A 135,259-nucleotide genomic window follows, 5' to 3' on the forward strand; every position below is an offset into this window, starting at 1 on the left:
ATGCCCTGGTTTACTTGTGCCTTCTCCTCTCGTAAATAGGTGAGGACCTGCAAAGCTATGTCTGACTTTTCCTACTCCTTCATATTGAAGAAGTATTTTCTAATTTGAACATCTTAAGGCTAAAACAGTGACTGACACAGATTACTTCCTCCTGGTCATCTCACAGACAGTACATTAGTGGTAAAAAGAGAATACTCTAAATTCCTTTATCATACAGTCATCTTGGTGTCTGTTATAACAAAAAACATTATAATTGGGTTGTAAATATAAAAGAATATAAAAATTTCATTGGTTTCAGTGTGTGCAAATAGAGCATTACAAAGAAGGGTTTTTAATGTTTTTTCCTCACTTGCTAAAAAGAAAAAAAAAGGGAAGGAAGGAAGGAAGGAAGGAAGGAAGGAAGGAAGGAAGGAGGAGGAAGGAAGGAAGGAAAGGAAGGAAGGAAGGAAGGAAGGAAGGAAGGAAGGAAGGAAGGAAGGAAGGAAGGAAGGGAAGGAAGGAAGGAAGGAAGGAAGAAGGAAGGAAGGAAGGAGGAAGGAAGGAAGGAAGGAAGGAAGGAAGGAAGGAGAGGAAGGAAGGAAGGAAGGAAGGAAGGAAGGAAGGAAGGAAGGAAGGAAGGAAGGAAGGAAGGAAGGAAGGAAGGAAGGAAGGAAGGAAGGAAGGAAGGAAGGAAGGAAGGAAGGAAGGAAGGAAGGAAGGAAGGAAGGAAGGAAGGAAGGAAGGAAGGAAGAAGGAAGGAAGGAAGGAAGGAAGGAAGGAAGGAAGGAAGGAAGGAAGGAAGGAAGGAAGGAAGGAAGGAAGGAAGGAAGGAAGGAAGGAAGGAAGGAAGGAAGGAAGGAAGGAAGGAAGGAAGGAAGGAAGGAAGGAAGGAAGGAAGGAAGGAAGGAGGGAAGGAAGGAAGGAAGGAAGGAAGGAAGGAAGGAAGGAAGGAAGGAAGGAAGGAAGGAAGGAAGGAAGGGAAGGAAGGAAGGAAGGAAGGAAGGAAGGAAGGAAGGAAGGAAGGAAGGAAGGAAGGAAGGAAGGAAGGAAGGAAGGAAGGAAGGAAGGAAGGAAGGAAGGAAGGAAGGAAGGAAGGAAGGAAGGAAGGAAGGAAGGAAGGAAGGAAGGAAGGAAGGAAGGAAGGAAGGAAGGAAGGAAGGAAGGAAGGAAGGAAGGAAGGAAGGAAGGAAGGAAGGAAGGAAGGAAGGAAGGAAGGAAGGAAGGAAGGAAGGAAGGAAGGAAGGAAGGAAGGAAGGAAGGAAGGAAGGAAGGAAGGAAGGAAGGAAGGAAGGAAGGAAGGAAGGAAGGAAGGAAGGAAGGAAGGAAGGAAGGAAGGAAGGAAGGAAGGAAGGAAGGAAGGAAAGGAAGGAAGGAAGGAAGGAAGGAAGGAAGGAAGGAAGGAAGGAAGGAAGGAAGGAAGGAAGGAAGGAAGGAAGACCTCTCTTGATTCAGTATGCATACTGAGCTTGGTAAGTTGCCTGTGTTGTCAAAAGACAGTGATCTTTTCTGTAGCATTCTCATGAATGGTGGCTTGCACTACACCCTGGTTGGAGAGACAACTTGTTTGTGTTATTTTGAAAAGTAAGATGGCAATGAAATGAGACATTTCATTGAAGAAGCTGGTAGACATTTTGGACATTACCTCACTTTTTTGTTGTAGGGCTTTTTTTTCCAATAAAACCAGGAAAGTCACTTCCACAGAGTTTTCCTTCTAAGGATTTTGATGGTAATTTATTTTTATATTAATGAAAAGCAGCAGAGAGAAATTCTAAATGGGCGACTTTCTAATTGATAGAAATGTTAGAAATGATAGAAATAGCCTGTGTTATAAATAATGCTACATCGAGTTGCTATTTAAAGTGCATTTTTATGCAATAAGATTAGACTTGTTGAAATTGATGAGTAGAAAAACTGTCTCCACCTCTCCCTCTTTGCTGTTATCTTTGCTCAACATTTGGAAATGTACAACCTCTAAGAATCTCTTGGAAATCCTACAGTGATATGTAGGAGGCAGCCAAGTGTTACTAGTGCTATCTGGCTTGTATCTTCTTTGATCCCACAAATGTGATTTAGGCAGCTCTGAACCTGCTTTTACACAATCCTTGTTGTAAGGAAGTCAAATTGTCCATCTGTAATGCCTCAGATTCATAAAAGACACAAATGGTATAAAGCCACCTTAGGTTTTCTTACTAGATGTTCAACTTTAGGCTGAATATATCTCACCAAATCTGGACTCTCCTGACTGTATTTAGAAATGTTCCACTTAATAATTTGTACTTTTTTCTAAATACTTTGAAGTATTATTTTCAAATATATTGAGACACAATTTTTGCTTTGCTGTACTCAGTATAATCCACACATGAGTGTTCTTTATATATCCACTTACATTCATTTAGCTTCAAATCTGCACAAAAATAGTATTCTAGTATTCATCATCTATATGATGAAGAAAAAATCGGTCAGCCTTTGAACTGTATTTGACCTACCAGAAACTCAGTTTAAAATCACCAATAGCCCAAGCTCACAAAGACAATAGGGACTGAGGTTTTCAGCCAACTTGTACTCAACAAGCTCTATAGTTTTCCCTGATCTGTAGCAACACAGAAGTGTATTGACTTAAATAGTCCATAGCCATCTTTTCATTACAAAGATGTCACAATGTTTTTTGTTCAAATAAATTTAACAATGCACTATTGTTGTCAATTCAGTATCTTCCCAGTCATTTCTAAATGAACCAATTTAGCAATACATATTTTCATCCTGGTTCTGTTTGAAGTTTGAAGATGCGTGGAAAAGTACAGGTATTCCTGTGCATAACCAAAATAATTATCAGCGGAGGTCCCATTTCTTCTCATTCTAAGTACTGCTGCAAGTCTAGGAAATAAGCTTCATTTTACTGGAAAGTTTTAATCTCAGCTTCATGAGATGAAGCACTTCTGCAATAAAATTAATATTTGAATATACATGCTGTTGCACATGCTTTTTCTTATTAGATGAATTAACTTCTAGTTCTGAAAATAGATAAATAAATAAATAAAGTGTAAAAATTAAAGAGGGCACTAAAAACATAGTATTGAAAAGGACATAAATCAGTTTAAAAATAATAACTTTTCTAGTTGAGCTGTTTATTGCCATTCATATTAAAATTTTATGGGACAATAAAAACGTTGGTTATTTCTCTGCATCTGACCATTAAACTGCAAGCTTGCACATTAGTTAGAATAATGAAGTTCAAAGCACATACTCATATCTTAATGGCCTAGTCATCTGGAATTTCAAAATACTTTAAGTTAATGACATAAAGAAATAATGTATTTCAAAGAAGTTATACGAAGTTAATATAACACAATATAAGCAGGTAAGGAATGATTGACTGTTAGGGAATAAATTGTTTTCTTAAATAAGAAATTTCTGTCGGTACTACTTATAAAGAGTCTTCCACAGAAGTACTCTTGGTTCAGCACAATTCTACCTCTCGAATAACAAGTGTAACAAGAATCTGAAAGGTAATATGAAATCACTGCTAGTAAAATTTGCCAATGACAAAAAAAAATAATGAAGTAGCAGTAAGTAATGGTGACAGATCAGTTCTACAGGTCAGCTTGGGTGATAAGGCATACTTACTTAAACACAAATGACAGACTCAGTGCAAGTGTCCCTGGCTATAACCGTGTGTGCTGCAGGATATTAGACTAGATGAACATAATGATATTTTAGTGGTTCTTGAAGCTCCAAACTGTACAGTCTTCAGTACAGTAAAAACACCCTTGGTCAGTCTATATATCAGATCTCTGTAAATGATTGTGAAAGTAGTTCTGTGGAGAAGAGGTTTTGTTTTGCTTTTTTTTAAGCTTTATTTTTACAAGTAATGTTTTATTGCTTCCAAGATACACCTCATGTTGCTAAGATCTACATATTTGCAAAAAAAAAAAAAAAAAACTATTTTTTATGCACTTTAGGAAAAATGTTCTTTATAGCCTGTGATTGCAGATGGGTTCTGGTTATTATCTTTCAGTCTGATATCACATTCTCCTCACTGAAACTCTTTTTACATTTCCTTTTTGTCACTGTGAATCTGATTATTTACACAAATATAAACCTTTAAGACTAAATACTCAAGTCTGTGTTTTCACTAGTTTGCTAACATCTATTGACACACAGTGTCTCCTGCAAAATTTCTTTATGCTCTTCAGTGTTGTAGTTTTAGCTGTCCTAAGTCCTGTTTTGAGTCTGGGGTTTTAAAAGTCTCAAAAAAAGGGGGGAAATATTTAACTCTGGTTTTCACTTCAGAATCATACAAAAGGAGGAGTCTGACATAGTTTCAACATAAAATCTCAAATCAGAACTGTTTTTCCTATGCCTGATACTAGAGCAGCTGTAAGAATCTGTAATCTGTGGTGTGATTCATACTATATCCACTTACTTTTGAAACTAGATAAATTTTCAATAATCTTAAATTTTCCTTTACGCTTTCTGTAAAACCAGTAGTTAACCTCAGGCCTTGCTCTGAGGTTAAAAATGTTAAATAAAACATATTTAATATAAATAGCTGCTACCCAAGACATAAATTCTTCTATGGGACTAAGCTAAGTGATCACTGGCTCAGGGTAAATAAATCCTCTGTAGCTTTGGGCAAGACACTTCAGTATTCTGTAACAAAATTCTACATAACAAAATGTGAATGGCACCACTTCAGTTATTGCTTAAGAAAGCAACGGTAAAGCTTTATGCTTCTTGCACTATGATAATACATACCCAGTAGGTGTTTTTGTTCACCAGGAAAGAAATAACTGAGTACATTAGCAATAAGTAATTAACCATGTACAAGTTCAAGATTTTGAGAATTTTATCTTTACACACAAGTGTTTCAACTTTTGAATCCATATGTAGAGACTTGGGAGTTTGCTTATTATTACTTTAAGACAAGTAAACAAAATTGCTGTTGTTCTTTGTTCATTACTGAACCTGCCATGTGGTTATGTGAATTTGGATTTTGAGCTTACATTTGCTTTCCAGTTTTTGAATGCATTGCATTCAATTTGCTTGGTAGATGCAATAAAGATCTGAGCCCTTGAAGTCTGCAGAGAGCTATCTGTCAATATGTCATTATAACATGGCTTCAGGAAAACTACAAAGTCCACTGCTGTGGCACAACCTGTCCCTTTCCACCACACTGAGAAATTCCACACTGACATCACCAAGAATGAGCTGCGGCCATCTGCAAGGAATGCTTGTTTTCTGAGGTGGGAATATAGTTAGGTTAACAATTCTTTTGTGATTTAACATCAGTATTTTAGTTACTAATATTTATACTTTTCAGAAAACTAGGTTTTCTGAAGGACTCCTTAAGAGGCTTTAACTAACCAGTACCTTCATATGCTTCTAGGTACAGAGGAGGTACAAATATCTTCCATGACTGTAGCTAGGGAGAAGTGCCTAGTTTGCTTTTATATTTAATGTAGTTGCCAGTCTTGAGTATTAAAACAATAAACCATTTCTAACTGCCTCACTTTAAGTAATGAGCTAGATTTATTTCTCTTTTTCTTCCAAACTACTCAGAAATAGAGTTTTTTTCTTTTGTTGATGGTTTATGACTTAAAAAATAAAAACAACAAAAAAAATTAATAACATCACCTCCCATGGTACCAGTCTTCTAACCCACAGCTCATCTCCATCTAATCTTGCAGATTCACAGGACTGTTCCTCTTCCCCAGACACACTGGAGCTCACATGCAGGTATGTGCTTCCTGCTAAGCCATTAATAAACAGAATGTTGCTGTGTTTCCAACAATTTGCAAATCACAAAATACCAAATACATATTGAGCATATCAATTAATTTAGCTTACAATTTCTGCAGTAAAGGATTGCAATTGTTCCACACGGTGCATTCTGATCCTCACCGCAATTTCAAGTTAGGTAACTGAGAACCTGCAGATACTCACTGATGGGTTGGGACAAGAGATTTCCTCATTCTCACCTCAGTCATTGACTCTAGAAACCTCAGATAAATTTCTGCTGGAGAAGTTATTAAAACAGATTCCTACATCTGGGTTACAGGTATGCTGCTTCTAACCATGACTGAAGTTGAATGCAGTGATCTCTCTTCCTACCTGTTTTAAATGTGTCTACAGTGTTGCATTTAGAGAATCTAAGGCTTTTGAAGTTTAGTTATAAACGAATACCTTAGCTAAGGTAACTTTATTCTATATAATGTTTTCATAATTTCCTATTCTTGTTTGTTGCTAATTTAAACATCATCAGAATATTTTAGCAAGATTTTTGCAATATGTGAATTGAATCAGATATGTTTGCCTGTCAGATTCATGAGGCGTCATCTGCACAGGTGAGACTCTGTGTAAGCCAGAAAGGATTTTTCTTCTGTTCCTTGCACTTTCATTTCCAGGGGAAATAAAGCCAGGCCCACAAAGGCTGGAAGAGAAAGTGCCATCCAACATTGTCTCTCCTTGATTCCTGATCTGGATAGTCAGAAGCCTGAGACACACCAAAACATACAGGCAGCCTAAAATAAATAAATAAATAAATATATAATGCTATGTTATTTCTCTGGGTGCAATGATGTTCAATATGCTTTTCAGAGAGCTGCATGGCTCGAAGTCAGAGAAACCAGAGTTTTTCTTCTGAACTTTCTCATGTCCTTTGTATAATTGTTATTTTTAAATCTTTTGGATTTTTTTGAAGTCCAAGAGTGGGAAAGTGACTTCTAGTTCAATAAGCATTTCTTAAGACAGATAAAAGGGTGCAGAATTTCTGGTATCAGGTTGCCAGTATGTTGAAGAATCACAATAAGTGATTTAAAAGTTGACACAGTGAGTCTTTTATTTAAATTCAAATCTGCTGTAAGTAGATTTTGAGTGCCCTGAAACCAGTGAAGTGGAATGCTTTTATGAAAAGTTTCATTGATTACATTATTATCAGCTAAAGAGATGACTTCATTTGAAGTATTTCTCACCTCCAGCACCAGCATAGGGGTGCCCGTGCCCCAAAATTGTGCACCAGCAAGACAGCTGGCAGCTACAGCAACCCTTACATCCTGCTCTGGGCTGCCTTTTTCTCCAGGCTACCTAATATGTACTTCACAGCTTGCAGGCAGAAAATAGCCTGTAGGTTGTAAGATGGCAAGAGTCCTTAGATTTTGCTTTCTTTTTATAAAAGGAAACATAATGCAGAACTCAGTAGAAAGGCAGGTGCATGGTTTTGTTTTATAAAACATGTAGAGTAGTAATGCCCTGAGCATTCTGAAGAGCCTGGGACATTTGGACTGGAAGATTTTGGTGCAGTTTGATTTTTCTTGCTATTTGTCTTGGTGTGATCTTAGCCATGACTGATCTGGATTACAGAATCAGAAAAACACCTGATGAAAAGGAGTGGCATATCATTCTCCCCCCTACCCCCACCCCCCCCCCAAAAAAAAAAATATATAAAATAAAAAAAATGAGGCAATAGGTAGAAAAGAGAATGTTGGAAAAAAAAAAAAAGTGATACTTTACATGCATGTTTCTGGGCATGTTATGCAGGACCCTCACTGTTTTTTACATTGTCTAGTGGGGCTGCAGGGACATGATACAACAAACACTATTGAAAATATGGTTCTGTGTACTGAGACACAATGAGAAAGAGGTATAAGAAGAAAGTATGAGAAAAAACGTAAATGAGTTGCGCACACTTGCAAATCAGCAGTGTGACAGTTAACCAGAATAAAAGCTGCTCACCTTAATTATGTCTTGAATATATGCAGTAATTAGGCATGAGAGTCTTGAGATGCACTTTCACAACATCAGGCATATGATAAGCATTTAACTCACAGAGATACTTTTTGAATGATTACTCAAGCATGGTTTTAATTTTTTTATTTTTATTTTTTTGAGGAAAAATGTTAGCAGGAGTTAAATTCCTTAGCCTTCGTGCACCTCAGAGGTTCTTTTCTGTGTCAGTTTTGGGTAAACTAAAAGGCTAGGGAAGGAGTTTGAAATTGTGTTTTCAACACAGTATAGATTTTTTCCAAGTATTAATATTTATAAAAGGAAGTTTAGTACATAACTAATACCAAATCTATTTAATGGTGTAATACTGTGGCTTTATATACTCTTCTCTGGAATAAGCTAAGGCTTCCTACCAAAAAAATGCAGGAACTAATTTCCTTATCAAATTGTGGGGTAAAGACAGGCAATATTTATTTTTTCTTTCTAACCACTCTCTTAAAAATTATTGTGCAAACACATCATCTTCATGCTGCTGAATGATATGAGGCATGTCTCTATATTGAGAATAGACACAGCTGATTAAAATCTTCTTTCTTTCCCCTCTGTTCCTCCCTTCCTCTCTCTCACAGTGCACCCATGTTGCTGTATACATTGTCCAGTACTGATATTTTACTGTTTTTAAGGGCTAGCCACATCAGCAGCTGCTACTAGACCCTTCAATGGCAGAACATGAAGGAGAGGAACTGCAAAAACCCTCCCAGGTCTAATTGGTTTGGATGCTTCCCACAACCTTAGAATAGCAAAACCTCTGGTCTGCTCATCAAGAGGAAAACAAGATAACTTGTTAAAACCCAGGCACCAATTTGTCTGCTTCTGGTGTTCACTAAATCTCAGATACTGGGATTTCAATGCTGGGCAAACCCAGAAACATTGATAATTTCATGGCTCAAGTAACAACAAAATGTCATTAAACCATTTATGGTTTACTGGTTGGTTACTATATAAAAAATTGCTGTGAGTAGATGGAGCTGTTAGCTACGTAACAGGATGACAGATTCCTTTTTCAACCCTGTTACAGTTATGTAGAGACCAACACCCAAAGTCCGTCACGTTAAGTCTTCTGAGCAGTGTGGACAACACAGATCTTGGATGAGCAAATAGAAATAATTTGATAAGTTGTTTTTCACTGGTAGTAAGGAAAAGACTCTATATTGTTCAACATGCAATTTATAGATGTATCATGGGTTTTAGTAGTATTTTGATTAGTTTTCAGTATGCATTTTTGTTTGCTGTGCATAGTGAGAATATATAATGAGCAGGCATGGATAACTTTTTTAACATACTTTTCATCTTTCCTACTCTGATATATGCACTACTTTGCCTAGAATATTTCTCCACAATATCCTACATACTGTTTCCTTTTTTCTTTAGCAGGATATACAGGGAGAAAGGCCATAGGGAAGAAAAGACATAAATATTGACATGCCATTGAATCAAAATAATTCAGTATCTATTCAACATCAGTATTGTAATCATAAGAAGACATAGAGAAATATTAAAATCTGAATTAAACCAGCTGTATCTTTATTATCCTTCAAATGGACCAGGTAAGAAGTAATATTAAAACTGCTAAAACACACACTCGTAGTTTTTAAGACATTTATAATTTAATGCAAGAAAATAAAGAAGATCAATACTAGTCTTAGGTTGTACTAACTCAAAAGTTGGTCTAAATCAAGGATTATAACATGAAGTTGCCCAAATTAGGTTCACCTAATTTGGTGATAAAAGCATGGTCATAAGCATTTTGGTCATAAAAGCATGTCTAACCAGAGAAGAGATGTGAAAAAGAGATCACTTTGCACTACTGATATGCTGTTATTACAAAGTCCCTGGGAGGCACCTGTACCTATTCTAGGGATGCTCTGACTTACAACAGGAAATAAAGGAATATAGAAAATGACTCAACTGGGTTTTTGCCTCAGCAGTCTATTCCTGTGCTGGGCTTAGTTCGAGCACAATAGAGATGGAGGCTCAGAACGTATCAGAGCATTATTTCTCATCAGTCAGAACACTGAGCCTATAAAATATTCATAAAAACTCCGCAATTTGAACTGGCCTTTCAAGTAATAAAAGAATACATCAAAGTAATACAATAAATTAGGAGTTCCCTCTACTGCATGTGATATAAAGCATAAGAATTTCTATTAAATTTTTTATTATTGTAAAGTAAATTAGGCTTTTTCTGATGTGACAATTATGGGATTTCATACAATATGATATTAACAAGAAAGATACTGTGTTTTTGTTAATGCCTCTATTTCTTACCATCTAAACTAATGAGCATGTTTGATCTTTCCTGATTTCTTCATGCCTCATTGTTTCCATCATTGTCAAAAGCCCACCTTTTCAGTTTTCTTGTGAAATAATCTGAAATAACGCAAACTGACTTTATGGAGCACAGTGAGTATTCCACTAGCAAGGAAGAAAGGGCATCATTTGATAAAAGCAGACATATCATTGAAACAGTTACAAAATTAGATAATTTTAGCAGAGAGCAGATTTTTTTTTTTTTTTTTTTTTTTTGCTGCCAGTCAGGATTTAAATAAAAGAATAATCCCACATTTGGCAGATAATTACGCTTCTCCAAGGGAAAACACAACACTGAGTGAAAAGAGTTAAGGTCTCCTTTTTCTCAGATAATTTTGTTCTTTGAACATTTTCAACTGTTTGTTTAAAAAAAAATAAAAAATAAAAAATGAAACTGTAGCAATTATTGTTCCAGACATATAAGCAATGTTCATGTCATCATTTTAAGAGTTATTTTTTTGTTGTTGTTTCTGTTTCCAGACTCCTGTATCAGTATTTTTTTGTTTTTGGTCCCCAGAGCTGCAGACACCGATGTAGGAGGAGACACCTGTCATCCTCTATATTGCTGGTATAAAAATTTGAATACATTTATTTGAATACATTTATTTATTTTATTTATTTATTTATTTGAATATTGATATCTAAGGTTCCAATCCTCTTCTTAATAGTAATGAGTGTCTGTCTCAGGTCTACATATGCAGAGTTTTTGAAGGTTTTATTATTAGCCATATTTCCACAAGGAACAAGATAATATGATTTTAATGAGCTCTAATTACAAATTTATATATATTTAGCACAGCCTGGTCATATTTGAATGACTCTGTTACAAATAAAATCTATGATTTAAAAAACATATTCTTATTCTCAAATAGGTGTCACTGATATGGCAGAGTCTGGAAAAGAGAAGATCCCACACATAAATAAATATACAAGAACTGATTCTTTCTGCATTTGTGCCCAACACAATCACCATTAACACCAGAGACCACAGACTGACATCTGTGTAAATGACATGATAACCAAGACAGTAAAAATGGTTGGGACTTCCAATCTCTAAATAGGCTGATTTTTCAAAGTGGAAGCAAATTTGAAGTACAGCTGCCTTCTGCAATGCCTTGACCTGCCCATTCAATGTGTCCAGGCACTCCATGTGTCAGTATGTGCAATTTTTCTGTTTTGTTACACATTAAAGTGCTCTCCTCTCACAGAGGACAGTTTTCAAACTGCACAGCTGCAGCTTGGCTCCCTCGACCTTTCTTTGTCTGAAAGTGGGAAAATAAAGCATAGTTTGTCTTAGGAAAATAAGATAGGAAAATAGTAGGATGTTTTGTTTGCAGTGGGATTGGGACATGGAGAGTACTAAGGAGACTATGATTGATAACTCACTGCTGTGCAAAATATTTTATATACTTTCTGCATACAGAACATATCAATTTGAATTTTATGCATGTTTTGTCTGCTTGTAAATTGAGCTGAAAGTGGGATTATTATTATTAATAATAATATAATAACATTAATATATATAAATATAATTAATATTAATATAATAATAATAATAATAATAATAATAATAATAATAATAATAATAATAATAATAATAATAAAACAGTAATGCACATTAAAATGCAGAGGTAATAGGGGTTGGGACAAATGTTTGCTGCATCAGAGGAAAAGATTGTTCAGACTTTACTGGGCACAGAATGGGTTCCAAGTCTCTCTCTCTAAATTAAATGGCAGTCTTGAAATACATAAAACACAAAGGTATAATGAATATAGGAGGAATTTTCCATTGAATACTTACATCCCACAGTGCTGGAGTTACAGAGGCAGTGGCTGGAAAGACCATTTTAGCAGAAACTGATGTGTTACTGTATTACTATCAGTGGAACAATTCTGACGTGTTATGTGCTCATTTGAAGACTTCAGAATGTACCTTGCTAGCCTGGTTTCAAGAGAGACAGAATTTGAGTCCAATCCCAGTCTGGTGATAAAGGCTATTTAGGAAAGTCCAGAAAAATCTGTAAACATTCTCATTTTAAAGGAAACTGAATATTTACAATTTTTCAGAAATGTTAACTATAAAATAAATATGGGAGTCTCACTGCAGTACCTCAACCCGTGCAAATCAATATGTGTTAAGAGTACATGCAAACATCAAGTATTAGATTAGATTTAGATAATATTATTCTAAATATATAAAAATATCTCTATATAGATGCCTGTAGTTGTTTAAATCATTTTTCTTTATGACCTTTCCATATTACATCTTATATCTCTGTAAGCTGTTTTGATTTGTGTGTTTTTTGTTTTTTTTTTTCCTGGCAGTGTCTAAAAGTTGCATTCACTTCTCTGCTCTGTTACTACTTCTCTGCTCTGTTACTGAGGCACAGATGGACTGCTTCATGGAACTTCCCATGTTCACAATTTTACAATTTTTCTTTTTTTTTTTTTTTCCTTTTCTCTCACTTTTTATATTTTACTTGGCTAAAGTAACTGTTACTTTACTGCAAGTTATGCATAAACCTTAGATTAGTGATAGCTAAATACAGAAGGCCAAATTCCTAGCTGAAATGAAAATAGGAATACTCGTGCAGCCTGATTGACTGCCTGAGAGTTATGTTGGCTTTCATGGCCAAAGTGCTACATGGAGAGAAGCTGACTAAATTCTGATGTTCCTTTCTGAAGCCAGCCTAACTGAAAGGTTGACAACAAGAAAACAAACCAAACAAGAGCGAGTTTTCAGAGAGGGAGTAGGAGAGAGCAGCAAGCAGCTGCCTGGAGGATAATTCCCTGGAGGAAGATTTTGTTCATTTTCTTCCCTGCTCGTACAGTCCTGGGGATATCTCGATCAACATCAGAGCTCTAATGCAATATGTAAAAGATTATATTTCATAACATATTTTAAATAGTACCTTTCCATACACAGTCTTCATTTTAATTATTCTTGCATGGATAGAAAGTGATTTTGTTTACTGTAAGTGAGGAGCTGAGGAAAGTCACGCAGCTCAGAGTGGGGAGTGATTTCCAAATCTGAGATTCAAACGGCACAGCCTGGCTCTGCAGAAGGCTGGTGTCGGCAGGTCTCTGTGTGGTGGCGACATCTCCCCGCCTCTTCTCCATGCACTGCTTGGAGGAGGGGACAAGGCAGGGCTGGGGCTCATGCTGAGAGGTGCAGACTTTACTGTGTGTGACTGAGTAATGAACACCCCAGTGCATCTGTTGCCTTCAGAGAGCCAACAGAGAAAAAGCTTGCCAGCTGTTCTTATTTCTTTCTCTGCACAGCACTGGGAGGGGGTGCAGGGGTGGACCGAGTTCTGGCTGCTAAGATCATTCTCTGCTTGAAGTTTGGAAATTGCTTAAACACATATACCCTTTCCCTTTGATAAAGACATCATTACTGAAGTTTTTACAAAGTAATATTAGCCTATTTCATATGCATTGATGTGTGCTACTTTTCTTCATGCAAAGCTAAAGTGAATGTATCTAGAACAGAGCTCAAAGTTAATTAGCAATGGTCATGTTTTGCCACCTTTTTCTTAGTCAGACACTTTCAATCATTGTAAATAAGTAGCACCTAGCATTATTTATTTATTTTTATATAATATTTTATTTATAAGTTCTTAAAAAAAAAAGTAGGCCTAGAATCTTATAAAATTTTAGTCTGGAGCAGACTTCACTGAAGTTAAAGAGCTTTGAAAAATAAGATTTAGCTTGGGAAGGCTGCTAAAACCCTTTTAATTATTAAAAAAAAAAAAAAAAAAAAAAGTACCTTTTTGGCACCAAGAGCATGGAAATAGCTTCAGAGGCAGGGAGAGGATTTGTCTGCTGGCAAAATATTGGTCTGAATAGACCTCTGAAGATCACCTAGTCCAACCCAAGCAGGATCACCCAGAGCACATTGCACAGGATGGTGTCCAGGTGGGTTTTAAATATCTCCAGAGAAGAGATATTTATATATCTCTTATATATATATATATATATATATATATATATATATATATATATAAGGGTGACATATATATATATGAGATATATATATTATATAATTATATAATAATATATATCACAGAATCACAGAATCACAGAATTTTCTAGGTTGGAAGAGACCTCAAGATCATCGAGTCCAACCTCTGACCTAAAACTAACAGTCCCCACTAAACCATATCCCTAAGCTCTACATCTAAACGTCTTTTGAAGACTTCCAGGGATGGTGACTCCACCACCTCCCTGGGCAGCCCGTTCCAATGCCTCACAACCCTTTCAGTAAAGAAATTCTTCCTAACATCTAACCTAAAACTCCCCTGGCGTAACTTTAGCCCATTCCCCCTCGTCCTGCCACCAGGCACATGGGAGAACAGGCCAACCCCCACCTCGCTACAGCCTCCTTTAATGTACTTATACAGAGCAATAAGGTCACCCCTGAGCCTCCTCTTCTCTAGGCTGAACAAGCCCAGCTCCTTCAGCCGCTCCTCATAGGACTTGCTCTCCAGGCCCCTCACCAGCTTCGTCGCCCTTCTTTGGACCCGCTCAAGCACCTCGATGTCCTTCTTGTAGCGAGGGGCCCAAAACTGAACACAGTACTCGAGGTGCGGCCTCACCAGAGCCGAGTACAGGGGGACGATCACCTCCCTAGCCCTGCTGGTCACAGTGTTTCTGATACAAGCCAGGATGCCGTTGGCCTTCTTGGCCACCAGAGCACACTGCTGGCTCATATTCAGCCGACTGTCCACCATCACTCCCAGGTCCTTCTCTGCCTGGCAGCTCTCCAACCATTCCTCTCCCAGCCTGTAGTTCTGCTTGGGGTTATTGCGCCCCAGGTGCAGGACCCGGCACTTGGCCTTGTTGAACTTCATACAGTTGACCTCAGCCCATCGGTGCAGCCTATCCAGATCCTCCTGTAGAGCCTTCCTACCCTCGAGCAGATCGACACACGCACCTAGCTTGGTGTCATCTGCAAACTTACTGAGGGTGCACTCAATGCCGTCATCCAGATCATTGATGAAGATGTTGAAGAGGGCCGGCCCCAGCACCGAGCCCTGGGGGATGCCACTAGTGACTGGCCTCCAACTGGACTTGGCTCCATTTACCACAACTCTTTGGGCCCGGCTATCCAGCCAGTTTCTAACCCAATGAAGCGTGCGCCAGTCCAAGCCAAGAGCAGCCAGTTTCTTGAGGAGAATGCTGTGGGAGACGGTGTCAAAAGCCTTGCTGAAGTCAAGGTAGACCACATCCACAGCCTTTCCCTCGTCCACCCAGCGCGTCACTTTGTCGTAGAAGGAGATCAGGTTCGTCAAGCAGGACCTGCCTTCCATAAACCCATGCTGGCTGGGCCTGATCGCCTGCTTGCCCTTCAAGTGCCGCATGTTGACTCCCAAGAGGATCTGCTCCATGAGCTTCCCTGGTACTGAGGTCAAACTGACCGGCCTGTAGTTCCCCGGGTCTGCCCTCCGGCCCTTCTTGTAGATGGGTGTCACATTTGCTAGCCGCCAGTCAGCTGGGACCTCCCCCGATAGCCAGGACTGCTGATAAATGATGGATAGGGGCTTGGCCAGCTCATCTGCCAGTTCTCTCAGTACCCTTGGGTGGATCCCATCCGGCCCCATCGATTTGTGGACATCCAAGTGCCGTAGCAGGTCACCAACCAGTTCTTCGTGGATGGTGAGGGCCACATCCTGCTCCCCGTCCCCTTCCACCAGTTCTGGGTACTGGGTATCCAGAGAGCAACCGGTTTTGCCGCTAAAGACTGAGGCAAAGAAGGCATTAAGCACCTCCGCCTTTTCCTCATCTCTTGTAACTAAGTTTCCCCCTGCATCCAGTAAAGGACGGAGATTCTCCCTAGTCCTCCTTTTTGTGTTGATGTATTTATAAAAGCGTTTTTTGTTATCTTTAACAGCAGTAGCCAGATTGAGCTCCAGACGAGCTTTGGCCTTCCTAATCTTGTCCCTGCACAGCCTCGCTACATCCTTATAGTCCTCCTTAGTGGCCTGCCCAATTTTCCAAAGATTATAAACCCTCTTTTTTCTCCTAAGCTCAAGCCACAATTCTCTGTTGAGCCAGGCTGGTCTTCTTCCCCGCTGGCTCATCTTTGGGCGCATGGGAATAGACCGCTCCTGCGCCATTAGGATTTGCCTCTTAAAGAGCGCCCAGCCTTTCTGGACCCCTCTGCCCTTCAGAACCGCCTCCCATGGGACTCCACCAACTAGTGTCCTGAGCAGCCCAAAGTCAGCCCTCCGAAAGTCCAATACAGTGGTTTTACTGGTTCCCTTCCTGGCCCCGCCAAGAATAGCGAACTCCACCATTTCGTGGTCACTCTGCCCAAGACTGTTCCCAACAATCACATCCTCCACCAGTCCTTTTCTGTTTGTAAAGAGAAGGTCTAGCAGGGCACCACCCCTGGTAGGTTCACTAATCAGCTGCGTCAGGAAGCTATCTTCCACTTTCTCCAGAAACCTCCTAGACTGCTTTCTCTGGGCTGTGTTGTGCTTCCAGGATATGTCAGGGAAGTTGAAGTCCCCCACGAGTACAAGCGCTGACGATTTCGCAACTTCTGTCAGCTGCCTGTAGAACTCCTCATCCGTCTCCTCATCCTGGTTCGGCGGTCTATAGCAGACCCCGACCAGGACACTAGCCTTGTTGTCCCTGCCGATCCTAACCCAAAGGGACTCGATCTTGTCATTCCTAGCCTCGAGTTCTACAACATCGAAAGACTCTCTAATATAGAGAGCCACACCGCCACCCCTTCTGTGCTGCCTGTCCCTTCTGAAGAGCCTATAGCCAGGCATCGCAGCACTCCAGTCATGAGACTGGTCCCACCACGTTTCCGTGATGGCAACCAAGTCGTAGCCTGCCCGCTGCACGATGGCTTCCAGCTCCTCCTGTTTATTACCCATGCTGCGTGCATTGGTGTAGATGCACTTCAGCTGGGCCTTTACCTTATCCTCCGGCCTTGCCATTGCTCCCCCTGGCACAGCCCCAACAGTCCTTGCTTCAGCCCCATCCCCCTTCTCACCTAGTTTAAAGCCCTATCAATGAGCCCCGCCAGCTCCTGGCCCAGGATCCTTTTTCCCCTAAAGGATAGGGACCCGTCTACGGCCATCAGACCAGGTGCTGAGTAAACTGCCCCATGGTCGAAAAACCCAAGATTTCTGCGTAGGCACCAGCCCCGGAGCCACGTGTTTAACAGGTGGGCTTTCCTTGTCCTCTCCGTACCCCTCCCTGTCAACGTAGGGATGGACGAAAATACTACCTGCACTCCTGCTCCGTCCACTAACCGTCCCAGCCCCCTAAAGTCTCTTTTGATAGCCTTCAGGCTTCTGTCATCAATGTCATCACTACCTGCCTGGACTATCACAAGAGGATAATAGTCTGAGGGGCGTACCAGGTTGGGGAGCTTCCTGGCAACGTCCCTGACCCTGGCCCCAGGGAGGCAGAAGACTTCCCTACGGGTAGGGTCAGGCCGACAAATAGGGCCCTCTGTCCCCCTAAGGATAGAGTCTCCCACGACAATCACCCTTCTTTCTTTCTTGGTGGAGGCAGTCCTGATGCGTGGAGTCGACCTCCTCGCCCTAGGCATCCTCCTGGGAACACTTTCTATCTCTTCCTCAGTTGCTGGTCTCTCAATCTCCAGGGCCTCAAACCTGTTTTGTAAGGGCACCTGGGAAGGTGGGGCCGGAAGGGGAGGGCATCGCCTGCCATGTCGCGCAGGGACCTGTCTCCACTCCTCCTCAACTCCCAGATCCCCTCCCTCTGTCCGACGGCGACAGGGCAGGGTGTCCACCCCCGTTTGGGGTGTCTCACCCCGGTACCTCTCCTTGAGGCCCTGCAGGGAGTTGCTCCAGAAGTCTATCTCCCGCTCACATTCCCTGATGGCCCTCAGCCTCTCCACCTCCTCCTTGAGCTCCGCCACCATGCGGATCAGGTCATCCACTTGCTCACACCTCACGCACGCAGCGTCTCTGCCTCCCGCCGACGGCAGCAGTAGGCTCTGACACTCCCTGCATCCAGTGACCTGAAATATATATATATATATATTTATATATCTCTGTCATCCTCACAGGAAAGGAATGCCCTCTCATTTTCAGATGGAATTTCCTCTGCTCCAGTTTGTGCCCATTGCCCCACCTGCTACCCTGCTTCCTTCTCCCCTGTCCAGCATGCTCCTTCATTCACCAACACCTGGATGGAGCTCAGAAACTCCCACACCATCAGTAACGAAAGATTTTTTCCCTTTCCTAAGTCCCTGTAGTAAAAGACAGTAAATGTGGGATGTGGATCTTTTCGTTATTTTTTTTATGTATGAAAAATGGGAAAAAGAAAAATTCTGCTTTAGTTTTGCAAAAAATATTCCTGCTATGGAAAGGGATATTTTCTGTTGACCCTATTGCAAACCAGGATAGTACATATTAATATACATAATAGTACATATACATAGTGGTTGTTCATATATATGTTTATATAGGCTTACTTAATTACACATTTGTATGTATATATATCATACATAAGTATGTATAGTATAGTATAGTAAGTATACCAAAGGGTGTATTTTCCTACATATGCAATACAGGGAGAAAGGTATAGCTTTCAGTTGTAACAATAAGTTGTATCAATAAGCTCTTGCATTTTGAAAATGTCATTGTACTGGGAGTAGGGGGAACATTCATTCCATGCTTGCTGTGTAGCATATAACATTGCATACCTGGTGAACATGATTGAAAATGATCATAAAACACCCTTGTAAATGTTCTATGCATTATTTGGGTTTGTCTTTTTGTTTGTTTGTTTTGTTTTATTGTCTGTTTTATTTTTCTCCTAACCTTGAACCTTTGTAATCTGGACTGAGAAAATTTACAAAATGCAATGGTGAATTTAGGAGACTGGCTTTTGTTATCATGTGTCTACACATTTACTTATTTGGCAAACATTTTTTTTTTTATGAACATACTGTATCACTTCCTATTTTAAATTAAGGTTATCATAGAAATCAAAACAAATTAAAGATCCATTTGCTTTTCTGTGCAGGGTAAACTAGCACAGTTCTGCAATAAAGTTTTAATCAATTTTGTGTTCTACTTGAAATTCTTTTTTATATCCCCTTCCCACCCCCACCCCCAACCTTTTTTTTTTCAAAACAGATGTCTAGGAAAAACAGAAAACAACAAACTATCACTATATCACTACATTCACCAGGCTGGACCCTCATCCAAAATGTCATTTTTTTCTCACGCTGCTTGGTAGGATCATATAAGAAATGACATATAAAGGTCACAGAACCATCACTTCTATATTAAAATGAAATAGCCTCTCATTTGCCAGGCTTCTTCACAGTTTTCAGAACTTAATATCAATAAACCAGTGGCATAAAAATGGCATTTATAAATTCAGTCTATTTTGCTGTAGCTAGAAAAAAAAGAAATGGAACTTGGCACCTTCTGGGTGTTTTCTTGATAGCAGATATTTAGAAAAATATCCATCTACAAGAAGAATTTTTTATCAAACTAAACATGCTATCTATATGTAAACACCCCTACCTGTTGCAGGGATTATTTTTACATTCCCATTTTTCTCCAATCTTCTTGTCATATTGTAGCACTAGTGGTGATAAAAATGATTGGGTCCTGCTGACTGCAGAATAGATGAAAATTCACAGATTAAAGTGAAAATAATTGCTGAACTTGCTCTTGTTGCTTGTACAAATCTTCTTGGCAACACTATGTTCATATTAAATAGACAAGTGTAATAGATAAATTTCTCCAGCCTTACTATCTCTGTCCAAAAAAAGAATGCCTTACAAAATAACTGGCTACAAACATTAGCACTTCATCCTAGTGGGTGAACATTGTTATGAGATTAGTTACTAAACTTCCCTCATTACTTTTTTGAAATGATACTAGCTGCTGCCTGTCAGCACCTAAGTATCTATGACCATCTGGTCCATGTGAATAGATACTTAAAGGGGTATGACAATGGGTAATGCCGGAATGGATACGGTTCTTTAATATGTGGAAAAGGAGAGCTCACACTGCAGACTAAGTTTCCTGACCTGAAGTACTTCTGAGAAACCTATCCAAAATCAAAGTCCAAGGTCTGAACTGTCATTGGATCCAGCTTCTTGTAAGCAAGCCTATGACTTCAGCAAACTCCATCCTAAGAACAGCTGAAGCAGAACAGCTGCTTTCCTTCTCCTGGCTTGCCATACCACACCTACACTACCTTCACATTCATAATCCACACTCTTACTGAAAATGTAACAAACTTATCCCCTGTAGAGCCCCTCTGCATTGTCTTAAACCTACCATTTTCCTTTCCCTTTCATTTGGATATCCAAGATTTTTATTATAGTTTTTATTTCTTTTGCATAGTCTGACAACTTCAACTTCCTCCTTTCCCGTTCTCCCTAGATCTCCTTTTCCTTGCCTAAATCTCCTCCCTGGAGCTTTGGCTCCAGATAAGTTCTTTTTGACTCACCTTTCATTCAGCATCCCAAGAACTGGATGCCATCAGTGCATGTCTTACAATATATGACTCATCCTGCAGCAGAACTTCTAATTTGTTTTACTCCCCTCCCCTGAAGTTTTTTTTGGTTTGGTTTTTAATCATCTTTCCTTACTAACAGACATGGCATCCTCTCTCCTTATTAAACCTAGTTGTATGACAAGAAGCTTGCTGTCTCTGTTGATGAAAGGTAATATTTTCATATTAGTAAAGCCCCTTTGTAATATTTCATCAGTGCAGCTGTAGGATGTGAGTCCTGGATCATTTCTGTCTCAAACCTTAGAAAACCATTTTGTGTTTAAGATGTAATGTGTTTTCCTGATCAAGGGAGATGCAGTGACAGATTCTGCTGGATCGATTCTCTAGTGTATTCTTTCTGTTACTGTTCAGGTAAGGCAGATGAGTGAGAGATGGGCTCTTATCTTCTTGTTGATAATTCCAGAATTTCTTGAGAGAAAAATCCATGTTCTTGAATGGAAAATACTGGATTTTCAGTATTATACTTTCCTTAATATTTGTGATTATGAGTGCAGACTATTATTTTCTCAATGAGTAGAAGAAGAAATGGAAAGAACACTTTGTTGTTCCTTGGTCTGTAAAAGTGATTTTTTGTCCCATTACTTCTATTCATTGGCTATAGAATAGGAAAAGTAACTCCCAGAATTTGGCAATTTACACCCGTTAAAATTTGCAGCAAAACTTCCATTCAATTTAGCAGAGATTGCATGAGAGGGTCTTCCTGCCTTTTAGCAGTATTCAGTTCCTATTCCACTCACCGAAGGAAGTAATCACAATCCAGCAAGGGGTAGCTGTGGCATTTCATTTGTCTGCTGCCTCTCCACGGCGTCAGTGAAGTGCAAGCTCAAGTATACAGTAGGTATGAGATATCTAAGGCCAGTTAAGAACATATGAACATAACGATCATTAAAAACAGTTATGGATCAGACAATGGACTAGTCTGCCAAGAGAAATTTTCCAGGACCATCTCCAGCCACTCTAAAGTTACTCTGGGGTGCAGTAACTGAATTACCCTCTTTTTCATAACCTCTAGCTCAAAACCACTTTGGTTCTTGAGAGCTGGAAGACAGAAAAAATGTGACAAATGTGTATCATGGAAAAGCCACAAAGATACTCTACCAGTGAATCTGATGTCCCTACCATAAAAAAAAAAAAAAAAAAAAAAAAAAAAAAAAAAACTATAAGAAAAACAGAAACAGATAAACTAGAGCTTTCTCTGACTCAAGTAGTTTCTGATTTCAGAAACTGTCTTAGGTCTGTCCTAGGCATATCCTTTCATCATGGATAGAGACAGCATACTAGGATGTTTGGTCTTGACCAATATAACCATTTTTAATGTTTTTACCAAAATGATTCAGAGAATTAAGCACTGTATATCAGATATCACAACTGCATTTTATTTGTTGTTGATGCAGTTTCTTCAGTGTTTTTGTTTGTTTATTTTGTGGTTTGTTGTTTGTTTTGTGTTTGTTTTTTGTTGTTGTTGTTCTTTGTTTGTTTCTAAAGATTTCCATATGTAATATACATAAGCCTAATTACATCAGGCTTGTTTTCCTTTCTTATGGGCGTATATATCCATTTTCCACCCATTTCATTCCTTTAATCTTAAACTGTGATGTTGCTTTTGTTCCATCTTATATCCTTTATATTTATCTCTCTTTGAACGTTCCGAATATGTATGTTTGTCCAAATCATGGCTTTGTCTAGGAAGGCTAAGGAAGTTTAAAATCAACTGTTCTGAACTTGACGGGACATAATTTAACTGGCAGGTTGCGTTACATATTATGTTGTTCTCTACATATGCTTTTGATTTTACATCAGAAGTTTCCCTGAAGCAGCACTTACATTATGATGCTTTTCATAAGACAGGTTAATTGCTATTCTTTTTAATTATCCTCTACTCAGCTTCAAAAGAGTTGTCAAAATACACCTTTATGTTAATATATTTCAGATAAAATTGGAATGAGGACTAAACTATTGAAACTGAAAGTAAAAAAAAAAAAATCTAGATAAATTAGTTTTTCTCATCAGCTATCTTGGAAGAAATTTATACAGCATAATGTATTGCATACTCCTTTTGGAGTAAAGCATGTAGGGTATGGAACAGCTTATTTAGAGTGACAATAATTAAAAAAGTTTGATAGAAGATGCCAGCATATGAAAACTCATAAAAATCATAAAGTCTTTATTAGATTCAATTCATACAGCAAATTGGGCTGCTTCAAGTAATGTCCTCCTTTTGATGTTCCTACCTCAAGATCAAAATAAATCAAAAAAAATTGATAGAATTAGGTCCATGCCTTGAAAACGCCTTAATCACTTTATTGTAGGTTGCCAAAGAACATTATCTGTATTATAAATGAGGGTCTAGTTTGGCTGTTGCCAAGTTATTTGCTGTCTTCCCTTGGTACTTTGAGATATATTTTTCTCTTTTGGCTTTTGTTGTTCTGATTGAGCCACAGCTTTTCTGTTACTCACCATTTCTGCCTGCGTGACCAAGTTAGCTTTATTTTTCCAAAGCCCACATGCCTCGGGAGTCTTTGAGCACAAAGTGTCTTCAGAGATAGGCATAGACAGATGCAGGATGAAGCTTCATTACCACTTTAGGCTGATCTAGATCATAGAATCATAGTTATAGAATGGTTTTCTACTAGAAAACATGGAATTATCTACACAGAAATTTCTACATAGATTTTCTACTACTTTTAGTGGGGTTGTCTCTCCAGTGTGACTCAAGATCCTCTTTAGCTGCAATGCTCATTTCTTCTGTTATATTTAAGTCCTTCTGCCACCATCCCTCTGGATGACTGCAGGTTTTTTTAAGCATCAGGGAGTTTCATAGACTTTAAGGACAGGGGAGAGATTTTCAAATCTTGTATTCTTCAGACCTTTAGAGTTCATGCACAAACCCTATTGCTATTGCCAAAGTGGCTGAGTTTATAATCTTAGACATGTTTTAAGAGGTACATACAACACTTGCAGGACCCTTTGCCTGCAGCAGAAGTTGCAAGCAATATCAGACCTTGTATCTGTCACTGTGTTCTTTGGATCTGCCACAGTGCAGGAAAGCAAGGGAACTTGCTTTCATTTGGTTGCTATATCATCACGTCCATGCAGACCTACATTCCCATCTCCAGTTGTTGGAAAAGGCACAGAACAGAAAAAGAAAAGAGAGAAAATCAGGTTGCTGATCTTTCAATTGCCTCAAAACTTGAACCAGCCCCTCTGCTGGGTTTTAGACAAGTCCAATAACAAGGAACACAAAGCTAAATTACAGAGGACAGTAAACTGATCAGAGGTTAATCGCTAAGGTCATGTCTAAAGTGTGGTTAAAGATATTTTGGTGACTTGTTCTTACAAAGTATGCAAAGCAAATACTAGCCATATATCCCAGTTACAACAATCTTAAAACCTAACTAACCTTCTGAGCATCAGTTCTATTGTAAATTCGTAAAATTATGCACAAGCCCAAGGCTGTATTATTTCACATCATAACAAGAGAACATCAAAACCATGGAAAGAAATAATTATTTGTTGAGTTCCTTGGGAAAACAAAGACCCAAAGAAAACTTCTACTTTTGAATTCTGCTTTGTTATCATATGCATAACTTCAGACCTATAGACATTAGCTGTCTTACAGATGCTAGTTAAAATATGTGGGATCTGGCCAGCAAAGAAAAGATACGAAGACACACTCACTTTCCATACAGATATATTCCCTTCTTCAGCTCAGATAAGAAAGTTACATATTTAATTCATAGAAAAAATATGCAATTGATCAGATGATTTAGCATTTATAGTGTATTTACAGGTATGGAGAAAGAAGTGAATGCCTTTAACAAATGTAAACCATTAGCATTATAATTTGATAACTTTTAACTAGCCAACTTGGAGGGTATGTTTCCCAAAAAATGCCTGTACTACCATTCATTGGTCAAAATAAACATCTACTCTTGAACTATCACTTTTTATTGGGATGTGAAATAAAAGTTTATAGCCATCTTGCTTTAATTTATTTATTCTTAGATGAAAATGTATAGGCTGGAGCAGAGCAACCGATGTATGCCTCATCTACATATGGTTTTTGTGCAAGAAAATTATTTCATAAGAGTAAATGCTTTAGAAATTTCCCTGGAAGTAAGCCAGTGAAGTATTGCAAGAGCATTTCTCAGCTGTACACTTGTGCCAAATCCAGTGAAGTCTGTTTCAAATTAGACATAGAAAGTATTTGTTTTACTACCTGTTTGAATATCTGAGAATCAAATTCAAGGATCTTCCTTTGAATCCCTTTCCTTCAAGAATAATCAAAACCATCCATCTCATAAGATCAGTAAGGCTCAACATTGTCAATTAAACCGCAGCCCTGTGCTGTATGTCCCACTTATAATTTCTAGATACACATGAACACCTTTTGCTGGGTGAGGTGAATGCATGAGACTGCCATGTCTGCATGCCTCGGCCTCCCTTTCTAGTGCGTGGTATCCAGTGCCTTAATCCATGGGGCAATATAATGTTTTTGCACAAATAATCACTGTCAGTGCCAAAAAGACCAATATGTCTGAAACTAGTTGCAAGTAACTAACAGAAAGCACAGTTCTGGCTTAAGTTGATCTTTTGGTAAGACACAGTAACATCAAACATCTGTTTAATACCTCATATTTGTTTAAAGGTATAACATATTTTTCAAACCTATACAGAAAAATAAAAACAGAGAGGCCAGCATCTCTCAAAAGGCTGCATTTTGTAAACAATACTCCATTGAAAATTTAAAAATGTTTTTTGCTTACGTGATTTCTGTTCTAACATGCCTGTTAAATGTAGTTTAATACATGCAAGTCTTCCTAGGATGTTGTCTTTCAGAGGGCTGTAGGAAATATTTTAGTTCTTGTGTGTCTCAGTACTCACTGTTACCGGACTGGTAGGGCTTTGTATGAAAGTTCAAACCCACACAGAGAGAAAGCATTTTAGACTTAAGTAAGGGCAGTGAGTCCTTACAGATGTTCTTGTCTTGGTCTGCACCACTCTATCTCATGATTATACATTAGCAAACATCATAGATAAGTGAGATATTGCCCACCCCAGACTGTCCATTCACAACTACTAGGTTTAACTAAATGTTACTCTTCAGCTTTATCTTTCTCTGAATCTCAAGCATTGGAGTTGTTTTTTGTTTTGTTTTGGTTTGGTTTGTTTGTTTGTTTGTTTTTTAACAAAACAATACATCTATGGGCCAAGGTTTAGCCCTGAGATAGAAGGTTGATTGCAGAGTGAACTTGTTTCATATCTCTGCTTTCAACCTTCTTTCCTTAGCAAAGTAGGGCTTGTTCTGGAATAGAAAATGTACTACTTCTGTGCAATTTTTTTGTCAACATTTTGTGGTTGGTCAAAGCCTGTTATTTGGGGGCCTTTTCCATGGAATTTAGCCATTCCAATGACACTTTGTAATTTGCTTTGTTCAGGAGAGCTTTTCAGTGTCATGCAAGTAGCATGAATATGGAAGACCAAAATAAATACTTTTCCAAACAGTGAGATGTTTATATAGAAGGCTTACCGGGAACTGAAGTAATTATGGGAAGAATCCATATATCCTATGTAGTTTCATTGGCCACATAACAGCTTTAGTGACAAGTGTTTCTTGTTCAGAATAACTATTCCAAAAACAAACAAACAAACACACACACACACACACACACACACAAAAAAAAAAAAAAAAAACCTTTGTCCTGCAATTTTCTGGACCTCAAAAATGTCAAAGCTAAAATAAAATCTGAAGTTGCAAACTCTCTGAACCTTTGGAAAAATACACTGTTTCAGTGCTTTTTGTTTTCATTTTTCAATCTGTTGATAAAAAAATTTCACTCCACACAGATTGTTCATTTGTATGATGGTCATGTCCAAGTAGCCCAGGCAGAATGAGGTACAGACATTTTATGCAAGCTCTGTAAATGCCATTCAATTCAATTGATTGCTTATGTATTTTTTTACTTTGTACTCTTAGGGAATATCAAGAATTAAATCTTTGCACAGGCACCTGTTATTTTGATTCTGTTCCATCTTTAAGAGCAATAATGTGATCAACAGAAAGCAGCATACAGTCATTGGACTCATTGCAATATTGTTTGGAGGTTTTTTTTGTCTTGTTTTGTTTTTACTTCACCTCCCTTAATAAGACCCTCTCAATAAGAAATACCATCTTTACATCCACCTCCATCCTCCCACTGGATGTGGGAGCCTCACATTCCTGATTTTTCTGTTAAGTATTTCCTGTGACATATTTACCATTTGCAGACACCAACATTCCAGACCAGGGTTCCATCAAGTGTGTGTAAGACCTGCATCTCAGAGGACACAAGGGTTGTAATTGAGTTATGGATTGCTGCTTCCCCAGGACTGAAGTCTGCAATATATATGGCATTTCTAGTCCTTGCCAGCTAAAGCAGAGCATCTTATTTTTACAATAGTTTAATCAATAGAGATTGAAGTGTGCAACAAAATATCAATGCCTGTAGTAAGATAGTTTTCCATCCATCCCTAGCATATTGTCATGGCTATTGTAGATCACTTTTACTTTTGTTCCCAAAGTAGCTATCTACAAACCACTCGATATTCAGACAGAGTGGAAACTGGAAACCCACCCATAGTGATGACAGCTGAATGAATATGCAGTACGATGCAAAAAGCTCCACGTTAACTGGAAAGGAAAGAAAGAAATTCTTCCCACATATGCCAGGCATTTTCAAGCAGGCTTTACCATTATAGCAGAATAAATGCAGTTATTCTTTCTTATGGTAGAAGAAGTATGTTGAAGGCCAGGCCAAGTTGGATGGGGCTTTGGGCGACCAGGCCTAATGGAAGAAGTGCCTGCCCATGGCAGGAGGGTTGGAATGAGATGATCTTTAAGGTCCCATCCAACCCAAACTGTTCTATAATATATCAAAGGAAAGGTGACCGGAGTATCATCGTGGTATTTTCTACAGAAGTGATGTGTTGACCAAGGTTACAGAAGGCAGGAAAAGACAGCAACAGTCAGAGGTTGAACTGCCACTGAAAATATGGGGACAGTAATTCATCAGGCAAGAGGAAATCTTAGTCAATGTATGTCATGACTGCCACCCATTGTACGGCTATATATGTAAATATATATATATGTATTTTTCTAAACTTGACATTGTCCTGTGGCTTTTTTTCATCAGTAAGATTTGTCTGTGCTAATAGTGCCAACTAAGCTTTTAGGTTTTCACCCTTTTCTGGTTGCATGGAGAGGCACGAATAGCAGTACAGCTTTCCTGCACTGCAAAAGCACATCAACTATAACAGTATAAAATTGTGCAGAACTCAGAGTCTTCAGCTTCTCTTATTTTCTGTAGAATTACACAGCTGGTAGCAGAGAATGTTCACAAAAAATTGCAATATTTTATGACCAGATATTGTGCTTTTTTTTCCTGTCAACAATGTGAAAATAGAAATCAAAATCCTTTCTGTAATAAGGATGTTTTCCTTTTATTTTTTTTCTAATAATTTTTGGAGTTTTTTTTTTTTTAAGGGAAAAAGAAAAAGTCAGGAACATTTTTATAAATTGTTTTCAAGATTTTTTTTCTTTTCTGTATGAACACTTCTTCCTGTTTTTCATCCTTGGAAGCCATGTTTCAGTTCTACTCACTCCTTTTCATTCACTTTTGGTTTAGAAAAAAAATAATAATAATAATGAGATCATCAAGAAAAAAAAAAAGTTTAAAAAATTGAAAGATACTAGAATTTTCAGTGTTTTTCACAAAATATCAAACATAAGGATTGTTTGATTAAAAAATCTTCTAATTCACTCTAGTAGTGGACATCCCCCTGAAACTTTAGCTTTGAAAGTTATTTTTCTAGACTTTCAATAATCTTGAGCAAACATGTCTACATTTTCATTGTATTTGTAGTTTTGGACCAAAATTTAAAATTAAGAGTTTGCGGGCTGGGGTGTTTCTTTGCTTTTTGTTGTTGTTCATGTAAATAGAGGAGGAAATTCTTTTTTTCAGAAAATGCCTAGAAAAGTGAGAACAGCAGATACTGCCCTGTGCTGGCCTATTCCAAGTTCTGGTGCACAATACCTTAAATAGCCTTATGTACCTTTTTCTCCTCTGCGTAAAGGGAGAAGGGAGGAGGATTTCCATCACAAAAGAGAGACTATGGGGGCAGTGTCATGGTAGCACATACAAGATAGCTTCTGTTATGGTGTCATGGCCTGATATTATAGTTTTACAGGAAATAATTTATTATACCTAGTCTGCTATAGGATAATTTTACAGTTGGAAATTTCAGAAATGAGAGAGATGAATTCAATTCTATGATTTTCCACACACAAAAGTTAATGATCATGGAAGGCCAAACTGTTTTTTTTTCAAGACTTGATATATCCAACACTAAATGCGTAGTGTCCCAATTTATATTACCTGCAGGAAAGCACTGGCTGAGTCCAGCATTTTCCTGAAGAGGTCAGTGGACTTTATAACAGTGTCTGAATACAGCTCAGAAAATAATGATGGTAAGCCAAGAAGAGATGGAAATACCTGACTGTGAGATGTGATCTTTGAGAAAAAAAAAATCTGCTCTACAGTTGGAGTGAGTTCTATGATTGGTACTGAAAAAAAGAAAAAAAAAAAAAAAAGAAGGATGGATTGGATAGATCTTAAACCCTTGAGGGAAGAATGTAGTTCACATTACAACGGACTTTTTGGTTGTAATCCTGAACCTGTTGAAGTCAGTGGAAGGACTCATATTGGCTTCAAAAGATATTGAGCTGTGGTGTGGTTCCTGAGTTGCCTTTGGGTTACAGAATCACAGGAATATATGACAAAATTTCAACCATCTGCTGAAATCATTGCTTGAATAGAACAGTCAACGGTGCACTTTAAACCATTTTCCACTTACATGAAATGATTACAGAATCATTTCATACAGAGTGGGATCTTTTCTTTTAAATAAGTTGTCAAAAATGGCCTTTGATATGTATCAAAGAAATATCTGCCTAGAAATACATGTCACATTTCAAATTGGCACAGTCACCATTGTGTTAGCTTCAACTTACAAAGTTTCACCATTTTTCTCCAGAATATGTACCCATCTAATTTCATTTATGTGTTAAAAATCATCATATTCACTGCATTTAAATTATTTTAACAGTCTTTTTTGCACTTTGAAGGTGTAAAGTATATCTATCCTAGTTCTGAAAATATATTTTATGTATTTATTTGACTGAAAATGATTGTTTCTTCCAAGAAAGCAAAACGCATTGTGATGTACCTTTATATGTGCTCTGCTGTAAAGCTCACTTAGATTTATGACTTTAATATTAACTGCTCCTGGACAGAGCTTATATGGAGCTGGTGCTCTTCCCTTAAAATAAAGGAGACTGTATGCAAGGGTCAAAATCTGTATCCAAATGCTAAATTGCATGCAGAACTAGACACTAGAATTCTAGATATACCATGTTAATAAAATATTAATATAATCTTAACATTAAACATTTTTTCCTCACTTTTGCACTTCTGTATATCAGATTCCTTAACAGGCTAAGTACAGATTAAGGTATGTGACATGGTTTCAAAACATTTATGTGTGAAAAGCAAACCAGTCAGTAAGTTTTCACTGAATATCAAATGTGAAAGTTCCTCTGATAAGTTTCTATTTCAATGCAATAACAAATAATGCCATAATTATTAAGTACCAATACAATTACCATAGCCATAAACTAGCTTTTGTCCTGCCTGCACTTAGGCACAAGACCTGGTCTGACCCAGGCCTGCATGGACTCCCTTCTTGTTATAAAGGCATACTTCTCTCACCAAACATTTCATGCATCATGGTTTGTATGTTTTCAAAGGGAGGACTACACTAGCCAGAAGCAGCTTCCACTACTCCAGCAAATGTTGCAGGGTTTTAAAGAAAGCACTATATGCTGCATTACCAGAAAAAATGGACAGCACATATAGCAACTTTGAAATGTGAAGCAGTTTGAAACAAGGATTTGTATTAATCTGCTAAATAATTGCTACAGGAATTTTCTGTTAAGCATAACTGACTATTGAATCTCTATTTCCTATCTTTTTTTTTCTCTTTTTCATGATTACTTCTATTTTCTGGTTCTCCAGATATGATGCTCCACTTCCATGATTTTCTGTATGTTTAAAATTCTTTCTCCTTTTGTTTGTTAGGAAACAACATCAAAGAAGCTACTATCTTTCTTTTAATTACTGAAGTTTTAACCTTTCTGAAATGTCTTTTAATACCTCAAACCAATAAAATGTTATAGCTAGTAGTAGTTCACCATTGCATTACAAAGACAAAGTCCACCTCAGTTGTTACTCCTCTTTAGGTATCTCTGTAGCGTCTCTCCGTAGAGCCAGACATGTCCACCGAACAATTTTGTCAGGAGAAGAGAAACACTTTCTAGGCAGACATTACAGCAATTGGGAGAAGATGAGCATATTTATGTCTTTATTTAATTAGCTAACATGTGCATCCCAATAGTTGCTTAGTCTTTGAAAAATTATAGCTTCCATTAACTGTTTAAGCTTGTTTAATTCTGAAATGTGCTGGGCCTGAGTCCAATTAGTCTGGAAATATTATTATTTTCAAACTCCATTTAAGATCAGTGCCTTAAAAATACCAAGGGCTGCAAGCTTCACTGGGCAGCAGAGAAGTCCATATTGACTAGTCTACAGAACTAGGCTTCAAGCAGAAAAAAATGTGTAGGTGGGGGGACGTAAAGATTTCTATGATTTTTAGTTAGTTAGTTTGTTTGTTTCAATCCTTTGCTCTGGGCAATGCAGAAATATGACAACAAATAATTCTTGGGTTGGAGGAGGATTTTTAAAATACTCATCATTAATGTTACCAGATGCTTGTGATGGGAAGTGTTGAATTCATCAGGAAAACCTGAGCTAGTTTAGTAACAGAAAGGCTATAGAGCATCTGCCACTGGTGCAACCCCATGATTCCACCCCCAAAATGGCCAACATTAGGTTAACCATCCTCCACTTGCCCAAGCAGCCACCCTGGAGAAGCAACCTATAGTTAACTGATTTCACAGGGTGCTGTAGCAGAAGGTAAATGAGTTACATATGCGAAAGGAGGGCGCATACTGAAAGCACTGAGTAATCTGTGAAGTTTCCTGAATCATGAAAAATTGAGTATCACTTAATGTTGCAATAGCACTAGATTACTAATGGTATTAACAAAGCCATGAGATACATTTTTGCAAAATCATGTGTTTCTTTAATGGGTCATAATGGTTTAGTGTCTCAACTGGGCTCTTTTTCAGGCAGAATAGCTCATAGATCATAAAGTACTGTGTCTGGGTAACAGAATATTCCTGATGTTCTTGTGTAACAGCCCTCCCAATCTCTGAACATGCAGCTCCTATGGGACTCAAATTGCACATCTCATATATCAACTTTATGAAACATAACAAGCCAGGGCTGCTTTGAACTGATACAGAGTGAAGAAACTGAGCCAGAGCTTCCATGTAATTTCATAGGAAAGTATATGAGGTACAAAGCAGAGCAGACATATGTGGTTTCTGACCCTGTTGGAGTGATTTATTTCCCTGAGAGCTAATGAAGGAGAGATAATGAAGACCAATCAGATAAAAAATACCCTCTATTTCATGGGTAAAAGGAGTATAAGAATCTTACTCATTCTGTTACTTATACTAAATTTTACAAAGCTGTATTGGTGTGAAAATGTTCTCACAAAAGATCAAAAGCCATCTTTATTACAATGTTCCCATGTGAAAGGCATCACTGTTACTCACATAGTTTCTGCCCACCCAAAGGCAGTGGGTCTGACTGTGGCAGTGCTGCAGCCAAGAGCAAAGGCTGCTGAAGCCTAGTGAGATTTATATCGTATGTCTCCCTCCTTCTTCTCTTACATATTAAACTTGCAATTATTTCCATCACTTGACAAAAGCAGAGGGTATTGTATTCAAATAAAACTTAGGTTTGTCCAGTGGTTCTTATAATGGCCACGGCTGGCTGTTTCACTACTAGTAAAGAATCTAGGGAGTTTGGCAGAGTGCCGCTGTGAAGTGGTATCACCCTGACCAGAGACAGCAAGTATTCCAGCCCTTTGTCTAGGACTAATTTCACCAAAGACTTTGTTTTTATAGAGAATTTCAGAAAGGTTCTAGCAAAGGCATTCACAACCCATTAACTCTTACACGTCCCAAAAGAGAAGTTTGGCAGGCGGTATGTATGCAGCAAATAAACACCGGTGTTTCAAAACATAAACAGGCTGCTGAATAAGACAATTAAGACTTAAGTTCTGTGTTGTTCATTTGATACTATTCTGCCTATCATTTCCCCTTTTTTTCCTACAGCAAACTCTCACTCCTTCCTACTGTTATGGTTCATTATAATCCATTATAGTGTCCTAGCATTGTAGTTCATTATAGTGTTGCTTTGAAGAGCTGTAAGTCAGTCTCTCTGATTGTTCATGAGTCTTTTCCAAAATGTAAAAAATCCTGAGCTTTATATTGCAGAAAATCTTAGAACTGGTGAATTCGGTAGAAGGAAATGCTGGTGCATAGGTGACACAGAGAAATCTCTCTGACCCTGCGGTCATTCCAACCCCTGTGTTGAGCCCTACAGTCATTCCAACCTCTGTGACGGGCCCTGCAGTCATTCCATTCCAACCCCTGTGATGGGCTCTGCAGCTGTTCCAACCCCTGTGATAGGCCCAGTGGTCATTCCAATCCTTGTGACAGGCCCTGTGGCTGTTCCAACCCCTGTGGTCAGCCCTGCAACTGGGTCAGGGAAATAGACTGTAGCAGTGCAAGTTGCCTCTATAACCAAGATGAAACAACAGATGAGAAAGTTAGGTCATTTAGAACACAGAGGAACTCCTATTCAGACTGGGGACGAAGATGACGATGGGATAGGATACTCCGCAGTGGCTGGGCCATCACACGAACAGGAAGATGAAGATATCATAAAAGCATCAATAACTATCTGGGCCTCCCACATGGCGGGCAAGAATTCTACCACTGAACCACCATATTCCATGCATTTCTCAGAGCCACTCTGTATCTCTACCACAGTCTCAGCTTGCCCCATCACATCTTCTCCAGGATTATTCCTTGCAATCCTATTCATACTGATAGCATTGCAAAAATATATTGTCGTGCTATATGTGAGCAACAGAGGAAGTGAATACAGTTCACCCAAAGTCTAATAAAAAGATGCTTTACTCAAAAAAAAAAAAAAAAACAAACTTGGAGTCACCAATATGAAAAGCTGTTAAAATTGAATGTGTGTTCCAAATATTTAAACCAACAAAGTAGTTTAAAGGAAAAAGAAGTGTCTTGCCAACTGCTTTAAAAACAAATACAGCCAATATATTTGAATAGCTAAGCACTGATTTTCTTCTAATTAAGTGCCTAGAAAACTTATTAAAAAAAAATAAAAAATAAAAATAAAGTAACTATCAAAATAAAGATGTAATATGGCAGTACCAGCTTTCAGAAGAAGGCTATATATATACATGCTGGTATAAGATCTAATGTAGCAAGCATCTCTGAGGAGTATGTTAAAGCTGGAATACCATAAGAAACTTTTGTTTTGAAACTAAGATACATAGAACATAGTCTTATTTTGGCAGTTCTTTCTTTCTTATTTAGATCTCTGTAATGCGCTTGCCAATCATTTAGTCATTCTAGTATTCTTGTCAGCCTAGTTCAGTGATAGCTCAGAGCACCCTATAGCTCAGAGCACCCTAAACTTCATAATTTGGATTATGCAGTTTCCAAAATAATAAGGAAAGAACTAATTAACACAGTTTAACAACACTTGAAAATGTTTTAGACATGAACAGAGTGATAAGACAATCAAATATCATAAGATTTTGAAAATAATACATTTTAGCTATTTCAGTGACATCAGTGACGTAGCTCATCAAACATAGCAAGAAAATCCATGCCTCTCTACAGCATATTAACAGATACATAATCTACTAAAGACCAGCCTGATAATCATTATCCAGAGGAAACAGAAGAACCGGGAATGTCTTATAAGAAAGAAAAGTGCTTCTCTTAAAGAAATAATGGAAAACAAGGTGGAAAAGGAGATAAGAGCTGTTATAAACAAAAGTTACAGGCAGATGGCAGAGATGTTATTTTTTATTTTGTTTGGTAGAGATCTGAACATAAAGCAGGCTCCTTTCAGCTTGTTCTGAACATTTACAGTTCTGGGCTAGCTAAGCCTATAAGGTGCTATTTACACATACGTGATTGGCAACCTCAATAATGCAGGGAGTAAATCAAAATGGAAGCAAATGAAAAGTAAGGAATGTAGATATTCTGCTCCTTTTTATAATTTTCGTGTGTAGAAAAGAAATATTTCTGTGAAAAATATCATCAACATTAAAAGATCACAAAATAAGAATATGGTACTATCTACTAGAAAATTGATGTGGGGGGGGCAAACAGAAAAATATTTTTCCATACTTATCTTATACTTACTCTCCATACAGTAGCTTATTTATTAATACTGCTTCAACAATTATTTTACTCTCAGCACGCAAAGCTCCTACAATATTTCATGCAGAGTTCATAAAACTACCACCAGAGAACCTGGCTTGCCCAGAAAATTTCATGGCAGAAGATTCAAATTACATTTTCTTTGCCCTCCAGCACTTCTTTGTATAGCATGGGCAGATTGAATACTTACTTTTTGCATCAAAGTTGTTTTTTTGAACCATAAAATTGTCAGTCTTGAGCACAATTTCCTTCCAGAGCATCGCGCTCTGATGTTTAGCTGTAGCACACCAAACTTGCAAGTATGCAACTGAATCAACCTAAGGCAGCTGAATCCAGGCCAGTCTGGGTTTCACCTGTGCTGCAGCTCCCTCTTTCCATTCCCGGTGTCACACATACACTTTACCACGTGATGAATAAGCATCAGGGGGTGCAGGGCTCCCCACAGGTTCATCTAAATGGGCATTTCCCCCTCTCTCTCTGTGTTAGCCACTTGAACACATTCCACCTCAACAGGGCAGGCTGGTGCTTCTTTCACACCTTTGGAATGTGGCTTACATGGCAATTCCTGCTTCACTAAAATGTTATATTAATCCTGGGAAAACCTTTCAAATAACTGGTTGTTTGAGCTGCTCAGAGACAAAAGATATACCAGGAAATGTCCTTCATGTCGATGATTGCTGTCCTCACTTTAATCATTGCATCCCCTTTGTGAATTACATAGCTCCAATCTTTTTACAGTTTCATCCCATTTTCTTTACACCTACAGCTTCTTCTGTTGATCTCCTGACTCGATAATATTCATGACCTTAGCTCTCTTTTTTTAGGATATTTCCTCCATTGTGGATCAGAAACTGCCACAGTTATTGGACCTATGTAACCTGTACAGAAATCACCAGACTGGAGTTTTCTGGACTCTGATTTTACCTCAGGCATCAATGTTGTAGTGAACTCTCAAGATACTTCCTGGTAGTTTTATCTTGGCTTGTTTATGATCTGCTCCTACATCACTTTTTCTGAACTATGCATTCCCCATCACTTTGGTACTCCAGGTCATTAAATTAATTGAATTAAATTCAGCCAATCTGGCTTTGACTCCCCAGATCTAATCAGGTTCAAACCCATTGCCTTAACTGTATTTGTGCCATTTTCTTCAAACACCCATAGCCTGAATTGCTGTCTGCTAGTACAGATTCAATGGTGCTTGGTAACCCCCCAAACGCAACATTTTTCATGCTGCTTTGAAGCACAAAATTGTTTATAAAGTTTCGAAAACTGGCATCATCTCTGTTTCTGGATCTCTAGAGGATGGGCAATCTGTCTGGAGAAATATGTGCAGAGTGGTAGCTCTGCTGCGCTTCTGAGTCTTGTTTAAATTAGATTCTAGGTAAATAGAGACAGACTGGAAAAAGAGGGTATTCACATTCCAGCAGACAAAGACCTCAAGAAAACTAATTAATATACAAGCTCAGGTAGAATTTTCAAATTCAAAACACACATCCTGAAAGGATCATTAGCAAAATAAGGGGGGGAGGAGGGGGAGAGGAACCAGGAACCGGAGGTGTCATACAATACAGATGATATACATTTTAATGAATTTATGCCCTAGTATGAAATGAAATGCCTACATTTTCAGTGCAGATGATAAAGTAGCATAAGGGGAAAAAAATGTGGTTGGTTAAAGAACTGAGACTATAGAAATCAAAATTACACCACATTGAAGGTTTATCCAGGACTGAAATTTATGTGTTCACACAAGGAATCTCCATCTAAAAATACCCATGGAACTGGCACAGTATCAAACATGGGATGCCTCATAGCAGAGGAAATACAAAAGTAGGACTTCCATTAAAAAAAAAAAAAAGGAGAAACAACAAAACAGCAGAGTGTGGATTACTGACTGATGGATCTTCACTGGATCATCACCTTTAATACCAGGATAAGTTTAGCAAAAATAGTGTAAGGAGAGGAGGTATAAAGGAATGTAATACAGCATGCAATTCATAGTGCTCAGTTGTATCAAACTAATTGAATTGATCCTTGATGAACATGGCCTTTTTCCTAGAAGAGTAAAAGCCAAAAATTCAAACTATAGAAAATAATAAAAATAATAGTAAATATTAATAAAAATATTTATGCACATTTTGGAATAACATCCATTTTTTTCACCCTTGAAACAGTAACTCGCTTTTAGTAGACACTTCTTCCTACAGATGCTCACAGTGAAATATGGCAAAACAGAAACAGAGCTGGCTTTCCAATTCCAGCCCTCATTTTTGCATGCTTCTTCATATGGTTTTATTTTTAAACATTCTCCAATAGACATGTAACTTACTTTAGGGCTTACTTCAAGGAAGTTCCTTACAAACTCCCATATGTGGATGCCTAACCCAGAACAGCTGATCTCTGTAAATCAGCAGCAGGCCCAGCAGCAATTGCTGACTGTACGGAGTTGATGGGCTTTGTGTATTTGCAGCACAGTCAGCTCACTAATGAAGAGCTGGCAAGAGGCACGATGCCCCCTGGATCTCATTAGAAAAGCTGACTGTTGAAACATTACCTCAGGACTTGAGCTCAGGTTCTGGATCCATGCCGTGCTGCTGAGGGAGGCCCTGCCTCCCTGGCAAAAGTGGTGCCTTCCTGAGGCATTCGGTAGTTAGCTGTCCTCCCTGTGCCCATTACGGTCACTGTCTCTTCAGGCATGGCACAAAGACATTTGGATGTCATCCTGACATAAGGGGCAGGACTTGAGTGGTGTGTGCCCACACAGCCTGCCCCATGTCACGCTGCCTTCCTGGGAGCCCCCACTACCTGAGGAGGAATTAAAGCCCTACATATGTTGATGTTACTCTAGCCAAACCTCATTACTTGGTTCTCTCAGGTATGGGGGCTGTTTAAAAATGAACTGCAGTCAGTCATTAGTGCTTCCTAACCTGCTCTTATTTTCCTCAGCTGTCATGTCCAGGTTTGCTATTTCCAGCTCAGGCATGCTGGCAAAATGGACGCTTATGGAGTGCTCAGAGCCAAATCTAAAGGTCCCTTGAGGCTGCCAATTGTTTTGCTTGGATTCTCATCCCCACTCTGGCTAAGCAGAAGAGTGAAAACATGACAAATTTGATTACTCTTTCTTCAGCCCTTGAGTACGTAACTTCTGCTGCTGTAAAAACTGGAACCCGAGGCCCCGATTGTGTAAAAATTTATTTAGACAGGAAACAACTACTTGAGCCATGACAGCAATGCTTCCAGTCAGGCGGAGGAGCCAAGTTGTGGACAACTAGCCCCATGCTGGAGCTTGATGTGCAGTGCCTGCTGACTGTAGTGCCGGTGGCAACACGCACAAGGCTCTTGCAAAGCCAAGGGGAGCATTAGGCTGAGCAGGGAAGCCTCTGTAGGGTTTTAGACTCCTCCAGTGTTGGGCAGTCTTTGGGACAGTCACACAACACCCAGCAGAAGTGTTCTCCAGACAGGATTCTGCTTTTAAGCCACTGGGTATTGGATTGGAACTAAAGCTGCAGAAATATTTGAAAAATAAGGAAAAGATTTAGGATCTTAACTGCAGATTTTCATTAGCAAAGATTAAAAGCTAAGTTAGTCTAAACAGAGCAAAGGTTCTATTAAGCAAAGGCTCTACTTACTAATATAGCATTTAACATTTCCAAGTCACTATAAGTATAGCTGGCAGTGCAGTGTCAGCTGCTTTGCATGCACGATTACATTTGGTGTTTGGAGACCACCCATATTTTTGGTTAATGCAATTGTTGGGCACGATGCTGCAGGTAAAATATCTCTATGCTTATCTATGAACTCAGAGGCAGGGTTTATGCAGAGATATATGAGAAACACTTTTCTGAACAATGGATTTAATACTCCAGACGGGAATATCCTGGCTATGGACATCTAACACTTTTTTTTTCTTCTGTGTCTGTATACAGATATATAATATACATAATTGTGTAACGTTAGTAGCATCCAGCTTGCTGAGATGTCTGTCAGAGATGCTCAAGCTTAGCGTCACACTGGAGCGAATGCTCATGGCAGCACTCCCAGCTGTTAGTCCTTCAGGACATTTGTGTTTTCCACTGGCTTAGTGAGGCACAGCACTCACTGCTGTTGTCCTGGCTCCAGCTTTCCTGCAACTTCCACCTTTTTCATTTGATAGAAGCATGGCATCCTGAAAAACACTGGCAAACTCTCAGTTGTTGTGGTGTGCCTTATTTGACAGACTTCACAGCTCTGCTACTGCTTCAGTTTACCACAATAAAGTAACCATTTTAGTGCACACAAAGGGTGTTTCTTTTTCCTTTTTACGTCTCCTGTGCTTCTGATTTATTGTGGTTCCCTTACATGTCTCTAAGGAATGTCTCTCACTGTATTTTCTGCAGATAATGTTGTCTTATGGCAGAGCGCCAATTTAGAAGATAAGCAGTTATACCTGTTTCAAGATTTGCCATTTGGCATCTCCATGGAGAAAATTCCCAGTAACAAAGGAAAAAACTAAGTACTCACAGCTCCCCAGATGCACACTAGAAGTGTAATTACATAGCTAAACACTGAGCCCTGCCTTCCAGGGATATGCCGGCTAAGGGGCACAGTTTACACTGCACCTTTGGCCGCGATCACCTCTGTTGTCACACCATGCATTTGTTGGGCACTGTTGCATTGCTTTAATTACTGTCTTCTCTAAGCAGTAGAGAATATTTTCTACAGCTACGTATGAAATATATGCATGTCATTAATCTACTGCCATTAAACTGCACTCTTATCAAGTTTTCTTTTCCTTTATTTCATTATTTCTTTTTTTAAAAAATAGACTTCAAATCTCTTCACATCTCTTGATTTTCAATGGCAAATCCATTTCTGTTCCCTGTTATATTGCAGTTTGCTCCTCTTACATGCAATTCACATCTTAAATAGAGTGACAAGCCGTAAGTCATACTGCATGAATTCATTTCTCCTTATTGAAGCATTGATGATAGATTATTTTTTTAATGTAATTTTAGTCCAAAGACATTTGACTGAGGAGGATTTAGAAACAAAAAAGTGGGGATATCATATCTGCAGTGCCTAATGTCTCTGCTTAGCCTGGGATAACTTTGATCCCGACTCTTTCAGTTCTTTACTGGGCAGAAGCTGAGACTGACTTGCTTTTAGGGCTTTTGATGTTTATTTGATGAGAGAATACTTTCCTGACAAAGCTAAACAGAGCTTTAAGAAACACTTCTAGTTAGCATTAGAAAACTGCTTTTTAGTTTTTTCTAATTTAGATAACACACATTTGTCCAAGTGACCTACATTCCACATAAAATAAAAGCAAAAGTAGAAAATTCGCTAAGCTGAACTCCCTACATAGGGTAGGTCCCAAAGGAACTGTAAGGAGCCAGTGTTTCCTGGTGCTTTCTAATATTTAACCTAATAATAATAATAATAATAATTGGAATGAAGTATGCAGACAAGTTTTGTTGTTTTAGTCCATTCTGCCTAAACACTGACACAGAAAATGATAATGTATCTCAAAATAAACAAAAAAACATGCATATTTAAAAAAAAAAAAAAAAGAAGAAGAAGAATTAAATATCTTTATGGCCATGTTGGTACAGTACACTTCCCATGTTTACTTCCAGAACTTAATGCACTGTTTTTACTTCACAATTTTTTCATCAAGACTAGGTAATAATTGCTCACAGCCACTTACAGGTTGCTTTCATCATTACCTAAAAGCTATCTTTTTTTTTCTTTTTTTCTTTTTTTTCTTTTTTTTTCCCTCAGTTACTTTTTTGATATTTTTGTTCACTGGAAAATACTTGTGTGGCTATTTCATACTACTGTTTTAATCAACATTCATTAGAATATATTCTACATTTTCTACATTAAGTTTAGTCAGTAACTAATAACTTGAACAAATGCCTCTCTACAATAATTCTTCTAAGATTGGCAAAATTATATTAAGCCTCTTACCTATCTCAAGTAGTATGTATCTGAAAATCAGCACACTCTGAGAGATATAGGTGTTCAAATATTAAGTTCCAAAAAGTAACCTAAAGGATTAAGGTATGCAACAGTATTCCTAACAAGGAATGCAGAAATTGGGAAAGATTTTTCAGATTTCTTCTTGCCAAGAGATCCTGAGCCTCCAAGAACCTTCATGACCTACCGGACTGCAAGTTGTGTGCATTAGAGAGGGGAAAAATCTTCCATGGGTTGTCCTAAAATTAAAAATTTCCTGCTTTACTTCCAACAGGCTCTGTAGAAAACAGGACAGTAGCAGTAATTTAAATTATTGCTTTAAAATAAATGTGTATGAGAAATATATTTGTAGACAATTTCTCCCAATAGAACAGTGGCTTCCAGCTGAACAAACTAATTAAACAGATCAGTTCTAGCCAGGGACTTAGCACTAATAGTGCAAACAACTTACACTTCAGTTACAGTCACTAGCTCCCAGTGGGAAAGTTTACTCTTAACTACATCCCTCTAGCAGGAGAAAATAGAAGGAAAAAAAAAAAGTGTTTTTTTTTTTTTAATTTTTTGTTTGTTTGTTTATTTTGCTTTGCTTTTAGTATTCAACTGCTGAGTTATTTGTCTTATATTTTCCATTTCCAGCATAAATTAAACTCTATACAGTAGATCGCAAGAATAATTGACTTCTTTAAGCAGACAACATGACGCACGCCATCTTGAAAGTGCTAATTTTTTTTGTTTCCATTTGTGGGGTAGGCAAATTATGTACTGTACAGTTTGAACAAACCCATCCATGTGATTTTATCAAAGATCTTCTTTTTGTGGTTATAAGTTCTGCCACACCACTTGATGGTCTGTTTTTCATAAATGGAAACATTTCTGGTTGCTGGAGGGTGAAGAAGATGACATTTCCATAAGCAGAGTAGCTACATGTACATTTGTGGTTCACTCATTGGCAAAAATCTAGTAAATGCCAAACTCATGGGGTTTGGGATCATATATATGTTAGTCACAGACTTGTTTCTTCTCTGAAGGAATCAAAAAAGAGGTTGCTGAAAGCATTTTTCCACCCATTTGTTATACATTTTATAGGTCACGAAGGCTAACTTTGTGACCTACTCTTTATTCTCATTCAGTAAGATTATTTCTTTAAGAAAAGTGAATCTATGCCTTTGAATAATTACACATTAAAAGTAAAATGATTTATTTCAGACAAAGTTTAAAATTGCACAAGTGCTGATTGAGAGTCTGATCCAACACTCGAGACTGGAGCACACCGAGTTCTGGGAGGCACTGCAGAAGAACATATGTAGCCATCATGTAGGGAGCAAATCTTCCTCATAGGGTAAAGGATGCCCTGTGTTACAGGGCTTCTGTCTCAACACAACATAGGAAGTGTCTCCTTAAGATGCCCCCTACAACCACCCAGCAGATATGAAGGCCACCCAGGGCTCAATGGAGTAAGGGCTGCACCAGTGATGTGGTGGTCCTGTCTGGACCTTAGGTGCAGATATCTATTTGAGTATGCATTTGGCCTGTGCTGTGGAGGCCCCAGAACCAACAAAGCCAAACCGCTACAAGCAAAGCTTCTGAAGAGCCCTGGGATAAGAAAGGCTGGAGGAAAATGAATTGCCTACAAGAAAATGTGAGGGAACTCCAGTGGCTCTCTAACACAGAGAGGGAACCTAATGCAGCTGTTCAGGTGCCAGCTGCTCATACCAGCTCCAGAGGCTCTTGCAGTCTTCTCCCCATGTAACAGTGACACTGAATATGAGGAAAAGTTAGTACTGAAGCAGCGTTGTTTTTTTCAAAATGTCGTAGCAGCAATGTCTTTGTTGTTGTACAAGACCTTACTGCTGGAAAAATGGATATTCAACACAAGATTTTTTTTCATTAATTTTTATGAGACAAAGGTTAACATTTTTTCTGTAGTTTACTTTGTTCCCTTAGTATTACTTTAGACTATTGGCAACCTAACTGCCTGCCAGAAAGCTAATTTGATCACTCACATAGCAGGCAGATCCATGTCCTCCAGAGGATATTGAAAATGCTGGTTTAGCATTGAGGAGGTTATAAATCCACTCAATGGGATATGGCTGAAGGTTCAAGGAACAGCCACACTGAAAAATAAGTGATTATTTTCTTGTTACAGCCTTGGGATCATTTCTAAGTTAGCTGGTCCCTCTAGAGTCTGGCTCATGTGCAGCACAAAACCTTAAGAAATTTTATAAAGCAATCATATAGATTTCTAAATTTTCTAATGTTAAGAGATAAACACATAGATCAACAGAATAAGTAAAAAATATTTCAGAGAAAATGAGTTTTTCTGGGTCTTGGAAAATGTGAACTTTACTGTTCATCCTGAGAGACTTTAACCCATGTGCTTCCTCCTGTTGGGAACCCCACAAGCCTCTTGCACTCAGTATCTTACTCAGTACTCTGAGAGGACCAATATATGTGGCTTGTGTTAAAGAACACATGTTCTGGCAATATAGCTTACTTCCTCATTAACATCCTGAGGAATATCCAGACTCTATGTCTCCGAGTCGGAAGTATACCCATACACCTGCTTAGCCTGTCAGAATATGTAGGAAGGAACTGCACTTGTTTCAACAGAATTGTTGGTAACTGGCTCACCTGCCATACAGCTCAAGTAGCAGGTTCACTGCATGTGCAATCACTGTGTTAACTTCTATGTGGAAGTGTTAATTAATAGTAATACAGAAGGTCACCTCTCTAGAACTGAAATTCCTTCTGTGTGGAGAAAAGCACAGAAAAGTAGTGATGGCAAGATAACCCACTAAAGCCACTGTAAATAATACAAGCAGACTTTTCCCTGAACTTCTTTTCTTACAAGAAAGGATGAACTCTTTGTGCTAGACTATAACTTCTCACAGGTTACAAGTGCAGACAGATCCTCTGCTGCAGTATGGGAATCTCAATTTACCTAATAAAGATGAACTGATTTGTGGGAAAAGCTTGTAAGCTGGTAAGAAAGCAGAAAAGGAACGCACAATAGAGCCATTTCATCTTTCTCTGTGAGGAAAAAAAAAAAAATCATGCAAGACAACGTACAACTTTTGCATTCATATTCTCTCTCAGAAAAATGCATGTAGCAAGGAAGATGATAATTTTGCGGCATATGAAGCTCGAGATTTTTCTTAAAGGATTTCCTATGGGTCAGTTTTCAGCTGTAGTAATTTGTCTTTGGATGTATCTCCTCACACAGCTATGCTTCATCTCAGTCAAAAATTAAATCCAGGGAGAACGCTAAGAGATTAGTTCAGAAAGTAATAAAAATTATACAAGAAATGTACCTTCCCTGTCCTGTTCTCCTATGCAAGAGGGGAAATAAATCAGGTAAAAGAGCCCTGGCTCTGTTGAAATATATGGCAGAGAAGGACAAAACCCTTTGTGTAAGCCTTTTTCCTACATGGTGAGTCAGGGAATTTATTTCCCATTATGTGCTCAACAAGCAGACTGTCTCAGTGTTAAAATACAACTCCCTCAAGCATGTGTGATCAGATTCAGGTTGCATGACGCAATGCAACACAGCCAGAAAAGCATTGATGCTGCCAGTCAGCACTTAGGTGATATGTGAGGATGCTCTGTGGTTTCAGTTTAGGCTATAGTCAAGTTATATGGTTGTCTGGAGAGAGATATTAATTATACTCCTTTGTGTCATTCAGGAACCATACTTCCAGAAAGCTGCTTCCCTGAATTTCACCAAGAGGACAGGAACAGGCATCATTCCCCATGGGCAGAAGCAGCTGAAAGAGTTTTGCAGCCCCATGTGGGACTGTGCCTGGTATGTCTCTGTGTTCACAAGAAACTCACAGTTTTTGCACTCAGGCTTCAAGTATGCAACTCCTGAGCCTTGGAGTCACAGCTTCTATATTCATCTTCCACTGCATGTGCTGGCTGTGCTACTATAGATCCTTGTATTGAATTTAGCCCTAAAGCCATCAGAGTGTCACAGGTACTAAATTCACCAACATAATTTTTAAAAATATAAAATAAGGCAGTAAAGTTGTTAATGTAGAACTCGCTTGATATATTATCAGCTCTAGGCCTTTCTGAGAAAACACATGGCAGAAAAGCAAAACAAAGCTAAGCAGCAACATAAATTCTGAGTTTATAAAATGTTCAGTGCATTTTACAGTGTTGATATTTGTTACAGTCCTGTCTTATGCTGCCAGAAAATACTTAAACTAATATACTTAAATATACTTAAATATATATATGTGATCCACCCTGCCAGACAAATCTATATGCTACATAAAGACAGATGCAAATGAGCTGTGTATTCTGACATTTGACTGATGAATTGTATCATAATAAAACTGGTTGGAGTCATCAAGACTGTCATACAGCTGTTCATATTTATCTAGAAGTTTTCAAGACATTCACTGAAACAATGTGTTTTGTTTTTTTTTTTACCCAAACAAGCGCAGAGATTGAAATTATCCAAGCTGTTCTGTAAGGTGCTAACATAATCAAGGCTTATTGCTCTCTTTCCAGTCACACAAGGAAATGGGTAGAGTGTAGCAGTCACCAGACAGAAAGAAAAGAAAAAAAAAAAATCACTAAGCACTTGGTGCCTGATCAATGCAAAGCAGCAAAAATTGATGACAAATCCTGTGAAACATTCCAGAAATAAATGAGGAGGAGCAGGGATTAAAGCTTTGGACAAATACTACTTTGCAGTAAAAATATGTGAATCTTCATCAAGAAACAAATCTAAAATAGGATTTATTTTTTTAAAGGCCCTCAAAATTAAATACCTTCATTGTCCAGTAACTCTGGGGTTTATAATAGAAGAAGACCATCTGTTTCAGAGTTCAGCAATGCAACCTGTGCAGTTAGTCAGCATGATAGCAGTAGGAAATGATTTCATAGGGGCCCATTACATCTATTCTTAAAGTCTCTTTTAATTTATTTATTTTTTTCTGGTAGGATTTCTGGTTTAGAAGACAGCTTTTAAAATTTTTGTATCAGTTGCTGAACAAGAATATATGAGTACATAAATACACAGTACAGTGCATGGGTGTTCCTGCACTATTACTACCTCTATGAACAGCAGTTAGGGTTATGTCAGCAATGGAGAAAATTACTGTCATCATAAATGATTACCATAAAAATCTTATTACATGGACTGTTGATTAATTATCATAAAGAGAGGAGAAGGAGAAGAGAGGAGAAGAGAGGAGAAGAGAGGAGAAGAGAGGAGGAGGAGGAGGAGGAGGAGGAGGAGGAGGAGGAGGAGGAGGAGGAGGAGGAGGAGGAGGAGGAGGAGGAGGAGAGGAGAGGAGAGGAGAGGAGAGGAGAGGAGAGGAGAGGAGAGGAGAGGAGAGGAGAGGAGAGGAGAGGAGAGGAGAGGAGAGGAGAGGAGAGGAGAGGAGAGGAGAGGAGAGGAGAGGAGAGGAGAGGAGAGGAGAGGAGAGGAGAGGAGAGGAGAGGAGAGGAGAGGAGAGGAGAGGAGAGGAGAGGAGAGGAGAGGAGAGGAGAGGAGAGGAGAGGAGAGGAGAGGAGAGGAGAGGAGAGGAGAGGAGAGGAGAGGAGAGGAGAGGAGAGGAGAGGAGAGGAGAGGAGAGGAGGAGAGGAGAGGAGAGGAGAGGAGAGGAGAGGAGAGGAGAGGAGAGGAGAGGAGAGGAGAGGAGAGGAGAGGAGAGGAGAGGAGAGGAGAGGAGAGGAGAGGAGAGGAGAGGAGAGGAGAGGAGAGGAGAGGAGAGGAGAGGAGAGGAGAGGAGAGGAGAGGAGAGGAGAGGAGAGGAGAGGAGAGGAGAGGAGAGGAGAGGAGAGGAGAGGAGAGGAGAGGAGAGGAGAGGAGAGGAGAGGAGAGGAGAGGAGAGGAGAGGAGAGGAGAGGAGAGGAGAGGAGAGGAGAGGAGAGGAGAGGAGAGGAGAGGAGAGGAGAGGAGAGGAGAGGAGAGGAGAGGAGAGGAGAGGAGAGGAGAGGAGAGGAGAGGAGAGGAGAGGAGAGGAGAGGAGAGGAGAGGAGAGGAGAGGAGAGAGCAGTCCATTAACTGAACTACTTAGCTGTTTTTCATTTTTAGTAACTTATATAATTATTATCTGGATATAATTTTGAATAATATTTAAACATTTTGTTAAATTCTGAATATAGTTAATGGAAATTTTAATTGACATGTTTGGTCAATTTATTTTTTGTCACAAATAGGAAAATGTGTAATAAAAAGTACTACATTGTTCAGAAATCTATTTACTGCCTTTTTCAATGGTAGGAATATTTGTTATAATGCATGTAAATGCATTATAATCTTAAAATGTAAATAATCTTAAAGGACTTAGAGAAAAAAATTTTATCAGGTATTTCTGTGGATGGTGGGAGATACAGGGTTGTTTGTTTTATTTTTACAGCAACTTTACACAAGTCTGAGACAAATGTCCTAGATATCGTTATAAGCCATCTTTAATACTTAAGTGAACATCATTGACATTTCCTTTTAAATTTACCTCTATAAAGTCTATCTAACTGCTTTCCAGGAAGGACATCCCTGTGCTTTCTTTTCACAGCACAAATGGAAAATTGACCTAAGAACTTTGGGAAATTAATAGAAATAAATGAAAAACGTGATACAGTTACTCTATTCCTGTTTTTCATCTACCAGCACAGGAGGAATTACATAGAAAGAGCCACAGTTTCTGTTATTGCTGAACACTGTAGGAGGAGGAACAATATTACTAAAAGCAAGTCTCAGATGATGCTGATGATCCTGCAATGGATTGACCACCTCTGGCCACATGTGGAACAAATGGCTCCTTACATCACTAATGATACAAAAGTGAAAGAAAGTTGGTATTTGTTCAGCTGTGTTGAGAAAGACCATGAGAAAACCTGGATGGCACTCTGCACTAGAACTTTTGAGTTCTTTGGTTCTGTCATACCGTGAAGAAAACATCTTGTATGTAGAACAAATATAGTTTTTAGAGCTATCCATAAATAATAACAATAACAACAACAACAACAACAATAATAATAATAATAATAATAATAATAAAGATGCATATTTCTTTTTAAATATGAAAATTACTGTGACACTTAATCTTCATTCATTTTTAAATGCCATAAACACTGAAAAAAAAAATTGCTGCTTAATGGAAACTATTTCTGTATATTTCTCTAAGACATCTGGATCATAAGCTCAAATGGGCTCCAAGTGACTGATAATCATGATGACTCTAGATCTGGATTTTGGACATTCTACATTTGGAGATTAAATAATTTGCTTCCTGACTATAAGGCATTAAAAACAACTATGGAGTACATTGAATTAATTAATTGTTTCCATGTGGATTTGGAAAACAAAAACCAAAAAACTCTCACACTTATCTGAGAAATAAATTGATGGAAAATAGAAATTTTGATTCCATACAAATTGCAATAACAGTTTTGCTGTTCATTACACTTTATCTCAGCAACTTGGAAAGTCAGTATGACCAAATGAAAATATATCAATATGCATTGTAGTTTTGTTCCATCAGAAGTATTGGCTCTGAACACCATGTGCCTCTAAACATGTACCTGTGTGATGGTTTATAGGATTTTCACCTAATTTCTCTGGAGAATTATGTCTGCAAAGAGTTAAGTAAAGTGGGACAGTTAAAGAATACAAAAAATACCAACAAGTATTCTTTTATTTACAGCAAATCAGGAATGGTTACCTAGAATAAATAAATAAAAAAGAACTGGAAATATTTGAATTACATCATTACTGAAAATACTGTTTATATATTTTGGTCTGCTTTATTATTATACGCAGGATTTTCCCCTTGTACACTCCTGATGAACTCTCACTTGTGTTTTTCCAGGCAGCACGAAGGAATTAACACTACTCAACATGCTTAGAGTTGTACTGTGGCCTATCTGAGAAAAGGAAATCTGCACTAGTGAAGGAACTCACAGCCTTCCCTCCCACACCCCATTCCTCGCTCATGTCAGCAGTTCTCCGGCAGACTGGAATTTCCTTTTCTTGTGGCAGCTATCCCAGAGCTCCATCCTTCATCCTCGGGACCCCAGGAAGTTGCTGTGTCATCTGCTCAAGCCTGGCTACTACACAAAGGGCCAGTGTTGCAACCCGTTTCTTAAGTCTAATTTCTTATCCCATTCTTATGGGACAGAGTGTGTTTTAGAGTGTTATGCTCCTTCCACAGAAGACCGAGATTTATCACTGATGGATTTGGAAGAAGGGCTGCATTTACATATTCTGCTTGTCTCAGTATTAAAATTCTGGTCACTAATACTGATAAGAGGGCTACAGCATAAGAAAAGTGTGTAACAAAATTAACTGGGCTCTGTCAAGTTAGGGGCATGTTAATAATGATGTATCAACCAGGAGAGCTTGTATTTTTCCTGAGGCAGGGGAAAAAAAAATAAAATAAAATAAAAACTTTGACTTGTTTGTTTTCCTCATCTGTTTGCAAATGGCATGTGCAGTCAGCACACTGACTGCAGTTGTTCCAACACATGGATCAGCTGTAAGTGAAAGAGCATTCTCTACCATTCTCTACACGTGAGCTCTGCTCAGAACCAAGGCTGGACAGAAAGGATCAATGTACATTTGCAATTTATGAGCAGTTTTCAATCAGCTTAACTTAGGTTGTCCCTAGGTAATGTAGATGAATATTTGAAACTATCTTATTAAAATCAGGCTAATTAAATTAATTTTGAGCCATAGCTGCTGGGTTTTAATAATAAACCACTGATGTGCAAGAAAGTAAAAGAGACCATTTAGAATTAATTTTGATTGCAAATCTGATCTTTGCAAGATGGTGCCTAAACTGGAAACTCCTCAGATTCCAATCTATCTTCTGTTTCCTCCTAACTGTTATCCTTATCATAACAAAAAAATCCAGCTGTGAGCAATTCAAGGACTGAGTTGCTATCTCCACTGCTCTGTAACCAGGGCTTTAAAAAATGCTAATGTAAACACAAAACTCATGCAGAAAAAATGTATCACTTAGAAAAATAAAGAGGGTGGAACAGCAGGACAATGTAACTGCAAGATATACTGTAAGTGCAGTAGGGATATATAGTTATGCTTACAGGCCAATGGACATAAACCAAGCACTTAATTCTCCCCTCTGCTTCCCCCCATCCAATTTTCCTGGGTACCAGAACTAGAAGTTACCTAGCAGCCCCTGCAACACTAGGATGAGCTCAAACAATAATGGTGCTATTTAGTAAGAATAGTTGACCAAATCTGCAAGATATTTAGGCCCAGAATTTAAGGTTTTCTTGCAAGTTTCTAAAGGTTATTTAAAATCTTACTTCATGAAATGATTCCTGAGTTGAATTGTTGAAGGACAACTTGTGATCAAATGCTTCCTGCTACATTTGCAATTAAGACTTGCGTTATCATGTGGGTCATATAAGGACTTTACAAAACTATAGGGCAATGGAAGAGGCCAGTGGAGCCAGCAGCAATGACCACCTTGTTCCATGCTTGCAGTCACTCACCTTACAGGAGGGTACAGATGGGAACAAGCCACGGTGGTCACCTCTGAATTCCAACAGCCACACTCACCTATAGCATCTAGTAAGGCTGCCTCAACTAAACATTACACTTACGCACACAGTTAAAATATCTTAGGTCTACACCTGACTTCTGTAAGGCATAAGGAGACAGAGGACATTTTGGTACTGTAGCAGAATGCAGCCCTCCTCCCTTCCAGGAGGAAGGACAATCTTCCAAAACATGGTGATCAAGGATTTAAGCCTTGCCTCTCTGCCTAGCACGCACACAGTAACAGCTGGGTCAGCTATGAGAAAATTCTTTCACTTGATTAATACAGAGAAGTAGTTGTTTTGCAATTGTTGCTTTTTTTAATCCCAGAGTATTTTTCAATCTGTATTTTTCCATGCTGAAAACCAGACAACTTCTCAGGAAAAGAGGAGTAATATTTCTATTTGAGAAACTAAGTGCTTCAGAGGATGATGTGGTTTACTAGACATTGTACACAAACCAGAGTGTCTTCTGTCTGAGGATTTTCAAAGCAGCAGATCCCTCCTCACCATGCAGGATGCTTTAAAATGTCCAAGTGACAAGATCTAAAAGAAAACACAAGCTACTATAGGATATTTTCCCACTCCTATGCAAGTATTATGCTGCAGTGACAGTTTTTGGTGTAACAGGGAAATACATTATCATGGAATGGTAGCCAGGTTACATTATGACAAGTAGGGCACAATGCCCACTTCAAGGCTGGTTAGAAAGTCTGTGCACTAGCTAGCACCATCATTACAGCCACAACAGCAAAGCAGTGTTTTGCACTAAATGGACTTCCTGTGACTACAACACTGAACCAACATAGCTGTGCTACTTTAGGATCCAAGCTGGTGTCTTTCAAGGGTACAAGCTCGTGTTCATGCAAATGTCAAGTAGCTGAGAAGTCCTACACAAGGGAGGCACTGCGAGCAAAGACCTGAACCCAATGGGAATTTGTTATACCTCACTGCTGACATTTGCATAGAGACTCATCATAAAAAAATATGCATGGAAGTTTTTAGGAAAAGATTGAAACAAGACTATACATAAACTACATGAAAACAGCTCAGGAGAGCAACTGTGCATCTTGCAATGCAAGAAAAAAACAAAATGAAACAAAACAAAACAAAAAAACACAGGGCTCATCCATGCCCTTGTCCTTCCACAAATACAAAGTGAAAGAGACAGACTTTTTAGAAAAACAGACCAACCTGATGCAGCAGGACTTCTATAACCAGATGAGAAGCAGGTCCAGTCGCAGGTAACTGCAGGCAACTGCAGGGCACAAGCACTTAACTCAGTGCTTTGGGCATGCCCACTGCTTTAACATAAGCTATACTTTTTCCTGGCCTGCTTTTTCTTTGCCAAGTTTGCATATGCAGTAGATAATTTTAGTGTGGAATTAAAGCTTTATAATACCTGAGAATAATAGTATTACCTTCCTAGTATTTCTACCTGAAATTCAAATAGATATTCATTATTTTTTACTGTTAAAATTAGGAACTAATTATCCTAGTGAAAATTTTCCCATGTCAAGCAATAACAAAGACTGCTCTTGCACTAGGCTGAAAACAAAACCACCTAAACTAAATGGAGCAATGTGAGAGATGAGGCAGAACTCTTCACATTCAGTCTCTTCAAGACCTAAACCACTTGTTTTGCCGTTGAAGGTCTCTCTGACAATGTGCTGAGCAGCAAACCCAACGTGCAAGTCAGACATCAGCCTCAGCAAACTAATCATGTATAAACATCAAAGATCACAGAGCAATTTCTAAGGGTGAAACTACCTGAAATGTGTCTTTTCTTGAAGCCTTACCAGCCTAATTGGTGGTCAGTAAGTGAAACAACCTTATAGCTTTAAATTTATTTCTGTATATTAGCAGTGGAAGCATCATAACCTGCAGTTCTCTAATCTGGTAGAGTCAATCCCTCCCATGAAGGAATAAATTATAGAAAACTACTGTGTAACAAAAAAGGAAAAAAGATATAAGAGTGGTTTGAAATATTAGCAAGTTAATTAATATTTAAATACATTTTTGAAAGTTAGATCTGCAGAAAGTCACTGAAATAAACACAGATATTTGGACACATACATAGACATAGATCTAGCTGACAACATTATAGTTATAAATAACATCAGAAAATCATGTGGTTCAAATGAGGAAAATCTGAGTAGAACTTAGGTTTTATTTTCGTCTATAAAAGAGATGTTGAAATCCAATCAATTTTTTTTTCTTTTTATTTTTCCAAAGCCAATGTTATCCTGACTTTTGTGTTTTTTCCTGAGTTTGTCCTTAGATAGCCTTGAGGGTAGTGCAAGGATTCAGAAGACCTGGTGTTCTTTTGGACAATATCTGTTTTTTCACAGCTGTATCTAATTTTCCTGTCCTATAACACTAAAGACTTCATTCAGAAGAAAAAAATGTTAAAATTGCCACAAGTTGCCCATCAAACACCTATACAAAAGTCTGATAATACAAATAGTTTCTAAAAACTTTTTCCAGGGGAATGACTACTTAATAGTTTAGTTTAAAAAAAAAAAAATAACATGAAACATAAAATACAAAACACATAATCTATGTTGCAAAGCAATGGGTGGCCAAATCAAATAAGAGAAAATACCTGAAAACAAGTCTCAATGGCGAATTGTCAGAGGCTGTACATCAGTTTTCATTCTGAAACAACAATTAGAACCTTTTTATTCATTTACTCAGCTAATACTAAATACATTCAGAATGTGGAAAATATAATCAGAGGAGTAGGAAGAAATTTTCTTATTCCCTTGTGTAAGCTACAAGTCCTTAATAAGTAAAAGCAAGTGAATTGCTTAAAAATTAGCTTTATAGCCTTAAAGGAGGACTGAAAAAAAAATATATGATTTTTGTTTTCTTTTTGAACAGTTAGTTTTCAGCATCAGGGAGGATTACTACACCTTCAAATCATCTACTCTGAATGCACACACACACAAAAATTATTCCATTCTGTGCAGTATTTCTGATAGAAAAATAAATAAATAAAATAAGCCACACTTAAATATTTTAATGATTAAAATTTTAATTTTTTCTTAATGACTAAAGTTTTATTTTCTGGAATCCATTACTAGTCCACTAGTATTATTAAAGCAAGAAGCAGAAAATGAGGGGGGACAGGACAAATCTCTTTCCAAGAGAAAGAGCTAACAAAAGCATCTTTAATAAATACTATAAACCATGAATATAAGAAGATATACATTCCACCTTTAAAGAAATACAATCTGGCTTTTACTGAAAATATAAACTGCATGTCTTCCTTTACAATTAAGACATGTCTGTCTTATTTTGTGCCAAAATTATATTTAGGCTTCCATTACATTAAAGTTAAACCAAACTTACATTAAAGTTAAACCAAACTACCAAAAGCAAAGAAGTCTGTTAACCTAAAATTCTGAGTAGGTATTTTTCCTGTAATTAGTAAGTATGTGTTTAGATTAATCCCTACCCTTGAAGCCAGTGGAGTTTTTATGAACAGTTTCAATTGTGATAAGCACATATCTAAAATTTATAAACACTTTAAGATGCTTTAAATAAATAAATATGATATTTAAATGCTTATATGTATATTTCTAAAATTTATCTTTCCATAAATGATGGAAAAGGGAAAAAGCCCCAGTTTGAATATCTTTCTAAATATTTCACCTTAAAATACTGCCATCTCTGGATATAATGGTTTGTCTGTTTCTTTTGGACCCTTATGTTGTGCACAAGAGCACAAAGCACAGGGAAAAAGGAAAGACCCTGCTTATGTGCCTTGCAGAACTGGAAGAATTTCTCCTTATATACCATAACCATACTCATATGTATGATGTTGGATAACCCCTTAAGGACAGGATAGTCTGGATGGGTTACACTTACTCAGGCAGGTCCACGAGCTTGGATTCTTAGGAAGCTAGGCTGAAAGAAATAAATAAAATAAATAAATAGATAGATAGATAAATACATAAAGATGTCTGATGGATTAAACTCCCTGTCTATCCTTGTGGCATTGAGCTGAGATGTGCAAGCAGGAGATGTAAATGGTATCAGATTGTACCTTGGGGAACAACGTTATCTGGCTATCACTTTCAGAAACATCTTTCTAAAAGATGAGCCTAGAATCAAAGACATTTTAACCTTGGAATTAAAGAGTTCAGAGGAATTATTCCTCAAAGGAAACCACCCTTGTAGTTAATTAGCAAAGAACCTTACCATGATAGGGTGCTTTCTATTATACATATAATTTTGCTTTCACTGAGCTCAAATTGATTGTATATTAGCTTTTAAAAATGCTTTGAAATGAAGATTTGGGGACTTAATACAAAGCAGGCATAAGAGAATGTAAAGGGGGTTACAAGTTCAGGAAGATAGTTGAAACAAATAATTGCATAAAACCTGTCAGTACATTCTTGAGGAGGAGAAAAAGCAATGGTCGTTTATAAATGTTTAATGATTTTACTCCACGATCAGCGAAGTCTTAATCAAAGTCGGATGCATACTTAGCCTGATCAAATAATGCATGAAGATTCAAATATTCTTTCTGAATACTAATGTGGTATTATACTTGGACCTTTAAGTAATCAAGATTTGAAAAATGTCAAAAAATCCCCAGAGGACATGGCAGAAATACATGATTCAGTTAAACATTTTAAATTTCATGTCTTCAATATGGATATTATCCTAATCACTGAAATTAAAGTGTCTACTAATTTTTTTCAGGGAGACTCAGGAACACTGCATGTCATTTGGCAAGTGTACTGTTCACAAGTTGTCTAAATGCTCCTTTCTGCGTCTGAAGATATTTATCTTCTCCAAACAGTATAGTAGGCAATGGTAATGTGTATATGGGAATGCTGAAAGTTAGGATCCTCAACACTTCTGTGTTACAGCAAGCATTGCTATACTTACCTTACTTACAGATCTCATCCTCTCACGTTGTTTCATCAAAGGGAGAGTTTTCTAAACTATTTATATAGAATCAGCAGTATACATATTCACATACATATCTATAGATGCAGTGCAAGTCAAAAAACAGGCCCACAAAATCACATACTTGGCTCTAGATGTCCATAATATCACGATAAACAAGCAAAAAACAAGCTTTTTCTCCAGTCAAAAATCATTTAATCTGAAACTTTGTGTCTTATATTCAGAGTACTTGAAATCTCAACTGACATCCCAGGCCTGCAAACTGTGCATTCAGTTGTTTTCAGGTTTGGAGAGGGGAAAAAAACAGAAATAACAGATGGGATTTTATATTACATCAAAATAAGTTTTCAAAATTTTGGTTTGATTTTATTCCCTGAATGTGTATATGCACAATATGCAAGTCTGCATTTTTGTTTTTCCCAGCCACATCACAAGGACTTTCACTGAGGAACACCAAGACTGCTCTGTGTTCTACCCATCACCAATGCTACGGATCTGTATGCAGACACAAGCTAAATATTATCCACCTGCACTAGCACAGCAACCTTTTTGATTAAAAATAATAATAATAATAATTTTGTTTTTATTGTTGAGATTTTTTTCCCCACTTAATTTACTTTCCTTTCTAATCAATGCTATTACATCTAATTCCAAATGTAGCCTGACACTTTTTGAGGTTTTGTAGAGCATTAAGGCTATAAATACAGAAAACAAGATCTTGACTTATCTCTGCCAAACTGGCCATTCTCCAAAAAAATCCCAGTATGAGTGCTTCCACACTCCTAGGCTTTGCTTTTACTGTTTTCACCATTACCACATATGTATACACACATTGTCTAAATCTGAAAGGAGAATGTGAAATCTCTGAAAGGAGAGGGAAAACTCAATGAAAATTTGAAGATGAACAAAAAGCCCAGCACAAAGAAAATTGTTAATTCTTAAACTTTGGGAAACGAATGTTCCTCCTATGTTTACTTTAATAAAAAAAACAGGATTAGCAGTTCCTTCATGTATATATATTGAAATAACTTGCCCTTTTAGGAAGATTACTAGGTTTCTGCCATTTATTATGATTAACATGCAGTACCTGTTACTGTTCAGCATTATTATGAATTAAGTTTTATTCCTATATTCAAATAAGTGCTATAAGATTTTTTTTAATTATTCCAGTGTACATTTAGAACTGCTAACAATCTACCCAACTGCTTGTCCTTTACTAGAGTCTTTTACAATATTTTCTGGAAAATGTTCCACTGATGTGATAGTCAGAATACATTGCTTTAACCACTATAGCTTCGATGTTAAAAAAAAAAAAAAAGAAAGAAAAAAAAAGAGCCATACCCGAGGAGATCTGGATCCAAACACACCGACTATTCTGGCATTTGTGTTGGTGATATTTCCTTTTATGGCTTGATGGAATGAGTCCTGCAAGTATGAAAAATTGTCAACACTCACAGCAAACTCTGGAAAATATTATATGAGCTGTGTTTTTGAACTTGTCTTTGCTCCTGGAGGTGGCCCTTTCAAAACACATCTGAGCATCTTTGCCAGTACTCAGTGCCAGGGCTGATATTGCTCATTTTATGCATATACCGAATTCATAGTTTCCACCACTGCTGACACCTGGCAGAATTTCTTTTTTGAAAGAAATGAAAGAGAAATCCTTATTTTGATGTACTGTCTGAAAGAACGTTTTTCAAACAACAAAAAATCTAGCACAACTTTCTAAAGGTAGATATTTCTGTTACAGAGTTCCGTTCCTAAGGGCAAAGCATTCAGTTCAGTTCAAATAAACAGCATCTTACTATTATCAAGTTTACATGATGCAGAGTTTGTGGATTAGTGGTATTACTTTTGTTTAGCCAAAAAGGAAACTACAGCTTATATAGTCTTATGGATTCCTTATTCAATAAAGGAATTTGGCAGCATATATTTAAACCTGCAGTCAATAACTGATTTCTGGTCACTGTTCCCAGTGGTTAAAGGATTACCCATGAAGACACAAATGCCAGCCCTGAGGCTCTGCTCTGCAAGTCAACATTAGGGTATTGCTGGATCCAAAGGTTCCTAATGATAATTTTGTAACAGAGGGCACAGATTTATCTTTATGGGCTAGACAGACAATTGCTTCTGGCAATTAGATTGACAAATCCTCAGAGAACTTAGTCTGAAACTAGTAAAGCAGTAGTTGTTTTACTTTCTTTTCTTTATGGTATTTATTCTTGTATAATTTTTGTTTCTTCCCCTAATAATGCAGATATTTTCAACTTATACGGTAAAGCAAATACATAGGGCTTCCCCCAAAGGGGAGCAGCACATGCTCCTTCTAGTCACTGTTTTCAGATATATTGGCTCCTTGGTTGTGGTGCTTTCAGAATGTGTTGATTATAAAATATTTTGATAAGCATTTTCTCCAGAAGTAACATTTTTGCTAAAAACATAAGTAGAAACAACATAAGAAAAGGTTGTTTTATTATCTGTGGATCTCTGTTGGAGGTTTTATTTTCTGTCACTATAGAAATGAGAAGTGTTTAGATCTTGGGAAAAAGTATCAATTATTAACAAATGTGGTGAAGAAAGAAAGCACAGTTTTTCATGACAAATTACACCATAAGCAGAGTTCTGTTCTATACCCACAGCAGTCTGTTTGTCTCAGCCTCCTAAATACATCCATGCCCATTGTGTATCAGCATGATGCTCGGTGCTGTCATATCACTTCATTAGCCCAGAGCTTTGAGGTACATAGGATGCCCCATGTGCTTCTCAGACTGCTCTGACTGCCACACTTCAGCTCTGAGTTTGCTCACTGCATGCCCCCGTGCAGTAATACAGGCACACATCACCAACACCTGCTCCCACTCCTGCCATGTCCTGCCTCTGTCTTGCTTATTATTTCTAGCAGATTCTACTACCTGTACCTAGAAGGAAACACTTTATTTTATTAACTGACTGCAATCTGAATACATCACATGTCCAAAGTCTCAGACAGTGTTTGAGTGCCAAATTCCCTCTGACATTGGCTTCTCAGCTGCTTAGGACCTGGCACATCTCCTGCTTCACTGCTCAGCTTCTCCCAAGTCTGGCTCCTCAGCCTCACTGAGAATCTGGCTCCAGGCTTTGCACAGGATGTATGGAGACTATAAGTTACTGCTGAACGGGGACCTTTGTGTAGGTACACTTCCTATTATCACGATTATACAGTTCACATTCTCATCCTGTTATCCTTGTAATGTTTTCCTCAAGACAACCTCACAATTCCATAATCCTAATAATCTTTTTTCTGCAACACACTTAACTATGCAATACAGTTTAGGATGAGAAGCACAAAGGAAAAAAAAAAAACAGAGCCACTATCTATAACATACGACTTTGCCTTATTCTTTACAACATATTCTCATTGGCCACAAATGATAAAAGTGATTTAGGGCAATTACTGATTAAGCACAAATCAACAAAACACAAAATCAGAGTAGATGCAGACCAATGCATCAGTAAATAACCAGAGTCTATAACAACTCTAAATTAGCTAATTTGCTCCAATTCATTAATTTTTGAATTAGTAAACTGCACACCTGCATTTGGCAAAGCCTGCTTGTTTCAGTTGCAGCTCAATGTTGCCCTCCTGTGGGCTGAGAGAAGGGAAAGCATTGGTTTCTTCACACCTTTGACACACCGAGAAACATATGTGCGTGGACATCTTTCCAAATGTGATGGAATGAATGAAGAGGAGCCAAGTCCCTGCGAACTGTACATCCTGTGAACTATACATCATGTAAACTCTACATCCTTCCCCAGATTTATTCACTTCTGGTCTTCTTCCAGCACAAATCTGCTCCAAACCAGCCATGGGAAAAAACATTAGCATCTTGCCAAATTATCCACGGCTCACAATGTGGTATGACTTTCTGGTATGACTTTTCAATATGGCTGACTTTCTCCCAGGTGAGGGAAGAAAGGTTATACCTGAAGTTTGCAGGAACAATGAACTAATCTTCTAAACATTTTCAGCAAATTTGTGAATTTGTGTCATCCTTTGCCTCCTGCCAGTACAGGTGCCTTACAACAGGTTCTTCAGTCTTGATGATGTCCCTGTGTAAAAAAACCTTCTGGCTTCCATTTTGATGAAGGCCTCTCCCTTGCCTATGGCTGAATTGCTCTGGGAACAGCACGCAGCCAGCTCAGACTCCAGTGAGTCTTCCCCTTCCCAAGAACAAGATAAAGGGGCAAATTCCCCACGACCAGGAAGTAGGAAAACCTGCAAAAACAGGGACTTGTGAAACAAAGACAGCCCTTAAGGACTGACAAAACAATAATAGAGTTCTTCATGCTTGAAGCAACAGCTGAGAGACATGATGGGAGTACCTCCATTATGGGCTATAGAGGAAAAGCACACACTCCTTTTTTTGTGTGTGATGCAGGAGTTGCAAGAGCTGTAAGGAAATCAGGGTACCTACAGCATTTTCTGTTCAAACCTTTAATCTTTCTTCCCACATCAAACCCACTACAGAACAGTGCTGGCTATGCTTTTCTTCCAGAGCATGTCAGTCACTGCAGCCAGGCTGATTCCGGAGCCTCCAGCAAGGCCTACCCAGGTCTGAGGGAGGGAAAAGGGGCCTGAGGCAGCCATGGGCAGAAACTGAGCTCCAGTCCCTGTGGTCAGGGCAGCAGAGGCCAGCTCTGGGCCAGGGCCACCTCAGGGAGACACAGTCCCAACTCCAGCCTACCAAGACAGACTCTCCTACTTCTGAAGCTGGTATTTTTGTCTCTCTGGAGCAAAATCACATTGAGCTCTGGGATGTTTATTTTCACTGAAGATGGTAGTTGCCCATAGCACTGTCCTAAAGTAAATAAGAAGTTAAATAGCACTGTCCTAAACTAAAAAAGAAGTTAAGAAGAGTTTGAATCTACACGTAGTCAACATGAAGCAATAGCTTGTGTAGTCTTGGGTCATTGGTAAATGCCACCTCTGACTTCAGAAATGAACTCTGTGGCTGGGCTCTGTGCTATAGGCCAAACCAAAATCTCAAATCCAAACATAAACCCAAGCTGAGGAAGCTGAGGTCAGAAAATTGCGGCTTGGTTCTGTGTCTGGTTCCTACCAAGTCAAAGGCTTCCCTCTGGAAAACAGAGTGCTAATGATCAAGTGACAATCCAAATACAACCAACAAAGAAGCAACAAGAAAACATCTGGAAGCAATACTGGTTGGAAAAGAACACAGAGACGTGGCCAAATGCTTCATTGCCAAAGAAGAAAAAAAAAAAAGTATATTAATGACAAGGGGCTTTTCCCTGTCTACTTTCAAAGAACATCAACAGAGCGTCTGTACAGAATAAAAGACTAAGAGAGAAAGTACATACGTGGCTAGGGAATGAGGAAAGAAGAAGAAACTACTAGAACAACTTCACAGTGAAGGGAAAGGCAGCTGTTTAGCACGTAGTCAGTTAAGATCTGTGTGATAAATAGCATAATCAGTATTCATATACTTCTGTCCAATAAAGCCTGTAAATGCCCACATTTTTCCTTAGCAGTCACTAAATTTATATCAGAAATTACTATGAGCTAGCAAACAAAGTCTAATTTCTCAAATTTCTATTGCTGCAATCAATCTGTTGATTAAGCATCAGAATAATGCAAGGAGTCAAATTAGTAAAAAGCACTTCAAACTTTTACATTAATACATAGTAGTGGATGCTGGTAGCATGAATTAAAATTAATTCCCAGAGACTATATGGCAGAGAAAATATTTTGAAGCAGAGACAAATTTTAAGACAAACCTGTGTACTTCCTGAAAAGGTTATTTTGCTACTGTTTGTTTGTAAAAGTCTGATTTTGTTGTGTGAAGGGAGAAGAAAAAAAAAAAAAAAAAAAAAAGAAAGAACACAAGATCACCACCTCTGTTTCATTCTCCTGCTGCTGCTCCTTTAACAGAGTCATCACTGCCTGTCCCCTGGCAGGTCCTAGCACAATAGAGAGATGCAGCACAGGTATTTACTCTGTGTTGTGGAGTAAGTGGCACTAAAATGCAGACTTGTTATGGCTCATAAAAAGAGATGCGTTTTGTCATGTTGCCTGTTGCCCATTTCCCAGCTCCCAGTGCCCGTCTCTGGGTGGCTGAGGCTCCCCCAGGACAGTGGTAGCACTGTCTGCTCCTTCCCCCTGTCCCTTCAGGCAAAGATCATGGTGTGTGTACTCAGGGACAAGCTTCAGTTCATGCCTTCCTGCTGAGCTCTCACCTCACAGCCTACAAACACAGCGTACAGGAGCCAACACCCCTCACAAAAAGTCAAGACAGGAAAATCTTTTGTCTGCAGGCTTTTTGAGGATCTAGTTCTACAGCTGAAAGCACTTTAACTTACTGTCAAATTGTGTAACGGAGCAGGGAACAAATTATTGCCTCTTTCCAGCTCTGCTCAAGGTGAGTTCCTCGGGTTTTATTTTCTCCCTGAATCACTTCAGCTCTAGCTCAGTCCTCCAGTTAAAAACCCGTTGCAGAAAGTGCCTTTATCCAAATGACAATTCAAATAAAATATATTGCATGCAGACATTTATTTGTCCTTAAAAGTACCTTCCTTGATGGATATATACTTTCCATACACCTAGGAAATGAAACCCAAACACAGAAGAATTTGCAAGGAAGTGAGATCTGATGAATAAGCAGCTGCTTTATTAGCAGCCATACAGCTCTTGATTTAGAGGTTTCATTCACTCTGAGCTGAAGAACATCTTGTCTGATGCTATAAATGTTGGCAAGAGCTAAAGACGGTAACAAGGACATTTTCATTGCAGCTCAGCCCTGTCATATGGGTCCAGTGAAGCTGAATGGGTGATAGAGGATGATGTAGCAGCAATGCAGCAGTCATGAGCTTCCACATCTCCTTCCTTCCTGCAGTGGAGATGGCTCTTGGGGGACAGAAGAGCCATGAAAAGCAGCAGCATTCCCAGCAGCTGCCTGGCAGCACTGGATGTGCACTGCCTCTGCTTGGGATTTCCAGCCTCTTCACCAATGCAATGAAATCCTGGTCTCAAGAACTGCTTCATACTTCTAGAACTATCTGGATCATCAGACCTGTATTCAATCCTGGCCAAGAATGAGCTCTCCAGATAAACACTGCATGAGTTACCTGGCTGAAAGCCCAGCTGTGATGAGTGCTGTATGATGGCCAGAGACGGGGGAGAAGACCGTGGCATTTGTGGAGTGGTGCTGCCCTGTGGCACAAAAGCCGCTCAGCAGACATTAATATTCCCAGCAACCTGTTTGTATGTCTGTGTGCACTTTGTTTTGTTTTTAATTAAAGAATCTCTTATTTTTTCTGCCTTAACCTGAGTCAGTACAAGTGATCACAGCAGTCCCTGGGTAACTGAACAGATACTTGCTATATTTTGCATTCTTACAGGAAAGACAGTTATTAAACCTTTATGGTCCTTTGTATTTTAGTGCATTTAGAAGGAACAGAAGTAACCACCTTAAGTTACCACGAAACAGGATGAAGATTAAAAGCCATCAAAAAATCCTTATGGTTAGTTTATGAATTTCTTATTTTTCAGTCATTATTTTTAAAATGCTATTCCCACTCACCACAGCTGAAAAGGAAATCATGCAACATGAAATGGTTCCATGTGGTCCAAAACCATAAATTCTCAGGTCATAAGGAAGTGGGAGTTGTTAATCTCCAGTAAGAAAGTGATTCTACTGTTATACCCCTTGATCTGCTGCACCATTAAATTCAAATTCCAATCCAAAAATTCAAACTGGCTTTAATCACTAATTGCCTCTTCTCATGATAATGAGTTCCTTTGACAATGAAATTACATTGAAAGAATTTATCTTAGCCAAGAGAAAATTTATGAGATGAAAAATGAAAACTTGGCCCTATCAGACAGTGGCTCAAGATCTAGCCCAAAGCAGCTAAGGGAAATAGAATTATTTACTATTAAAAATGAATCATTATAAAACTTAATAGTATGAGCAACTTACAGTTTTAAGGTTGATGTAAATAATTTCTCCATTTTGTCTTTTCCCCTGTAGCCTACACACCACATAACCAGTTAGTTTACTCACTGAAATGTAGCAAGTTTCCATTTAACTTTTTTTTTTTTTCTTTTGGCTAAAATGAGTAGGAAAAAACATCAGATTAGAGCTGATAGAAGTGGCTCTATCCACCTAAAACTTGTTAAAGGACTCCAAGAAAGTGTTCTGTAGAAAGATTTTTTTTTAATATATATTTTTAAGTTCTATTTTTTTTTTTTTAACAGGCTTTGGGAAGGTACAAAAACATACATATGCAACAGTGCTCATGTAAGATATTTGACACTTTTTTGATAAGGAGTTGAACAATTAAAACAAAACCAAACAACTTCAACTTCTGGAACAGTAGGTCATTTTAAAGAAACAAGATAAAACTTTACTTTTAATCTTTGGTGAGAATTTATTTTCTCACATACAAATAATTAGAGGTAAGACTTAAGAAAGTGTTCCCACCTCCCAGGTAATTCATACATACCACATATGCCATCTGAAAAGGTAAATCCAACGAACATCTAGGAAAATAATAGACAATTTATTTTATCTGTTGTATATTAACGAAGTCCTTATATTATTATTATTCAAACAAAGGTGTAAGTCAGAAGTACTAACAGTTCATTTGAGTGCCAAACGAATGCATTAACGCCAGGTGCAGTAGAGATTTGGTGCCATGGATTTGGAGTGTTCCCCACATATAAGATGAGGAAAGGGAAGAGATGCTCACACAGCATTGCGTTGTCTGGCCTTGCTCTTGGCTCCAGTGGTCCAGAGATTTTGGTTTCTTACCAGGAAACATTTTTAGAAAGACGCAGAGCTGGTCCGGGGAAGAGATCCCGCACTAGACATCAGCATGTTGGGAAAGTTTCTCTTGCTTTCTGCTTTGTGCATTGAGCTGGCTGAGAGCTGTGTCTGGTATTTGAAGCATGTCCCATCCCACCAGCCCCCTCCCGTCATCCCAGGCTGGAGAGGGGCTGCCGGGAAGGCACGGATGTGTTGTGGATGCTCGCCTGGCCACTGAGTCACTCAGCTGGAGGTCAGAGCCAAGGCTGCAAGCTGAGACACTGCAGCCTCTTCCCAGAGCTGGTGCCAAACAGGATGAACAAATCATTTTATCCTGAGCTTCAATTTTCCCATCTAGTTGCAAAATACTTTGACGCACTTAGATGAAAGGCTATACAAGTACTGCTGTATGAGCGGACACTACTTCATCCTCTTTCAGACTATGCTTTGCAACTACTACCTAAAAACGTGGTTATGCAGGCATTTTTCATGGTTTTCTTTTTCTTTTCTTAAGGCACATGCATCTAAATGGACAGTGTTCATAGGTGAATATTACCAGACTTGAATTCTAAAATTGTACCTTAACTATCAAGCTTAAGTATTTTTGAAACTATTATGTCTACCTTAATTTCTAATATCATGATCCCTTCCTTTCTTTAGTAAGCATCTGTAAAATTCTGTGTTGGCCACAGGATGGCAGACAGTATAAAGGCACTATTATGTCTTTGGCTTCTCACCAGGGAAAAAGCATGTACATAAGGCAAAGCATTTTTTTTGTTCCACTGTCCCAGTTTGCTCATGCTTTTATTAACTAGGTTAAATACTTTGACTTCCCCAGAAAATTATGGAAGACCATTTATAGAACAGATGTACTATGGAAATAAATTGAGAAAGGTAATTTTTAAGAAGAAACAAGTCAGATGTGCAACACAAATCAGATGTGCAAAAAAGCAGCAATTTGGAGGTGTGGGCCCAAAACAGATGTCCTTATTTTATTGTTCATACATAGTGATATTTTTATTGTGTGAAAATTAAAATTAATATTTTTTTATTCTTGCAGACAGCCTTAAGTAACCACCAAGTTAATTAAATTAAGGTCATTAATTAAATCAAGGTCATGATGTTGTGGGAATTCTCAAAAATTACTAACAAATCAGAAGCTTTTTCTTCCTTACTGTTATTCTTGGTTCAAGTTTAGTGAATTTGAGATGAATAGCCTTCTCTTATTAATAGCCCTAACCTCTAAAGAAAATGAGCACTGAGTATCAGTAAATGTTACAGAATGCTTTCTTTGAGTTTCTTGTGTTATGGTTTAGTCAAAGCATAATGCACTCTAGCTTGTAGAAGGCAGCAGTTCAGTTCAAACTGTTACAATGGTTCTTCAAATAATTTCCTGAGAGGTAAGTACAGGCTTGACAGAGTGCAAAGCAGTTCATCTAGTACCTATACAAGTCTTCCTACAGTCCTGAAGCTATTTTCAGTCTTAAAAGCTAAGGAAAGTTTTTCTTTGGCATTTGGTTTGACTACATTTTTTTCTGAATTGAAGGAGGGATGGAGACAAAGAGGAACTGGAGTATGGAAAAGCATTCCATGCAGAAACCATACTTCACACTAAAGTACTATTTATATTGCCAGTGCTACTGGTTGGATGTTGGAGTGTTTTCTCCCTTCCCACAACACTTTAGTACAAAGAAAAATATTCATAATTCAAAACTTAAGAGGTTGGAAAGCTGGCTGAAAAGGATGAATATTCTCTTTATCAAAATTCACTTTATACAGAAGCTACCAACATGCTGAACTAAAGCCAGGTGGGAACACAGAAAGAAGCTCTGTATCTACAACCAGTTTCCAGGTTCTTGAAAAAGTGAAATGTTTAATAAAGTGGTCAGGAAGGACTGCAGGCATCTCTGTAATCGCTTTACCAGTGGACCACAGGCATTTAGGAAAATACTGGCTTCAAGAAAGACATTGGCAGAAAGTACAGAGAAATGCCATGTCTTAGTGCTCCACTTGTAACATGAAACATTCTACCAGGCAACACATGCAGAAATCAGTACAGTGAAATTAAAAAATAATATACCAAACTCATCTAGAAGCTGATGACAAGGAAATAGAAAAGTAAACAAGTTGGGGAGGGGAACTCTAGGAGTTTCTATTACTGGCCTTATGAATAATTCTTGGTGCTTTGGATGACAAAACATGGCAAATGAGAGCAGACAAGTTTGTTGGGCAATCAGCCTTATACTGCAGACAATGAAAGACAGCAGAGGATCTGCTTAACTCTGACAATACCAATCTTTTTCACTGTTCCTTAGAACTTAGCAACTGGAATGAAAAAAAGACACTAAATGCTATTTTTCTACTTAATAGTAGAGCGTGATATGCCACGTTGGTCACTCACTTACTCAGTTCCACTGCCTTATACTTTTTTTTTTAACTGCAATAATATTCATTTCTTATGCATGAAGGTTTAAAACTGTACTTTGAATACAACCACTTGGTTCCACTAAAAAAAAAAAAAAAAAAAGTTTTATTTCTTCCACCATAAAAAAATGAAAACCAACCCAGTTTTCTGCAGTAGATATTTTGGATCTGCAAACTTCATTATTGAAAGGAAAACATTCTTATGTTTAGCAATAAACACTCCTCTTATCTCTTCTTGGACACTTAAGAGAAAAGATTAAAAATCCAGTAACGTTTCCTATAAACTTTTTCATAGGCAATTATTCTGTGGAAGGCATTCAGTCTAGAAGAGCTCCCTTGGCTTGCCTTTAAAGTAAATGAGTTGCGCTACAATATAGCATGCTGCACATAAAAACTTCATCTTGAAGAAAAACATCAAAAAACAAAACAGCAGAAGCAGTAGTTTTGTATATAGGAAAGATAAAACTCAACTCGTCTTTATAAAGTAAAAGTAATTACACTGTACCGGTATCTATGTATGAGTTATAATACACACAAAGATACGCTTCTCTAAAGTTTTTGTGAAGTGAAATATTTTCAGCGTTATGAGACCAACTCCTTTTGCATGAACAGAAAGCTGCAGTTCTCTTTTGCATATAGCATTTAGCTCCCATTATGTAAGGAAATCAAATAATTCTCTCTAATGGAATCTCCAGCACAAAACACGAGCTTTGCTTACTGCAGACCTCCAGCCTCAGGGGCACTGGATATACTTTGTCAACAGGACTTTCCTTATATATGCACACTCAGGCTATATATTTTATGTATTTATCACTTCTCGCATTAATACATTAATTTCTATAGACCTAGGGGCTTGTATTGCTTAAGAACTGCATGAACTTCCTTACTTCTCTTAAGTAAAAAAATACATAAAAAACATACAGTGTAGTAGACTGCCCCACACCAATGCAGTGAAAAAATCAGATTGGTTGTCTTATCTGATTTTTTACTTTTTTTTTTTTTTTATTAAAGAAGAGGCTTTTTGTAAGGTTACACTTTCTTGGCTCTACCTTCTTTAAACTGTAAATTAATTTTTAAACTTAACTCCAAACACTGCTACATATTCAAACCTTTCTTGCATTTTAGATCCATCTTTCCTACCTTAAATTTCACTGCCAATATCCAAGAGAGGTCTTTATTTAATATTTTCAGGAAATCCACTCAAAGCTCCAGGATTTCTACTGAAAGTTCACTCAAATTGTACAGAAGCTCTACAATAAAAACACCTTCCTACTAAGCATAAATCAGTTTCACAAGTGCTGTTGAAAGAGGACTTTGCCATCCACAAAGCTTTATGCAATTTTAATACAGCAAAGAAGTTATGAATTAAAGGATTATTTTTTTTTGGGGGGGTGGGGGGACGGGACGGGACGGGACTGAGACCTGAAGAAAAAGAATACTGGCAACAAACCTGTGTGAGACCAAGGCTCTGCTGTCCAAGACAAGCAGAACAAGAAGAGCAGCTTCTCCATTTCCTCGTGATATTGTGCAGAAGTTGAAGTTACAGAAGCACTGGCCACAGTGGGACAGGACTCTGTCTCCAGCAATGGTCAGAAGCAGGTCCCTGGGCAAGAGGTAACAACAGAATAAAAATGCAAGTCTTTACCTAGGTGGGCCCTTAAGCACCTGCAGTTTGGGGATGTCTTCTTAAAAACCCTCAGGGGCTCTCTCACCCATGACCTTGGGCAGTCTGCTCTGACAACCTGTGAACATCCACAGCTCAAATACATGTCATGCAAAAAAGCTTCAGACCCACTACTTTCATGTCATGCCTCCTTGCTTAATGTCTCTTCCAATTAAAGGACTACCCCACTTACCACCTCCCCTCCATGTGAGGCCTCACAGACCTCTCCAAAATCTCCTGTACCCAAAGAGTCTCAATACAAACCAACATCACCTGCTTTGCAGGAAGGAAATTGATGAGCACTTCAGGTATGAATTTTTTGCTAACTTATCGACTCACAGACAATTCCAAGTAAAGGATACTTTGAAGCTGTACACACGCTCACTCCAGCTGAAATTAATACTTGTATCAGCAACCTGCATTCGCAAATTCAAATTATTGCTTAAAATCTGTTCAAAAACAGATTTCTCTATTTGTCTTTAAACTGTTAGCCTAGAATAACTTACTTGTCATGGAGTTTTAATGCCAGACCCGAGCCCCATTAGGCAGCAGTGCCACATGCAGTAGCATGCCCAGGGAGCTTCCTGGCTGAGAAATGATCACAAGGCTGCAAGTCCAGCCACATGGTCGAATACCTATGCTTTATGCTAACTCATATTTTTGGTTGTCCATGAAGAGAGGACCCTTCAGGAAGCATGTCTGTAGCTACTTCCTGATCTTTTTTAAGAATTATTTTTAAAGAATGCTAAATACACACAAAAATAAAAATAGGCCTTCAGGGTGTGGTATTTGGACAATATTCCTCAAGTGCCTCCTCAGGGTTCTGGTCATAAAATACTCCATGCAGGGAGTAGTTTTGACATCTTAATGGCTGTAAAGTTTCCCTTTCCTCTGCAATATATATTTTTTTTTCAAAAAAAGAGCTTCTGTTTCCCAACATTTGAATGGTGCTGTAGCTTTATAATGTCCTTTTTGTTCCTTTCAGACTAAAAGTAAATAAGAATGGGACCAACTTGGCAAGAATAGAACCATTTATTTGCTTAAGCAACATTTCAAGAATACCTGCAGAGTTATTTTGGAAACACACTGGTATCTCTATTCAGACTTCCACATCTGCGTTTTCCAGCTTCAGGTAGGTTATGTCTGCCTATCGATGCAAAATGCACAGCATTTCTCTCACCTCTGTGTTCAGCTTGTATCTTGTTTTCCTACTTCTCCTTTAGAATTTCTTTTAATGTGGATCAAGTTCCTGGAAAGTTCCTTTATGTCAGTTTATTTACATAAAATCAAGTCTTGGCCGCATGCTTCCCTGTGCTCCCTAGCATTCAGAATGTGGGAAATTCCTTTTTCCAAGTCTGAGAAGCACAATGAAAAACATCCCCTTTGCTGAACAAGACTGAGATACAGCCAGGCTTCGGAAGAGATCAAGCATGGATTTGTGTTCCTACATTCACGTAGACTGATAGATCATGAGGTGAATACTAAAAATCCTCACTGAACACATACCACGGCAGTGAAGCAGCTCAGTGGTTACCTGCTCCACCAGCCACATGACAGGGCAGGACAGAAGGCTCACCCGCAGCACCAGGGGAACGGCATTCACTCACTCTGTCTATCTCATTCCACTGGCTCTATAAACTGAAAAAAAAAATAAATAAAAGAGTGATGAGGGCACAGGCAAAGAGTACCAAGAGTTCCTACCTCGTGTGGCCAAAACACTCATATACATTAAAGCATACAGCTGCACAAGTACAAGTAAAAATTTTCTCTTGTTGCAAGTAATGCTATCAAGATCTCTATTATAGTTCATGGTGGCACAGCAAAGTCTGAGGCAATATGAATCTGGAAATTTTAAGGCAAAATGTTTTAGGTATTAGGACCTTGACTGCCTGCCCCACTTTATGTGGTGCGCGTTTTAAAGAATGACCAACTTGCTTTATATATCTCATGAACCCTTGAGCTTGCGGAAGCGACTCAGAGGTTAGTCTCTACATTGGCTGTGCCAGAATTTCAGCATTGCATTGTGCACCCACTCACTACATTCACCACTACTCCAAATTCTTCTAAGTGTTAAAATTAGCTTTTAGTAGCTTATACTTAACACTTTCTGCTCCAACTTCTCACACATACTGCTTCATGCTTGTGACCCTTCCTTTGAAAGGCCACAATGCTCTCACACCTGGGATTTTAAACTCAGTGAGGATCAAAGTGCTGCCTGCCCATGATGCAACCAGTTTCCTCCATGCTGGCCAGGTTGCAGCTTTGCTGCTTCTGAATCTGGACTGATGCCAGTAAAGGCTGTAAGCATGCTGAGTGAAACCCTACTTTTGAACTCCTACCTTAACCTATTAGATAGATTGATACAAATACGCTTTTATCAGATAGCTGATCTCATATTTGTTTCTGGTGCAAAATCCCAAGAGGTACTGCTTTAAGCACAGGCAGAACTGCTTCTCTGAAGTGATGCTCTATCCAGGAAACTAACTTTCCAAAAGCAATAAATTATTGAGGGAGAAAGCAAACAACAATCAACTCTCTACACATAGCAGCCTTAGAAGCATATCAAGAAATCAACTGCTTCTCAGGTCTCCTTGTGCTAGCTTGTGGTCAAGGATCATGCTGTGCAGCTGTGCCAGTGCTGCAGTTCTCTGGGAAGAATTTTGAGGTTTCCTGAGCACTGACTCATCACCTCCTCATTTCCCCCTCCCAAGAATCACTAAAAGATAGACATTAATATGTAAGTGGGATGTATTCATGCAGATGTTAAAACCTATATCAAATGGGAATATAACTACAGAAGATAGAAAAAAAAAAAAGAATACAGGTAACAAATAAAAGGTTTCAATTAAGACAAGAGAAGCATTTCTTTCCAATTGTGTATAATGTTTGATTTGTATTCAGGATTTTGAAAATTGATAATGTTACAAGTTTCTTACAAGTATTTTTTACAACATTACTGTTGAACAAGACAGTCTGCTTCATTAGATCCAGAATTACTCATTAAGGGGGGGGTTTCTAGACTTCTCCAAGTATCTTTATCTCCTTATTTCCTACACATTGAAAAGAAAGCTGTTGTGGAAGCTGTGCTTTGAATTAATATTTATTCCATGAATACTGTAAACTGGGGAAAAGACATGGAAAAGGCACGATCAATTGGACTTTTATTATTGCCTTACTGAAAATCCATCTTTCTTTTGGGCTTGTCAGTCTTATTCTTATCAGTTCACAGTAAGAGTGGAGCAACAATACTTTGGGGAAAAAAAGTGACAAATATTCCTTGTTGTAAGTGATGTAAAAGATTAAAAGTGTGAAAGTATTACTAAGTATTCTGAATGTTATTTAGAAGTAGCAGTCTCACAAATATGAAGACAATCTATGTCCTTTCAGTTAAAGTAGTTAAGAAATCCTCTTTATCCATATACCCCCTTCTACCACCTCTTCCCCACATCATAATCTTAAATTCAAGTACTTCACAATGAAAAATAAAGCCAGCAAAAGCAAAACAAAACAGATACTTTACAAATGTCTCATCTGTTGCAGAGCACCTTCATGTCCCTGTACTCCCAAGGTCTCTCATACACTTCTGGGATTAAAGTTACTGCTTTCTTTCTGAGGCACATACATGTATGCATGTCTCAAAACAAACACTGTTGGGGACTGAAAAACCTTTTAAAACTGCTTTTAAAATTAATGAAAGTTAAAAATAGTTTCTGAACAGTGACAGTTGGAGCTAGTGCACTGACATAATAGCAGTGTAGCAAAACTTTCAGAATGAATTCAGGTGAACAATTGAGACCTTTTTTCCTGGTATCTGTTAGTTCTCAAGAATTGATTTTAGACAATTCTGTACAATTCAAGCAAGCGGACAGCCTTGTCAAGAACTTTTTAAAAAAAGAAATTTTTTTTTTTAGTAACGTGAGCATGGGTATACACATCTCTTCCAGTGAGTGTGCAATACATTAAATAAAGCATTACATCTGCAAGAAAATTAACAGATGAAAACAAATTTAACAGTAAGCACAAATATTTATGTTGTGGGGGAAAAAGGCAGAAAAAAATCTAATGTGACTGAGTAGTATAAAATACATAAAACAAGTCATGAAAGAACACTTTAAAATCTTTCAATGTTTTGTGTTAAAGGATTGTCTTTTTTGTTGTTGTAGTTGCAGCTTTTCAAGAAAACTCCATTTAGAATTAAGCTGTCTTTAACTGATCCAGTGTTAAGTAACACTACTCTGTTCAGAGTTAGTCTAACAGACTGCAGGCAAATGCTCAGGAAAAAAAAACAATTAACACAGGCTGCTTTCATTTCAAACTCGTTAAGATTTTGTGGTCTGTAGTATTTGCCTAAGCACAGGCTATATATCCACAGACGCTCACTAAGAGGTGTTTTGCGTCTGGAAACAACGTTGGGGGATATATTTGTCAACCTCTGATTATTATCCTGAAATGGAGAAGGCTTGGGAAGTGTATGGGAAATGAAAGCAAAGCTTCCTATGGGAAAACAGCTTTTTTCAAGCCAGCTCACTTGTGTATCAAAGTTATTACTTTTTGATGCATTTGCTTCAGTGGGACGAGGTATGGTTACAATCTACTCTTCAAAACAACCTGGTATGGAAATAAACACGCTTATTTGGGGTAATATAGTCTTTGAACTTCGCTCCCCATCCTCTCAGCTTCAAGTAGAACTTCTGTTTAGTAGAACTTGATATGAAGCTTCTTCAGCAGGTAAAAAGTGATTTACTATTTAGATCCAAAGCCTCTCTACTAAAAATGAAGGAAAGTTGGGCACAGACAAGAAACATGCATCCTGCTGGGGTTGTTCTGAAAGTGTAACACAATATTTGGTTCATAGGTGCCAACTCACAAGAGAATTAACTTCGACAGTAACAAAGCAAATAAGCTGAAAACCAGCACCATCTTGGGAAGCTTCTAGCAATCTAAGTGCATCTAGAACTCATTGAAAAAAAATAAGTGTAACTTCTGTAAGAATAAAGATAATATGCAAAAAACCCTAATACGTTCAAGCAAAAGGTGTGTAGTGGGTTTACGTGGCAAGGTTTGGGTAGCAGGAGTGGCTTCTGTGAGAAGGATCTAGACGCTGCCCCATGTTTGATAAGGGCCCCACTGCTGACCAGAGCTGTCAATACCAAGTGATGTTGTTTTGCGCCTCTGTGAGAATGCATTTAACACAGGAAAAAAAAAAAAAACACTGCACCACACAGCAGTTGGGAGAGTGAGATGAGTGAGGAACAGCCTTGCAGGTGCCAAGGTCAGTGAAGAAGGAGGGGGAAGAAGTGCTCCAGGTGCCAGAGCAGAAGTCCCCTGAAGCCTGTGGTGAGGACCATGGTGAAGCAGGCTGCCCCCTGCAGCCCATGAAGTACCAGTGGAGCAGGTGGACCTGCACCAATGGAGACTGAAGCCTGTGAAGCAGATTCCAGGCTGGACTTGTAGCCCGTGGAGAGGAGACCATACAGGAGCAGGTGACCTGGCAGGAGCTGCTGCCTGTGGGGTATCCAGGTTGGAGCGGCTTGCTCCTGAAAGATGGACCCTGTGGTACAGACCCATATCTGGAGCAGTGTTTGAAGAGCTGCTGCCTGTGGGAAGCCCAAACCAGATCAGTTCACCAAGGACTGTATCCTATGGGAGGGACCCCACAACACAGGAGATAAGAGTGACCGAGAAGGAGCAGAGAAGGAAAGCTATAGACTGACCATAACCTCTGTTCCTCTGTTCCCCTGTGCCTCTAGGGGAGGAGGTGGAAGAAGGTGGATGGAGACAAAGGCACTTTTGGTTTCTTTCCTTTGTTTCTCACTTCTCTAGTGTGTTAGTAAGACTTATTGCTTATTACTATCTCCCTATACTGAGTCTGTTTTGCCTGTCATGATAATTACTGCATGATCTCCTTGTCCTTATCTTAACCTTTGAGCCCTTTTCATTGCATTTTCTCCCTATTCCTCTTTGAGGAGGGGGAGTGAGAGCAGGTGTGGCAGAGCTCAGCCGCCCACTCGAATAAAACCACAAGGTGTTACATTAAAATTACCCTTTATTTTTCACAAGATTTTCCAAGATGTGCATTTTGGCACAGTAGACTTTGAGATAGTTTGTTTCAAGTTTCTTTAAATTACAAACAGTAGATACAGTAGGAATATTTTAAATGTATTTCTTTAAAATAAACAGCAAGTTAAGACCCTTAGGTTTAAAAGGGACTTCCACAATTTCATTTTCCTGATACAAAATTCAAGTAACTTTAAATACAAGTAGAAAATTGTCTTTATAAAAGATCCTGCTATTAAAATTTACCATCACTGAAAATAAACACCAAATTTCTAGCATCAGTTGGGTTCAATTACATACTTAGAAAAATAACTATTTTAAGTGAAGGTCACTTGGTGAAGATAAGTAATTTTAACACGTTGAGTTCTTAAAACAAATGATAAAAACATTTTTCTTAGCTGAATTATTTAATCATTACTCCATCTCTGCCTTTTTTCCCCTAAAATACTGAAATGTGCATCTTTAAGTGAATTAAGAAAACAGGCTACTGAGATGTTTTCCCTTAGATATATATACCAGTCTCCAGAATTATTGCTTAACCCCAATAAATGCATGACATTCACTTTGTTTTTAGGCTGTGCTTTTTAATTAGTTGGTACCAAATATATACACTACACAATTTTAAATGTGTCACTTGAATAAAAACCACAATAAGTTTCAGATAATTTTGCATCTAGGATTTTTCCCAAAATAGAAAGATTCATTGTAAAATGATTTTCCATTTTTCCTCCTTACCTACTCTTTAAGACAGCAAAATGGAAAGATAAGCAGGACATGTTTATTTTGTGACTCAAGGCTCAGAGCAGATACTGAGAAATTTAAAAACTTTTTTGTTCTTTAACCCAAAGTAACCCTGCTGTCTAGGAACAGTAACTTAATTTCTTGCATCACCATCTTCCAGAAGAAAACTATAAATAAATGTTTAGGTAAAGAATCAAACACTGGTGTCGAAAATAAAATTATGGGTCAATAAACGATACTGCAATGTATCTTGTGCCATTCAAGATAGGAAGTCCTTCATGTAAATGAGTAAGTCTTCCTGGGTGCATGAAGCTCCATCCTTTCCTGGGTGACTCAATGGAGCAGTTGTACCTAAGAAATTTACATCCACCTCCCTGTAGCAAAAAAAACAGAACCAACACCACACTTATGATAAATATTTATCCACAATTTAAAATATGATAATAATAGGCTGTTACAGTAAGTTTTGTTTAAACTATGCATACTATTGTTCAAATTACTGTCTTCTGAGCAACACATAACAGGCGAGATTTAGCAATAATTTAGACTTCCCCTTACTTTACTTTAGCATTCCCTGGATACCAACTCATTCAGTCAGCACCTCCGAGAAACAGATTTTCAGTAACATTACTGCAAATGATGCAGAGAATAGCAAACCAATGTTCATAGGCCCTGTTCTAGAACTGCATCTCTATCCATGACAGCATTTAAACAATGCTAATTAAATTAGTCTAGTTGTTGGTTTCAAGCTGAAGCAATATTTTCTAAAGGAATAAATTTGAGAAACATACATATGGATGTTAAGTGCAAGTACAAATGATACAGGACATGGCCTTATAAAAAAAGGTTTAAGTTTCTCTACCAGTCAAAGCTGGATGTTACTGTTACTACCCTGTTTGTCTCCATTTCCTGAGGGCTGTTTTATTTGAATAAGTATCACAGCAAAAAATTTATCTTAGGGCAAAAAGAGAAAGCAGTACAACTGTACTACTTTGTCCTTAGTGAAAGTTTCAGTTTTGTGTCTGGCCTAAAGAATTTTTTTAAAAACAAAAAACTAAAGAAAAGCCATTTAAGAGAACTTGGTAGTATTTAAAAATGAAAAAAATGTATTTCACTACATTAATCGTTTCAGAAATGTAAAAAGTGAATATCTCCAAACTTTTTCCTCTACTCCTTTCCTCCATCATCTAAAGCCATTTTGACCAACTCAACTTTAGTGCATTAACAGGCACAGATCCTGCAATAGAGAAAAATTTTCATCAAAACCACCAGGAAATAAAATCTCTCTGCTTGCATTGCATCTTTTCCCCTTCAACACAGCTTTTCAGTATATCCATTTGGGCTCTAGTTTGAAAACAATATTAGACACTCCAAGAATGACTTTTTAAATTTTAATAAGTTTGTTGCCAACTTACTTGAAAATCCTCTCCTACTTTGTTGAGTGCAATATTGATCGTGAATGTAGAGGAGTCGTGATGAGGTCTGAGTGACCGCTGTCTGTCAGGGCTGTATTTTACAACAAAATTCAATAAAGCATATCCCTGAAACAAAATATATAGTCAGACTTCAACATGCAAACTTCCTAGTCACACAAGGTTTTTTGTTGCTGTTGGTTTTGTTTCTCCATTTAAAGCTGAGTTAACAACACAATATTCATCTATAATTACTGCTACGTGGCTATGATACACTTGTTAAAATACTTAGAATTAGTAATTGCATTTAGAGATTATCTGCAATACTTTTAAACACATACCTTGGTATAATAGCCAGCAAACACTTTTAGTGTCACTGGTGCAATGAACTCTCTTATGAAATGCAGCCATTCATTATCCAGTCCAATTTGTTTCATATGAATATCATCAGTTGGGACATTTTCATAACCTCCAGAAATACGGCTGTCCTAATGAAAACACCATAAATAGTCTTGAAATATGGGCACGGAATGCTTCTGGCACTTCTACAAGCATTCATGATTCTGCAGAGCAGTGCATATATAAGTTTAACGTACAGTAATCTCACAGCTAACTGCTGTAATTGCTGAAGTATCAATGATCAAGAACTGGATGTTTTTTTGGAAGGTAAGTGGACACCTGCCTTTACAGGCAGCACATCCAAATGTGCTGCCTGTAAATAAGAGTTTCACTAGGGAACTGGTTTTAATTATTGAGATGTAGATGCAAAAAGTTAGATCAGATCAGAGCACAGGCCTCAACTGTCATGATAAAAATGTTAAAATAATTTTAAGATTAAATAAGATTAAGTATGCTTATAATTAAATATGCTAAAATAATTTTAAGATAAAAGCATTTTAAGAAGCCTTTCTAGAAGCTACAACCTGGAGTAAAATTGTGACTGCAACATATCTCCTTTCCAAGCATTTGCAAAATTGATAAACCTTTGCTTTTAGAACTTGGATTTAAGCAGTAGTTATGAATACTTATGAATACTGCTTTAAGCAGTAGTTATGAATACTTTGAACCTGGTGCAAATACAAATAGTATCTTATGACACCTGTAGGTAACCACTTAGGGGGGCAAGTCTGACAAATCAGGATTTGAGGTGAATGAGTAAAAACTTCTCTGAACAGTTGAAGATCAGCCTTGGATAACTACTACAGCAGCTGCAGTATGCCTAAAGTCTGAATTTGCTACTTTAAGGCTAATTGAGGAATGTCTTAAACTACTGAACAACAAGCTATGTAGTAGACAAAACAAGGCATTTTTATACCATGCAGCAGATGTCTCGGGTCATTAGCATTTGTTGGAAAGTTTATTGCAGTACACTATGACTTATTATAAATGTACTCTCAATAATGTTTATAGAGGCTGACACTTACTTGGTGTTTTCCGCCAGACCATTGTCCAAAATGTTCCATTTCTTCTACCAATTCATCACAGGCGGTGTCAGAAAATATTGGAAACCAAAAAACATCCGGACATGGCTATGAAAACATGAAATCTACATTCATCTCTTTTAGTGGAGTTAAGTTACAACAGTTACCTTTTATTTTCAGCTGTAAAACCAGCTCATGCCAACAACACTTTCACTTTTTTGGTCACTAAAGAATATCAGCCATTCTCTTCTGAGCCATAATTCAGATCTATTTAAATAATCAAGTTTTGTCTTGGTCCACAAGTGTATTTTCACAGAATGAAGCAAAAGCTATGAGCTACCTTAGAAGTTGTGACTCAGCTTTAACAGCTGCACTAGTGCACCCAAATATTCTGTGTCTTGGTTGGTTTAATAGCCTGAGTCTTTTACATAAGAACTATTAAGAAAAACTGTTTCAAACTTAACAGTTTTAAATACAAAAGCAATTTATCCCAGCTTTTAATGAAGCCAAGTTTATTAAAACACTGTGCCTAATTGTCACAAAAACAGTCATCCAACACTGGTAAACAGTTATCATAGTAAAAGCACTGTGTCCAGCCCAGTTACATGAAAGCAAGCAGACAGACAGAAAGGAAAAAAATACTTAGTATCCAGCAAAAGGCTTCATCTTGGGTTGATGGTTACCAGATCTTATAGAATCCATAGGGGAATGCAAACCCCAAGGAAAGCATCTGTAAGAGCGTGACTTTACTAGATACTAAAACCACAACAATCTCTTACAAAAATTTTATTAGGTCTTTTGCTAGTGGTACTAGCTTACTCAAATAAGCTACAATTTTATTCTGGAGACGGCAATTACTTCTACAATTACATTAATCTGAACAATCTAGCAAATTTTTTTTTTGGACTTCTAGCATCTCGATTTTCACTGACAAATTTAGTAGTGATCCAAAACAAACTGTTCTGCTGCACACCAAAGCATTGGCATATAATAGCTGTTTCCATGGTAACTTATCAGTCAATCCCCAAAATAAGACAAGTAGTCTTTGTCTAATGATAGTTATACTCACCTGTTCTACTATGTTATCCGTGAAGATCTTTGAATAGTTGGGATTTATGTAGGTTTCCTTCCAGTCCTGGCAAGAATAATTTTAAAAGATTAAGAATTCATCTACTAAAGAATCATTTGTGCTCTGTTCATGTGCTCTATGGAAAGCACAAGAAACAATTAAACAATTCCTTATAACCACAAAAGAAATGGATTTCATCATGTCTAAATCATGAATCCACAGCCTACATCATGGCCATATCTCCAACTCCTTACTACAGTCATCAGTGAACTTTGATATTGTCATCAAATGAGTGGTAGAGAACACCACTAAATATACAACCAATATTTAGTGCACAATACGTACATGTTTTCTGCATAAAGTCTTGAAGTTCCAAGTACTTTATAATACATTGTATTTGAAAAAAGTGTTTATTCAATAATTAGATGCATACCACAGGATTTTCAAATATCTGCCAGAGGTCATTGTTATAGTGGGAGGTATTGTAATTGGCTGTGGAAAGAAGTCTTCCAAATTCATGTCTGTTGGTGATGTACATGAAAACACCCTACACCAAACAGAAAATATCATTAGCAAAACCATCCATCTTAGCAAAATACTTGACTAATCAAAAACTTGATTTCTTGTTTACAAGCATTAGATCGAATATATCTTTCAAGACAGTTAAACAAAGACATTATTCATAGTGCAAAAATATACAGAAAGGAGAAAACAGACAAGAGATTGTTTTCCAGAAAACCTAAGCAGCCACACTAGAATTATCTGTTCTCAAACTGAAGATATTCACATGAAAAAAATCAACATCTAAGTTTTAGTTTCTAACTAAAAGCCAAGAGAACATGCTAACAGAAAGTCCTAATGGAAATCAAAACAAGAAACATTTCAGAGTATTCACTATATCATCCTGGTGAATTGGCCTGAAATAAAAAAAGATATTTGCAAATACAGCCCAAGAATATTCAGATCAGGGTGCAAAGCGACTAAGCACTTTCAAGTATTATCCCCTTAGAAAACATTGGAAAAATATGTACAAAATATGAAGTGTGGTAATACAGTTTTATTATCAAACTGCTAACAGAAGATATTAAAAACTATTAAAAACTCAATTAGCAATGGTAGCAGAAAATATTTTAAGAAATTGAGTATTCATTAAGTTTACTGTTTTTCAGACTTAAATCTCATTTCAGAAGCATTTGTGACCTAAATTTGCAATAAAGACATTCCCATTTGGATATTGTTATTTCTTGGATATTGTTATTTCTAAGTTTTTGTCTGAAAAAGAGTTAAATTGTTAGAATGATAATGATTGTTAAATACGTGCCCTATTTTGGGCACCTATCAAATCATAAAATAGCTGCAGCATGGAGAATAAGGAGGGTCTGGCTCAAGAAAAACAGCTTAAAACGACACTGATTTCACAGCTACCCTATGTTCATGGAGGGACCCTGGCTGACCTAGCAGGAATTTTAGCTTTATTCCGTCCTAGGCCTGCTGAATCAATTTTATCTGCTAGAAAACTGCTTTAGCATGCCATGACCCCAGGAACACTGAGAAACTATCCTGGGGAAATAACAAGCATAAGTCATTTGGAGCTGGTTGTGAAGAACCTGTGCTGTTGCAAATTGGAATCTTACAAGACTAAAGAGAAAGCTGTAGTGATATTCTGTGAAGAGTAAGTGGACAGAGGAAAAGGATCTTCCTTTGGTAGAATAGCACTGCATGTAATAAGAACTAACAAATAAAAAAATCAACACCTTTGGGGGTCTGAGCATATGGAATGTTTCCGAAGAAGGGGAGTCTTTTTCCCTTTGTAAAGTCTAAAATGAAGGAGAATCATCACATCAGTTTTCTGATACAGTTTCTTTTTTTTGTCCAAGTGCTACTAGGTTTCTACAGTTACAATAGGGAAATGGCAGCCTTCAATCAAAAGCTGATATGCCTTTACAGACAACATGCATCTCCAAGCAAAGCTTAACATACAAGTCAAAGCTGTTTCCACCAGCCCCTTCTTATCTGCTGCAATACAAAAACAAGCATGTACCAAACAATCTTACAGCACAGACCAGGAAAGAAAAAGCAGTTTCCTGATGAGCCACAGTCAGATTAGTTGAATGAGTGCATGGGAAGCACAAGTCTGCAATAAATGATGCTGAGAAGGTTTGAATACAAGAGAATTGGATGGGGAGGTTGAGGAGTCAGCACAAAGAAAAGAAATCATGCCTTGTTATGGGGGGACTTAATACTTGCCAACTTTTCTTGTTCAATTCAGCAGAATTATTTTTCAATGCTATAGTGTCTGGAAATAGGTCTGGTTTAGCTCTTATCATTTCTGTGCCGAAACTAGTGTAAATATCAGTAGAAGTGTGGATTTACATACTCATTTTTACAGTACAAGTTAAGTTTCTCATTAGTTTACTGGAAGTAACAAGTTTCTGATACAGTTTTAATCAAACCTAGAAAAATTAATAAGTAATTCATATCCCCTAAGAAGATTCCTACCATTCCACATATCTGTTTTTTATATTATTGTCCATTACTAGATTAAAAGTGTATTAACTTATAAAATTGCAGAATATTCCAGCTTAGTCTTCTAGAAGTTTCACATTCTATCAAAGTGTGCATAGTAAAGGTGTGTGTATTGATAAATTTGAAGTCATGCACAGCGGAGAAGTTGAGCCTTCTTCCCTCCTGTTGAGGTTCCACCACCAAGGAAGGTCTTTAACCTCAACAGGAAGTTTCAGCATGTTTAAATAAATAAAAACTACCACATAGCCAGTGCACTGCCACTGGAAAAACTTCTAATCTGTTCTCAACAATTAAAAAAAATACACCTAAAATGTTCTGTGTCACAAAAATTGGCCAGTACTTTGAATTAGAAGTAAAAATTTTAAAACCAAGATTAAGTGAAACGGTCAAGTGTAGCATAACACAAAGAAGCCTGTGTGCATTTAAAGCAAGCCGTTCTAGATGTACATTACCATTTCCCTGGCATTCCTGCAGAAAGCCATATCAGGATCCAACTTATCACGTGTGAAGTAGTTCTCTTTCATCTCTGATCTGAGGGTTTGTCCCTTAATCAAGTATACATTTGCCATATATGGAATATTCCATACTCCTCTGTAAAAAAAAAGGCAAATAACTAATTTCATAATAATTCAGGAGTTGGACTCGATCCTCACAGGTTCCTTCCAACTTGGGATATTCTATGACTAATTTGTTGTCTATTCTAGTAAATCAGCATCTCTGGATTTGCTGGTAAGACAAAGCAAGTTTCAAGGCAATGAAGCTAAAACATTCCCAAGACATCTGAAGAATTACAGCTGTGCATCAAGAAATCACTTCTCAAACGTGAGTGTAGGCTGTAATTCAGTTTCTACAAATTATTTTCATAAAAAATAAGGTCAAGTTCCCTGAAGAGAGTTTTTAACTACAAATGTACTTCATGTTTTCATATTTAAGGCAAACTCTTAAATTATACTATTATTCTACAATGACAGATGGAAAAAAGTAATTCTGAAACAGATTTTTAAATGAGTTGAAAGACTACTACGGCTTCACACAGCTCATCTGACCCCCTCACATAAACACCCACTGACCACAGCAGGCCATATATTTACATGAGTTGGGCCAATATCAACAAAGCAGTGCTGCTATAATGAATGCTTTGCAGATTCCCTCCCTCCCATGGCCAGGCCTCCCAGCACCATGAGCACATCTTTCAGTGCTATTGAGAACAAGCCAGTTCTGTTCAAGCAATCTGTTTCAGACCTCTTTGTTCTTCCAAGGGCAATAAAAAGACATCACCACATGGGAAAGTCAGGCTTTAGGGTAAGGACAAGCCTAAAAGGCTACAGCAGAAAAATGTTCCTCAAGAAGTCTGTAGGATATACTTGACATTATACAAGAAGAAACACCAGAATAAGGAAGTTGCAATCATTGTCACTTGTTGATTAAACATTTGCCTCAAAAAGATGAAGACATATGATGAATGCAGAGATCATTTTTGACTAAGATTCCTGGGATCCAGTTGTTTTTTGCTATTTGTTTTGCTATTTTCTGTATTATACACTACCAGCATAACCAGACACAATCAGACAGATACTGGTAATTATTATATCTATGATGAATAGCTCATGTTTGCTTTTTTTTTTAATTTCAAGATGTGATCTTGGAAAAAACAAGAAATAAAAGTTTCTATGAAATAGAAAAAGCTGAACAATACAAATAACTTAAGGTCCTTCAGAAATAACACAAAAATAAGATTGTATAAAAATCATGAAGTATATGTTCCTAATGACCATACATGGGTACCTTGACTTTAAAAATTAGCTTATAATTACTTACACTCTTTTCCCTTGGACAATATCAACATAATCTTCTGACCGAGCATAGTAGCCATCTGGGCTCAAAGCACCCCAGAAATTGGACCAAAGCTTCCCATGACGTGTTACAAGTGGAGCAATTATCTTTCTGCAAAGTGACATTGAATTAGAAAACATGAACTGTGATACGTAAACAATATGTCAAAATATACCAGCTTTTCTCACCTCAGAAAAGAACATAGTTAAAACACCAGTGACTGTAAAACCTTATAGCAGCTATTATGAACTTGAGATGGATAAAAAAAAGCATTCAGGCTCTTACATCCCAGAGATAAAAAAAAAACAGTATAACAGAAGCAACAATTCCTATAAACTAGAGGTGATTTGAATTTCCATAATCAAAAAAATACTACTTACAGCACAGTGACATAAAAAGCATCACGATATCAGAGACAAAATATAAAAAAGGGTAAAACTTCAGGTACCAAAGTTATTCCAGGTTGAAAATTAGCTTACCCAAAATTCAACACTGAATCAAAATAGGGAAGTCCTAGTATGTAACATACCAGAGATACCAAATTTGTTAGCAAGAAGCAAACACCACCAACCTAACCTGGGGAGTTTCAAATTGGCAGAAGTGCACAGACTGGGTACCATGGCAACAGCATACAGAAAAGCAGGGTCTCCTACAGGGCTGTGGCTCAGTGAAGCAGCACTGGGACTGCCAGCAGGGATATCAGCTGGCCACACTGCTACACACTGCATGGCAAACAGCACTTCCATCAGGTGCAGCTGCCAAAAGCTGCCACTGGCTAAGTCACTGCTTAGTACAGCTTAAGAGATCATATTAAAACAAGGAGACACTGGTCATTAGAGATGCTTCATCTACAATAAAACATTTCTATTTTATCACATTTATGATTTTAAAATAATATTACTGCAACACCAATAGTAAACTATTGGTTTATGGTTTGTGGGTTTCTTATTTTGTTGGTATTTTTTCGTTGTTGGTTTAAGCCTACTGCTTGAACAACTTTGAAATTGTTATTCCTTAAAGTATTGATTTATTTCACAAAGCCTGTTTACACCATACCATTCTCTCCAGATCAAATTTTGAAGCATTTGAAATTCACATCAGGAATTGTTGCCTGACAGGAACAAAATGCTTTGTGAATTGTTGGCCTCCAAGCCTGTTATGAGCCATGGCAATCAAATAGCACAGGTAAACAAAGAGGATCTAACTTCGCAAGAACAGACAGGATCCTATTTTCACTGTAAGAACCCCAGAGAATCTTTTCAAGTTGGAAGGCATTCTGTAAAGAGATACACTACACCTGTTCTGTTCTATCAGTAACTTTAAAGTCTTCGGGTTTGTCAATACAACATCTGCATCTATGCTGAAGTAATATTCACATGCTTTATCCTGGCGACAAAGGTCCCTAAAAAGACAAAAAAGAATGGTTAGCTTACTCATATCCAGAAAACAGAAAAGGTGCCAAATGCCAGACAAAATACTGCAACCAACTATCCTAGCTGTACATTGCATAAAAAAATCCCTGTCATGTTATGCAGCAAAAGATAAGTTTAGATCACGGTACTGCAATAAACTAAAAAAGCCTAAAAGCATGGATCAGATGTCTTATAATTCTCTTAATAAAAGTGATATCAAGCCTTCACCAAGTCCTGTAAGAGCTACTACACTTAGTACTAATAGGAAACAAAGGTCAGGGCACTACAACAGACACCTGGATACCAATGCTGATGCTCAGTAGTGGATAGCTAAAATATGAAATGTAAGCTTCAAGGAAATAACTTGCATGTGGCTGTCACACTGTCAAAGGTGGCATAGATGTGATCTGTTGATTTGAATAGTAATTTAATCTTTACAGAGAATGAAAGGCAAAAATGTAAAAAAGAAATATACTAAAGACCTTTTCTGGGTTGTTTTGTGACATACAACACCACCACAGTTGTTACAGTGAAGCATAAGACAAATGCATGGCTGCTGAACAGAATTTGGACAGAGGTGTAGTTTTTTGTCCCATACACTATTCCCATCAGTTATGATTGATTTTATAAGAATAACTTATTTGCACAGATTTCCACATATTCAACAGAAAGCTTCCATCAAACAAAAATCAGACTTATATTTATGGTAGAATGTTTAAGACACAGACTACATATGTTTTTAGCAGAAATACAATTGCTAGGCAAAGATTTGTTAAAGTGAATCAAGCCTCCCTCCACTAACAGAGTAGTAGGAGATTATAGCAAATCAAAGGTAGTTTCCAAGAAATTGAAACAATTCCTCAAGTCATACAAGAGCAGCAGCTTTCCATCATGCAAGTGGTATTATTGATTTTGTCTATTCTCCCCACTATTATTTACAGACTTACATCAATTTCATCGAACAGTTTGAAGTGTTAAAATAATTTTACTTTCATGCTTTGAATTGTCTACAAACAAGGTTTTGGTTCAAGTTCAATTTGGCTTGATTGTTTCTGCCTGGTTTTCTGCAAAGGAAGAGATCTGTCACTTCAGGAGAAGACAAACAGCAGACATGACAGGTTATGTACAAGTCACAGTGATCACTGGAACAGCTCCCTACTTATATCTCCTCCATTCCCTTCCACTACATAACATAACACTTGGATCAGCATTTAGGACATCTCTTGTAAGGCTTATTTGTCAACACAATTGGGATCTTTTACCAAACTTTCCTATACACGAAGGATTTCAGATGTGTGACTTCACTGAAATCACAGAAAGTAAGGTGTTTTCCATCCATAAATTTAAGCAATCTTCCCTCTTCAACCACTAAAGATGTGATAATGACTCAAACCAAATTTTTAAAGTACCGAAGTGATAGAAATAGCATTCCCACTACTGCAGAAGTCAGTGTTTGGATGCAAACCCACTGTTTAAATCTTTGGTCAGTCTCCATTTGTCTTAACTTCTCCTTCACTAACAGTTTTGTCTTATTAATACACTCTTATATGACTGTAATTCCTTAATCAGCACTTTCCCACATAATTGCTCCAACTTAAAGTGGCAGGTTTTATTTCTGCCATAACACAGCCCAGCAATTCTTTACATTTCCCATTACTAGCCTACTCCATTGAAAGCTAAAGCATTACAACTACTGAATGCAATTCACCTGTAGCTTTATCATTACCATAACTACAATAGTTAGTAGTAACTTTTTATATTGCACTTGACATTAGTTAAACTCATTCCAAAAATATTCAAGTATCTTTATCCCCACTCTACTGAGGAAGCTAAACCTGACAGTGACAGACCCTGTCAGTCCAGGCTTTCAGCCACAGCACTGCCCAATACCTCCCCAGAAGGAAAAAAATCTGCTGCCACTAACAAAGATATGAATGGAATTCATGTTTTTTAATTATGAACAATGTGAAGAAAAACAGAAGAGATTTGTACATAGTCATAGGCAAACACAGCTGGAAAACTTCATATTATTTCAGAATTTACGGTCCCTTACCTTTTACCCTTTCTTAATTAGCCAGAATTCCATTAAATCTGGTTCAATATGTTATGTTGACAAATCTTTCTGTTCATCATTCACATTAATCCAAAACAAAATACTAAATTAAAAGTTTGTCACTAATATTAAGAAAGCTCTAACTTCAACCTTTATGAACAATATTAAGTACATTTTATCTTTATACCTATGATATATATTTATACATACATATATACAGACTAAGAGGCCAAAAATGAATGCTGCTACTGTGACTTTTTTCCTCTTATTTCCTTCTATACAACACTGAAGACTGGATCACCAAAAGGCAAATGTATTAAGTGATGATTATCCTGGCATTTCTAGGTACTAATCAAATGTAAAATAAAACTTTTGCCTTCGCATTTTATGGTCACTAACAAAAGCCTCCATTAAAACACTTCCAATTTCAGGTATACAGAAAACTGTAAAGATTTGTCAAAATGAATACAACAAGCTTATTCATAGCATACTCATGCATCTTTTCTTTAGGATTTCAATGTTGGCAAGTAGCTTCCCTGAAGGGATTTAAATAATCTTGGATATTGTGTTACTTTAAAGTATTACATTCTTACGATGTATGCTAACCTTCACAGATACAGAAATGCCAGATTACATTTGGAACTATTTAGTATGTGCATTCAGGCCACAGCAAGGAATAAGTGGAAAGTGCTTTCTAGCAATACTCTTATGTATAGTAATATACTTCTTAATTGGCCTAAACTTTGGTGTACTTAAATGGCTAAAACCTTTAACATACTTTCTTTACACTTTGCTTATAAACAAAGACCAAATGTTGAAAAGAACGCTTGTTTTTTGTACAAAACTTAGTTATTTCAGTGTAGCTATTTAGTACATGTAGCACTTTTAGTAGAACACCAAGATACTTTATTGGAAGTACAAACTAAAGCTCAGCAGATTCGTTTACAGCATTTTGCACTCAGAACTACGACTTTACTGACAAACCATGACCCATGAGATTTTCTTCTTTTTATTCTACTTTACTTTATCTCCCCATTTCTGCCTGTTGTAGCATAAGGAAAGCTGTACACTCATGTTGCTGCCAATGTTGCTGAATTGTCCAAACAAGTCCTTGCTGACTACACAACTTTGGGTCTTTTCCAACACCTATCCAACTGCCCCAAGCTCAGGAGAGGGCTTTTCCATATCAGTAGGCAGCAATAAAATAAAAGCCTTTTTATAGTTTATTATGTGAATGAGAAAAGTAGGCAGAAGTTTGCTACATTGTTATGGATGAAATTAAAAAGTTATTTTCTCACATTTATATTGACATAAGTCTCATTCACTGAGAATCTCATGATTTATCACCAGTTTTTACTGAGCCAAACAGTGGAAAAATAAAGTAAGAAGGTTGACCAAGTGAAATATATACTCAAAAGTATTCTCCTGTGTGTTCAATTGAAGTTTTATTTTAACTCTAGGCACCAAATATGAACTGAAGACTGTTTTATTCCTTCAGATAAATAGTTTTTGTGGGAAACGTGCAAATAAGGAGGCCAAATTCATTCTAAATCTACTATATATTAATAGAGAAAAGTTAAAACTGCTAAATTGGGAAAAAAAGAGATGGAACAAAAATATCAATTATGGATAGATACAGGAGAGAAATACATTAGTGTCTGTAAATCAAACCCTTAAAATTTGAAGAGTCTCTATCAAATTATTCCCACCACAATACTATTGAGATACAAATGAGGTTATATTGGAAGCTAGCTGGAGGGTTGAAAGCAAATAAATTGATTTTTTGATTGATTGAATTTGATTCAATCAAATTCAATTTGATTGATTGAATTGATTGAATTTAAGAAGAGATTGGACTGTGCACTTAGTCACATGGTCTGAACTTTTGGGTAGACCTGTGCAGTGTCAAGAGTTGGACTTGATGATCCTTAAGGGTCCCTTCCAACTCAGGATATTCTATGATTCTATGATCTAAGACTAGTCCTTTCATTGTTTCAGCCAATACTGTGAACAGCCTATGCAGTGCTCTTCACATCTGAATACAACAGAAAGAGGCCTCAAATTTATCTCTGCTCTTTTCATTCACTGAAGACTGGAAGGAGAGATGAATGCAAGAATTATAGAATGCAAGAAATAAAGCCTGCCCAAGTACCACAGCAAGGTCTCAGTGGGATCCTGGTCTGTAAGACACTATAACCTGCTGAATGGACCTGCAGGGAGAATCACGAGCAACTCCAGCCAGTGCTGCAACCACTATAACCCAGTGGCCCACAGGTCTGATACAGGACATGTCCCAGGGTCAGATTCAGGTCTTGCAAGTGCCAGGTGTAAGCCTAGAGTCAGACTCCCTAGCAGGAGGTGGGAGGACATAAGACAAAGTCAGTTGGAAGTTATCTTTTTCTGAAAGCAGAAACTTGTACTAGAGCACTTCTAGAAGATCTCCATCTTTTTGATCCATAGGAAGAAATATAATTGTCACCTGTATACCCAGGTCCAGCTCTAACCATATTTTTACTTTTTGTTGTGTTTTGTTTGTTTTGTTGGCTTAGTCCAAATCTGAAGTTAAATGCATATCAAGTGCAAGGTGTAACTCTGTTCTGTAGAATCACTGACAACTCAGCTTGAAAGTGTTTTGGATAAAAACATACATTTTTTGAAAATGTGGTACTTAGAATTTCTACTTCATTTGCAACTACTACATAGTTACTGCTACATGTACTTTTCTGCACAAAAAATATTAAAGTTCATTGTATTGCATCACTTCTTTCATTTGAGAATGAAAAATTGAAAGCTTTAAGTATTTAAGCCTTAAGAGTTCAAGCTGGTGACAGATATTTAAATATATAGTTTGTGCTGAGTATAATGTAAAAATAAACTGATATCTGTTATTTCTTCAGTCTACTATTGCCTGTGCCTTCATCAAAAGATGAAGGACTATTGAGGTGGAACAGTCCAAACCAGAAAGATGTTTTCCACAAGTGACCAACAGCTTTTATATTAAGCAGACACCATAAAATACTCAACAGTTCATATTTGATATCTAGGGTTTGTTCTACCACAAAAGCTCATTTCTACACTTTAAGATGTAAAATTGTTAGTATTTAAGATACAAAGTAACATGAAAGATGAAAAATATTAGTGTGTGCATAACTATAAAGAATTTATAAATTAGAAGTTACATTCCCATGTTCCGGGCTTCTGCTTGACTCAGATTTTCTTCAGGTCCAACAATTTTTATATTTCTGATAATGTTCTTGGCTTTTTCCCAGAATTTCTTGATGTGCTTTTCATGGTAAACCTCCTGTAATCATGTTAACATTTTTGTAATGAAAAGTACAAATTGCTGTGGAATCATAAACACAGTTTCCAAGAACAAATTGTATTCTATCCTAAACAAACAGATGGAAAACAGTATTTGAAGATATTCCAATATAGCTATCATTAAAAATCAAGCTCTTTTGTCCAAAGTTTTAGCAAGAGAACCCAACGCATCAGCTATATAAATCAAAGCTGTACATCTAGACCAACAACACAACTCAAACTGTTTATGCAGTATTTTATCATAGTACTTTAACCCCCATCCTACAATCTCATAGGCACAGAGGAGTTTTTAAAGCACTCCAGAAGGGCTTCAGAGAGAAGGAGCCTGTGCCCAGCCAGCAGAGGATGGCTCTTTGGTGCCCCAGCTCCTGCCCATGACCATCCCTACTCTGCCATCCCCAGGGAGAGATCACCCAGCAGGAAGGAAGCATTCAGTGTTACCAAGGTGGCTGGGGATGAAGCCACACTCAGTGATATTCCAAACTTCCTTATTGCGAGCACAAGCTTTTCATTCATACCACAACATCTAAAAATGGCATTTTGCAGAATAGTAACATACTTACATTATTATGAATGAAGATACTGAGGGCCTCCTTTGGGTAGTCCAGTGTCAACAGTCTGTCTAAAAATTTAGGTAGGAAAGGAGTGGGTTGTTCAATGAAAACACCAATTTTTACTCTTGGATGCTCCTAAAAAAAATTATATTTTGACACAACCAATAAGACTTGCCTTCTAAGGTTATTTTTATTAAAGAGCAACTAACATCATGCTGGAGTAAGTTAGGCCACACGTCTTCCCAACAATAAAACAAACCAACTCTAGGTGCTATTGCCCATGTTTGTTCATTATTTGACAAAACAAAGATGATGAATTTAAAATTGCTTCAAAACTTTGAATTCCAACAACAGAAAATGGAAGTAGTAAGTGTAAAAAGAGACTTGTAAAATATTTACTTATTGCTGTTTTAATATTTTTATAAGTATGTAATGAAATACACCTAGAACTGTAAAGCATGTTTTTTTTAAGAGCTAACATATATATTAAACTTACAAGAAAACATGGAACTATTTTTTAAAGTACTAGTTAAAGAGTAAATGCCACAACAATATGTTAGTTATCTGTATCTTCATCCGAAGACTGCAAAACATTTGCACACTTTTTCCATGCACTATACCCACCATCCCCCTGCCATCATAAATGAGTTCTGTTACTTCCCTGATGATTTTGTCAAGACCTGTGATAAACTAACCAGAGCAACTTCCCTTACAAAGGATACTGAAGTTTTCTCCACCATCTCATATGTATTCATATCTTTTAAACTCCTAGTTTGTATCTGTTCAGTATAGAGATCATGACCACTAAAACAAAACTACAGTTTTAAAAATCTATTACATTATTTGAAACAGAAATTTAACCTTGAAAAGTCTTTAATCATGCAGAAAGGCACTGATTTAAAGCTTTTTTGCACCTCTAAAGTAGACAGTCAATATTAACACCTAAACAACTACCAGAGGCTCAGAGAGAAAGTTTATATGCATATAAAAGACTGCCAGTTAGTTTTCCTTGAGCAAGTCTACACCCACTTTAGAAGTCTCTGGGTAAACAATCAGCACATGTTAAGGTTTCAGTGTCACTGTCTACATCGGAAATCCAGAACACACTAGCAAGTGCACCAGCTAGGAAACATTAAAGCACCAGCTCTTATCCTGACTGCTTCCTATTTACAACTTCATTTGCAAACCCAACACACACTCATCCAATATGCACTCATGCAGGCAACCTAATAACTTTTGAACAGCTGATGAAGACATGGCCCAAAAGAAGCGACTGGAATATTTGCTGGAAACCACCCCACTGTAACCTGGGTCTGAGTAACCAATACCGGTGATCACAAGCAATGAAGCCTTGCCATAAGACTTACTGAGCTGAACAAACATGTGTTACCAATAATAGAACTGCTACAACAATTCTAAACCATTGCCCTCTTTTTTTTTTTTTTAGAGAAGGAAGCAGGTTCAGGCTGGATCTGCAGAGGTTATAGGGATAAGCAGGAGTCACTAATACTCCTGCAACACACTGAAGCATGAACTACTTGGCTCCAATGTCTACACATATATATCTAATGTATAAAAGACCATAGATCCCTGCAAACTGTTTTCCCATTTTATCTCTTCAAAGCAGAGTTCATTGATCTAGACCCTGGGTCACCATGCTTATAAGATTCAGATTACACACTGAGGTCAGAATGAACAATTTTAATACCCAGAGCTTTCAGCAAATCAAGTCTGAAGTTTTGGTTCTTCCCAGTTATGCTCCAGCAAAACACACAAGCCTCAGCAAGCACCCAGTCTATACTGGTGGATGCTATATTTTCTGACAGATTTTCTCGTTTTCATAAAGGTCATATGTTCACCTTTTAAAGTACGCTTCTTCCACTAGCAGTAGGTGAGCTTGTGATGATTTTTGGAAGAAATGCAGGACAGTGTTCTGTGCAGTCAGAAGACAGAGTCCAGGAGCCCTTTTGACAGGAGGTGCCAATGAAGCAAGAGGTGACAACAACGTTATCCTTGCTGCTCACACCAGGAAGCCTCCACATCAATAACAAGTGTCAGTATTTAAGAAGTAGCTCTAGGGCCATTAAGTTTGTTATTCAATTTAATTTAGGTTACTAAAATTATATCCCACTAAGTAAGGCACCTACTCCAACTGCCTCCAGGTACATCTTAGGCTCTTCTGCTCATCTAGTGCAGACTGACCTGCAGAGCCCACCATGATGCTTTTATCTACCTCTGCCTTGCATACATTACCCCAACCTTCACAGAGGGAAGAATATCCTTGTGGCCATAATGGAAACCAGTATTGTTTCAGCTACTTGTTTTATACCAGAGTGCATCTGTTTTGTACTACTTCAGTCGAGGTCTGTCAGTAAGGCCCAACCCAAAATGGAACAACAGCTAAGCTCATCAAGTCAAGAACCCATGCCAGAATTCATCTGAAGAAACTCAAAGCCCATCACATATCAACAAATCTGATCCTGTACTTCCTTATGAAGAGAACCAAAAAAGTTCTCAGGAGATGAGTGCATCAATGCAGAAAGTCAAACAAAACCAGAGCTGCTATTGCTCTTTTCTGAGAGATTTCTTGTTAAGTAGCAACCAGCCAGGCCAGAACAGAAAGGGAGTTCTGAAAATGAAATATTGCTTGTAGTCAGAAAAGCCAGAAGTAAACACTTCCACAAAAAAACAGGGAAAAGTCTTGCTATTTCTGCTGGCAGAGCAAGTGAGGTATAGTATCCAAAGAATGAGTTACAGTAAGGAAGACACATTCCAAGTAGATGTACTTGAACTATACAAAGCTATCCAGTAAATCATTGCAAGTTACTCCCCATTACTGGCTTTAAGGTAAACTTCCCAGCCATGTTTGAACCGCCAGCACTGTCAGATAAAACTGAGATAATCTCTCTTCCTGAGGAAAACTTTAAGTTAGAGCTGAAAGTGCAAACAATTTGAACAGAACATCAGTAGAATACTGTATTTTCAAATCAAAATTATATATATGTGAAAAGAATCTGAAAGTGATTGCAATTTCAGCAGTAATTTTTGAATTCATATTCTTTTTCATAAGCTTCTTATTGCCCAGAAATTTTCACCTGTACTTTCAGGGCCAAACCAGCCACCACTTCTTTCATGCTATCCTCAATCTTCACAAAACTCTAAACACTGTTCTCATTCTCATCTTCACTGCAGACAAAAAAATGAAACTGCTTTAAGAATAATCTGAACTTTCTTTCAAGTACAAGCCTTATATTTCCACACTGTAGATCCTAATGTTTACCTAAAGTTTACTTAATACAAACTGAAATCTGTGCAAAGACATTAGAGGTGTCATACGTGGAGCCAAAGAGTTAAAACAAGTCCCCAAATACCAGATACATGCACATATGTATTTAGGTAGGTTTGTCCTATGAGAATTTGAGACTTCACTAATATCTGTATATCAATATATGTGGAATAAATCTGATGAAAATGAAAACAGATATCTGTATCATCCTTCATAAGGCAAAGAAACTGATTATTTCTCTCTCTCAGAAAACAGCAACTGCAAGTACATAGCAGCTGTTAATTACCGTCTGTAACAAATTATTAAACTGACGCATATTCTAGTGTTTTGCTGTTGTTTTTGTGAAGGTATTTAAAAGTCTGAAAGATCTAAGGAGTTTCCATACCTCCCAAAAATTCAAGTTATTCACTTGCATCTTGCACGATTCAGAAGTGATTCATTCATCCTCAATGAACAGAAGTAAGGATCTGGAAAGCTTTTGGGGGAAGGGACTAGATTCAGTAATATCTGGGAAATCTATATTAAAATGCATGACTGAAAATATTTCTAGAAGTATTGATATTTCCAGTAAACTAATATTCCTTCCTTCTAGTTTCATATATCAGACAAAATATCCCCAGGTATCTACAAAATGTAATACTGCATACTGAAGACATTTTGCTTTAGAAATGACTATATACCTTTCAAAATAGTGTTGCTCCAGTGAAAGTATTCTTACCTTTACTGTTGACAGATCTAGTAAATCTAAGTCACAAATACTGCATCCAGTTTCCCGTGTCCAAGCATTGGGGATATAGTTTCCCAAGTAATTCAAGTGAATCTGGTAAACAAATGACCAATTCAGGTTACTGAGATGTGCATGTAATCAGTGTTACATGCATTAATTCTGTACCTTTTACAGAATTCAGGCTTAATCATTTAATCCCACATACCTAATGGCAATAGGCTGTTTTTTTAATCTAAAAATCAAACTAACATCGAAAAATACCTGGTAAGAGAGTTTTCTTTTTTATTTATAAACCAGAAATGATATTCTCCTAATACCTAAATTTATGGTTTCAATTAAACAAATTGTTTCAAGAGTGCTTGTATGATGTACAAGAAACACACTATAGATCTAGCTCTCAAAAGCTGCTCTGCATGATTTCAAACTAAGAAGATTATTATAGCTAATTCTTTTCCCAAATATCAGAATCAACCCTTAATACAAAACACACAGACTGGCTATATGAAAAGCACATGAAAATGTAGGTGTATTTCCTGATATATTTTGGCAGACTATACCAAGATTCAGAAGCCAGCCAATGGAATGTTTTAAAGCAGCATCTACCTTCTTAACACATTTTGAATTGGCATAGAACAAACTGTACTTTTTCTGTTCATGGACTACCTGGGCTGCCCTGTCCTCCTGGATTCAACAAACTTGTGCAGAGCTTCACACTTCTCTACTACTATTTGCAATGGATCTCATACTACAGCCAGTATGCCTGAGGAAAGGCTGCTTGTCTACTGCTTTTATCAAAACTGGAAGGATAGATTATCATTTTGCACAGACACAGTCCAGACAAATATTCAGCCTGCATTTTATCACACTTCAGAAGGTTTGTGTACATTGAAAGCCATTGACAGATTATAAATAGAATTGTTTCAGAGATATACAACAAGGTCTAAAAAATTTTGGCAAAAAAATACTAGATGTCACATAATTTGGTCTCTATTTAATAAAGAAGCATCTCTGACCAGTGCAATTTGTTGATCTGCAAATCAGATTACTTACAAGAAAGTTCTTATAAATACAAAACTTTTTGGAGTTGATTCTGGGAATAAGTTTAGTGCTAGTTTATTTACTAACTAGTGAAAACTTTTTCCAATACCATTTTATTAGTCTTTCTAATACTATTCTGTGCTTAAAACAGAAGAACCTAATCACAGACTGATAAAGTGGTATTTAGTAAGATTTTATTTTGTTTTAAAAATGACAGTTACATGCAGAGATTGAGTTTTGTTTAATGTAGCATAGTTTGTGGATTAGTGTAAGGAGTTTCGGCCTAAGCTGTTTGCCCCACTGAAAAACACGGCATCTTTCCTTTCACTGGTAACATGAAAACCCCCACAAAGCCAATGATGAACCAAACTGCCTCTAATTGAGGCAAAATAGCTGAAGCAATATAGCTATAAGCATACAGCTACATATGAAGCCATATCGGGTAATATATTTCATCACTACTGAGTAATAAATTATAAGCCAAACAGATAATGACATTAGTAAATTCACTAGTTCATTACACGAAATACGATGGACACAAAAAACATTTGTTGGGATACGAATATGAGTTTCAAGAACCTTTCATTCTCTTTAGAAGTATTTTTCTGAAAATAATGAGCTACATTAAGGAATGTGCATTCAGAAGAACTTAGAAAGTTGTGGTGCCCAACCCTTCTAATAGGCTCTTTAGGCTATTAGAGATAATAGCCACATGCTTCAAAAAATGCAGCTGCTATACAACCAAGATGTGGCCATTTCTCCCAAAAGAACTACGCCTGGTCCTTTGGACCACCAAATCCCTGTAAGTGGGGAGAACGTCAAATCAGATATTTCATATGGCAGAAACATGGTCCGAGAACTAGTGAGTCATGGTTACATTGAAGATAGTAATCAGTGTCACTGAAGATGCAACAAATGTGAGCTGTATGTATGCACCTATATGCAGTATATTTTTAGTGTGTGTATACACACTCACAGAAGCAGGTCTGTGGTAGGATCAGACAATTGCTGTTTTGTACCCCAGTCTGCAGCTCTTGCTTAGACTTTTCTTCCCTTCAAAACTTACTCTGATTACCATTTAATAAACAGGTAAAAATTCCTCACTATCTTCAAGAATTATTTTGTGATAGCGAGAAAACTAGCATCAGCTTATTTGCTTCTAATATCTCATGCTCAATGAATTTGGAAGCAAAGTGAGCTGTTCCAGCAGTGATGTCAAGTTAGTGACAACAGAATGACATGACAGAGACTGCTGGTAGAATGGTTTATCCCTGCAAATTTTATTAACATTAATTGGAAGTGAGCAGTAGTGGTGTGCTACAACTGCTTCAGATTCTTCCATTGATTTTGCCTGAAACAAAATTGCTGTCTTTGCACAAAACCAAAACCCAACTGTCACTCACTTTAGTTGGACCATTTCCAAGAACAGTGACCGGTAATGTCTCATATGCAGAATTCCTTGCTCTTACTTTTCCTTCTTCAAATTTCAGAAGAACTTCATCTGCAAATTAATAAGGAACATACTGTAAAAAGTTTATAAAAAGCTAAAAAAAATCAGATTTCTTTAAGTTCTTGCCAATACAGTATGTCCTACTGTAGCTATCATTTTTAATGTTACTTTATCTGGAAGTTAATCTGAAAGTTTTTCAGTTTTTAACCAGATCTTCAACTCTAAGTTCTTTACACCAAATAAGGCTACATTAAGCTTCAGAGTTTGCCATCAGCAGCTTTCAAAATTTGAATAAAGCCTGATTAAAAAACTAATTTTGTCCAAGAGCTATTTATAAAGAAACTTCATGGTTATTTTAGATATGAACTGAATATAAAGCTGTTCTATAATTGGAGGATAAACATAAGGAAGGAAGTTAGTACAAATGTAGTTTTCAATTTTAATTCAAGACAATTAAAGAAAGGAAATTGCATATATTGAAATGAATGTGGAATGATATAACATCGAGAATGCAATTTTAATTACCATCCTTACTGTTGTAATTAAGTTTGTGAAAGGCTGATGGAAAAAGTTTCCCTAACTTTATATTGATTGTTAATTTCATTTATTTAAAATTTTCCTATTTTAAGTCATTATTTTGTCAGTTGAAACAATCAACTAATAGAAGACCTGTGATTAATATGGTCATCTGGTTTACCCATACAAATATTTCTTTGAAACAAAGAAGCAAAGGAACTATGTTCATGGTAAAGCAAAGAAAGTGTTAATAACACATTTAATGAAATACAATATGCATATCATACGCTTACCAATAGCCCCATTTAGAGTCTGGAAAATGGTACATTTGTGGTCCAAAGTAATGTTTATTTGTTCCTGAAATAAAAGTAGCAAAGATGCTGAGGTATTCTAAAAGTCAACACTTTTACTGTCACACTACAGGCACATTACAGTGACAGCAAGTAATTGTGTTAAACTACTTTGCATACTTAGCTCTCAGATTTAATTCTTGATTTTCTACTGTTAAGTTTTGCAGTTCTATAGCAATAAAGCTTTTGTGTATATAAAACTTATCTAGACTTGAACAATAAAGATAACTCTCCAAAGAGCCTACAATTCGGCAATAAGCCAAAGAAAATCTGCATCTTATCTTAAAGGATATTTACAATTCTTGGACAAGCAACAAAACTTACTGGCACTTCTTAACAAAATCATTGCATTTCAGTTTTTAAAAAATAGAAGAATCAAACATAAGTATCATATCAGAACAGAAAATACCACTGACTTTAAAACATGCTCCTAGTAACAAGTTATTATATCTACCTGCATTCCTATTTAGTGTACCTTGTTCTAAAGTTTCAAGATGTTAATAAAAATACATAGCCTTTAAAAGAGATTTTAAGGCACTTATTTAGATATGACTGCTTTGAATCATCCAAGATTTCCTTATGTATTCTACTGCTCTGGACATAATGATACAGAGAATCAGTGCTAATACAGGGCATCACACCCCAAGCCAGAACTACAGAGGTGTTTTGAAGCACAGTGCAGTGGTGCTCTGTGCAGAGGAACACACTTTGTCTACAATACTCTGTTCAGACAATTGTTATTACTTCTGACTTCAGTGCAGAGTCAGCTCTAGTGTATCTACTCCCTGTCTTTTCAATTGTACATCTAGCATCTGACTTAGCTTGCATAAAGACAGTTCAAACACTTCTGTACCTGCACGTACACGTGCTCTACACTGCAGGAACAACTTTATAGAACTTAACAGAAAAACACATGTATTTCGAAGACTTGGTATCTGATTTTGAGCAATTGTGTGCTTAAGACACTCTCAAAATACTGCAATATCAGCTTGTAAAAAGTCCTTTTGCATCAAAACATCATTAAAGAGACTTAACTCTTTTTCCAGTATCAGGGCCATGTTTCTAACCTGCCATACTGTAATGCTATGCCACTTGGCAAAGACCTTTGTTAAGCTATGGCTCAAAGGGGTATCACCCCACAATTTATGATGCAGTCTTATAGAAAGTATCTGCATAAAAAGCTGAGGAGCCAGAGGCAGTTGCAGGCAGAAACTGAAATGGCAGCAAGCCAAAATTCAAACAACACTAAATCAGCAAGTAGTTTAGTAACACTCTGGAAAAATGCCACATTCTCCAACTGTCAAACTGCAGAGTACACGGGACCCTCATTGAGATGAATGTTCCTGATCACATACCTCAGAGCTATTAGTTCTAACAACAAAGTACAGCCTGCCAGGATCTGCTGGCAGCCTGAAATATTTCAAGTCATGACCCTTCAGAAGCCTGTTCATCACTCTGACAGTAGGAGCCTCCAGTGAACAAACAAGACTGGCAACATGGCATTCAGAAAAGGAGACAGCGCTCCTTTTATTTTTATCTCCTGATGTTTCGTAAGGAGTAGCATGCTATTTCAAGCAGAAAGTGAGAAAGCCAGTCACTACCTACCCGTGTCAATGGGTCAACATAGATTTTGGTGTAAAACAACTGGTCGTCGTCATTATCCTGCAGATTCCATTGCTGCACAATACGATTTATATATGGAGCATAACCAATAAATCCTGCAATATCACACAAATTGTTTTCATAAAAAGCACTACTCTGCCAATGTTATCCAGCAGTCAGAGACTTCATTCAGACTTCTGGTGCCAGCAGAGGAAAAGAAGCTTACACAACTTGGCTCAGCAACATACATTAGTTTTGTTTTAAAGAGTTCATAATTAAGGGTTATTTTTATACTAACACTATTTTAAGGGGAAAAATAGGAAATAGAGATGTGCCTTAGATGGTCCTGTGAGCTCCACAGCATAAGACTGGGCTACTACTGCTCCCAAGAAAGAAGCCCATCTGTAGGAAAAAAGCTTTGTTTTTATCACTTCCTTCTGGCAGAGAAGCCTGAATCTAATCCTGACAGAAGTACAAGTGGAATACAATTCAAACATGAAATGCATTACATTTAAGTGAAAACAGAAAGATACAGATGATAGGTGAGGTAAAGGGAGAAAGATGTGGGGACAACCAGATCTGCACAGTGCCCAGCACCACATATCCAGAGTGATTTACCATGCTCTGTAGCAGGTAAATGTCAGCATCAATGTATGCATCTGTTAATCAGCTGCAAAATTAAAAAAGCTGGCATTTTAAAAAAAGTGACTGCAAAATTAAAACTGCATTGAGATAAACTGGGAGTAACCCACACTTCTCTTTGAATGAATGGCTCAAGCTGTGCTGCACCATCAGGCAGCACCATCACCAGGGTACAGAGATCCTTCAGAACAAGAGCAGGGAGTTCTGTGATACAGCTCATGACATGCCCCTGCAGATAGCATGTACTACTTTGGCTTGTACCCCTAAATTGTTTCTGAAGTAGATCCAGTTGGTTGCAACTGGGTGATCCCTGCATAGCATTGCAGAGTTACACCCCAGACTGTAATTGATTTATGTGCTTTTCACAACAGTATTGCCAAAAACACCCTAAAAGTTTGAAGGAAATCTTTTCCTGAGCACAGATGAGCAGACATTCAAGGGGCAGGAAGTGGTAAACAGCAAATCCAATCTCCAATTTGTTCTTGGGGAGTTCAGGAACAACTAGACAAAAAAATACATAAAACAGACAGCCAAAGAGAATCAACATCAAGTTCAAGAGTTCAATGTGTTCAAAAAAAATCACACTTGCCTCCTGAGTTCAGGAATCGTTTTCCACTCCTGACAACAGGATACTTGTCAGCTAGCTTTTTATCTGGCCATATTAGTCCATCTGCTGCAAACACCACTTTATGATTCGTCTCCTGAAATTTCCTTAGCAGTTCTTCAGGCCCCCCTGCAAAGATAACGTTGTAGCTGAAAATGCAGAAAAGATGTCCATTAGATTAATGTTTTTTAACACAGAAACATTAAAATAAAAAGGATTGGATTATTTAACTTTTTAAAATCATATAGACAGCCATTTTATTATGAAAAGTGACTCAGGAAATAACTACATGATGATACTCAGCAAGTATTATGTGAAAATCCTACACCCTTCTAAGAAAATAATCCTCAATACTATTTATCTAACAGTTTCCTATTCTATTTACACTCATTTTTCTGAGCCTTCTACATTTTGGATGTTCTTCCTTCAGAGTTTGTCTACCTGAAACTGGCTTTTAGATTTCATGTATTGAGTAATGTTTAAGTATATTGTCCCCTTAGAAAACTTATGTTTAAAAGAACAAAATATTTACACGTGAAAGAGTAGGACTGAAAAATGATTTAGGTGACTTCCCAGGAAATGCAAGATGATTTTGTTCCAAAATACAATGACACAGACTCTCTTCTAGGAAGTCTTTTTGAGCATGTACTCTTGTTTCTCAACACAATCTAGTTATCCACAAACTTCAACTGTGCTGCATCCTGACAGTATACAGATTTCCGCTTTAATGGTTTTGATGCACTGAATACTTCAGAAGACTCTAAACTTCAGAGTATCTATTTATAAAAAAACATCACCTGCTTTTATGCATTAGTCAGATTTGACTCCTAACTCTCAATGAGATCTACTGGTGGAGAAGTCATGCCTAAAAACAGTAGTTATCCATATCTAGAGATCAGCACTAAACCAAAATAAAAGATACACACAGGTTTAGCAAAAGGTCATGTAGTACCACAAACCTAGCAGTTACATGTTGTTGAATCAAATCTAAATTAACAGCACTGAAAAAATCGAAATGAGTATAAATGATTACAGTATAACTCTCCTTTGTACTTGATAGTACATATAAAAGCATGAATGCACAAACCACTTCAAGATTCGTTTCACATAGCATTCAATGACAAATATTGGAACCTGAACATAGACTAATTTAATGTTACTGTCTCAGCAGCAACATGTGGGCATTCTTATTCCACAATCTTAGTCACCAAAAATCAGCAATCCTGGAATAGAGCAGAAGAAAGGTACAGGTCTGACCTTGATCAAGATCTTGTTCTAAGTATTTGAGCTGGGTTGAAAGGAAGGACAGTAGTACCCACTCCAGCAGTAAACAAAACTTTTTGCATTTTGCATTGCAATGTATTACTCAGCAATAGTGCCAAGAGACCAACCCTTCCTGCCTTCTAGTACTTGTTTATTACAGTTCTGAATTTTCAAAAGCCCTTTCTTCAAAGGGGATTTTATACAATTGGACTAAGAAAACTGAACAGCTGGATTACAAATGCAACAGATCTCCACCACAGAGCAAAGCATGAGCCCTGGAGAGGAAGTGTATTATGTAGTCTATATAAAGCAAGTGGTTTTCTGCAAACTTTTGTTTTTCTGTAACTTTGGCAGAAGAATGTATGAAAAAAGTATAATGTACATTTTGGAACTTCCCAGTTTTACAAAAATGCCTATTTCAGCCCAAAATATACAGAAAAATACTTCCCTCCCTTTCCCATTCAATTGGTGTAGCCCAATCAAAACCAGAATGAGCACGAAGATCAAGGAAGAAACAGGAGACAATAACACAGATTTGTCTGAGGCTTTAACTTAATAGCTTGTGGCAGGCAGGCTGTGCTTCTCCTCTTTGATCAGGTTAGAGGTACTGCAGGCAGGCACTGCAGGCAGGCACAAAATATCCCTAGAACATTGCTTCCCAAGATGTGTCATTCTGGAAAAGAGCCAAAGCTGTGCAACACGCTGGGCTAGCCGCAGTGTCTGCTTGGGAAGGGGATGTGCTACTTAATGCAGCACAGTTAATACAAAGCACAGCACAGAGTTCAGCTCAGAACAGATAAACTCTATCAGCCATTATTGTAAACTTTACAAACTAAGGGATATTATGCAAGAGCATGAATCCACCATGTACTTATGTTTTCCAATGATTTTAAGATCATAGAATGTCCCAAGTTGGAAGGGACCCACAAGGATCATGGCCTTCTGTTTGTCAATGAGGGCAAGTAAAGCTGTAACCTGCACGCTTATTCCACACTCCCTCCCCAGGCAGTGCCTCCACCTCCTGCCCCTTGCTGCCAATCCCTCACCAGCTGCTTTACAGCATTTTCTCTCCAGGCAACAGGAAAACTTCTAGAACCAAGCTAAAACTGATATAGCAACCACTTGTCTTGTTTATCTGCTACATCAGATTACGTTAAGTGTATCCAGCACTTAACTCCTGCCATAAAGAGAGGACCCACCTCAGGTTTAGGCTACTAAGATCCTTGCAAAATGGGTCCCAGGAGAGCTGACACTCTTTCTAGGGAAGGAGTGTGCACATGACTTGTGGTCTAATTTTGAGCAGATCAGAACTGGCCAAAGGAGAGAGTTATATCCAGCAAGAAGCAGGCTGTCCTAGCAAGCTGGAAGAGCTCACATACTCTTATTTATTCTTCATAAATCCTGATTAACTAGAAGGCGGGGGGGGGGGGGTGGCGGAGAGCAGAGGGGAAAGAGTTTCCAGAACTCCAGCCCCATTTCCTGAAGCTCCCAGATGGCAGATGTTCAGGGCTGGAATCCTTCATCCTTCCCTCCTGTTTTGCAGCCACAACCAGAACTGAACATGTGACTTTTGCACCTACAGCTTTTACAACAGTAAGGATTTGTTACTATTTGGGCTGCAAGTTAAGAGCTCAAACTACAAGCAAGAGGGGGCTTGCTGGTAACCATGCGCATTGGCAATTCCTGTCTCACATTTTGTATTACTTACATGGACTATTAGGCCCCACAGCCACCTTGCTGTTTCTCCACCAGAACCACACCTGACTAGCATTTTCTGCATCTCCAAATGGTTACCCTTCACTTCCTAAGGAATGTTTGAAAAAGCGATTGAGATTTCAGAAATCTTCCATGACCCAAGCCAATAGCTGTGGGAGTTCTGGGTGAGCAGCCACAGCACCAACCATTTCAGTCCAGTCTACACTGGCCCTTAGCCAGTTCAATCTGAAATGCTCTAAAGTAAACCAGCAGTTAGCTCATGCCAAAACAAGCTTAATTTAAATATTATTCCATCTGCAGGCAGAGTGTTTTGCTATCTGCACCTAGACATAAACCATTCACTAAGGAACTGAGTAAGTTCAAACTATTTTCAGATTTGCGAGCCATCTAAAAAAAACACAGCTCAGAAAATGGCAAGAAGCTACATTTAAACAAACAGCTCACTAGAAAGGACTTGCTTAGTTACAGTAAGTAAACCAGATGTTTCCTTCCCACCCCTCAGTTTAATATTTCAGATGCCTGACAATTAATATAATGAAAATACTTGAAAAAGAAAGGGAGTTCATTATATTTGACATTTCCAAATTTAGTGCTGTTTCCCAATATTTAAATTAAAAACCAAGATTCCTAAAAATTAAAACACTCATTACAATTAAAACATAAGGCTAGAATCAGAAAGAAAACTCTCCTTCCCCCTTATTTGGAGGCTGTTCCACTAGCTTTAAGTCAATATATGCATGGGATTGTTGTCTTCAAGAATGTGGAAGCCTGAAATTGCAAATTTTCATGGAAAGAAAGATTATGGCATCTGTACTTCAACACACGTAGTCCTCTGTACACTCTCATCCATCCCTATCTAACAGCCCACCCCAAAGAGAATAAATTATGTTGGAGAAGAATTTCAGCTATACAGAAACTGATAAATTTGCATCTTTTGCCATATAGAGAGAAAATATTGAGGCATCATGATAAAAGTTTCAAAACAAAAGTCAGAGTACATAGCAATCATTCTGGAAACATTTGATTCATCTGAGTCTCGTAAAGAACAAAATCGTCAAGATTACACTTAAATGCGTGTCAAGTTTTGGAAGATCAGTAGAACAGTATAAACATGTAATATTTACTTTATGAAAGATACTTGATTTCCACATATTGAATGCAAAACTGCTAATCAAGTCAAAGAAAATAATTGAAGAAAATGAACATATAGCTCTAAACTGTATGCTATTTTTAAAGTCACTTGTAAAAATAATATAAGATATTTAAACCATTTCCCATATAAAGCTTGTTCATAAAGTGATTAAGATGACTTAAACATAGGCTTTCTAACTACCTCCTACTTATCACAAGAGGCTAAGTTTAAAAAGAAAAAATGAATTGCATCTTTAAAACTGCTGCCAGTTTAATAGGCTACTCCAACTTTAACTTCGGCTAAGCGACAAGTGAACTTTTCATTAAATAGTACTGTCAGACCACTTTTTCCTTGTGAAGAAGTTTGCTGAACAGATCCTGACCAGCTTCTGAATTGCAAAAGGGTCCCTCAAATTCTTGAGCTACCAAATGGAGAGGCAAGTTAAGTGCTGAAGAGAAATCCAGAAGCAGACACCTCAAAACAAGTCAGTAACAGAGCACCAACCATGCACAGAGCTCCAGGCTTGCACTCAGCTGCCCCCAAAGAGCTGGCTGGCTGTGCTCAGGGTTGCATGCCTCTCATTCAGGGCCTGGCCCTGCAGCCTCCTGTAGTATTCCTTCAGTGCTATGAGCCCACTCTGGCATGGAAGACCTCGGTGATGGCCTGAGCTGAGTTCTTAGCCCCTCAAATCATGCTCTTATCACAGGAGCAAGAGAACAGGATGGGGGGAAAAAAAGGCAGAGAAGCTATGGAAAAAAAAAATCTGGTTTTGAACACATTTGTGCTCCCTGTTTTCTGAGGCAGAAAGAAAGCTATCAGGCCTCTAGTGAGGAGGTTCAGGCATAGCCCTGCAGCACTCTCCATCCATGCTTCCACCACACAGGCAGCACAGGCACGGGGGACCTATCTGGCACAGAGTCTGTTTCAGTTCTCTAGCATAGAAGATGTCTCCATAAGTGCTTTCCTCAAGAGCCCATTTTCTAGTTTCCTCCACATCATCGATACTTCACGGATCAAGATCACGCTCTGATGCTGAGCACTTGATTTCTGGAGCTGCTTTTGCCACCCCTCACTCATAGCTCACAGCCACATCCTGCATTACAACAGGGGAACAGGGGAAGGATACATGGTTGCCTCAAAGCCTGTCAGCTCCAACAACTTTTTCCACTGCCTCAAGGCAGCAGAACTATGAGAAACTCTTACATCTGTAAATCCTTTAAAAATACCAAAAAAATAGATGACTGCTCCAAGCACAATCTATTTTTATGAATGGAGAAAAATAGAAGCAAACTCAAACAGAGAGAGGGAGAAGCAGCATGCAACTTTCAGCATGTCACATCAGCTACTTTTGAGTGACTACCCAGACTAAAATGTAAAGGCAACACACCAGGTTTGCTCACCATTCGACAAACATGACAATCAAGTCCTCTTGATCAGCATAGCTTTCTATGCCTTCTTTCAGCAGTCGAACTTTCTGCCCTCCACCAATAGAGTTAGCCAGCTCACCACCTCTCCACTCTTCGCCTTTTCCAAGTACCTGGAATAAGGAAAAAGTGCTTTTTGCTGGTACCAAAAACAAGAGGCTTTTTAAAGTAGATCCTTATTGAAAACAGATGTTAAAGCAGAAGCAACACATTAAAGCACATCAAGCCAGCATTTCCAGCATCATAAGTTTTTCATGTCTGAAGCAGCATTCAGCACAATGACATCACTGCAAAAACATGAGACACATTTCTTAACCAAATAAGAAGTGAGCATGCCTTCTTCAGAAAAAGAAACTGAATAACTGTTTAAAGTTTGTATTAGAAAAAACATTCTGAATAAGACCTTTAAAAGACAATGTAATTGTTTTAGAAACAGGAAGCATAAGAGGGGTTGGATCAGAATATTATTAATAAAAACCCAAGCTCCAGTCTTCCCAAAATCCCTCCAGAACACTTTTATAAAAAGGATGGATTTCTCAATTTACAGAGTGCAGCTAAAATCTGATAAACAAAATTATCCCCTAGCCAGGTCTTATAACCTATTACACCTTAAACCTTTTGTGGGTTTTGAGCATAAAGAACAGAAGATTTTTTGAACTCCTAGTATATGCAAGAACTGCACTGCATAGTGTTTCAGACAACCTGCAAAACTAATCAGCATACCCAGAGCCCAGGCGTCCCAGGTGCTTCAGCACTGCATTAACATATTAGGAAAGGTTCTCTCAGTCCTCCAAGTTCAGCATCTGATATTAAACTTCAGAGACCCAAATCATGTCTTAAAGTTTAGACACTGTGGTAAGCAAGTGGAAAGTTATCACAACATGATCTGAATATTCCTGGATTTTCTCTTGCAGAACCAATTTGTATAGAAGTTTACAAGGAGGTTAGTGCTTTCCTTTTTGCCCCCAAGGTCACGTCAAGGCCAACCTCAATATGTGACATATGGAAATGCAGAACAAGGCATAAAGGGCTGGGAAGAATGACAGAAACATTTTGTGCTCTCTGAGAACTACAAGTTCTCAGGAAGCACAAGGAAACTTGCAGTCGTGACCCTCCCTCCTTCCCCACAGCAGGGCCCCAGCCTTGGTTAAGGAGGACAGGGATACCCAAAGCCTTTTGTGCTGCCACTGCAACTTCCAGAAGCAGTCACGCACCTGCTCAAACAAAACAAGGAGCACTGAAAAGCAAGGCTACATGATAAATCACAACAGAGCTTACAAGCAACTGTAGACACTGGCCATGGTATTTACTAACCTACAAAAAAAGTTCCTAAGGCAGTAGAAGAAGCACCCCCCAGAGCACAGGCAGCAGGGCCACCAGCAGGGCTCTGTGACTGTCTTACCTTATCCCAGAGCATGCCCAAGCCAATACACCTTCATCTACTACTGTGCCATCTTAAAGGCTGTGCAGTATGAATAACTGGCATGAGAACATACAGTACCTTCACTGTGTAGTTGAAGTGCCTTGCAGTTTGCATGAAGCGGTGAAAGCCATCAGTTTCTTTAGTTGCTACAGTAAAAACTAGGAGTTTATCTGTAAGACAAAAGGAAGGAACACATTAATAAGCTTTCAGGCCACAGTTATAACAAAAGCACGCTGTACAGCACCAGATCAAGGGGCTTTACAACTCACCTGCATCTGATTCAAAGAGATGAGGCAAACATGCTGTCATATTACAGGCAGGACAGACAAGAACATTGCATTTAAAATTATCCTCAGGAAGAGGAAGCAAAGTAACATCTGCTCTGTAAACAACTGGCTCAAGAGATAAAGACAAAGCTAGTATGACTGCTGGACAGGAAGGAATCTTTGAAACAAAAGTAGTTTATTACTTCTCCATCTGAGCTAATCCTGTCACAGGACTGAATGGTACCAGAGGACTTCACCCAGCAGTGAGCAGAGGAAACCAGTCCCCTAGCAGGTTGCGTGTCCTTGATCGGAGACAAGAGCACGTGTGTGTTTTTTTTTTTATTTGTTTTATTCAGAATCTGATGTCTGCAGGTTATACCAGGTGTAATTTTGACCTCTTAACTGCATGCAAGCAAGTGGCCATGCAATCAACTTCCTTTTCATATCCTAGGGCTTTTGCATATCCTAGGGCTTTTGACATAGTTCAAGTGAGGCCATGAATTCCCACATAACAGCTTGATATTTTCCCAATTAAATGACTGGACAATGTTCCATACCTTATGCAATATACTGCATAATTGGAAACTATCAAAGATACAGGACCCCTATCCAACATCAAGTTTTTAAATCAGACCTGCCTGAATCCCAGAGCACATTGCAGCTCTCCCATTTGGCCCGAGTTCAAGTAACAGCGGCCCTAGTCACAGTGCCTGTTGTTGCCTCACTTCCCTATAAAACATCCTCTGGGTTGATCCTCACTAGCACAGTAACACCTGCTAGAGGTGGCTGCTGTGAAAAACATTTGTATTAACCCTTCGGTCTCTTCCACTCTTGCAGACTTTGCAGCCCTCAGATACACAAGAGCTCATCTCAACTAAACCATGCCACTAAGTTCTACATGCACATGTTTCTTGAAGCCCTCCAGTGATGGTGGTCAACCACTTCCCTGGGCAACTTATTCCAATGCTGCACAACCCTTTCAGTAAATATATGGTATGTATATATGATGCTTTCTCTACCAGTCTCAGTTTGTAGGTTTTTGTGACCTGGATGTGGTTTCTCTATACCCTGAACCACTTGATCCATTTCTTCACCTTGCTCTTACCTAGTCATTCACCAAACTGATGTAATCTTTAAACAATGACAACCACACATGCCCAGTACCTACTCCATAAAAACCACAATTTTGCTTGTTCCGAATAGACCTTTTGCAGCTTTGCACTGGCACTGCCCAAGTTCAGCTGCAGACAGCGCTACCTGCCCTCCCCTCATTCATGATTTTGGGGACTTCTTCCATATTCTTCCCACCCAGCTTTTGTGGGGACACACCACTCACTGACTGGTCCTAGAGAAGATTTTACCTGCTGGCTCTGCCAACCAGACTGATACTCCTGTAACAGAGTACACAGCAAAGAAACTGGCAATATTTAAAATGCTTCAATCAACTCAACCTGGACACCCAAAAATTTGGAGAAGACAGTTTTAAAAGGTGTATTACACCATCTTTTTTCCATGAGAGCTAGGAGCCTTTTGTAAGCAAGAATCAGAACAAAATCCCATGAGTACACCTCAGAAGGGCAGCAGAACCCTCACAGAGGATTCCAGCACAATATACTCACACTGACTCACAGACATAAGCACAGCAATAATAGTTCATTACATTCTTTTAAAGGTCACAATCTAAAGTAATTCTACAGGAATCACCACAGAATAGTGGAAGAACATGATATCTTAGATTATGGCTAAAACAGAACTGATTACAGAAGGTAGGATTTTTCACTATGGAACAGATAAAGGAAAATCTGATCATACCAGACTGCACTACCAAGCCGAGTGAATCCATTACTGACAGTTTCCTAGATGAACAGAAAAGCACTGACTGTAACTGCAAAATTTGGTAGCGGTAGACATTTTTCCGTCTAGTCCTAGTCTTCAGTGGAACTTCCTGAGCAATGCAAAGAGCAAGGATCTCAAAACCAGAACTTGACTACATGATATAAGTGATAAGATTTGGACTGCATCAGATCTATTTTATCCCCCACAGTAGCTAAGTCTAATAGAGACAGTATTAAATATACAAGTACTGTCTGGCAAATACAAAATAATTTAGCATTCTATATGTGATACTGTTACTCTATTTTAAATGAGACCCACAGTAATTCCACCTACACACTGTTCATGCATTTCAAGACTCACTGTGCAGTCTGGTATGTTACTTGAGTTATATTGACATGAAAATGAAAGAATCAGTATGACGCTCATAGTGAATGAAGCCATCTAAATAGACTGCCTGTGACAGTTTTACAAACATTCACAAAATAAACAGGAAGCTATTTTTATAAAGGTTCTGTTTACTTTGGAAATGCTTTCTTTTCAGCATACTTGCAAATGTTTTTTGTTGATGTTTGTGTGTTGTTGTTTTTTTTTTTAAAACAGATGAAGAGATTTAAAATGCATTATTTCAATGTCTATGCTGCACTGCCACAGACCTTTACCTGCATGTGGTACTTAAATATTTTTTACGTGCAGCAGAATTGTAATTACATTATTTAGAGTATTTAGAAATTTTATTTAGAGTCTGTAAATAATCTCAAACTCTAAGTAGACTAATTAGTCTTAGTGGTTGTTTGTTTTGGTTCTTGGTTGGTTGCTTTTGTGCACAGTCTGGCCTGTTTCAAATAAAGGAGCCGAAAAGACACGCTTTTATCCTGTAAAAAAGTGGGCACAGAGAAGACATAGCAGAGTATATCTGTGCACTGTTAGCCAGTTTCTCAGACCCCCAGCAACCACTGTGGCCAGGTACTCCCCAGTAGGTGAGCTACAAAATTCTCAGCCTCCACAGAAACACCGTGATGGCCTCCAGCTGAGGCAATACAGCTCTGCTTTGCCACTCAGCTTGGACACAAACCCCCACCGTGCCCTCCACCCAGAGGCCTTCCCACAGGAGCTCTGCTGCACAGTCTTACACCCAAGACTTGAGCTATCTAGCTTCTGTCTGACTGGCCCCCATAAGGAGGGACAGATGTGCACATGGCAGTGCTCTCCAACTATAACAGCACCCTCAAAATACAAAAATACAGGCAAAACCACAAACGCAGCAGGCAGCCACTGCCCTGCCCACACAGGCTGCCCAGCAGGGCCTGCAGCCCACCACAGCTGTCACTGCAGGGGTCACCATGCCTGGCACCCGCTCCTGCGAGCAGAGGCAGTCTGTGTGAAAACGGAACACAAACCCTATACTGAGGTTCAACAGGAAGGCATGGGAAGAAAAAGAATCTCTTCAGAGCTTCATGCCAGATATGATGGTGCTGAAGTTACTACAGTGCAATTATTCCAGACAGCTTTCAGATAGTTACATTCACAAAACAGCTGTTCTGTTTTGAAAACAAGCCTGAGAGCACATGTTCGGCCAAGAAAAGTATATCCAGTGACAAGCAGAATTCATTTTTACGTGCAAACTAGGAAACCTTTTAGTTCTCAAGTTGTGAAAGACAACATTGCATATAGAGCTCAGGCAACACATTAAGAAACCCAATGAATGTTTATCAAAACACTTCACTCCTTTTGTGCTGCTACTATCATGGATCTGACTGTATCACAAATATTTATTTTCAGAAATAAGAGCCATAAGGCAGAACCTTTGTTTGCACTGATTTGCATGGTGAAGTCTCAGCCTGTGCTGCCATGGCAGGACTGCACTAAGTTGTGGTGACCTCTCTGCTCATACCTTGAGAAAGGAACAGGCCAAGTGCTGCAGTCCTCACACACCTACATGGTTCTTATTTATTGTGAGTGAACACTGACAGATTACTACGTAATTCCTACCAGGAGTTACGGGCACCAGCACAGTAGCTTTAGAGCAGCCAAAAATGAGGCTGTTGATTACAGCCACATGGGAGCTGACATTTAGCCCTCGGATTCAACTGCCGGGGACTTCTCTGGGGTAGGCATAAGCTGTGAAAGTCAAACAATATCTGCACACAGCATCATGTTATGCCATTGAATCCTATGCCTATCTGTAAAACTAGCTGCTTATAATGGTAAATAAATGACTGGTTCTTCAAAGATGGTTTGATCCATGTCCTAGTGTCTATAGGAAACAGTCTTATTGCAAAGTAATACACCAAAGGTTTCCAGCAAACAAATGATCAAATTGCTAGAGGCTATGGAAAAGCTTTGGGAACTGGAAATCTAATAGGAACACCTCCATGGATTTTAAAGACAAATATATACACACTGTCAAAGACAGATATCACAGTTCTCTAGGGAAAGCCAGGTAACCTTGGCAGTTGTCTGTGTGACTTTAATCCAAGGCATAGGCTTGGGCAGATGCCTGGAGGGGAGAAGGCACATGGACACATTCAGGTGCAATAAAGAAGCTATGTAGTTGTATCTGTTATTTCTCCCAGACCTCTAGAAATGGGGGGGATAAACAGGATACAATTTTCAAAAAAAGAGACTGGATTTAGCTTGCCTTTAAACCACACTGGAGTATGCTTCATCACTGGAGAGATGAACTAAAATGTTACACAGCTGAAAGTGTTTTCAGTCTGGATTCCTCCTCTGTCACACAGCAAGAGCACAGTCATAAGAAATGTTTAAAAGCATGGTAAACTGAGAAGTAGCTGTCAGAATGACACTAAACAGTCCCAGCTAACCACAGACTTCTGATTGAACTTCTGCTATTATTTATTATTTCCACAGATTAACTGTTAATAAGAAAAAATAAGGAAAAGTTTGTTTGGTTTTTGATTACAGCTTTCAATATGCCTGCTTATTCCCACAGCAGACAACCTACCCCACAGCCAGTCACCAGAAACTGAGCTGAATGCAGACGTTGGATGGCATTGAAGGGAATGAGAATGCAGCCAGTGGCCCAAATGGAACCTGAGGACTTGTCCTCACACTATTTTCCTTCCTCATGCACCTCACATAAAGCACAGTGATCAACAAAATATGTTCTGAGACTTTCAGTAGTCTGAATTAGAAACCAAATGAACAGATAATTAGCAGTTTACTCATTCTTTCCATCCTCCTTGCCTGAAAAGGGAAGGTTTGTGTCTAGAGGAGAAATCAACATCAGCAGCCATGGACACAGCACAGAAACTTTCAAACCAGCAGCTCCTGGGGATACCTCCCAGCATGTCACCAGCCCAGGTGGTTTGTAGAGTAAGCCATTTTAACATCATTGCCCCAAAAAGCAAGTGGAGTTAAAGAATGACAATAGTACAGGCTGAGCTGTATGCAGGTCAGCTAGTACGCTGTGAAAGCATGATCCACACATCATTATAGATTCTTATAATTTCATGATAGAACAGTAAGTTTTGGAAGAATTAAAGGCTACTTAGTAATAGACTACAACTAACCTCCTGTAATTTCTCTAACAGATGAGTTATATTTCTGGAAGTTATCCCAGAAAAATGTAAAATCCTGTCCAATATCTTCTGAACAAGACAAAACTTACAGAGATCCAAACAACTCAAAACTACTATGCCAACTAAGAAGTCAGAATGCTAAAGACCACTTTCAAAACTCAGACTTTTAGCACAAAAGCTTTTACTTGTCTTTCAGAAAGACAGTATTAAACTTATCAAAAGGAAAACCTTTTCCTCTAAACAAAAAAAAAAAGTTATAGCCTTAACCTTGAATCTTAAGCCGAATAAACTTTTGAAAATCCACATACTCTAAAAAGATGAGTTGGAAACAGAATAAACCCATCACACGTAATGTAACCATAATTACAAATTATACCTACATATATATACCTGGCTAATGTAATCCAGCAGCAAACAAATGAGATCTTCAGTACACAATGTGAAAAAACACGAACTTTAACACATGCATCTATCCTGTGGTATTTTACATGACTTCCAAAGAAAGTAGTAAGCAATTCTGGTAAGAGTTTCTGATCAAAGCTGCTAGCAAAACAAGGTGAAAGAGTCACATAAAGCTGTTTATTTCACCCCAGATTTTCTGAATAGCACTGGATGTACTGAATAGCCAGCATGGTCTTTCTTAGGAAAGCTGTCCCTAGCCAGGCTACAGGACTAGTGAAGGCAGAAAGCCTTCAGAAGCAGTCTAGGGAAAAAATATAAAATGTATAGAATGTATAATTGCCCAGTTTGTTAGTTTCAACAGCTGGTACTGTTGCAATTTCCTCAGTAACAATACACTTTGCCTGCTACAACCTTTTGCTGCTTCTCATGTGTTTGTTTTTTTTTTTTTTAAAGGAACAAAGAAGCTGCACTAGCAGAAATTAGTGCTTACAGTAAGCAAAATTGCTCTGAAATTTTCTCATAACACAGAACTTATACGAGATTGGCACATACTAATACACAGTCCCTGAACAGGGCAGTAGGTTTATTTTTCATGCTATGTGAAATTGATGCTCTCTACTTAGAAAAGTCAGGAAAAAAAATAAAAAAGATTTAACATTCAAGAGTCCCCGTATTATTAAAAACATCCACAATCTAAATCAATCTATAAAGAGACAAACAGTGCATTTCAGCATCTAAAGTCTGCTATAAAAATAGTAAAGATTCCTCATGCAAAGAAATCCTCTCCCGTTAAGTCACAGCCCACAAGGTGCAGACAGGCAGTTCCCTCCTCCATACATCCCAGCTCCACAGCAAGCCTGTGGTTCTGCCGCTTACTGCCTGCCTTCTACCACATTATTTCTGGTGTCACCTTAATACAGCATCTGAAATGCTTATATGGAAGTGACCAACTGTTGAATATAGCTGGTTTGAAAAATAATAATAAACAACACCTGGTGATCAACTCTGTGAGGCACATACACATTGTCAGATAAAGATCAGCAACTACTCCCAATATTAATACACAACCATTTTTAGAAAACATTTGCAAGTTGGCTCCGCCTCAGCTATTATACATATATATTAATTTTTAAAAAATTATTTTCAATTCAGTAGTACTGCAGCCAACACAGGCTCATTAAGACCTGTGTGTGCACTCATCAATCACCCCAGTACTGGCCACTGCTCAGGCCCGCACTCCTAATGTGAGACTTCCTGAACAAACCCAGACACAAGCTGCAACACTTACAGGGTTTTTCCACCAGCTGCAGGAGACTTGGGTGAGACCCTGTTTACTGAATCAGTCTGTAGTAGAACAAAGACAAGACCTATTTCTTAGTCTCCAAACAAGAAAAAGAATTATTAATGAATGGTTGCACATGGTATCTTTGCAAAGCATGAAGCAACTCCAAGGAGAGCTGCCCAGCTTCCTGATATGCAGCAAACAGATTGGGTGATGGGGTTACAGCAGTTTATGAGTGCCCAGATGGCAGTTAGACACAGAAGAGAGGCAGGGATAGAGCCACAGCAGCAGCTGGGCATGTTCATGCCTGATGGACAGTCTGGCTGTGATCTGCCACCGAGGCTGCACAGCTGGGGCCAGGGGACAACTAACATCAGCTGCTTGAGTGAGAAAGGTTACTCAGCTTCCACCTTTTAATAGCCTTGCCCTTTGTCTCTCATAAATGTGTGTCTGTAGAAGAGCATGCTGCTGGCTAAGCTGTTATTCAGGAAGTCCAGCTGTTTAAACAAGCGGTCACACACAACACCAGGCATCATTAAATCTTGTTTGTGGACAGCTAATCAAGCCATCAGTGAAACTCTGCAATTAAGATTTGCAATAATGATATTTCCTTTGACTAGTATTTGTTTAACAGAGTGGAGCTGAAGCTGTCTTGAAGAGGCATAACCAACCTGGATGCCTGCACTCTGTCCAGCCTGCTTCCAAACACTGGACATGCAAAAGACAACCTCTGATCTCCACAGCCCAGCTTGGACTGTTTCAGTAACTGAACAGAAATGCAGGCCCCACAGCTCTGGGAGGAGAAAACCACACTTTTCAGAGGCCTTTTCTATGTGAAAGAGGGACTACAACTCCACACTTGCAACAGAAAGGTTGTGTCTGTCCCAAGCAAGCCATTCCTTGAAGCCACAGAACAGCACACAGGACTTCTGTCCTGCTTCTGACACCAAACACCAGGAGACAGTATGAATGATGTGTATTTCAAGGCACTTATAACAAACAGCCAAGACTAGCAACCTCAGTTACTAGGTTTATGGACCCAGTCCTGATCTTACACAAACACATGTTTTACAGTGATATAAAACAGAATTAGTGAACTGCTTATGAAAACCTAGAGAAATACTTTGTTGTATTAAACTTTCATGCTAGATTCAAAACTACACAATCCAGTTTCACTTCTTTTTAAATGGCAGAGAACTTCAGTTGCTAAACAAGATACATTTTATCTTCTGCACAGTTGATTTCAGTGAGACCCTCTGGTGGTCAATGTACTTAATCTGCCACTTAGATGCCCCCAGGTACAAAAATAACTCTCAAAGGAACAGCACTTAAACACCAGATCTATTTTTGTTTAACACTTTCCTGTCTTTTTTCTTAGTTTGTTTGTATTTTTTCCCTAATCAAATTTCTGCATTACTTATAAATACTGCATATGTCAGCTTTAAAGACATTCGCAATTACATTTCCAAGGATCAGTACTACCATCAAAATGGACACACACCCATGTCCTACATCTGTTTTCTAAGAAAATCCACAGTGGACCAATTGAGTTGCAACTTATTACAAGGAAAAAAAAAATGTTAGAACACTTTCAAAGGATAGCCTGAAAGTACTGGTGGGCCAACCACTAAAAGTGATTTTCTTTACAGTTTTCCTATAAATTAGGATGTTTTAACTAAGGCAGAGTTCTATTGATTAGCCTTAAAGTATTAAAGAAGTTGATATGTAATTACTTTGTATTACATCACAAAAATAATTGTTTTAAAATAAATTTAAGCAATCCATAGTAATCTACAGTATTTTTGATTTTGATTTGAATAGGAATGTATTGAAATGATCATATGTTAACTCCTTAATTTATCTACCAATAATCTAAATAGTTCAACAATTAGTAGATACCTGAATTTCTGTAGTGCTTGTTTTGAAGCAATATGAAACTCTTAATTAAAAATAAAGACATGTAAGTAGACAATGAGAACATGGAAGAGGCAGATTACTGTCAAGATATCAAATTAAAGATTTATTCTATTTCTTTGTGTTTGCACCCCTCCCCCACACACACTACAAATTATTTCTTTTGAGAAGCTAGAGTTCATGTTATAATCTGTTGATTTTATTTACATAGTCTCCTCATGGCCAGTATAGTCTCTACTTTTAAAACTGAATTCATCATAAAGAAATACCAAAAAGCAGTTCTACCACAGAACTTACAGCATATACACCAGTGGTGTCAGACTGTGCTTGCAAGCACGTATTCCTCGATGATTAAGTGTCACTTATTCTACGACATTCACGACATTCCTACACACACAGACACATTCTTGTTACGGATCTGTTTGGTCAAGTTGTGCTCCGTGCTGAAGGGAACTAAGCTCTGTGTTTAAATTAAGAGAATAAAAATATTCTTCACTTTCAAAATCTCTCTCCTTGCTGGTCCCTCAAGAACTATAAAAACAAACATTATAAATTAAAATAAAATGCCCTTATTGTGACCATACCTGCTCTTCATGCCAAGAGAAATTACTTGACACACTGCTCCAGTGAATTAAGTTTTAAACAGATTAGCAGCTCAACAGAAATGCAAAGGTGTTCCTTCTGATCATGCAGTGTAATAGCGGTAGCTCAACAAACTAAACAGCTCCCTATGGAAAGGCTGAGTCACTCAAATAAGTAGGAGTGATGGTGAAAAAAGACAAGAACTCAGACAAATTATGACTCTCCAGAATATTCAGACAGTGCAAAAATGTTTGAGAAATAATCTTAGTTTAGATCCTTGACAGGAACATTTCAGGCAAAGCCTTCCTGGCTAGCATAACATGGTGGTCATTCCACTGCACTTTTACACAGTAACTTACAGCTATGTTACTTTCTCCTGTTTTAATTAGAAATGCATTTTCTGGTTAAAGATCTGGTGATCTTACTTGATTGCACTGCATATCTCAGCAAGAGCAATATCATATCCACCACAGGAAAGTAAAAACCTGACCAAAAAGCTCAAGTTCATTACTATTATTTCTTCTTCTTCAGAGACTTCCATTATGCAGCCTCTCAAACAGGTACTACAAGGACCTCAGATTGCCTACACAGTCTGCCTTCACACACAGCAATATATTCAAGGGGAAAAACATGTGATGGAAGGATGACTTTGTACCCTGATCCCAAATACTCCCCGGAAAACTGTGATGAAGGTGTCTGGCACACAGGTAAACCAGCACAGCCAGGGCCCTGGGCACAGCCATGCCTTTACCCCTCACCTGTTGGAAGCAGGTGACAGCACTCTCCTCCTGTCCTCACAGACACATCCTGTACAGAGGCACAGACCTCCTCGGGGACAGCACCAGCATAGCTTCACAAGCTCTTGCAGCAGTTTCAGATACTGTGGTGACAAGCTGGGACAAAAGCAATATCAGCACAATATAGAAAACTTTGCAAGAGGAAGATGGGGAGTGCTGTACTTACGGCCTCCACCAAATAGTCTTTCAGTTTTTTCAGTACGTGTTTAGATGCTGAAGTGATCAAATCCCCTTGCTTCTTTACTAGAGAGCCTCAGTGAAAGGGCTACAATCGCTGTAAATCACAATGCTCAGTTTGGCCGACCTCAAAATATGACAAGAGTAATGGCAATAGTACATGCTGCATCTCCAGGCAAACCCCCCGTAGCTATACCCATTACCTGCTATTGCCCGAAGTGCTTGCAGCCAGCACAAGAAGCCACACGGCCTAGCCACGTCAGCACTGGAAACCACCTCTGCTCTCCACAACAAACCCCAAATCCTCACCCCTGTATTTGGGGAAGCACACACAGATGGCAGTGACACCCAGTCAGCTCAACACCTGCCAGTTCACTGCTTTTACAACCTTCAGCAGCAACTGGACCACGCAGCCAAGTGACCAAGCCCACTGCCTCTGGGGAACGGACCCAATAACAGCAGGGAAATCCATATTCTCAGTGGGAAGTGAGAATGAAAAGTGTCTTTACTACCCCCTTTCCATGTCTCCTGCAGCACTGCATGGTAAGCAACAGGAATACACTGATGCCATTGTTCTACACTAAAACTTCTACATCTTCACCACCCAGGAGTCAGAGTCCACATACACACACAAAGAATAAAGAGAAGTAGACTAGACTAGAAAGTAAAGTCAGATTCTTAGAACTGAAAGCACACTAAGGGCTGTTCCTCTTCAAGCAAACACCACAGACTTGGGGATAACATTTAATGGTTAAAACTAGAATGAAAACGAGCAACACAGCAGGCAGCAGCTGGGGTCAAGAAACCACTCCTTGAGTAGCTTCTACTCAGCAGTTTGCTACAGTAGAATACAGACTTTTTGTGTAACATTATTTTTTATTATTTATCTAGATGTAGCAATCTGTTTATAGTTTGCTGAATCACAGTGTAACATCCACCACTCTGAACTACAGTCTGATTTTCACACCTTTGAACACCAGCAGGATTTAAAACCAGAACTCATTACTAGGCCAGCCGTTCGTTAACTTACATCGGCCTGAGATCCCACAGCTAAAACACCTAGCTTAAAAATACGTTGAATAGATACTGCAGAGAACAAATGTAACTGTGATTGCTACAACCAACTGCCAAGGGAGCCTGCCCTGACCGCAGACTTCCCTGACCACAGACACAGGAGCTCAGTGTTTTGCCCAAAACACACCCTAGGAGGCTGCAGCTCTGCAGGCCTGCCCTGGCCCAGACAGCAGTGCGCAGGGTGCTCAGAGCATGAGCAACAGCACGCACTGCAGCCTTCAGAGAACCCCACAGAATGACCAAAAGTAGCAAAAGATAAAAGCTGGGCATGAGCAGTGCCTGATATCCCTCCACACCAAGTTTTTTCTTACACTGGTTATCAGCTAAGGCAGCAGATTTCCAGTCAAAAATCAGAACTTGCTGGAAACAAGATCATAGAAAGCAGAGCTTATTTCAGCACACCAAAATGAAAATTAAGCCAGATAATAAAAATAACTTGATTACACTCTTGAGTAAACAAGGCAAGAAATAAAATTACTTCAGATTTCATGTGGTAACAGTTTAGTAGGATGGAATACCTTTCTATTTCTAGAACAGAAATACAGACTCTAAAGCAGCACTCGCACAGGACATATGTTCTGGCATATAGTCTGATGCACATGTGTTTGGACACCTCTCTTTGAGGGAATTTCCTGTATACATTCTTTTATTTTACATGCTGAAGATAAAATTGCTTTCTACCTTCTGGCTCCTCGAAGCCAAAGAGACTACAAAACACAAGGAGCAATGAGAGAACAAGACTCTGAGGGCCGGCTTACTTTTTGCCTGAAAAAGCGCACTTCTCTGGGAGCTTCTAGTTTAGGGCAGAGGCAAACAGGCTGTGCTTTCCCTAGCAGCGGAAAAAAAACGTTTCCATCACCACCTTGTCTGTTAAAAGGGAAGAAAGCGAGGGGGCGGGAGAAAGGCATAGCCTCTGGCTTCCCAGCAGGGGATCTATTTTTACCCTCGTGCCTAGGCTGAGCCCTGCATCCCTCTGCGGGTTCCGGCGCTCCTTCCGACAGCAAACTGGGGCGCTGCCGACCCCATAAAGCACAGACACGAATTAAACAATTAACCCATAACCGCGGCAGCTTCCAGCCTGCGCAGCGCAGCCCGGGGCTCTCCCTCCCGCACCGCTCCGCGCCTCACCTGCGGGGCCGGGGCTGGGGCCGGGCCCGGGGCTGCGCTCCGCCGCCGCTGGCAACACCAGGCTGAGCAGCAGCAACAGGAGGAGGCGCGGGGGCCGTGCTCCGCTCCTCGCCATCTTCCCCCTCCGCACCCGCCGGGCTGCCGCCGCTCCCCAAAGCTGGGGCGGGGTAAGAATAAATATTTTAAAAAGGTGGGGGGGGGAAAACGGTGCTGGGAACCCCGCAGCGCCGCTCCTCCTCCGCAGCAGCAGGCAGGAGCGCGGGGCGCTGCCGTCCGCCCCAGCCTTTATAGGGCGACCGGGAGCGCAACGCCAGCCGCTGCCGCGCCCGGCCGCACGCTGCCGCCGCCACCGCCGCCGCCGGGGGCGGAGCTGTCCCATAAACCACGCCCGTTTGGCCGCTAAGTCGCGCCCCTTTACCGACAAGCCCTTCCCTCTGCGCTAAGCGCCGCCTCCGGGTCGCGAGGCCCCGACCCTGGCCAGGAGTAGCCGTCCCCGCGCTGCGGTGCCCCGCGCGTGAGGCGGGGCGTTGAGTGCAGCAGCAGCTGGCGGGTGTGGATGGCGCCTGGGAAATGTTCAAACGCTGAGGACTAAATCCAAACGAAAAATTAGTGCTGAACGCAGGATTCATGTATTTAAGACCCACTTGTGTAACAGTCAGGGAGACACCTCATTTTTTATCCTGAATGGTTCTATGGGCCTAGCAGATGGGCTTTTTTTGGACCCACGGAGTAAAAATTAAAGAAAAAAAACAAGGGTGAAAGAAGGGAAAGCTTGACCCTGGCTCCTGCAGCAATAAGAACAGCATGCTTTTGTCTAGAAGCCAGAGCAGAAACCAAGCCCAGCGCTCCGTGCCCAGATGCTTTCACAGTTCTTTGGCAGGACTCGCTCTGTCCGGCCCAAGCAGCGCACACAGCACAGGGGGAGAGCGAAGGAAGAGGGCAGGTCCTCGGTCCCACCAGCTCCTAGTGCAGAGAAGGCCCCATGGCAGTGGGGATGGGGAAATGCTGAAAACCAAGTAACACAATGGTGAAGGTGCAGTTGGTAACTTTTGGAAAAACAGCAAAGCCCCTCACGTTCTTGGGCAATTACTTGTGACCTACTTTCTCCTGCCACCTCTGTCAGGCAGGCAGAGATTCACCAGAGAACAAACATCTTCTGACGGCAGACAGCATGAGCACAGCTCTGCACTCACCCACGTGCAGCCTCTGCTCACTCTTCCAAGGAGCAGCTCTGCTGTTGCCGAGTGCTCCCCCGCACTACACAGGCTGCACTGGCTGCTGGTGAGCAGTGCCGTGGCTGGGTTGGCATTGCAAGCACTTCTCTCTTGGTTGTTTGTTTTGTTTGTTTGTTTGTTTGTTTGTTTTGTTTGTGCTTTTTTTTTTTTTTAAGAAAAAAAATCAAAACATCAAGTAAGAAATTGGGCCTATGAAAAGTGAAGATGCAAAAAAGTAGTTAGTATGCTACAGCTACAGTCTTAAGGGAGAAAATGGGTAAGCAACTTTTAGAAAGAGGTCCTCAACAGATCAAACCTCACCTCAGATCCAGAACAGCTTAACAGTAACACTTGTACAGAGTGATATACAGAGTGTGTCATTAACAAGCTGAAAAATAAGAAGTCATCGAGAAGGAGTTAAATCAAAGGAGACATGTAGAACACTTAATACTACCAACCATGAAAGAAATGACAGACTTCTATAATGCCTGAGGGGAAAAAGGACAGTTGGTCACCATTTCAGAATACCATGGAGCTGAGGTCACAGCTTCCATGGATGGGATGGGACAGAAAGCAGGCAAAGCTTCAGCCTTCAGGGTTGAGGGTAAAATCATCAGCTGAGTGTCACGTCCACACTCAGTGTTCTGAGGAGCCACAGCCCGGCAGCTCACCTCTAGCAGCAGTAGCACCAGCTAGTTTCAATAGAGATTGATACACAGGTCCCAAAACAACACCATTACCTGGACACCATTGAACAAAACAGGAGGCAGCATCCGAGAGAAAGCCTAGGAGGTATTTTGTTATCAAAAGTGCAGGTAGACAGTAGAAGGGGAGAATGAAAAGTGAAAGAAGGATGTAAATATACAATATTGAAAGAAAAGGAGATAACTGGCAAGGACAGATTTCTAATGCATAACAAAAATAGGAGGAGAGAACAGTGATAGAAACAAACACAAGCCATATGTACAAGTTCAAAGCCGGAATTTGACTAGAAACTTCTACATTTTCTTATTGTCCCTGGTCTCTTATAAGCTAATTCTATTTTAGACTTCTTAGAAAATTCAAGCTTTTCCCCCAGGACAATGCAGAGTTGAAAGCGGGGCTTTAAAAGTGCTAGATGTGGCCAAGACATCTCCTACCCCCAGAGGCTTCACTCAGACACTGCCTGATGGAAGGAAAAACGCCTGTGAAACTCCAGTGCTGAGCTCAAGCAGCTATGGAACGCCCAGGAGCTCTGTCTCGCCCTGCCTCTGCAGACAGGGTTAGAAATGCCTCTGTTGTCCACGAACACCAACTTCAAGGCGTAGCTGGCAGATGGTGGTTAGCAGGGTCTGGACTCTCCTGATACTATTGCAAGTAGCTCCAGTACTGTTACCATGTTCAATCATTAAGTGTTCACATGTTAAGTGTTCACACATTAAGTGTTCACTCGACACTTAAATCTCTGAACTGAGTAGTAATTTATCTTATTATTTAAAAAATAACACAGTGTGCAACGTGCTGTGCAAATATGCATGTTGTACTACAAAAGTTAACTCCAGAAAGGATTTCTAGAAGTGTCCCAAGAAATAGGCTCACATTGTCATCATTTGCTTCTTTGACTTTTGACCTTGTCAACCTTTTTTTTTTCATAAAGAATAAAACCTTTTTCCTTTGCAGTAAGGCAATTTCTTCATGAGAAATTAATTAATTTGGTTAAGCAGGCATGGAGGAGAGGAGTTAATTCATTCCTGTTAGTTGTGGAGTTCTGAACATGGGAGCCCAAAGGATTTTCTTGTTCCAAAACTCCAGCAGCAGTGAGCAAAACCAGAAAAGGGAGAAACTGCAAGCAGTCCTCTCTTCAGATAGTCACTGTGACAAGTAATTTTCTGTAACCACACAGTCGGTTGCCAAGCTGTTATTTTTTTTTTGCAGGCACGGTGCATTTTCAACAGATCAGCAATAACATCTAGGATTCAGCTGGCAGGTATTTGGGCAAAATTCGATGGGACCTTTGCAGGAGACAACAGCTTCCTGATTTTTTTAGAAATCTCCATTCCTTCAGTGACTTTTTCCTCAGATGTCCAGATACCTCTTCTACAGTCTCAGTGACTCCCTGCCTGTATTTGCATATCCCTACCTCCTTCTCCCCATCTGTTTTCTAACTGTATGAAATCATAGGGCTGGCAACTTCCCTCTTCTCTAAACCACCAACAATTTAACATTTCAACATATGCATAACTGGTGCAACGTGGAATGGAAACAGACGTTCATCACAATGCAAGCCCATCATCACAGCCAGATGGAGGTAGGTCCCATCATAGGAAGCTGCCCTCTGAGTTTTGAAAGCTGTAGCTGTGCTTTCTAAGGACCAAATTGCAGCAGGGAAGGAAAGATCTTACTTGGCCCATGTAAATCAGCGGTAGTCAGAGCTTTGTTGGTTGCCTGAGATGTGCTAAACAGCTAGCACCTATAGTGCAGTTAAGAGGAAAGGTGAAAGGCTTGTGAAATCAAAGACAAAGGTGGCAAAGCTTTTACATAGCACTTAGAAAGGAACAGCAGCTCTCTTTCTCTCCAAAGCAAGTTCTCCAGCTCCCCTGCACTCAGACATGGTGCATCTTCTACAAACTTTTTGCAGAGAAACTGTAAAAAATAACATGTAGAACAAGCCAGGCAGACCATTACTTGCAGAGATTACTTGCATCTTTTTCTAAGAGATCTTTTTTATATCTTCCAACTACTCTTTATATCACTCTGTAAGAAAAACAGAAAACCACAGACTGTGCTCCTGCTGGGCTTTTCCAGTTCTTAGACTCATCTCACTCCACAAGTTTAGGCCTTCAAACCTCTTCCTTCATTCAGGAGCCCCACTATCATTCCTTTTCCACAGGTGCTGAAGCGAGGCAGCAGTGCTCATATGCAATATTGCAACACTGAAGTTGTTCAATAGACTGTAATAGAATTGTCAACAATTCACTATCAGCAATACTTTGAGAATAAAAAAGAAATTTAATGCAAGAACCCTAAGTCCTATACCTCAGTAAAGATCATAAAGGGTTTTCTAACAAACAGCAAATTTGACAATAATCCAGTCTATTTTTCTGGGCAAATGCCAGTCACTCCTCACATATTTTCAATTGCAGTAGTCATAACTTATTTGTTATGAAGAACAAGTTCATTCCTCTTCCATTCTGTTCCACCTTGTCCCCTCAAATGTCTTTCTAGTTTTTTAACATTTGTCCTCTTCGTGTGTCACAGAGGTAATTCCGTATCTCTCCACTGCCTGGCTCAAGTACATGTAAACGACAGAATTAAATGGAAGGTTTTGGCTTTGTGTGGTTATATCACTGTTCTAATTTAAGATAAGATTTTATTATTGTCATGTAATAAACATTCAGTAACCTGAGTTTATCTTTGAGCTTAGATTAGTAAATCACACCTATTTTCCCAGTTAAATTATTTACTTTGTGTAATTTCTGAAAATACTGGTTTTGAATGATAAATTCAACACACATATCAATATTTTACATGAGTCAGAGGTAGCTTAAAATAGCAGGCTTTTATTATAAAATAATACTAAAAAAAATATATTCCAAAGAAATAGAAAGCTTAAAAAACCCTTTTCAGTTACAGAAAAAAAATGTTCTACGGGTATATATCATTTAAATGCTTTTGTCTGTTTAACTTGATCATAAGTCTGTGAAATACTAGAACTAAACAAAAACGAAAAAACAGCAATACATGATTATTTTTTTAAGAAGAAAAGATCAAAATGAGCTTAAAGGCCCATCTTGCAATACTATAGCATTAAAATATGCATCACATTGCCTGACCTACTCTTTAATAACAGCTGAATTAGCAGTTAAACCATAATAAATCTTCCATAGACAATTTATTTTCAAAGAATCAGGCTTAATGTTACCAAAATTCCACTGTCACTGTATGAAAATAGTTTCTCTTTGGTTGCCTCCCTTTAATTTATCCTCAACCTCAATCAGAACCATCCTGGGAGCTGCTGCCCCAGTCTTGTTATTATGGGTGTGATCCAGCCTGTAACCAAGAGGCTCAGCACTCCTTGGGAGCACTCAGAGCTGCTGAGTTCAGGGGATGCTCAGCACCTTGCACTCCTGAGCATGAAGTGAATCACTCGAGCTAAATTCATCGGTTCTTTCCCAAACCACCCAATCAGAAATTACTTTGTTTCATTCACTAATTTATAACTATAGCCATAAACAGCCCAAATGAGCAAAAGATTAATAGTGTTAGCAAGCATTTCCAGGGTATAATCAGCTGTCATCCCATAATTACTCAAAAGATTGACAGAGTGGCTTTGAAATTACAAGGAGAGTTACATTCCTTTACTGAGACTGATCAGCAAGACATGAGTGCCAATGAAAAGCCGTGCTAAGTTCTTGTCTGCAGTCCATCCTTTGGCATTTATGACATGATTGCTCCAGCCTCGAGTTCCAATCCTGCACTACTGAAGTCAGCATGCATCATAAGTGAATAAATCCTGCTGACCTGACCTTAAACCAGATGCCCAGTGAGGGAGGTCTGGTTTAAGGCCAGGTCTGATCCCCATTTTTTGCTTTCATTGCATTCATTTGTGCATGATTTATATAGGCACAAAAAGATGAGAATTAAACCCTGCAGAGTGTATCTTGTAAACCCTGCTGATCGGGGTTGATCTTGTAAAAATTTCAGTCCCGTCACCCCATAAACTATAAAATGCTTTGCAGAGCCTCAAATGAATGGTGTTGAAATGGACAATTAATCATAATGAGCAAGTTGGTCTTGCTTTTGTTGTAGTTTAGAGATGCAGAAAAGAATATAATGGAAAGGAACTGACATTCAAGAAAACTGGCTGAAAGAGAAAAAAATAAACACTGACTGTGAATGAATAGAAACTGGTGGAAAAAAAATACATTTATGAAATCGTCTAAAACTGGGAGTCTATGTGAGTGTTTGTGTCTCTGTCAACAAACCATCATACTCTAAAAAATGTTCCTCTGAGTAAGTCTGTGGTATTAAACAGACTGAAGAGTGTCCCATGTGTTCAGCCAATAGAGGAGGGACAGTCAGTGTGTGTTTTACAAAAGTTACCCTAAAGCCTACTCTGGTTTCTCTGTGATTTCAGAAGCATGGTTGAGGCTCCTAGAGCAGCAATTTGGGAAAACTGCAGGAGCAGGGAAGCTTGTCCCACAAATATTCTCCTAAGGGAAGACATAGCAATTCATATTCTCTGTTACTGGAATGTTTTTGGTCTAATTTTCTTTTCCTGACCCTTCTCTGGTAGTTTTATGACTGTTCCGCCTGTTTGCAATGATCTCATTCTCTCCAGCTGACTTATTTAAGGTAAATAGAAACTGCTGCCTGACAAAACCTAATTTTGACAGGTAGGTAATTTTTTAGTAATTTAAGTTGATTTAAACAAAATTGCAATTGACTTAGTAGTCTTATTTCCTACTTCCGGTGTGACCTAAATGAGGAATCACAGATGGCCTCAGAATGACTTTTGGCAGAATTTCTGCAGCACTGGATTTGAGAAAGAAAGACAGGAGATGGGCTGGCGATGATTTTGCTCCTGCTACAGTCCCCTTACAGAAAGCCTTCAGCATTCCAGTTTTCAGGAGTCATTGTGTGACAGGCTGACCACAGGAAAGGAGAGGAAAAGCTGAGAGTCACAGATCTTAATTTAGTGCCTCTCTGCTTGGTCAAAAAAATCATATGGCTTTGCAGTGCCTAACTGTTTTGGTCTTCAAAAGAAAACCTTTTAAAGGGAAATAGAGGTGGCAGCCAATAAAAACAAAGTGTGGAAAATAAGAATTCTATCTTTAAATGAACAGTTATATACCATTACCAGGAAAGTTGTGAGCAGCAGTGTGCTTATGGTAAATGCAATCCACTCTGCATTCAAGACAAATAATATGCAGTTTAGTGCTTGCCTGTCTGCTGTTCAGGGAATGATGGACTGGAATAAATTAAGAACTTCCAGTAGTGCCTCAGGAAGGTTCTTTTCAAATGATTTGGTAATTTAATTTATATTTTTTCTTAGCATACCACTCAACAGAAGCAGAACAATGGCTACTTTGGATCTTTGAAATAGTTTCTCAGAGACTGCAGTTTTGCTGCTTTAGTTTGGATGCTCAGGAAGACAATGATAATTCTGATGACTTGTCAGGTTGGCAAAACATGTCATTGGCAGTACATTTTGCTCCTGTAGTCTGGGCTGTATGAGGGTATTTTCAGAGGTGATCTGGCGGCTCTGCTTCCAGATAATCCTTGAGCCTGTATTGCTCAAGACAACCTACAGATTGATTCTACATTAGGGAATGTGATGGAATGAAATTCCTTCCTATTTAAAGAAAAACAAACAAACTTCCATTATGTACTGGACGAAGACAGCAATCTCCTCCAGAATGGGGAGAAGGTTGTGATCAATAGCAGGAGTCACAAATAGCCCAGCAGTGCTCCAGTGCTGTGAATGGCTGTTCATAAAATCACAAGCAGGATTAAGAATGAAGCCAAAACTGCACATAGCCTGAGAATCACAAGCCAATAAGCTTGGGTCATTGTCTTGATGTTCCTTCTTCCTTAGGCCATTAAAGAGGATATGTGTAGTATAGAAGGCTGCAGCCAACATCACTTTCATGGAGTTTATAAGTGTAGAACTCACAATAGTCAAGCTAATAGTGTCCACAGGTACACTGTGCAGGCAGACTGCATCTGTGAGTGCCTAAAGAAGGAGAGAAAGTTGGTAGGCACAGAACACACATCCCCAGCACACTCCTTGGAAGTGGCCAGGTAAAAGCAATCCTGTTGTCATAGCACAGAAAAGTGGTAGACAAGAACCCTTCACTTGTATCAATGTAGGAATAGTCTTGCCTGTGAGATATTTACACTTTAACAAAGTACTTTCATATAGCCACAAAGAAATACGGAAAACCTTATAGCCTCTATACCTGACTCTGGCAGGCAGCTACCTAGCAAGTTATCACCTCTGCAAAACCCGTACTTACAGGAAAGTCTTACTTACTAGCACGGTTCTCATATTATGCTTACATCTCCTAGAAATGAGAATCCTGCTGAAATAAGGCCTGCAGAACTCACTATGGCTCAGCTGTAACATTCACGACACATAGTGGGGAATGTCATTCTTAATTCTTGCATTTGGGTTCCCAGAGTGGGATTTGTACACTTGATCCAGGGAAAAAAAAAAAAAAAAAAAAAAAAGGTAATACTGTTCTCGTTGCACTGCTATTAGCCTAGCCTCTTTCAAAAGCTCTGAGGGTCAGTACATATTTCACAGAATCACAGAATCACAGAATTTCTAGGTTGGAAGAGACCTCAATATCATCGAGTCCAACCTCTGGCCTAACACTAACAGTCCCCACTAAACCATATCCCTAAGCTCTACATCTAAACGTCTTTTGAAGACTTCCAGGGATGGTGACTCCACTACTTCCCTGGGCAGCCTGTTCCAATGCCTCACAACCCTTTCAGTAAAGAAATTCTTCCTAACATCTAACCTTAAACTCCCCTGGCGCAACTTTAGCCCATTCCCCCTCGTCCTGTCACCAGGCACATGGGAGAACAGGCCAACCCCCACCTCTCTACAGCCTCCTTTAAGGTACCTGTAGAGAGCAATAAGGTCGCCCCTGAGCCTCCTTTTCTCCAGGCTGAACAAGCCCAGCTCCCTCTGCCGCTCCTCGTAAGCCTTGTTCTCCAGACCCCTCACCAGCTTCGTCGCCCTTCTCTGGACCCGCTCAAGCACCTCAGTGTCCTTCTTGTAGCGAGGAGCCCAAAACTGAACACAGTACTCGAGGTGCGGCCTCACCAGAGCCGAGTACAGGGGGACGATCACCTCCCTAGCCCTGCTTGTCACACTGTTTCTTATGCAAGCCAGTATGCCGTTGGCCTTCTTGGCCACTTGAGCACACTGCTGGCTCATATTCAGCCGACTGTCCACCATCACTCCCAGGTTCTTCTCTGCCTGGCAGCTCTCCAACCACTCATCTCCCAGCCTGTAGCTCTGCTTGGGGTTATTGTATCCCAGGTGGAGGACCCGGCACTTGGCCTTGTTAAACTTCATGCAATTGACCTCAGCCCATTGGTTAAGCCTATCCAGATCCTCCTGTAGAGCCTTCCTACCCTCAAGCAGATCAACACACGCACCTAACTTGGTGTCATCTGCAAACTTACTGAGGGTGCACTCAATGCCGTCGTCCAGATCATTGATGAAGATGTTGAAGAGGACCGGCCCCAGCACCGAGCCCTGGGGGACGCCACTAGTGACCGGCCTCCAACTGGACTTGACTCCATTTACCACGACTCTTTGGGCCCGGCTATCCAGCCAGTTTCCAACCCAACGAAGCGTGCGCCAGTCCAAGCCAAGAGCAGCCAGTTTCTTGAGGAGAATGTTTGGGAGACGGTATCAAAAGCCTTGCTTAAGTCAAGGTAGACCACATCCACAGCCTTTCCCTCGTCCACTAAGCGCGTCACTTTGTCATAGAAGGAGATCAGGTTTGTCAAGCAGGACCTGCCTTTCATAAACCCATGCTGACTGGGCCTGATCGCCTGCTTGCCCTGCAAGTGCTGCGTGAAGACTCTCAAGATAATCTGCTCCATGAGCTTCCCTGGTACTGAGGTCAAACTGACAGGCCTGTAGTTCCCCGGGTCTGCCCTCCGGCCCTTCCTGTAGATGGGCGTCACATTTGCTAGCTGCCAGTCAACTGGGACCTCCCCCGATAGCCAGGACTGTTGATAAATGATGCTAAGCAGCTTGGCCAGCTCCTCTGCCAGTTCTCTCAGTACCCTTGGGTGGATCCCATCCGGCCCCATCGACTTGTGCACATCCAAGTGCTGTACCAGGTCACCAACCAGTTCTTCGTGGATGGTGAGGGCCACATCCTGCTCCCTATCCCCTTCCACCAGCTCAGGGTACTGGGTATCCAGAGAACAACCGGTATTGCCGCTAAAGACTGAGGCAAAGAAGGCATTAAGCACCTCTGCCTTTTCCTTATCTCTTGTAACTAAGTTTCCCCCCCGCATCCAGTAAAGGATGGAGATTTCATTCTCTTGTGTTTCACAACAGGGACATGTGACTATCTGCAGCTCAGTCCCCTTTTGTCATGCTTTATCTTTTGTTCTACCAGCTCTGTATGGAGATGACTCAACTGCCTCTAAGTCTGCCAGTCTGTTCCAACCTGGACCGGAGCTCAGAAACAGCAGCATTCATTTCCAGGCCTTTGGTAAATGCATTCAAATATGAATACAACATTTCCAGTCATGTGGCCTTCATCTTTTTTCAATGTCCTTTAGAAGCTGTTAGTTCATGAGATTCAAGAATTGGGTCCTAGGACTATAGATCACTCAATCATCTCTCTCTGGCTGATTTTTTCTTCTTGCCAGTTGGAGTGTGCATACCTAAATGGAACACGGGTCAAGGGAGCTGCTGGATCCAGCCCCTGCAGGTCAGTGCCATCTGAAAGATTTCAGGCTGCCAGATAACATAAAAGCCATGGTTTCCACTTCTCAAAGTAGTGTCTGGGTAAGTCATTTTGAAACTGTAGTGCACACAAGAAACTAGGAACTACTACAGATGTTATTAGTTTCTCATCTGAAGGCAAGGTGATTTGTTTTAATCCTGCCATCCTAAGTAGCACATCAATATTATAAGCACCTTTGGAAGATTTTCAAGATAATAAAAAGCACTAAAGGAACGTCTTTCTTCAGACAGGAACATTAAGGAATCCCAGTAGATTATTATTAATTCAATTTTATTATTGCTATCAGTTTGGTAAATTTGCTACTGCTTGTCTCTGGAGGATCATCAGACATCATGCATCACAGTGATGGTCTGCAAAAGCCCACCGAGCAACACCCTGGCTAGCAGGGGACAAGCCAGCTGAATGATGATAAGACTATTATTAAATATTTACTGAGCTATGAGGGCTCCTCAAAACTCTAGACAAAGCCATTATGAGGTATTAGTATTGCCACAGACTGTTCACATTACCCAGTTTTAAGGTTCAACATCCCAAGATATAATAGTGAGAACCTCCCCAGCTTTCCAATCCCAATGATAGAAATCACTTGCTCACAAACCAAAACAATCTTTAAATTGCCCCATGCTTGAAGTAGCTACTAAAGCCAGAGAGAACACTATGATGCATTTTCCAAAATAAAACAAAGACAAGAAAAAGGCAGATAAAAACTCTCCTCTAAATCACAGAAACACAGGAAAAAAAAATGTATACCACTAAAGCTAGGCTTCTGCATAATCACAATTGCTGCCTTTTTCTCTTCTTGATACCTTGTGAGGGTTTTTCCAAATTAGGGTCAGACAGGATGAAGATTCACGTTGTTTTAGTAAGAGCAGACTATTTAATCCTGCTCTTTGTATCTTCCTTCTGTCCATTAGCAGCCCAGCTTGCTGTGTGTCAAGATGCATTTGCTCTGCTGAGTTATTACAAATGCTTCTCCACTGTCTAGTATTTATTGAAAATGTTGCAATGTTTATACTGTTGGGAAAGAAAGTAAAGATTTTTTTGGCTGCAAGTGGGGTGGGTAAAGGGAGAGGAGGGGAGGGATGTGGCGAATCAGACAGTTTTCAACATAATTTTAATGTGTTGTTCTCCCTATGCTCTAAGACTATAATTAAGACATCTGATGGTGCAGCTGAATATAAGCTTCCATAAACAAATGCTGTGCATTTGAATTCAACTGCACGTAGGCCATCCACACACTTTTTCCACTCTGTCTGTTTCTCCCTGTAGCCAACTGAGGAAGATGTTTTGGCCACAGCTCTGCTGTAGATTACTCCACATTTTGGTCTGATTGGATCGAGGAAAAAAATACTGGTTAAATGTCCGTGATTTGCAGCCAGCATGCCAAGAACTTCAGAGGAGGCTCGCTCCCTTTTCTTTAAAATGAATCAGTGCTCCCAGGCTGACCTCCAAAGCAGAGCTCTGCTTGTGAGAGCATGTACTCTTTGACAGTGAATTTACTAAAACCAAAATTTTACTGGCTCTGATTGCTTCTGATATGGTACAGACAGGGAATACTAGGCAGGGATTAGCTTTACAATCACCATTTATATAATTTACTCTTTTTCTTTTTGTCCCAAAGAAAGCCTAACCTGTTTCTCAAGGAATTTCTCTGAAGTGAGTCACAGAAATCAGCTGCTGTCCAGGCAATTACAGGAAAGATGGATTTACATTTTATGTGCATTTTTAGAAAAACTCTTCTGTCACACCATACATCTCAATGACTAAATTAGGTCATTCCTTTCCTTTTTGCCTCCTTGTGTTGTAGAAGAAAAAAGATGTGATCTATCAGTCTGTCATTATGGAAGAGATTCCAAGTTTGTCCATCTACTTCTCACTCCACACAGACCACAGTCTGTGATTCCCATCAGTTTGGTCCTCCATAACCAGAAAGCATGTCTGGGCAGACAAAAGCTTTGATAGTTCAGTGAGTAAACATTTGAGAAACACCTAATTTAGATGATGAATGGATGACAGGAAGGCTGCAGCATCTCTCTGTGACATGGTCTTCTCTTAACCCACTGAAAAATATTTGGCATTCAGCAAAGACTCAGAAAACAGGTACTAGCAAATAAGGGTTGCTCCTCCACGTATGCTGTGCCAGAGATGTCTGTCCATGACAAGTCACTTGGGGTACAGCATGCATCACTGGGCAGCAGGAACTACAGCCACGCTGCACAGCACCTTGCTCCTCTCCAGGTGCCCCAATTCTGCACCTGGAAGCAATGCTACAGGGAGTCCTGTGCCTTTTCAGTGGTAATAGGGAATGCAAATACAGCTTTAAAGAGGATGGTTCCCATGAATGCCTTCTACAGATTTTAAACTTATGGAATAAACTCTTAATCTTCCACTAAAAATCACCCAGGAATTGCATACCAAAAGTTTCAAACAAAAGTACCCCTTTGCACTAGCCATCTGCTCAGTCACTAGCAAGGGACTAATGGGATTTAGCTCAGTTACTGCTCTACAGGCACAGGGATCTCCAAGGAAGAGGCCACTGTCTAACTACATCTGATGCAATCATTAACTCAAGTATCGTTATCTAGAGAATTTCATGATACCTGAAAATATTAATACCCTAACCACAAAATGCTGGATTAACAGGAGTGTAGCAACGTCATAATTCTACTTGGTCGCTCTTATTTCTTTCTTTTTAGGGGAAAAAAATGTAGGTCTTTGCAAGAGACACTTGATGACTTGTTCTAACCTGAATGTCACACTCAATACATTCCTCTTACATACATATTAGAGACAAGCAAGTCACGAGCAAGTCCAGAAGGTTCATAAAGCACCTAGATGATAACTTGGTGCAGTTGCTAAGGGAGCTAACTACAAAAGGTGCCCTCCTAGATCTGTTGCTGGAGAACAAAGAGGGTCTTGTGGGAGACGTGGCAATTGGTGGCTGTCTCCATCATAGTGACCATGAAGTGTTTGAGTTTAGAATTTATGGTGACAGAAGGAAAACTGCCACCAAAACTTCAGCCCTGGATATGGGGAAAGCAGACTTCAGGCTGCTCAGGGAAATAGTCAGCAAGGTCCCTTGGGAAACTGCTTTTGAAGGCATTGGCGTCCATCAGTGCTGGTCAATCTTTAAGCACTGCCTCCTAAAAGCACAAGATCAGGTGATTCCAAAACATCGGAAGTCAAGCAGCACCTGAGCAGGAAGACCATGACGGTGGGAATGACAAACTCCCAACCGACCCTGAATGTGTGTGGGATTTGCTGTTCCGCTTGGATTCATACAAGTCCATGGGTCCGGATGGGGTCCATCCCAGGGTGCTTAAAGTGTTGGCTGATGTCATTGTGGGATCTCTCTCAATTATTTTTGAACAATCTTGGGAATCTGAAGAGGTCCCAGTAGACTGGAAGCTGGCAAATGTTGTGCCAATTTTCAAGAAGGGCAAGAAAGAAGACCCTAGCAATTACAGGCCTGTCAGTCTCACATCAGTGCCTGGTAAAATTATGGAGAAGATGATTCTTGAAGTTATTGAGGCACACCTGGGGGACAATGCTGTCATTGGTCCCTGCCAACATGGGTTCATGAGGGGTAGATCCTG

The 135,259-nt window shown here is 38.8% G+C and overlaps 1 protein-coding gene and 2 long non-coding RNA genes across 5 annotated transcripts in view; 2 read left to right on the forward strand and 1 right to left on the reverse strand.

Moving 5' to 3' along the window:
- LOC137861157 (uncharacterized) overlaps positions 1–8,656 on the forward strand; it is a 9,948-nt gene extending 1,292 nt beyond the window's left edge. For both annotated transcript variants that reach the window (XR_011099423.1, XR_011099422.1), the window contains exons 3-4: positions 5,667–5,715; positions 8,385–8,656. This is a non-coding gene — a long non-coding RNA (uncharacterized lncRNA). The remainder of the gene's footprint in view (positions 1–5,666; positions 5,716–8,384) is intronic.
- A 167-nt stretch (positions 8,657–8,823) lies between these two features.
- LOC137861159 (uncharacterized) lies at positions 8,824–11,081 on the forward strand. Its single transcript, XR_011099424.1, has 3 exons — positions 8,824–9,308; positions 10,552–10,639; positions 10,944–11,081. It is a non-coding gene; the product is annotated as an uncharacterized lncRNA (long non-coding RNA).
- A 63,339-nt stretch (positions 11,082–74,420) lies between these two features.
- PLOD2 (procollagen-lysine,2-oxoglutarate 5-dioxygenase 2) lies at positions 74,421–121,334 on the reverse strand. Of its 2 annotated transcripts, XM_068692249.1 has the most exons (20): positions 120,962–121,334; positions 108,043–108,134; positions 106,518–106,654; positions 100,992–101,155; positions 99,764–99,876; positions 98,102–98,165; positions 97,246–97,343; positions 94,796–94,897; positions 90,801–90,926; positions 90,096–90,217; positions 84,749–84,853; positions 83,437–83,562; positions 82,071–82,209; positions 80,847–80,909; positions 79,526–79,639; positions 79,093–79,158; positions 78,027–78,131; positions 76,944–77,090; positions 76,606–76,731; positions 74,421–75,564 (listed from the first exon to the last, which is right to left on the reverse strand). In XM_068692249.1, exons 1-20 carry the CDS (start codon positions 121,074–121,076, stop codon positions 75,409–75,411), a joined length of 2,280 nt encoding a protein of 759 aa, XP_068548350.1. In that variant the 5' UTR covers positions 121,077–121,334; the 3' UTR covers positions 74,421–75,408. The 2 variants fall into 2 exon arrangements, with proteins under 2 accessions (XP_068548350.1, XP_068548351.1); XM_068692250.1 differs by lacking the exon at positions 80,847–80,909.
- Between the last annotated feature and the right edge of the window lie 13,925 nt (positions 121,335–135,259).

This window comes from Anas acuta, chromosome 9, assembly GCF_963932015.1.
Source record: "Anas acuta chromosome 9, bAnaAcu1.1, whole genome shotgun sequence".
Classification (NCBI taxonomy): domain Eukaryota; kingdom Metazoa; phylum Chordata; class Aves; order Anseriformes; family Anatidae; genus Anas; species Anas acuta.

What these genes read in the sequence shown, in the direction of transcription:
- PLOD2 (XM_068692249.1), bottom strand. Translation starts at nt 121,076, where the DNA reads ATGGCGAGGAGCGGAGCACGGCCCCCGCGCCTCCTCCTGTTGCTGCTG. An exon ending in ACTTCAACTACACAGTGAAG is followed by an intron (nt 106,655 to 108,042) that starts GTACTGTATGTT and finishes TCCTTATTCCAG; the next exon opens with GTACTTGGAAAAGGCGAAGA. An exon ending in ATATGCTCAGACCCCCAAAG is followed by an intron (nt 79,640 to 80,846) that starts GTGTTGATTTTT and finishes TGTTTGGTGTAG; the next exon opens with GGTGTTTTCATGTACATCAC.